The sequence below is a fragment of the Onychostoma macrolepis genome, chromosome 04 (assembly GCF_012432095.1).
Source record: "Onychostoma macrolepis isolate SWU-2019 chromosome 04, ASM1243209v1, whole genome shotgun sequence".
Lineage (NCBI taxonomy): Eukaryota > Metazoa > Chordata > Actinopteri > Cypriniformes > Cyprinidae > Onychostoma > Onychostoma macrolepis.
The window spans coordinates 2,947,335-3,072,113 of record NC_081158.1 but is presented as its reverse complement, the minus strand read 5'-3'; the positions used below and the strand labels follow the sequence as shown (position 1 = coordinate 3,072,113).

The window sequence follows — 124,779 nt, the reverse complement described above, 5'->3', positions numbered from 1 at the left end:
TTCCTTTAGTCGTGGCCGCGGAGGCCATTCCCCTCCTGTCGTGGAAGTGGAGGCGGTTGCTGAGGGACCCTGTGAGGGCCCCTGACTCCTGGGCTGTCCTGTCCTGTTCCTGTCTGTTTAGCCCTGGAGGGCTATCCTGTCTTGTCCTGTCCAGTGTGTGTGGCCAGTGTACTGTCCTGTCTGTTAAGCCCCGGAGGGCTCCTGATACCCCCTAGATTCCCCAAGGAAATTTGGGGGTGGGGGGTGTAGTAGAGCTCTGGGTAGGGTGGGCGGGCCGAGGAATGTGGCCACGGCCACAAAGACCATCTGCCATGGCCTCCTGAGCTCCCAGCTCCGCCGTGGCCGCTTGAGTTCCCAGCTTCTCCGTGGCTGCCTGAGCTCCCAGCCCTGCCATGGCCTTTGTCTGTCTGTTCCACTCTGGAGGTCCCCGTCCTGTGTTCCTGTCCATGTCTGTCCTGAGGGGCCTCCAGAGTGCCCCCCCCTGGTGGAACTCTTACGGCGCGGGTTGCGCCTTCCAGGAGGGGGAAGTCATGTCAGTCCTCTGTCGTGTGTGTCATGTGTTTCCGCCTCTTGTTTCCTTATTTGGTCATGTTCCTGTCCTTGTTTAGTGTGATTATTAGTTAAGTGTTGTCCAGCTATGTTTTAGTCATTATCAGTAATTGTCATGTGTATTTAGCTCCTGCCTGTTTAGTTAATTTTCGTCTGGTCTACTCTTTATTCCCCGGTGTTCCTGTCTGTGTCAACCTTGCCTTGCCTTGCCCTGCCCTGATGTCATGATTAAAGACTATTATTTTGAAGTTTATCCTCGTCTCCGTGTTCCTCGTTCCTCCCTGCTGTGTACACCGTGACATATGCCAAGTGCAGTTTTTTTTTAAATCCCCAGCATGTGCTTAAACCGGATTTCTGTGTGTGTGTATCGCAGTCATGGGACTGCACCCCTAAACACACGTATGACGTAATATATGAAGATTTGATCATTTTATCAACTGATCATGCGCAAACTGCTAAATCAAATGACAAAAAACAACTTTAATCAGTGTCGGTCAACAGGGATAATAAATTCTTACAGGAAATTAGCCTATTTTTAAATATTATATCAGATAATTTAATAAATAGACATCACAAATTTGAATTGTTAAGAATATTAATGTGATGGAGTTTTCAAATGAGATTAAAGAGCAATAAAATCAGACAAGCTTATACATCTAATAAAACATTAACCACGACTACAAACTGTACAAATTAAACAATAATCATGTTAGCATTGCTTTCATGCACTTACTGTACTTTCCGATACAATCGTCACGTATTAGATTAAATTGGGGTTGTTCAAATAAATTTGTATTTTTTTCAGCCCAGAGTCGATTATTCGAAAATGACTGGTTTTACTGTCTTAAACGTGTCATATCCTCCGGGTTTGAGTGCCGTAATTGGTTAGCATTATACTGTATATAAGATTGGAAATTAATCATAATAAACATTACGCAATAATAAAAACAATATTATTGTATATATAACAGAATATATAACAGTGTATATATATACTGAGTATTTCTCCAGCAGTAACGTGAGCAGCCATGGGCAGATTGTCATTTATCTCATGAATGGCGACACGACAACGCTGACAATCGGCTTGCTTACATGATGTTACATGCTTACATGATCATTTGAAACACTGATGTTTATTGTCAAGTTCAACAAAGTTTTAGTTTTCTTGTCAATATTGGCTACAGCCCATTGACAATAATGCAGGCAAAAATTATTTTACACTTCTAATCGAAGCCGGATGTGACGACATGCGGACCGTGAAAAAGGCCTATTTTCCGGTGAGCGGAACAGGGACAATACATAGTGTACTTTAAATCATGATTATATTGTTTATATTATATTATGTATTTGATCATTTTTGTTCAATAAAACCATATGATTACTTTTGCTTTTGACACTTCATTTGAACCAATTATTATTGCCTCAATGCTATTATATATGTATTTTAAGTTATTTTAAAGGCTACTGTTCCCTTGGATCAATCTTTATTACCGTTATAAAAAAAAAAACATTTCCATGATTTCTACGAAGAAAAACTGGTAATCGTGGATAATGCGGGTATGACATTGTCATCGCATTGCCTGTCAACACGGCCCGTTACACTGGTTATAACTACTAATTTCTCTGGTTTTAAACATTCTTGGAAACATTTGGAATAATGTATGGAAGTCAATAAAATATATAACATTGTAATAGTGGTTTTGTTACATGTCAGTCTGTCCTGGTTCTCGTTTTCCTTGTTTTGGTTTAGCTCCTGCCCTCATTGGTTTATTATCGTTTGATTGTCCCCACCTGAGTTTGATTATGTTGATTGCTCTTTTGTCCTGGTTCCCTTTATAAGCATTCAGTTTGGTTTTCTCCCTTGTCTAGTCTCAATTATGTTATGTTGTGTAAAGGTTATATTACTGTGTTTATATTCTGTTTTCTACGTATCTTCATTAAAGAGCTTATTTGTAATTCGTCGCCTCCTCGCACTCCTTGAGCACCACCACACATAACAGGTTTTGGGATAAAAAAAAAAAAAAACTTCTGATAGGAGTTTGCATGTAATGCCTCTTTACATTATATTCCTTTATAGCAGACACTGTCTCTTGGCAAATGAGACAAATGCAATAATTACGATTCTCTTTACAAACTAATTGCTACAGCCACTGTCACTTCTTGAACAAGAACATGTGAGCATCAAAACATGCAAACTGGGTTTGCAAAGTGAGGGTTTAAACATTTATTTTTAAATTGTGGTGAATCGTAGATGAACAGAATATTTGAAAAGATAATATATTCTCCTGTGCTGGCGTAGGTTTATAAATTATTTACATATATACATGTGTGGAGCACATCTCAAACGCCATCTCTGCATGTGCTGTGAGTTTATGGCAAGCCGTTTTAACTTTTATTCATTCTCAGGATATGACTTCTTGATATCAACAATTCAATTTTCACTAGTTAAAATGTTAATTCTTGATATCAGGAATTAGATTTCCACTAGTAACAATTGTTATTTTTGATATCAGCAATTGCATTTCCACTAGTAACAATGTTAATTCTTGATTAATTTATTTAATGGAATATCAGCCTTAGTGAATTCACAATAGCACTATGCTATCGTATGATTTTTAAATGGTTTTAATGCATCAACCCGTTCTCATCAATCTGAGTATAAATAACACGACTTTACACTTTCCAATTGCATGTAATGCATATGCCAAAATCCAATTTTGCATGCATATGATACGCCAATCCTTCCCATTAACTTCGGTGGAGAGCAGATGCGTCCGAATACCAAGCAGCATCTTCAGCGGCAGTGACGTCACCAGCGAGGCTCGGTTCGCCCGGTGTAGCAGTCGATTCTGTTCCCTTCTGGAATTCCTGTTCCCCCTCTACGAAGCGTGTCCGCTGACAGCTTCCGCAGAGGCACCGAAGCGCAACTGGATGTACGGAAAGCGAAAGCGGGCAAAAGTGTTGGCTCAGCTTTCAAATGTCTTGCTACATGCAGCGTAATAAAATTATTCTCACGATCCCGTTAATGTTCTGTGGCTTTTATTATTCTTGCAATTGTTCCTTTGTTTTTGTCTAATGTCTGAGTTTATGCAGTTGAATTTTGCATATACAATTTAGCCTAAATTGTCGGTGCAGACATCTAAACTTGATGCCTCATATTATAGACTATATATAATACATTATAATATTTAATCCGTCAGTCCTCTAAATGATAACTGTCACAAACAGAGGCGTGAACCAGAGGTGAGTATAAGACAAGTATGTTTATTGACAGGAATGTAAAATGGAACTTGGTGAGAGTGGCTTGGGCGAGTGTCCCTGTGACTCTCTGACAATAACTTAATGGCATATTTTGAATTTGAACACTTAACAAAATTATGTATGAGGAAATGGATCCAAAAATGTATGAGGAAATTTTCAATTATAAAACTCAAGGAATTTACATTACGTTTGACATTAAAAAAGAGCAAAAATATGTCATTTGCAGACATTCTTCCAACTTCCAAATTGATGGTAAGCAAATCCATATACTGACAGTGAGATATAGATATATACCAAGACTTAATACTTGTCAATAGACTATACTAAATTGACTTTACAGCAATGGTAAAAATTACCTGTTCTTTAATATCATTTTAAATGGGCCTATTTCTTGCATTGGGCCTTCAGAACATCTTTGATAGTTGTCTAATTATTATTATTATTATTATTATTATAGATGTTGCTAACAATAATGCTGTTTTAATAGATGACAAACTTTACCACATTTCCTTAAAAAAATAATGTGGAGTTGAGAAGAAAAGTGGTTGTTGGGCAAAAAGAGGAAAACCAAATGCCAGCCCCTATGGAGTACACTGCGGAACAGAAAAGACAAAGCTTGCCATTTCAGTCAGATTCTACTGGCCTGGAATGGGGGTGGACATGGGTAAATATAAAATTATTCCATTCAGCCATGGGATACAAATGGATTATGTTTTCGATTGCATTTCTCATGTGCTTCTTTCTGAATATCAGGTTTTGCAGTGTGCCCAGTGCCAGTTTAGTAGGCTATCCATCAAACAGGAGCCCAAGTACATCCCAATATGTGTATGTAAGCTTGTTCACAGGCATTCAAAAAGAATGTCACAGAATTTAAATGTATTTGTTGTGCTCTTTTAACTTTAAGGTGGACAAGCCTCTGGAACTGCTAGTTATGGACCTAGTGGGTAAAGTCACCAGGACCAATAAAGGCAACGAGTACATTTGTGTCCTGGTTGATTATTACACAAAATGGACCAAGGCCTATGCGATTCTCAATAAATCTGCTGCAGTTGTCTCTCGCTGCATCATCAATTTCTTTCACAGGTTTGGGGCACCAAAGAGGATACTCACTGACTGTTTTAGTATGGTTTCTGTTTTCAAAACTGATGTGAGACAGGTGTGGTGCTAATCGACAAGAGGAGGTGCCAATAAAAGGTCCGTACACCATACTAATCAAGCAATAAAACTGTTTATTGTTGTTACACAGCTGATATCAATAATACTGACAATGATCATAGGTAAATGCATGAAAGAATAATGATAATCAAATATAAACACAAAGAAGAAGAATCATAAACCAGTGCATAATATAAGAATGATCATGAGTTAATGGATAAAAGATAATAATCATAAATGAATAATACACAAATTCAAGCATACACTAAAACTAAACCCCAAGCAAAGTGTTATAACCAATATACAACCTCAGAGCCGTGCCATCAACTTCACTTTCAAAAGACTGGGGAGCCCGTTTCAGTCACAGTTGTAGCATCAGAACGAGTCAGACAAAACTAAGATTCGATCAGAACATTGAAACATGAGGAGCTGAAATTCCAGGAGAACGTCGTAAAGATTCATATCTCTGACTTCTGGAGCAAGCCTTACCAACAAGCCTCTTTCACAGAACAGCTTGCAACATTAACATTGTCAAATTTGGGACAAATAATCAAGATTAATGGTCAAAGAGATGGCCATCACATGTGTTCCACAAGAGAAATCACAAGCTTCTTTAGATTGACTTTTCCCCCACACATAGAAGACAAAGAACCAGACTGAAATTCCTCTGTCCAAAGAACATGTCTTTTGGTCTCCATAGAACTACACAGAGACTTTCTTTTTCATATGCACATAAAACCATCCTAAAAGGACATTGCTAGGCATAACACTATATTATGTATGTAACCACACATTAGACTATCATGTTTTAAGCACATATTATGTATGTCTTTCTAATAACTATTGAATGACTTTAAGGTTAGTCGTGTTTGGTATGTATGAGTTTGACATTTCTAGCTTGAAACGTTTCTTCCCACTGATTCTTTGTCAAATGTATCATATTCTGGGTATAGAAATCACATCCAAAATTATACTTTGCAAGAGTGTGTAAAATTCAGACCATGTGACTGATAACATGCTGATTTATGATGGAAGGAACAACCCTATCTAATTGGTCAAGACACCAGATGGGATGTGTCCAGAAGCCAAGTTTAAGATCTCAGGACACCATCAAATCGCTCTCTCGTCCTTCTCTCTTCTTCTCGCCACTGCGTTTTGACGCTGTTTTTAGCGCTCTTTGAGCGTGCTCTGGCCTACAGGCCAGTTGCTACTTAACACCACGATGAGAAGAAAAACCACCTAGTCTCGTTACTCATTTTATTATTTTACTTTAGTTTATTTTCTTTCCGTTGAGTCTTGTGTTCAAAAGTTAAGTTTGCCGCAAAGTCCAGCTCCGACTGCACCCGCTTCAAACTTTAACCAGCAACTGACTCCAAGACCATCCTCAGCCAACGCCCAACCATTGGCTTCCCAAGACATCACTTCAAAGACTACTGAACTTCCAGCCAATCACCAACTCGGGAAAACCCCTTTCCTGCAACGACGACGACAAAAGGGAATCCTTGTAACGTAAAGGCAACGCAAGTAAAACAACTCCAGATTCTAACTGAACTGGTGCATTTAATATAAAATTTAGCTTCATTGAGAAACTCAATGCGAGGGTTAATTAAGTGATTGATGGTTTGTTCAGGTCTATGCAATAGCACATAGTGCTATAAACTTGGGATTTCACATTCTCGTTCTCTAAACTCATCCTTTCTCTCTTTCTGCAACGTGTGAATGCTTGTGTTCATGTGTTAGATTAGTTTATGTCTTAGGTTTATATAAATAAAGTCGTATTTATATTTAAATGAGAAGTATCTTGTGTTTTGTGCTTACAAGTTAATGTCTTAATCTGTCGATCTTGTTACTGTGCTTATTAATAGTGTTTTCACTATATTTTGGATTTTAATATCCAGTGCAGAATTAATGTTATACGGCTCGTTCAGTGAATCGCTGCCGACTCAGTGATCAGCCGCAAAACAGTGATTCTGTTCAAATTCCCTATAAAATCATAAATGATTCCTTTTGAGCTAAATTAAATTATATTTATGTAATCAAACCCTACATAGTAGAAAACCAACACTTTCACACTTATCCCACGGCTGAGCTTCCACTGTCATTGAAAGAAACCCCTTTTTTTATACTTTAAAATTTAGGTGCGGTTTAAGAACAACCCTCCAAGTGAGAGAGAAAGCAAACTGGCCAGGCTCGCTCCCCCTCTCAATTGGGTGCACTTCGTTTTAACTACAGAAAAAGATGAGTTACTATTTAACAATATCTCTGAGGTTTCGCAATATCACTAAACTCAAATCTGCTACATTAAATTAGTTTACATTCCAGTGGAAAAACACCAGTATTCAAAAGTCTATGGGATAGACTCTCTCCGTGCTTTCCCAAGAGACAGTGGTGTTAGTTTGTATCACTTTCAACCTTGAAAATCTTCCTCTCCTGTTCCATTCCCACACTGTTCATACGTTGAGCGCACAAAACAACCCATCCTTTACACTGACCAAGGCACTGAGTTTGTGAACCAGGTTTGTAGCTTGCTGAATGAACCAAATTTTGTATGCATGGAAAAACTGTGTACATAAAATATGCATTGAACCTTAAATGTTTTGTGCAAATCAGAATCCTACAAACCTTATGCATGTTTTTCAAACAGATCAATAGAGAACTCTGTGCCTTCCTCAGTGTGGAAAGAAGCCTCTGTGCCCCATATCATCCACAAACTAACAGGCTCGTGGAAAAACTAAATGGAACCATTCAGAGGTGAACCTTTATTAACAGGTGGCTTTGTGGGAATACAATATTCAAGGTAATATTGGTTGGCTTTCCAATTGTTTATACTGATGAATTTCCACTCCTCTTGGTTCTGACTCTAGAGCCTTGTGTAAACTCGTGGATGCACGACCTGAAAAATGGGATGAGTACCTAGATGCAGTAATGTTTGGTCTAAGAACCAAGACTCAGCTGACAACTAGGTTCTCCCCATTTTTCTTAATGTTTGGCGTGGAGACACGATATCCTTGTGAGGTGCCTGAGACGTTTGAGGTATGAAATAATGTACATTCTTCAATAAAAATCCATGTTTCAATTACAAACTGATTACATAATTTCAATGTTCTATATTTCCCAAAAGGTCAACAGCACAGTGGAGTCCGTGATAGCAGAGGACACTGTGTCAGGGGCCATTTCTCTCAAGGAGAAAATGGACCACATAGTAAAAGAGAACGTGAAAAAAAAAAAACAGGAACAGAGACAGAGGGTGGCAAATCAGGCACCGTTCTCTGTAGGCCAAAAGGTCCTACGGAAAAACATAAGGACCCAGCAGAGAAAGGGGGGCAAGCTTGAGCGCAGCTGATTGGGACCATATGAAATTACACATCTGAAAGACAAGAGTGCAGATCTGAGGGATGAGAAGGGTTACATATACCCCAAAACCAGTACAGACCACCTTAAATCCTTTAAAGAAAACACACCCCGGTTACCCCACAGACTTATTCTACCCTATAAGTTATTTTACCAAGATATTTCACAGATCAGCCCTGGGAAGGAGTTGGAGAGTGAGAATTTATATTTTATTGATGTGTTTTTTTGTGTGTGTGTCAGATAAGGCTGTCATGTAATGTATTAATAATTTGAATTAATATTTCATTTTCCAATGTTTGCCAGGGTAATAAATGCATATCTGAGACTGAAAGTGAAGCAGCACAACTTGACCACACCAGAGAAAGCATTCCATATGGACACATTTGCTATGACAGACGTGTGGAATGGAAAATATCGGGGACTCAAGGTCTGTTGTATTAATGCTTTTATTTATTAATGTTTCTATTCATTTTGTTCAGGCCATGTGTAAAATTAATTTGTGTTGTCTGTGCAAAAGGCCTTGGATGCTTTGTTTAGCAATATGTAGATAATACATTTTTGATTTCTTTTTATTTTCAGGTGGATCCAGCAAACTATGAGGTCATAGTGGGCATTGTAAATTAATGTCACCATTGGTTTTTAGTTGTAAGTGTTTGTGATGGAGAACAGTTTCCTTTGAGCTCTCCCTTATCCCCTTAAAATGTTGATTTTGCACTAATATTCCCTTATTGTGATGTTTGGGAATTTTGCATATTTCCTAGGCTTTATACCCATCCAAAAAAAAAAAAAACATTCTGCCTGACCCACTTGGAGAGTCTGACATCAAGAAGAAAAGGAGTTTGGAAACAACAAAGTATTTACTTAAGTGTTTTTTGGAAGTTATGTATGATTGAAAGAAGGGAAAAATCTGTTTGTAGAGCAATGAGGAGAAAAAAGAGAATTCCAGTTTCACACTGGGTGTCCATCTCATCCACGTCAGATGGATGCTACGTCATGTGGTGTGTTTGCTTTGAAGGTGTGTGACATGGCACATATGAAATGTTCATTGAAATAGGAGGATTTGTTTTTAATTAATTTTTTTCTTTAAACTTTTTTTCAGTTTGCAGAACATATTCTGCAAAATACCAACATTGACTTCTCCAATGCACCACAAGACGTAGCACAACTCAGACTGGAGATTGCATCAACACTGCTTGACCAATCCGGTATTTTTTTTTTTTTTTTTAACCATGAATGTTATTGACATGCCTTTTGATGTGCATCACTTTCATTAGTGTTTTGAAAATTTGACCTTATGATTTGAAAAATCATACCCTGTCCACACTAGCGTAGCCAGAAATGTTTAAGTGGGTGGGCCTACATAAAACTGGGTGGGCCAGGTGTGTATCATATTAAAACTGCATGTCATATTTCCAACAAAAAATATAGCACCAAGGTTCATTACACAGTATCAGGGGTGCAAACTCGTTAGGGGTGAAAAAGGTGACAAACCAAACTAACATTTAAAATAACTGTTTTCTATTTGAAAATATTTTAAAATGCACGTTATTCCTATGATTTCTAAGCTGAATTTTTAGCATCATTACTCCAGTCACATGATCCTTCAGAAATCATTCTAATATTCTGATTTGCTGCTCAAAAAACATTTATTATTATGTTGAAAACAGTGGAGTAGAATCTGATTCTCTCCAGTAGGAGGCGCTCTGAGAGCGGTAAAACTAGTGGTTTCCCCGGTAACGGCTGTAATCTAAACAGCTCCGCTCGTGAACGCTACTTTATCAGATAAAATGAAAATAACATCAAAACTATTCTGAAGACAGTATGTTCCCTTCAGAGATACATTCATATAAATTACCCGCTTTTTGAAACGTGCAGTGCTCAAGTTTATTCAACGAAGTCAAACGCCACAAATAAATCAATGTATGGGAAACACTGGTAATGTATATCAAAATATCGGAAATGTGTTTAAAAATCATATCACTGTTCTTGAAAAAAATTATATCGCGATACATATTGATATTGAATTATTGTCCAGCCCTAGCTTAGCGCTGCCTCCACTTGAGCTGAATGATAGTAATATTACTGTACATTAAACACTATGCTTTACTTGTAGGTCGAACAGTTCTCAAATCGACTTCATGTCAGAGTAATAGCTTACTGATATGAGACAAATGTTAAGGTCGAGACTGAGGAGCATTTTGCAAAGGGTAGCGAACTAATGAAGCGATAACGTAACTTACCATCTTCATAGCTATTGCAACAGCAGCCTCACGCAAAAAAAAAAACTTCAGGAGTGAGATTGGTTGGATGAGGGAAAGAACATTAAGGTAAGCCAATCAGAGGCAGAGTAGGGCGAGTCCATTCCTTTGCCAACAGGGGCAAAAAACGCTACAGGTGACGTGACACAGATGACTCGCAAATACGAAGTTTTTAGCATTATAAGACAATTGAACATAATATGAAACTCATAATAAAACGCAGTTACATCATTTATATCATGAAACAAACTCATATACAAGAATAAAACTTTTTATCATTGTTCTTTTGGGGAGGAACTCCATCTTTGAGTTGATTGAATCTCACAGTTCAATCTGCTGGTTTTGAAGATGAAGATGAACTTTAGGTTCAGTAGCTCCTGCAGAAAGAACACAAGCATGTTGTCCACCATTGTTGTTGTTGTTGCTGTTACGTGACGTAGCGGTGTCTGACTAGGGTAAAGACGTGGTGTGATGACGTCATCGTTTCACAAAATATACAGATTGGCTGTGCACACGAAAACGCAAAGGTGTTGTTTTCAGATTTATCCACTCTGAGACCCAGTTTCAGGCTCCCAAAACGCCCGATCCGTCTGGACGAAACGCCGATACAATACAAAATTTTTACGCATACAGCTAAATGTGTGTCTGTGTGTACAGGGCCTCACTGTGAATGTTTTTTTGTATGACTGTGTAGAGCAGAAGAACGACTGAAACACTTCCCACATGCAGTGCAGTGATACGGTTTCTCTCCAGTGTGGATCCTCTCATGTGTTTTCAGAAGTCCTGAATCACTGAATCTCTCATCACAGTGTGAACATTTATAAGGTTGTTCTCCAGTGTGGATCCTCTCATGTGTTATCAGGTCTCCTGACTTTTTGAATCTCTTGTCACAGTGTGAACACTTATAAGGTTTCTCTCTAGTGTGGACCATCTCATGTGTTTTCAGATGTGTTGACCGATTGAATCTCTTGTCACAGTGTGAACACTTATAAGGTTTCTCTCCAGTGTGGACCATCTCATGTGTTTTCAGATGTCCTGAACGACTGAATCTCTTGTCACAGTGTGAACACTTATAAGGTTTCACTCCAGTGTGGATCCTCTCATGTGTTTTCACATGTCCTGAATCACTGAATCTCTTGTCACAGTGTGAACACTTATAAGGTTTCTCTCCAGTGTGGATCCTCTCATGCCTTTTCAGATGTGATAAATTAATGAATCTCTTTTCACAGTGGGAACATTTATAAGGTTGTTCTCCAGTGTGGATCCTCTCATGTGTTTTCAGATGTGTCGAATCACTGAATCTCTCGTCACAGTGTGAACATTTATAAGGTTGTTCTCCAGTGTGGATCCTCTCATGTGTTTTCAGGTCTCCTGACTTTTTGAATCTCTTGTCACAGTGTGAACACTTATAAGGTATCACTCCAGTGTGGACAATCTCATGTGTTTTCAGATGTGCTGAACGACTGAATCTCTTGTCACAGTGTGAACACTTATAAGGTTTCTCTCCAGTGTGGATTCTCTCATGTGTTTTCAGGTTTCCTGACTTTTTGAATCTCGTGTCACACTGTGAACACTTATAAGGTTTCTCTCCAGTGTGGACCATCTCATGTGTTTTCAGATGTGTTGAACGACTGAATCTCTTGTCACAGTGTGAACACTTATAAGGTTTCTCTCCAGTGTGGATCCTATTGTGTATTTTCAGCTGTCCTGACTGACTGAATCTCTTGTCACAGTGTGAACACTTATAAGGTTTCTCTCCAGTGTGGATCCTCTCATGTTTTTTTAGGACTCCTGAATCACTGAATCTCTTATTGCATTGTGGACACTTATAAGGTTTCAATCCAGTGTGGATCCTCTCATGTATTTTCAGATGTGTTGACCGACTGAATCTTTTGTCACAGTGTGAACACTTATAAGGTTTCTCTCCAGTGTGGATCCTCTCATGTGTTTTCAGATGTGTTGACCGACTGAATCTCTTGTCACAGTGTGAACATTTATAAGGTTTCTCTCCAGTGTGGACCCTCTCATGTCTTTTTAGGACTCCTGAATCGCTGAATCTCTTATTGCATTGTGGACACTTATAAGGATTTTTTCCAGTGTGGATCCTCCCATGCAGTTTTGTACAAGTCTTTTCATACTCAAAGCACATGTACTCACTCACAGCAGTATGTATTTTCTGACCTACTTTCAAATTTTGTAGACATGAATGTGGCTTCTCCTTTGCATGAACGTTCAAGTGTTTCTTCAGAACTGAAGCCCATAAAAACATTTTACCGCATTGATCACATGCATGCAGCTCCTCTTCAGTGTGGATGTTCATGTGATCCTTAAGGTTTGCTGATTGTGTGAAACTCTTCCCGCACTGAGTGCAAGTGAAAGATTTCTTGGCTCTTCTTTTCTTTAAATCTTTCAGTTTGGTTTGAGAGCAACTCAAGATTTTTCTTCAGTTTTGACATGATTTTTCTCCTCAACTTCACTTGGTTCTTCATTCTTCTCTTTTTCTTCAATCAACTCTGAAATAAAAATAAAAATGGTGAAATGTGAACATAAAAAGTGAATCCTGATTTAACAGTGCAGGGCTCCAGACTAACGTTTGAGAGCAGCGCCACTAACGTTTACAGATGGTGGCGCCAGAAGCAGGTTTGGTAGCGCTGGTGTGTGGGGTATCAAAAATAAAGATAATTTAATCATAAAATTACTACTGTTTTGCTTTAATAAATGCAGTTACTAATAATATTACATTCTTGGTAATACACATTTGACAGTAAAGCACTGAGTTGGGAAGCATACAAAATTTACTTTTAGTAACATCAGTAACATGCAAAATCAAATTTTCATATAGAAAATTTATATATTCTACTCTTACTTAATGTACCATTATCAGGGGTGCACATAAGTTTTTCAGCCTGGTTCTCATATGAGAACCTGGAGATTTGGTTTGGTCCTCACATGGGCTATGGCATGTAGTGTGACCCATAAAATATAACTATAAAAAAAATTAATTAATAATACTGATAATAAAATTATTGCACTTTATTTCGTTTTTTATATATATATAAAATAAACTAAATAATCAAGTGTGATAATACTATTTTATTTTAAAATAAAAAGGCAGTATTACATACAAATGCAATTATTTTATAGTAAAATTAAAAATAAAATGTTAATATTTGTATTATCATTATTTGTATTTTTATTTTCATAATTTTCAAATGTAAAATCAGCAAGCTTTTATTTTGGCGGGTTGCCAGCTAGTAAGTATTATGCGCTTCCGGGTTTAGCGCTGCTGATGGAAGAGCATCAGTGAATGAAATGTCAGTTTTGCTTTGAAAACGGCAGCGGTAGCCTAGATTGTGCTTTCAGTTTGAATAGAAATCTTATACAGTACAGTTTGTCGATCTAAAATGGTAATTGTGCATTAACAGCTGTCAAACATGCCGGTACGCAAATTTTGGTCGCGCATGTGGACCTGCGGACCACTTATGTGCACCCCCTGACCATTATTCTTCTATAGCATTATATAGAACTGACCGACAACTTCAGTGATTTTAATTGATGTGCAATTCAGATGCACATCAATTAAAAAAAAAACCCTGCTGGCTGCTCTGAGAATAACGCTGTCATTATCATGTGACTGATCAGATGACTAACAAGGAAATTAGTGCCTGCATCCTGCTATTCTATTCTTTAGTGAGGAAGCAGTGAACCAGTATCCATCTGCATTCATCTTTGGCCTTTGGTAGCTTCGTCGGTATGTTTTATTGTTATTGTTCATATTACCTTCAATTGTATTTGATTGTTTTGAAGTTTTTGTGATTTTTATTATTTGAGTGCATCTTAGATGTATTTTGAGATCTGAGAGCCATTGATACATTATGAGAGCCATTGATACATTAATCATTGTCTTTTGGCTGACAATGTAATTTTTGTGTTATTTGATAAGCAGGAAACTTAGATCTAGATTACAAGATATTTGTAAGGAGTATTCCTTTATGTACACATTGTGAATGTCAATTCATATTGTTTATTGTTTTCTTTTTATTTCATAGTTTTACTCTACCCTTATTAAAGTATGCAAAAGGACATTCCGTGTCTGTGACGTTGATGAGGGGGAGTTTAACTTTCTGTTGAAGTATACACAGGACGTATATGGAGAACAGTACATTGATATACATTGTGTTTTGTCCAATTAGATCATTTTTAGAGTTTTAAAGTGCTGGAAACAGCTGTGTGGAATACTTGAAAGTAGGGTTGTACTTGAACCCATGTACCGATCTTTTACCATTTTCTTAAACAAGACCTATTGTTATGCCCGCTAGCTTTGCTTAACGCTGCAAATCAGAAATCAATATTAGCCACCGGATAATAAATGCTCAGATTTTACTCGCCAGTGTGTGAGTTGGAGGCTATGTATAAGTTTAGCACAGATATATTTTCACTCGCTGAACACTCTGACTGAGCGCTTGAGAGTTTCACTTTCCGTCAAGCGATCTGTGCTATTTTTCAGTTCATCTAAATGGATGCGCAACGCACCTGTATTTGACGTACTGTAAACTCCAGTGTGAAGGCGCACAACTCGCTGTCACTTTGCTTTTTTCTCACAGGCAGAGAGAGAGAGAGAGAGCAAGAGAGTCTTACATACCATGCAGAATGGACGCGCTACATGTAAACGATATTCTTTGTTGTATTTTCCTGTCAAAATAATGGAGTTCCTTTGGAATTCTTCAGCTTTTAAGAACTGTTTGTTTTACCAGTTGGAACTTTTCTGGTTAGAACTTTTACTGGTTTTCCGGTAGTGGGCGGAGCTAATGCGCAAACGTCAATCTCATTGGCTGGTGCTCACCTATTATCAGTCTGTCAACTGTAATTTTACAAAGCCACGAGAATAATTTTTGCGCAAAGAAAACAAATATAAGGATTTTATTCTACATTTTCATCTCTACTGTTTCTCTTGTGGACACGCGTTCACTACAGTACATGAAAATTGTTATTTTTGTTTTCTTTGCGCAAAAAGTATTCTCGTGGCTTTGTAAAATTACAGTTTGACAGACTGATGTCACATGGACTACTTTGTCGATCAACTTGATACTTTTCTGGACCTTGATCGTGTAAGGACCCTTGCTGTCTATGGATGAGTCTGAGAGCTCTTGGATATCATCAAAAATATCTTAATTTGTGTTCTGAAGATGAACGGAGCTCTTACGGGTTTGAAACAACATCAGGGTGAGTAATTAATGACAGAATTTTCATTTTTGGGTGAACTATCCCTTTAATGTCTCAGTGTGAAAACCTTGTCCCAAGATGTTTTTGATAAATTTTGGACACAGAGCAACCATTATTCAACTGTGAGTTTTAAATATGCCATGGAGGGATTTATAAAAGATTTTAAAATAAATATGTAAAAACAGCCTCAAGAAGTCTCATGTTATGGCCGTCATGATCGCAATGACAACATGCCGGATTAACACTGTTCATGTACCACAGTGTAAGATTAAATTAATTTACATTTAACCAGTTTAATATGGAGAGTCACTGAGCACGATTACATGCACATCAGTAAACTGATAACTCACAAATATCAGCTTATTAAAATAACCAGTTTTTGCCGTTTACATGCACATCAGTAACCTGACAACGCAAGTAACTGCGTTTACATGACTTCACTAATAAATCAAGTTATTTCCCTGTAGTGATGTCAAAATGTATTAATTTGCGTATTCCATACATTTGTCAGTTGTGATGTTAAATTAAGCTTGCAACATGTCAGTGGGAAACTTACAGCTCATATATTATCCTCTCATGCAGTTAAATGACCTTACTCCGATAAAAGAAAACGGGTTACTGCGTTTACATGACCACATGCACTTTCGGTTTATTAAGCATAATTGGCTTAAGAACATGCATGTAAACACGCTCACTGAAATGTACCATTAGACCTTCTATGTGTTTTTGACCTACACTGTACATGATGTGAGAATAGTTTGCTATTTAGGTTTGTATGTTAGCATAGACTCACTAACTTTAACGTTTTAGCTCTAGTTTTAGCCAGAATTACAAGCACAAGATGGCATTAATATCATTAATAAACTCACATCCAGAACTCTGACCATCAGCACTGGTGCCCCTCAGGGTTGCGTTCTCTCCCCACTGCTATTCTCCCTCTACACCAATGACTGCACTTTAAAGGACCCCTCTTGTCAAGCTCCTGAAGTTTGCGGATGACACTACCATCATCGGCCTCATCAAGGACAGAGACGATTCTGCTTACAGACAGGAGGTTGAGCAGCTGGCTGTCTGGTGCAGTCTTAACAACCTAGAGCTAAACACTCTCAAAACTGTGGAGATGATCGTGGACTTCAGGAGGAACCCCCCTGCACTGCCCCAACTCACCATCATGGACAGCACTGTGGCTGCAGTAGAGTCATTCAGGTTCCTGGGAACCACCATCTCCCAGGACCTGAAGTGGGACAATCACATTGACTCTATTGCGAAAAAGGCTATAGAAAGTTCAACCTGCCACAGGAGCTGCTGAAACAGTTCTACTCTGCCATCATCGAGTCTGTCCTGTGTTCATCTATAACTGTTTGGTTTGTTTCAGCTACCAAAACAGACATCAGAAGACTACAACGGACAGTCAGGACTGCTGAGAGGATTATCGGTGCAGATGATATCATCGATATTATGAAATCGCGCTGCGATAATAAAGTTGTTCGCGTAGCTTCTCAGTGAACTACGGTTCTGTGTAGTAAATGCTGCTCCATCTGAAAGCATGTGAAATTCCACATTTAATAACATGTTTTTACTCCAAACTCACTTCATAACGTCAGCTGAGTGTTTGAAATGAATCCTTCTGTGAGATGATGTGGCTTCTCACACAGAATAAGGCATGCAACATATTTCATAGTATTCTAAGCAGTGATAAAGGCATTGCATTATTATATACTTTATTATAAGGAAAATCATAATAAGAAGAACTCGGATAAAACATATGTTGTTGTAGCCATTTGTTTATTAGTCACGTTGAATCAATGAAAGCAGTTTAATCAGTTGCAACAATAGTGATTACCTGGGTTTCTTCTGCGGGGCGTATTTGGAGTTTTTCGGATGGAGATTTACTACAGATCACAGAACCGTGCTTCACTGACAAGATGCACGCATGAATATCGCAGCTTTCGCCTAATATCGATTGTGATTTATCGCAATTTATCGTGCAGCCCTAATGGAGATTTACTTGTAAATATTAAGATGCATTTCTATAGCTCTGATTGATCTTAAAATGTAATTTTGTCAGCTCCTGAAATGTGCTCTTTTGGTGCTTTTCCACTGTGTGGTACAACTCAGCTCGGCACGGCTCAGTTCGGCTCGGTTTGCGTTTCCACTGCAGTTTAGTACCGCTTTAGAGTGGGCGGAATTCCATGCAGTGGAAAAGCGCCATTTCAGAGACATTTGCATTTACTGCTTGGACAGAGAAAGAACACCTTCTAAAATGCATGTGCAGATTAAGTCGAGTGACAAAGTTTACCCTCTTGTTTTGAACTTAATTTAATGAGGCAAACTACTTGCTAAAATAACCATAACATTAACAGCAATGCTGAAATACAAGCGCCCGGTTTTGTCAGTCAGATGCGCGAGAAAGTTGCATGTGTTACTATAACAAACACTGCGTGTTTTCTTTCAGAATCATCATTGGCTGGTAGAAATAAAAATTAGAAAAAAAGTTTTAGCTTAAAAATGAAGATTAGGTAAATGTGCAAATAATTACATTTTAGACACATTAATTTTGCCAACGAAAATAAAGCCATAGGAGAACTGTTGAGATCAACACTCAGCGGTGTTTCTTTACTGAATGAATCCACGTTTTTAAACTAATTGAGTGAGTCAATGATTCATTGAGCAATTTAAAAAGCCAGTCACTTACTTCGTTTCTGAATTAATCAGCCGTTTGAACAAATCGATTGAATGAAAGACTGAATGACTTAAGACAGTGATCTGCCACCACCTAGTGACACTTCTTCTTTTATATTTAGAGCATCGTTTCTTTTAAAAATAAATAATTTCACATTTCAGTATTTATCTGTATTGTTGTGTTGAATTAACATTTCTTTCTAAAACTACTTTTTTTGTAATGTCTATTCAGTGATTTTCTAATTTAACACAATGATAACTTTAAATTACCTTTAACACATCATGTGCCGATTTAATTAAAGCTAAAGTTATTAAGTAATGTCATTAATCTGAATGTTCAAATGTTGTTTTCTCAAAAACACAAACATGTAGGTTACATTCATGCTGCTCATATATTACTGTAGCACAGTTTGTTCTGAATACAGTGTAATCACCCTTAAGCCATTAATATATATATAATATATAGATAGATATAGATAGTATTATTATAATTATTTTTTTTTAAATACTGAAAAAATAAATAATAATAATTTCAGGGCCCCAAAACTCCTCAGACCCCAGAGGGTTAAAGCTGTGTAAGCCTAATGTACCACAAACAGTCATTAAATATGAATGAAGAATAAACACCAACCTCCTTGTTCCTCATGTTTTATTCTCCAGGTTTCTGGTTCCTCCTGTTTTATTCTACAGGGTTCTGGTTCCTCCTGTTTTATTCTCCAGGGTTCTGGTTCCTCCTGTTTTATTCCCCAGGGTTCTGGTTCCTCCTGTTTTATTCTGCAGGTTTCTGGTTCCTCCTGTTTTATTCCCCAGGGTTCTGGTTCCTCCTGTTTTATTCTGCAGGTTTCTGGTTCCTCCTGTTTTATTCCCCAGGGTTCTGGTTCCTCTTGTTTTATTCTCCAGGTTTCTGGTTCAATCATGTTCTCCTCACTCTCCTCTTTAACAAACACCATCTTCACAGCAGCAGATCGCAGTTCAGCTGATCCTCCTCCAGATATTCCTGCTTCAACACTTAGTCACAACTGTGAGGATGAGAATATTACAGTTATTACTGACCTGATTCAAAAACTGTATTTTTATATTTACAGAAACAACGTTTCTAACAGTTTGCATTAAAACAGCATTAGAGCGCGGTGAAACTGAACTTCTTCCTCTGAGGTTTAATGGTGTTTGGCAAACAAAGGTATGTGTTTTAGCGCCTCCCGCTGGACTGGAGAGAAGCGGCGCGAGGAGAGAAATACTACGGGAGAAATTACTCGTGCTTCTACAAGGTGATCTGTTTTTTGTTTTTCTTTACAAAAAGCCAATCTTCACAAATAAACGAAAATTAATAAAAATTAGTCTCACATGGTATTTGATCAGCATCAACAATCTTCATGAGTGAGGATTAAAAGGAATTGGTCAAATATTTCATTGAAAATCACACAAAGTAGCAGCATGTAAATATGGAAATGAAGATAAAGAAAAACATGTGAAAATGATAAGATATAACCTAATTAAAAGTAATAATAGATAAATAATAATAAATAATAATAAAAAATAAAGAAATGTAACTAACAGACTAGTGTCTGTCTAAATATTTGGGACTTAAGACATAACCGACAGTGTTTAGAAGGATATTTTGATGTAGGATATCTTTGTGTATTTGTCCTTTCAAATTTAAAACGACACACCCACATATCAATTGTTTTCTGGCCCAGCTCTGGTCCACACAACCACTTTTCTTTCGGCCCACATACTGCAACAAATGACGGCCCTGGAGTGGCCCTAATCTGAATTACAGACAGGGGCTATACATGTGTCATAACTGGGCCAAGTCTGAGCAGTTAATAACTTATAACTGGCCCTGAAGTGGGCCAGAACAGGTTTTATTATTGGTACAGATTCTCAGCCGTAAGCAAACCACATCAACACCAGCCTTTAACCAGAAACCCCAAAACTTAGCCCCAGCCTAATCTTGTCCAAATCATGTGTATACGTCACAAGAAAATTTAATTCAGAAAATAACTTTATTTAACAGTCATACACAAATACACAATTGTTTATATTAGAACAAAAGTATTAGCATTTGAACACTTTCTAACATTGTTTAATTTCAAAGTAATTCGCTCAAAGTGTAAAACAAACTTGTTAAATTAAACTTTATCCGACGGCTTCATGAATGAAGAATAAACACCAACCTGTTTGTTGTTCAGTATCTTCAGTGTGTTTGATTCTGCAGGGTTCTGGATCTCTCATCTTCTCTCTGTCCTCTTTAATAAACTCAGATTTCAGCTCTTCCTGATGATCGTCTTCACTTGTAAACTGATGGGAATATTCCAGCATTTATTGGTGAACTGCTGAAAGTGTGATTGTTGTGGGAGGAGCTTCACTGAACATGAATTTCTGTGAGGAAGAAGCAGATTTGCCAAAAACAACTACAGGTGAATAACTACACTGGAGAACACAATATCTAAATATAGTTTGATTCCAATAATTACATTCAGAGCAATAAAGTAATGAATATGTTATAGTTTTATATGTGCAGAAACGGACAGTGATCATACAATCTTCTTTAAACAGAAAGAGTACCACAAAGCAGAATTTTAATGTTTCCATATTATAAATCTCTTCATATTTATTTAAACTGTCCTATGTGGCTCATTTTATATGAAGTATTTAGCAGTATCTGTTCTTAATTTTAACCATGGAAAGTAACTATAGTAAATTTGATCTGCCAAAGATAAATGTCAGAGAGAGAAAAAAAAAACGTTATAAATAAAAAATTGCAGCAGCAAAACTTGGTATCGGTTCTCATCCATTCCCCTCACAGATCACATTCATTAACAGCAACATGATCACACGAACATACAAAAACACAAAATCTGCTCCTATGTGCAGGTTCAGTAATTTAACTTTAATGGAAATGAAGGACCTGGTTTTAGAGGACCATTACTCCTAGTTTGAAAAAAAATTAGAATTCATTTAGATATGATGTGACACTATTTGCTTGAAGTTGTTTTGTGTTGATGAGACAATCACTATAAACACAGTGATTAACCTCATTCTTTTGTCTCTATACATAAAAATACATTTGCATAGATGGGTGAACATAATCACCTGATGTTGCAAATGTGGCAAATTAGCATTAAGCACCCAGTTTGCGCTTGTATGTCATTTAAATGAATACCTTACATTTACGAAATGAGCCTGCAATAGTAGAAATAAGCCTTTTTAAAGAAAGTAAAGTCCATGTTTATTAAAACTGTCAATGAAATGAAAATACTAAATGAAATTATTTTTTTTTTAAAAGAAAATTGTTGTTTAGTTTAGTTAATTTTGTTATTATATCCATGTATTTTATTCTAATCTCAAGGTTTACTGGGTTTTACACGATTCTTTGATTTTTTTGTGTGGGTTTGGTGAAGTTTACTAAAACAAACATTTTCATGTGTCCTCCAAACTGACCCACAACCTCATCAGTTTGTACATGAGAAATTAATTCATTCATCAGCTCCACACGAGACGCCAGGTTTTGAGTGTTGTATCTCCAGGAGCGGAGTTTGAGAGCTTCGGCTCACTTCACAGCCACTGCCACAGAGAAAACAACCTTTCTCACTGCAGAACATTTACTGAATTTACTATTGTTAACTGTTGTACTAATTTATGTACTGTGTAATGCCATACTGTTAAATAAAATGAAGTTATATAATTGAGTTCAGATGCAAAAGCATTTAAGTATGTCTGACGTTTTTCTTTAAAATTAGCCTTTCTTTCTGGCTACTATGTATAGGTTTCTATGTAAGTGCTGGTACTTCTGAATGGGTTGAGGCCGGGATTTAGGGCATTTGAAGTGAAAGTACTTGATGAACATCTACTATGTGTGGAGAGCATTCACTCAGTATCGTTATCTCATTTTTGACCAAGTTGGCTTTTAGAGGCTTTTGCATTGGAACTCTTCAGTTATAATTGTATGTAGTTATTGTGGATCACTGATTGTAATTATTTAACTGCATACAGTTTTATTTGTGAGTAATCATTGTTAAATTACATAGAATCAGTGGTTAAAATATGTTCACTATTTAGAAGCAAAACCATATACAACAAAACATAATTTGTTTCACGTAATCAGAGGAGGTTCTAGCTTTTATTGCGCTCCTGGGTGAGAGCACCCAATAACAAATCTGGCCAGCAACTGCATGGTTAATACAGATGACAGCAAGGCCACTGAGACGTTCTTGTGACATGGTGGACCTCTGGCAAGATCTGATAAGCTTTAGCTTTGAGAAGCTCCTCTCTGCTTCAGCTACAGTCACTGGGAGAGTCAGACTAATTCTGAGAGCAGTCCACAAATTTGAATATTGACAGGACTCCAAACTTCTTTCCCACTTTTTCCAATGTGTACAATATTTCCTGAAGGGCTGAGGTAAACATCAACAGCATCAACACTGAAAAATGTGACCTCCAGCTTCTTCAGGGCATGACTTAAAGATTCATCAAATGATTTGCATGAAAAGTGCAGCTTTGTGGACCTCAGCCCTTTAAAAGACTCTCACATGAGGAGCTGACAGAACAATGTGAGGCACTGCACTATAAAGGACTCTCAGACTTGGATGGCAAAGAGCTTGCACAGGAACTAAAGGACTTGCCTGACTTGCCATCGAGGACCATAACCCTGCTTGAGCTGCTGATGTTTATTCATGAAAGGGAACTCTCAGAAATATGAGCAGAATGACTGCAGGATCCGCATGCATACTGGAGACTGCATCAGTTTACTCACATATATCTGGCTCAAGATGTCACACCGCACCACTGAACAGATGCTGAAACATCCACATCTTCAAGGAGATGTTTTTGTTGTTGTTGTTGTTGTTGTTTTCAGGATGGCCCAGTGCTGTGTGGAGGCTGAGAACAAGGTGTATGGTTTGTGTAGGATGATAAAGTAATGACACAATTCTGATCGCAACTGACAGCTGTGGCTGATATTGCAATCGACTAGAGGTCCCTTTCAGGACTGGATCAAACTGTGCCATCAGTTCAACCTCTATGAGGAAATTTCTATTAGATGGAGAATACAGTTTTTCTGTTTGTCTCCTCAGTGCCAGAATTCTAATGGCTAGAGTTTGTTAAATGTATGTTCTTCTTTGAAAAGAGTTTGCAGCAGAATGTATTCTCTCTGAATACACCAACTAAGTTCTAGGGATTTTTTTTCAAGGTCTTTGGTGGCAACTTCTTCCATCACTCTCATTCCTTGGTACTTCATTTGATCCTCTGTAAACTAGTAGTGTCTGAATTCTGTCCGTCAGAACTGAAGGGTAATGGTTCATCATCAGCAGCAGGATTTGGAGAGGATGCTGCTACAGGTATTTCTAATGGAAAGCATATGGCATTAGCTTATGTTAATTAGACATTAGCTTATGTTATTCAGCATTTATAGTGGCGGAACATCACGCATACCGAGTAATAAAAAAAAATAAAAAATCATCAGTGTTACTTATGGAAACTGGAGCAGTGAATTTATTTATGTTTCTCTTTTGCAAAGTTTATATTAATTATTATAACTTAATATAGATTATATGCACAAACACACCTGATGAATCCTGCTGGGGTGGAGTGAGAGACGTGGAAGAAAATGTGTCTTCCTCGTCCTCAGGCTCAGACAAATGTGTGGCTGAGGAATTGGTTTTTTCACCTTCAGTGCTGGAGGGGGCTCCAAAATATTTCACAAGTGTCCCTGAATAGAAACTTTACGCTGAGCCTATAATGAGCCACGTGAGACGTGGTCTGTACACAAAAGTTAATATAGATAAATATTAATAAAATTAATACGCAACGCTGCAAAAACGATAACCTAAAATAACCATTAGGGAACCTTGTGTGATTTTCATTGAAATATTTGACTTCACTCATTTTCCTCTACCAATCCTCTCACTCATGAAGACTGTTGGTGTTGATCAAATACCATGCGAGTCTATAATTTATTTATTTGTGCAGATCGGCTTTTTCAAAGGAAAACAAATGAGCGCACCTTATAGATGCTCAAAGTAATTTTCCCCGTATTATTTTCCCTCCTCTCCGCTTCACTCCAGTCCAGCGGGTGGCGCTAAAACATACATTTGTTTGCCAAACACCATCAAACCTCAGAGGAAGAAGTTTAATTTCACCTTGCTCTTTGTAGTTTTGTCATGATGCTGTTTTAATATAATCTGTTAGAAATGTTTCTGTAAATAGAGAAGTACAGTTTCTGAATCAGGTCAATGAATAACTGTAATATTCTCATCCTCACAGTCGTGACTAAGTGTTGAAGCAGGAATATCTGGAGGAGGATCAGCTGAACTGAGATCTGCTGCTGTGAAGATGCTGTTTGTTAAAGAAGAGAGTGAACCAGAACCCTGGAGAATAAAACACAAGGAACTAGAAACTGACGAAGAGTTTTATTAATCAAAATATGAATTATACGAGTATAATCAATGTGACTATAGCCATTTATGCATCAACTTATTCTACTATTATAATCATGTGTATTTGCCTGCAGAAATCTGTATGAGAAGTGCAGACATAGGGTGAAGCTGCTTGTCCTGTTTTTCCTTTAGGCAAAACATATAATGGGACCCTTACTGTCACGGAACATAAAACGAAGGCCTCCTGACTGCATCGTGATCCCATAACAAACATGTATACAATGTATTGAACACTCCTAGAGAAAAAACTGTATAAAAGAGGGTACAGAAAAAGATTCTGGAGATTGCTCTGCAGAGTTTTCTCGGCCTTATTGTCCCTGATGACAATAAAGTCTCTCTTCTCGCATCAAAACCCCAAGACTTTGAGAATGATTCCTCACAGCAGCGGCAAAAGCCACCACAAAACCTGGAGAATAAAACACGAGGAACCAGAAACCTAGAGAATAAAACAGAAGAAACAAGGAGGTTGGTGTTTAGTCTTTACTCATCTTTAATGACCACAGCATCCACAATAATAGTATAACTGTCCCGCCTATTTTAAACCGGCCTGTTACAGGTAAGAGGGGGAATCATTTTTGCAAGAGGTCCTATAGGTTACAGTATAATCAAGTTTTGGATTAATGCTAAAAAAAAAAACAAAAGACAATGGATATCCCTTTTCCAAACTGTATTAAACTAGCTACACTAAATATTCACAAACCCCATACTACATGCTCCCAAATACACAAATTACCCCAGCAAAGTCACAAAACAAAAGTAAACCACAATGTCCAGAATAGATGAGTAGGGTTTCAAATACAAAATGTCCACATATGCGGATGAGGTTTTGTAAAGGTCTTGCAAAGTAGTGCAGTTCATAAGTAGTTTAACAGTCTCATCTGTTGATGAGACAATAGATGTAAAATCCTTGCTGAAGTAGGCCGGGAAGCTTTGGGTAAAATCCTTGGACAGGTGCAATCATGCACTCAAAGGAGCACCAAAATTGTTAATCCATTCTTCATTGCCATGAACATGCTCTGGGTGAGCATGAATTCGGACAAACAAAAATCCTCTACAAAAGATAACAACTTATCAAACTCCATATAGTAACTAAACAAACATAATACACAAAATAGAACAGTAAACGTACGGTGGAGCAGAAAACTAAATGTTTCTCCAACCAGGATTGTTTGTACAACCATGAAGTCATGAGGGATTCAAACTGAATCTGCTTCTTACTCTACTACTTCCTGTTTTATACAGAAAAGGTGAGGCCACAGGTGCCACCTAAAGGTCAGGATGAGCATAGCACCCAAAATAAACCTTGTAACAGAAGGCAACTGTTACAATAGTTTATTTGTTTTTAGTCATTTAATTAAGATATTTCCATTTTGCAGGAGTCCCGCAAATAATTGTATTCTCCCGCAACCCACACACAAGGATCTTACCGCCCGCACCCGCATTCAACCATCAAATCTTGTCCCACGCCGTACTCAGTTGCGTCGGGTTCCGCAGAAGCCTCCAAGACTTTTTCAACAGCTCTGCAAATATTGATAAGTATGACGATGTTTTAGTGGCACTTAAAAAAAATTACAAATTATACGATTACGAGAATAAAGTCAAAATGTTTCGAGAATTTAAATCGTAGCAATTAAAGTTATAATATTTTGAGAGTATAGCCTATTGCGCATGCAAACGACCCAGATTGGGAGCACCGGGACTCAGGAGAAGTTGCCAGGCCACAGCAATTAGGCCTATTTAAATATTGTTGCGTCCGAGTGGCTGCATCATCTTACTAGGATGAGGAAGAGTCAATTTTAAGGACTCGCAGAAACCGCTAATATCAAGAATATGATATTTATTAACAGACTGAACAGGAACAACTTTTTATCTTAACATCAGCTCACACACTCAATCGACATTCCTGGCTGTAGCTCTCTTACTTAACCCTTTTTTAATACACTACAAATATATGTGGGATTATTAGCAGAAATCATACCATACTCGTGGGGACAGTATGCTTGGAAATAATATTTCATGTCTTCCATTGCATTCGTCATTTGTAGTACGTCAGCCACCCAATAGCAATAAGACTTGTGCTTTTGGTACTTTTAATATAAAACAAAGTCTCTGCTTTCAAAGTCAGTTTTATAGCGAAACACAAATTATGTGTCTTAAAATAATGTTTTTCAAGCTCTTTAATGTCAGATCGCTGTATTTATGTGAATCAGTTCATTAAAGTATACTGTTTTCTTTGTGAAAATTCCACCATCTACTTCGCAAAAACATCTGTGGCGTCCAAACTTTCATTCCTCACATGTAGCCTATTTAACCTTTTGAGCGGTACGGTCCCACATATGAGATTCAGAACGTTTGGTGACGTCGCATAACTGCCAAATTCAAACTGTGGTTTTGTGCGTTGACTGGTGCTGAGCCAGAGAGAGACGTACTGCAATTGTCATATTATCACAACGATGCAGTATTCTTAACCGCATAATGCATATTTTAGGTTTTAGACATTTAAATACACATAAGTACTAGTAAAACAATACTTTTAGAGCTTGTAAAATACACGCAGATGTCTATGGAAGCCACAATAACAATCCATTCAAATGTAATTTGCAGATGTGTTTTATTCATATCAGATACACACAGTGTAAGTAACTATAAAGTTCACTCTATTCTTCTCCCAGTTCACCGGCCACTTACTTGCATGTATTTTGGGAGAAATTGATGAATTCACATGCTATAAATCAAACTGACAGGACTCTGAACTGCAAACATGGTGGCGCCCATTTCACATTACAGATCACGATCAAGATCATTTATAAAGGTTTTTAAACGACAAAACACACTCATTTACACACATTTGTGAATCGGAACATCAGATTGTCCATGACATGGTAAGCAAGTTTGTGAATATATTAAATAAAAAAGGAAAAACTAAATAAAAGCGATCCATTTGCCATACAGTGTTATTGTGGCCACGGTGTGTCATGTGACAATCATGACGCGTCGCCATGGAAACAGTAAGGACAAACGTTCTAAAATAACGATCGCCTTAAAAACTCACTCTGGGGGGACCGCTAGAATATTTTAAACTCACCACTGAAAGGGTCAATATAGCCTAACACAGCTCAGTTTTATCACGAAATACAAATTATAAATGTGTTTTCATCTTTATTTCAAGTTTATGGCAAGATATACAAGTGAAGCAACATCAGAAGGCATGAAAAAACAGTATAGTCTAATTTATAATTAAATAATGTCTCATTATTGTAGTCAGGATCAGATAAACTGGTGGATTAATGCTTATTTAAGCTACTAAAATCATTCAGTCAATAGCAGAGAGTGATGTTTCTCGTTTTCTTTACTGTTTGATTATCAGTAATGACAATTGAACATTATATGGACATAATATGAAACTCATAAAAGGCACAATGACATTTATATCATGAAGCAAAATGATATACAACAATAAATTTTTTTAAATTGTTCTTTGGGGAGGAACTCCATTATTGAGTTGATCTGAATCTCAGTTGAATCTGCTGGTTTTGAAGATGAACTTTATTCACTGTGAAACTTTAGATAATGTTTCTTTGTCATGTCGCTTGTAATGACAGATTTATCCAGATGATATTTTATTGCTTGATGAATTATTACGTCACATTTGGTGAGGACACGGCATCAGATCTGAAAGTGCTGGATCTGAAGATGATCTACTTACTGTGACTGTTTTCTGTATGCCTGTGTAGAGAAGATGATTGAATGAAACGCTTCCCACATTCAGTGCAGTGATACGGTTTCTGTCCAGTGTGGATCCTCTCATGTGTTTTCAGATTTGCTGACCGACTGAATCTCTTGTCACAGTGTGAACACTTAAAAGGTTTCAATCCAGTGTGGATCCTCTCGTGTCTTTTTAGGTCTCCTGAATCACTGAATCTCTTGTCACAGTGTGAACACTTATAAGGTTTCTCTCCAGTGTGAATCCTCTCGTGTGTTTTCAGATGTGCTGACCGAATGAATCTCTTGTCGCAGTGTGAACACTTGTACGGTTTCTCTCCAGTGTGAATGTTCATATGCTCTGTAAGGTATCCTTTTAGTGCAAAACTCTTCCCGCACTGATCACATGTGTATGGTTTCTCTCCAGTGTGGATCTTTTTATGTGTTTTCAGATTTGCTGACTGACTAAATCTCTTGTCACAGTGTGAACACTTATAAGGTTTCTCTCCAGTGTGAATCCTCACATGCAGTTTTAAACAGTACGCTGAAGTAAAAGTCTTTTCACACTCAAAGCACATGTGCTCTCTCACAGCAGTATGTATTTTCTGATGTACTTTCAAATGTTCTAGCTGTGAAAAACACTTTCCACACAAATGACATGAATGTGGCTTCTCCTTCGTATGAACTTTCAGGTGTGTCCTCCGGTTTGAAGCGCTCAAAAACGTTTTACCGCACTGATCACATGTGTACAGTTTCTCTCTTGTGTGGATGTTCATGTGTTTCTTAAGGCTTGATGATTCTGCAAAACTCTTTCCACATTGATCACAAGTGAACGGTTTCTCTCCCGTATGAATTCTCATGTGAACATCAAGATTATATTTGCATGTGAAAGTGCAGGTGAAATATTTCTTGGCTCTTCTTTTCTTTAAATCTTTCTGTTTGGTTTGAGAACAACTCAAAGTTTTTTCTCCAATTTCGGCATGATTTTTCTCCTCAACTTCACTCAATCCTTCTTTCTCCTCACTTTCTTCAATAAAGTCTAAAATAAAAGCAAAGACAGTTCATTTGACAGTAATTTGGAAAAAAAAAACAGAAATGTGAAAGTACATAAAAGTGAACCCTGGTGTAATAGTGTAAAGACAATTTCTATTGAAAATGTTGTTCCTTTTGATGCAATTTTATAAATTATACTTCTCTGAAACTTTTCATGAATGAGGTAAATTGATCTTCAAAATATCATTTTTAAAACACACAAATCCCATGTTTCTATAAGGAGAACTATTAAATATGTTTGATTAACTACAACATTATCTAACATACCTTATGTTGAAAAAAAAAAAAGTGTCCCTTATTTGCTGCTCCATTTATATTATTCAACAGCTCAAAGGCAGTGGTGGACGAAATACACAAGTCAAGTACACGAGTAAAAGTACAGATACGTAAAATAAAATATTACTCCAGTAAAAGTATGAAGTACTTCTTTTAAATCTTACTCGAGTAAAAGTACAAAAGTACTTGCTTTTTAATGTACTTAAGTAAAAAGTATATACTGCTTGATGATATCGCATCTGCACTTTGTTGTTTACGAAGAGTTACGTCACAATCTTTTCACTCCATATAGCATTTCAGGAAGGTGCCACCATATTAGCAGGATACGCTATCTGTTCCTATGGTTACTTCTCATTCTCAATACGGATAACTCAGTGCGCCCAACGTGAGCCCAACAGTACTTTTCGCTTTGTTTTGGTTTCTTTAGCTTTATATTTTTTCATTCTTGATTTGTTCTGCATACCTTTATATTTAAATGATTTGTTTTGGAGTGAGGGGGAACTATGAATATAGTGTTTATAATGTTTATACATTATAATATTTCACTTTATTTGGTATTTTGGTACTTTTATTTTGGGCTTGTCTGTTTTTCTGCACATAGTTTGCTTTATTAGTATGGTGGGTATAGAATGTGCTCTTTTTAATATCACTATTCTTATATGCATTTTTGGGCTGGTCTGTTTTTCTGCACATGTCTGCTGTTATATACCTGTACATACAATTGCCAATTTGTACATTGTTCTTCCTTATTTACTTGTTCTTTTTAATTCTTCTTTTATTATCTGTGTTTTTGTTCTGTCACTGTCATTCTGTTGCACTGCGGAAGCTTCTGTAATGAAAACAAATTCCTCGTATGTGTAAAATAAAGCTCATTCTGATTCTGATTATATGAGAGGAAAAAGCTTAATGTGTAAATAAATGCGTTGCGTTCACATTTTGGCCTCATATGCATATTGGATTATCATGCTAAGCATGGACAAAGTTTCAAAAAACAAACGTACATTTTGTCAACAAGGCCCAGTTCGATGCTGAATTTGCACATCGTTTATTCATCCCTAGAAGAAATTTAAAGGAGTCATCTCCCGAGCCAAGCTGGATGGCGCCATTTTGGCCGGAGTGAAACAAGCCTCGAGCGAGCAACAGACTGATTTAGACAGAATTGTTTCTGCCGCTGTCAAATCTGCCATAGATGAGGTGCTGACACTGTGAAATTGAAAACACCAGTAATAGGGGTGTAATGGTATGTGTATTCGTACCGAACGGTTCATGGGGCAAATTCCAAATGAAAGTGATCATCCCTATCCCCTTGGAGTGGGGACTTTGGAGTGAACAGGGCACGTGCGTGCCATTATTTAGTCGTTTGGAATGCACTTGGCAAAGGGAGCGACATAATTTCCCCATTATCTTCAGCTTTACCTGTGACAACGCAGCACAGTGTCCGTCAGCAGATGTCGCTGTTTTAATGTCATAAATGTCTTTTTATTACTGTTGCAATTAAACATACATTTTATTTTTTAAAGGGGTGGTTTACTGCTTTTTTTCTTCGCTTGATTGTGTTTATGGGGTGCAATATAACATGTCTTCGTGTTTCGTTTGTTAAAAAACGCCTTATTTTTCATATATTCAGGGGTGCAAACTCGTCAGGGGTGAAAAAGGTGACAACCCCCCCACCCCACCCGGCAGACGCAGGTTCACACACGCAACTTTTATCCCTCTCTCCCTCTCTCTCTCCCCCCAATTCAAATAAATGATTAATTAATTCAAATAAACGCGATCTTACCGCACTACATCTCTGTGTCTGATTTAAAGCAGGCCGAATGCTAACGAGCCTTAACTGACGAAAATTACCATAATTTGCACGGTGGAAGAATTATCGTCTTGTCATATACAACCATTCAAAAATTCGGCAGAATTTATGTGACCGCTGCACCTGATGTTCATAAACTTTCATAACTGGTAAGCCTAAATGTTTTTTTTCTTTTGCCTTGTGAAGTGGCCGAGCCTTGATGAATCTGTTGCTTGACATGTGCTTACTGACCGTTGCATGCAATCGTGAAATACAGCATCCTTTTTTGTTTGTTTGTTTTGTTAAATTGGCTATTAGTTTAATTCGGGTTCGGGCTCTAAATTTTAACTGCCGCTCGATTCGGGTCGGGTCAGACGATGTTGGGCACGGGCCTGGTTCGGGCTTCAATTTAAAGCCCGTGCAGACCTCTACTGTAAATCTTCATTTCAGCACTCAAATTTTTGAAGCAGCTGACGGGCTAAACGCGAGGTGTTTCTCCGTCTTGAAACAGGCTGTTACAGACGGACACTTAGCGCTGCCTCCACTTGAGCTGAGTGATACTAATATTACTCTACATTAAACAGCATGCTTTACTTGTAGGTCGAACAGTTCTCAAATCAACTTCATGTCAGAGTAATATCTTACTGATATGCGAGACAAATGTTAAGGTCGAGACTGAGGAGCAGTTTGCAAAGGGTAGCGAACTAAAGTAGCGATAAAGTAACTTACAATATTCATAGCTATTGCAACAGCAGCCTCACGAAAAAAAAAAAAAAAAAAACCCCGCTGTCTCACGCAGTAATCACCATTTATACTGGAACACAAGCAACTTAATTTAGCTAGCTACAAACAGGCTAATCTAACCACCAGCATAGCCCAATTACTTCAAAAATAAGTTGCTTGCAGTTAGCTTGTTCCTTCATGTTTTACGTAGCCTCTGGGAATATAGACAGTTGCCTGCAGCGTCTAAAAGATAGGCTTCAGGAGTGAGATTGGTTGGTTGAGGGAAAGGACATTAAGGTAAGCCAATCAGAGGCAGAGTAGGGCGGGTCCATTCCTTTGCCAACGGCAAAAAACGCTACAGGTGACGTGACACAGATGACTCGCAGATACGACCCCCCCCCCCATTTTTTTTTTTTTTTTTTTTACAGATCTACACGATTCACGTGAATTACCTATTTCAACGTGAAAACGGCGAATTTCGCCAAAAGGTGACAAGTTTGCACCCCTGTATATTTCTCCTTTATTGTAAGCCACTTTCTCCTCTGTCATTTGAACGACCGGTTGACTTCCTGATTCTATGAAACCACTCCCTCAGAAACAGGCGATGGGCTCAGATTGGTGATGTAAATAATGGTGTCAATATTGCCGTATCAGTTTGAGCCAGAATCAGACCCAGAAAGCGGTAATGAAGAGAGTCAAGCAGAACTTCCGCAAGCACGCAAAAACGTTTCTGAACGGAAGTTTGCTGTTGTGATTACATATCATTTTTTGAAGTTCGTACACGTTGGTCTTATACACACAAAATAGCATCGAACTGGCTACTATAACCAAACAGCGTTGGCTTGTGTTTATGTTCTTGATCAAATTGAAAAATTACGCCATAAAGTATACATGGAAAATACATTTACAAAATTAGTACATAATTACAAATTCGGGTCCAAAATGTTTGTACACGTTTGTCATAGACACACAAAATAGCATTTAACTAACTGGCTACTAAAGCCAGCGTTGGCATTTGTTTACATCCTTGATAAAACTAAAATATTACGTCTGAAATTATACATGCAAATACATTTAAATTATGACATCTTACTTACAGGTTGTGGCCCAACAACTGCTGCCTCTGGTTTTAAAGTTGGAACTGCTCCATGTTTTAGTAATAGTTTCTGTGTGAATCCGGCACTGAACTCGTGTAGATTCTGGAAGCTGTCTTCCGTAAAATGCGCAGCACAGAGAGCTAAATTAGGATTGTAATTGTCAGGAACATAATCAAACATAAATTTTAACCATTGTTGACGAACTACAGCATCCGTAGGAAGCCCGAACACAGACCTGACAGCTGGGTGAAAATAACAGTTTCGTCGGCATGGCTACAACTCTCCACTATAACTCTTCCTCTTCGTCAAAGCTGCAGAACATGGCCTTGCCCCCTTTTTGGCATGTTCTGGAGGGAGGGGTTTGATGCAAATTTATGGGTTTTTTTACGTATGCAACCTGGGAAGTATCTCATTGTAGTCCCATATGAGTCGTTTTTGTAGGCATTAAACTTCCTGATTTTTAAAAGACGATATCTCCGCTTACGTTGAACTTTCAGCGCAGCAACTTTGCAGATACTGTTCATGCAACAACAGCAACATTACACACTATTTAAAATCAAAAAAGTGAAATCGCAGTAAACCACCCCTTTAAATATAAACTGTATATACAGTATATATATATGAAAAAATACATAATTTATGTTAACATCACACACCCATTTAGCACACAGACACACAGAGATTGTATGTGTGTGTGTGTGTGTGTGTGTGCATTGGTTTAACCTAGATTGTGAGGACTCCCCCTCACCAAAAAAACAAACAAACCGCTCATAAACCATTTATTTAATAAAATATTTTTTTTTTGTTATATAAAAAGGTTTAAAAATTAAGCCAATTTTGTAATCACAGGATCCTCCAACCTACCATCCCCCTTAATTTTTTACAATTCGAGATGAATGAAGAATAAAAGACCAACCTCCTTGTTCCTCATGTTTTATTCTCCAGGTTTCTGGTTCACTCTTGTCCTCCTTACTCTCTTCTTTAACAAACACCATCTTCACAGCAGCAGATCTTAGTTCAGCTGATATTCCTGCTTCAACACTTAGTCACGACTGTAACAGATTGTTTTAAAACAGCATCACAAAACAACAGAGAGCGCGGTGAAACTAAACTTCTTCCTCTGTTTGTTTAATTTTTTGACAAACAATCGTATGTGTTTTAGCGCCACCCGCTGGACTGGAGTGAGAATCGCGAGAGGAGGGAAATAATAGGCTTGTTTGAGATGCGCCTCGCCTCGCCTGAAATGTAGGCGAGAGTAGGCGGCTGCAGTGAGAGGAGGAGTGAAATAAGCGCAGTCAAGACGGACAGTTCTGCCCTCTCGAAGCAGAACGAGATCAAAGGCAGATATCGCGTTATTCTCACTCATATGCTGTGCTGCTGATAAACATGATATCATTTCAGTTCTGTTGCTTTTATATGAATATAAATATGATGAACAAGACACTCAAAGTGCTTGCTATTTAATTCCATACTAAAGGCGTATTTATCCTCCATGTTTTTTTTTATTCAAACATGTATTTTAGATTTTTATAGAAAATATGACAACAATCACATATCTCACACAGAGATCGCACTGTCATAGTGTTTGGGAATATTCATGCACAATTTAAATACATAATAGCATGAAATCAGATTAAAAAAATACAACATTTTAGAAGAGAATGCAGCATCACGGTTGTCTGAACCAATGAGCATTAAGCTGTGTCGTCAGTCAGGCGTTTCCCATCATGCTTTTGATCAGCGCAGTCGGTGGAGAGCAACTGCGCGCGACTGCTCAATCCGACACAGCCGCCTCGCCGTCGCGAGAGTTTTTTGGCACACGTCAGCATGACATCAGAGCAAGGCGGACATAACTCGGACACTTTTCTAACCGGCATGCATCTTGCGCTGATCACCGGTGATCGGTTCTGCGCAGATTTTGCTCATCTCAAACAAGCCTATTACCAAGTACTCCTCGCTGCAGACTGTAGCGCGGTGACGTCACATATGTGTTTACCGCGCATGCGCAAAGTGACGTATGGTATGTCTATAAAACGCATGCGCAGTAGCGTGGTGATGTCACGTACCTTGTATGTATTTACCGTAAATACGCATGCGCGCCATACTGACTGGCGTTAATGCGCATGTCTAGGTTCATTCACTTCCGGATATTCGAAAGGTATGGTGGATTTGAGATTCGTTGCCAGTTAAGGAACATTTACTTGTTTTCTTAAAAAAGTGCGTTTGTGTTAATGGCTTTTAACTGTAAGGATGCTTTGGTCATAATCATAGAGAGTGCCATTGCAAATGTGTGCGATTTCAAACATTTATGAGATGTTTTATGATATGTGTTAGTATTCGAAGTGACAGGGATTCTGCTGCTGGTCTTTAAAGGGTCTTATTTCGCCTAAAATTAGTCTTTAAAGATGTCTTAAGAGCAGAAAGATTTATATTAATAAAGTAATGCCATTGATGGTTGCATGCATTGCAAAAAAAAAAGTTTCTCATATTTGTAATCTTTTTAATTAACTAACATTATCAAAGATGAATTGGCTTATTAGCTATTTTAACAGTAACCATGGTTTTTTGGTGCAAACCGTGATTTTAAAAACCATGGTTCAAATACCACAAATTAACTATGGTCGTAATAGCATAGTTTAACCATGGTTTTACTAAAGTACCTCAAATTACATTTAAGCCTAGTTATTCGACAAACATCTACAAAATAAAAACAGAATAACAAGTTACTATTCTATGATTCAGGCTTTATTACAGCAGTTACATCATCTGAAAGAAAATATGAACTGTTGCAATTGTTCTCGTATGACAAAATGATTCAGAATTATGAACTACAACCTTATTAAAAAATAGTGATAAAGCACTGCAGTGGTAGAGATGGTTTTCTGCTAATTTACAAGATAAAAATAGCAAATTGTTTCGCTGTAATAATGCATTATCTCTATAGAAATTAATTGCATGTTGTATAAATAAACATGACTTGGTGCACATCCACAGCATTATAACGCCTACCTCTTTTACAATATCTTATGTAGGGCTGCATGCAACTAACAATTTTTTTTCGATAATCAATTTATCTGTAGATTTTTTTTTAAATTATTATTAATTGGATGACAAAAAAAATCAAAAAAAATCTACATTACTTTTTAATTAAAATAATTTTAATCCATTGTTTTAAAGAATGTAATTTCACATCCTGCCTATGAAAACAAATATAAAGAATGTCTCTATGTAGGCTCTGCTGTACATTATAAGCATTACAATGTTAAAATACAAACATTACATTCTAAACCTAAAAACAACAGATTGCTTGCTATTTTAAAACAGAATTTAAAACAATTTAAACAAAAACACAAAATGTTAACTTGTAAGAGGTACGAAGAACAAACACAATCATTCGTCTGAACAGAGTAATTATATTATATTATATTAATGAACAATTCCAACAATAGTGCCTTTACTGTTACTGCTCTCATAAATATGATTACTTGTGTTACATGTAGGGTTTTAAACCTACACTTAATTTCGAACAAAAAATATTTTAGCAAAATGTGTATTTTAGTCATAATTACGAGCGGTCTGTTTGCTTTGATGCACTATTCAAATTCATTGACGATTATTTTCATTATCGATTAGTTGTTGCAGCCAGGCCTAGATTTATACAACCTGTAAACACAAGCCCAACACAAGCAGATGTGTGCAGTCCATCGGGTGCATCAAGGTCGCATTAACAACCTTGATTACAATATCAATAAAGGTAAAAAAAAAAAAAAGGTTCTTTTATTGGAAAAGTTTTACAAATACAACAAAATACATTCACAAGAAATGATAAGTACTTTTAAGAATATTTAAAATGATATAAACTCACATGAGATTAAGATTTCAGTCATTTCAGGCCTAAAGCAAGCTGATTTATTCTACATCAAGTCACCTCATGGGGGCCGATGAAGGCCAGATGAATCCTCCACACTTTTACTTGATGAAGGAAATGCCCCTCTTTTCAAAAACTTTTCATGCTGCATACATGGCAGTAGTTTTCAGTATGAAGTCTACCATATAGTCCAGTAGGTTACAGTCCACCTTTGGTTTGGTTGTCTTGAGCTTCACCCCATATGGTCTCAGTACCTAAAAATGAGAAGAATATACAAATTATTAATACACAGCTTGCTGGAATACTCAGTTGTTATTGGTTAGTTGCAATTTTACGGGCTTGGAATGACATGGGGGTAAGTGATTAATGACACAATTTTAATTTTGGGGTGGAGTATCCCTTTAAAGTGACCGTGTCTAATTTACTAGCTGCTGTAGGTGTCCTTAATGTTAATACAAGAAAACGAAAGAAAATCACTCACTGCTCTTGACTGAATTACTTTGTAGTTTAAACCAGAATTAATCCACAGTCAAACCAAAAATTATCCAGACACCATATACAGGTGCATCTCAATAAATTATAATGTCGTGGAAAAGTTCATTTATTTCAGTAATTCAACTCAAATTGTGAAACTCGTGTATTAAGTAAATTCAATGCACACAGACTGAAGTAGTTTAAGTCTTTGGTTCTTTTAATTGTGATGATTTTGGCTCACATTTAACAAAAACCCACCAATTCACTATCTCAACAAATTAGAATATGGTGACATGCCAATCAGCTAATCAACTCAAAACACTGCAAAGGTTTCCTGAGCCTTCAAAATGGTCTCTCAGTTTTGTTCGCTAGGCTACACAATCATGGGGAAGACTGCTGATCTGACAGTTGTCCAGAAGACAATCATTGACACCCTTCACAAGGAGGGTAAGCCGCAAACATTCATTGCCAAAGAAGCTGGCTGTTCACAGAGTGCTGTATCCAAGCATGTTAACCCTTTGACGCGTACGATCACACCAGTGTGATCAGTCTTGGCTGGTCCCTGGAGCGTACGATCACACCTGTGTGATTAGAACGTTCAGTGCATCACGTCATCAACTGCTCAATTCAAATCTGCTTTCCCGCTTTGATTGGCACTGATCCAGAGACTGACGCGTTCAGTGTTTTTAAGCATGTTTATTAAAATTTTCATACACTTTAAATTACATTAAATAATCACATAAATAGGAAAAAACTAACGCTACATGTAATTTGTAATATAACACTGATCTATATTACGGAGGCAAAATAATGCTAAGTTTTATTCAAATCAAACACACATGTTTAGATATAGCTATGTCTATTCCTCTGCCAGTTTGCCAGCAACTTACATGTTTTTCGGGAGGAGTGGGTGATCTTGTGCATTGTAAATCCAGGCGGCTTCTACTCCCTGACAGTTGTAAACAAATAATGGTGGCGCCCATAGCCCGTGATAACTTACCGATCAACTAACAGGAGTTGACTTGCATATATTTAACTGTTCTAATGCCATACATTTAACAATGTATTAAAAAAGTTTGTAAATATTTTATTTTAAATAAATAATAATATAAATAAATAAAAGATAAAACAGTCATGCATTGCAGTCTTTTTTTTCCCGCCCAGGAGTGACAGCTGACGTCACTTACCTCACACCCGCCTCGCCTTATTTGTTAAAGAAATTTACATAATTTCAAAACAGTTTTTCATTAATTAAATAAGTAAAAATGTCTGACAGTCATTTTAAAAGAAGAAATTGAGGAGATTTTTTTAAATTCTGATGAGGATTTTGACAGTGAGGCAGACAGTGACAGCGATGAGGAGGTTCCCTCAAACCTTGAAGCTCTTGACAGGAGTGAAGATGAAGAAACTTCCACAACACCCGCCCATGTTTTCGCTGAGGCAGACGGGGTAGACTCATCATCCTGGAAGGTAACAAACCATTTTAATCCTCCAGGCCCAGGGGATTTCGATGACCAACTGTGTGGAGTGCAAAATCCTCCAGAATCCCCCAGTGAGGTCAACTGTTTCAAAATGTTCCTAACAGAAGATGTTGTTGGAGAAATTGTTGAGGAAACAAACCGCTATGCCTCAGAAATACAAGGAGGAGAGATGAAAGGAAAAATGGTTAAATGGGCTCCTATGTACACATTTCTGGCATCAGTTCTCCTAATGGGGATGGTCAAAAAACCGTCACTCCGTGATTATTGGAGCACAGACCCCATGTTCTTGACACCATTCTTCCGGTCTTTATTTTCGCAGAACCGCTTTCTCATGCTCCTCCGCTGCCTTCACTTTACAAATAACACAACAGAAATTTTAAATGACCCTCTGAAAAAAATCAGAAATGTATTCAGTGCTCTCACCTCCTCCTTCCGTCGCATCTTTGTGCCATACAGAGATCTCTGCGTGGATGAGTCCCTGATGAAGTGGAAAGGCAGGCTGGCATTTCGTCAGTTCATTCCATCTAAAAGACACCGATTTGGGGTTAAATTTTTTGTTTTGTGTGATGTGCTCACTGGCTACGTGCAGGACATGATCATCTACTCCGGATCTACCACTGACATCCAACACTACCAAGGGCTTGGAATTTCTGGATCTGTTGTAATGACACTGCTAGAACCTTACCTCAGAAAGGGTCATGTCCTTTATGTGGACAACTGGTACAGCAGTCCCACACTTTTCCAACACCTCCTGTCTCTTGGCACTGGAGCCTGTGGGACTGTGCGTGCAAACAGGAAAGCGATGCCAAAGTTCACCTGTAAAATGAAAAAGGGAGAAGTAGAATTCAGAGAAAACGGATCACAGTTGGCAGTCAAATGGCATGACAAGAGGGATGTTCATGTCCTTACCACAGTCCACCCAACTGGAATGGCAGCCACAAGAAAGCTTGATCACATCACTGGGCAACCAAAGATGAAGCCAGTGTGTGTGCTAGAGTACAACAAAAAAATGGGGGCTGTTGACAAAGCTGACATGATGACTGGTTTTCTTGAGTGCGCCAGAAAGTCCACCAAGTGGTACAAGAAGGTTTTCTTTCACCTACTTGATACGGTTGTACTCAACAGCCAAATAGTGTACCGTCAACTTACTGGTGAGAAATTTAAACAAATCATCAAAGAATAACTATAAACAAGATAAACCTGATTAAACTGTCAATTAATGTAAACTAAACTGTAATTAACAAATCTTCAATTATAACCTGAATATATTATCACATAGCCTACTATTCTATCCTCCTCCTCACTCCCCAATGATGTGCTCAATTATCAATAGGGAAGGAAACCACCTCCATGCAATTCAGGATGAACCTAATGAGAGGGCTGCTGGAGGAGTACAGCACATCCCGATGTCCATCTAAAGGGGGCCGTCCTGCTTTGGATACTCCTCTGCGCCTTACAGCCAGGCATTTTCCATCTGAGGTACCTCAGACCACTTCCCAGGGCCGTCGGACCAGGCGACACTGCAAGGTCTGCCTCTCCAGTACACGCAAGAGCAAGCAGAGGTGCCTCACCAAATACATGTGTGTGCAGTGCAACACTCCTTTGTGTGCTGCCCCATGTTTTGAGGAGTACCACACACTGAAGCATTATTAAGCCTGTAAAAAAAAAAGAAAAAAAAAAAGTTTGTGAATCTTTGTATTTATGTACATATTTCCATTATTCATAGTAATTAACTTTGTACATTGATTTTTGTAAATGTTAAACAAAATACATTGACTATACTTTACAAGCAACAAGAATTCTAGATTGAAAAAATGTAATAAAACATCTATGAAATGTGTATATTTTGTGAATAAATTACAGGAATTCTAGACTTAAAGAAATGTAATTAAATATCTATGAAACGTGTACATTTTGATTTATAAACTATAGGAAATCTAGATTGAAAGAAATGTAATAAAACATCTGATTTCTTTTTAACAATGTCATAGGCCTATGTTCAATTGTATGAATAATGCTAAACTTATACTACACATACTTATACTACACTTTCTTAGTAACAAAGCAGAGAACAGCTACATTTACATTTCCCTAAATATCAACAACATTTGAGCAAGCTAATGGTAAGTGAAGTAGGCTATATAATGCATAATGAGAGAGCAATATAATTTGCAATGTACTAAACAGCTTTGACAACAGAACAGCAGATATGTGAACATCCTATTGCGCATATTCATTGCATGCTTGTAAATAATCAAGTGCTTCAAAATCAAGAAAAAAAACTCACCAATTGTAAGGAGGCTGTTGTGCAAGGTCTGCAAAGTGGCACGTGTGAGAAAATTCAAAGCCGTGGGAAAAAGAACTAAATAAACACGTCAACCAACAGTTTATTATAGTTTAAAAAAGCTAACAAGTAATTTCGTGAAATCCTGGAGGGACTGCAAAATCATCACATTTAAAAGAACCAAAGACTTAAACTACTTCAGTCTGTGTGCATTGAATTTATTTAATACACGAGTTTCACAATTTGAGTTGAATTACTGAAATAAATTAACTTTTCCATGACATTTTAATTTATTGAGATGCACCTGTATATTTTTTTAAATATTTTTTTACTAGCAGGTGCAGGACAATAGTTCATTTTTGTAAGTGAGTATAGCAAAATAAAATGAACTGTGACATATTATACCCAAAAATTCTTCATACAGTGGACTACCAGTAAAATTTATTTTAAAAAATTGGGACCAAAAATTATTCAGACACTTTGAACTGACCATGTTTTGCTTAAGTGTTTTTTAAATAATTGCTAATGTGACCTTTTTACACCACAGACTGAACAAAATGAAGCATTGCTTGATAATTGGTCAACAAAGTATTGATAGTTGTGTAAATATTGTCATACTAACAGTTGTCTGAATTTTTGGTTGATTGTAATCCATTACATACCTTTCTATCAAAGTTATCTGACATTATCAACACCTGATGTACCTGGACACCTACAAACTTGAAAAAACTTAAACCTTCATTTAAAAACTGCATATCCTGAATAAGGACCAGAAACCCTCTAATTCACATTCCTAATTTTCATGATAAGCTGCAATATAATTGCCCTCACCTCTGAAATCAGGAGCTGCGGTCAGAAGATGTCAAATCCTTCCCCGGTGTCCGAGTCTGCTCAGCTGGGTTCGGGCTTCCTGAGGCTCGATGGAAGTCTTTCAGTTTCAGAATAATAGGTTACCAAAATAAATCACTCAGAGACTTGTCTACAATAAAAGTTTAACACATCACCATTTGTAATGGTTTCGCTTTATTAGTAAACAATAACTCAATGAAATGAAATGAAATAAAATGAAAGTAACAGCGAGTAAGTCTTCACCATCAGAGTGCGGTCCCGTCTGGAGCTCTCCTTGGCTCTTCATAGCCTTGCATACAATTTGCATTAATTTAATAAAATCCTCCCTGCACTCTCCCATATATAGTAATCTTTTTACACACATATGAACAAGACACATGACCTTTATCTCACTTAGTACAGAGTGTCAAAAGTTCAAGTGGAAGAAATGCAGGGGTTATACATGCAATATGAATTTCTGCTTAAGCCTGCAAAAATATTTGTAACACCTCTAAAAGCATAGTCCAAGTACACATCGTCTTACCACTAAGCAACACCCATATATGGATAGAATACAAATTGTATGAATAGATAGATATTCCATCTAACATATTTAATGTGAGATGCAGCTTCTTTCTTTACATAGCCATACAAAGCAAATAAAACATACAGCGACTAAACCACCAGCCTTCAACACTTATAGTTTTGGGAACAAAATGTGTGATCTGAAAACACATCTGAAACCTTCTACACTTTTAGAGATAGAGCTTTAAGTTTCAAGGATTCTATATCACTAGCTAAGGTTTGAAACTCAAGATTAAAATGACTGTAATCAACGATCTCTCTTAATAGTTTCATTATTTTCTTATTCAATGTTTCTTGTTTCCGCATCAGCTTTATTATGTTTCTCATCTTAACATTTAGACTCTTCTGATGGTCCAGGTCTCTTCTTGCTCCGGCGGCGCCGCTCCACTTTCTCTTGTTGTTTAATTTTACGGCTCTCTTCAATCTGCAATCCTTTAATGATCAAATCATCAAAATCAATGTTTACTTTACTTGAATCATTATTACTGTTTCCAGTAGAGAATTGATCAGGAAATTGTGTATTTATAGGCCCATTCCTATTTACAGTTTACTTGTGTTATACTTGATAAATATTTAAATTTGTTTGATGATCTGAAACATTAAAGTGTGACAAACATGCAAAAAAAATTATAAAAAATCAGGAAGGGGGCCAACAATTTTTCACACCACTGTAAAATAAACAATAATCTCTTAAACATTTTTCTAATTTCATTTAACATTTTCATTTCATTGACAGTTTTATTAACCCTTTCACACGTGAGTATAAAATATTTTAGCTGAGCCTCCAGCGTGAGTTTTTTTATTATTAATATTCACAAACATACTCACTATATTATGAAATATCTGATATTCCGATTCTGAAATATGTGCAAGTAAATGTATTTGGTAGTTTAAATACTTTTATAATGATCGTGTTAGTTGATCTATAACCGGGTGATGAACGCCGCCATGTTTGTTCGCGCTGAATCCGAGCTGTGGGATTTACAACACGTAAATTCATCCTCTCCTCCCGAAACACGTTAAAGTATGTCTCTGGTTAAACTGGGAGAAGATCAGAGTAAACTTTAAAGTTATCTACACAATCTGTATATGATATCAATAAAACATGTCGTCAGATTATGTGTGTAAGGATCATTATTGCTGCTTCCATAGATGTCAGCGTGTATTTTACAAACTATAAATGTATGGTTTTGCTAGTACTTATGTGTATTTAAATGTCTCAAACCTAAAAAGCATTATATGGTTGAAAACAATGAATATTTGTGATAATATGACAAGCGCTCGTGTGTCTGATCAGGCTCCGCGCCAGAAAGCAGATTTGAATTCAGCAGTTGATGACGTGACTCACTGAACTTTCTAATCACACCGGTGCGATCGTACGTGTTAAAGGGTTAAACATTGACCTTCACTTTCATTATAAAGCCTTATTTCTGCTATTGTAAGCTCATTTTGTAAATGTAAGCTAATTTAAATTATAGACAAGTGCAAACTGGGCACTTAATGCAAATGTAAGTGGCCACATTTAAATAATTAGGTGATTATGTTCGCCCATCTATGCAAATATCTCTTTGTAAAGAGAAAAAAGAATGAGGTTAATCACTATCTGTCAGTTTATGGTGATCGCGTATATTTGCAATTTATGAATACAACACAAAAACATCTTCAGCTACTGGTTTTATTTGTCATCAAACACAAAACAACTTGTTATCATATCTAAATGAATTCAAATGTTAGTTTATGTCAGTAACCCTTGTTTTTGTTTAATGTGTTGTTTTATAGATGTTTTGACGTGTTCGTGAATGATTGTTTCCATGTTTGTAGTGATAATGTTGCTGTTACTGAATGTCTCGTGATCTGTGATAGGAGTGGATATGAACTGAAGTTTTGCTTCTGCTATATTATATAACGTTATTTCTCTTTTGAGATTTATCCTTCGCAGATCAAATTTGTTATAGTTACTTTACATGGTTAAATTCAAGTCCCGCCCTCTCATTTCAGATGCCGTTTCACTCGGATAGACGTCACAGTAGAGAAGAAAAGACAATCACTACTTCCATTTCATGCTGACTTTAATTTGTCATTCTTACTGTTATTTATATTTGAAAGAATTTACATTGTATTCTTTCCTATATTTCTTGACCAGATATATTCTTATATGTTAATACTGGGGCACAATAAAAAATAAATAATGGATAGTAATGTTAACAATGGAAAGACAGAAATGCATTGTTTGAATTAGCACATGTGTGATTGCAGTGTTACTGATCGAGCATTTTAAATTGATCTGCTCTTTGTGTTGATGCTGTTACTTTTAATACAGTAAAATGATCTACAAAAAGTCAACACTTTATATTTGTAAGGCTCTGGTCTCTTCAGATATAAAATTTGGAGGATATCTGCTTCACTTACATAAATGTTTCAATCTGTAAACTGTTTTTTACGGAGCAAATCTGCTTCTTCCACACAGAAATTCATGTTCAGTGAAGCTCCTCCCACAACAATCACGCCTTCCACAGTTCACCAATAAATGCTGGAATATTCCCATCAGTTTACAAGTGAAGACGATCGGCAAATCATCAGGAAGAGCTGAAATCTGCAAAGACTGAGTTTATTAAAGAGGACAGAAAGAAGATGAGAGATCCAGAACCCTGCAGAATCAAACACACTGAAGATACTCGAGAACAAACAGGTTGGTGGCAATTGTCTACTTTCCACTGTTACATCAGGGTTCACTTATATGTCCACACTTCTCTGCTTTTTACGAGTTACTAAAAATGAACCATTTTTACTTTTATTTGCAGTGTTGATTGAAGAAAATAAGAATGAAGAACTGAGTGAAGTTGAGGAGAAAAATCATATTAAAACTGGAAAAAAACCTTTGAGTTGCTCTCAAATCAAACAGAAAGATTTAAAGAAAAGAAGAGCCAAGAAATATTTCAGCTGCACTCAGTGTGGAAAGAGTTTCTCACACAAAACAAGTCTAGGCGTCACATAAAAGTTCATACTGGAGAGAAACTATTCACTTGTGATCAGTGCGGGAAGAGTTTTCCACTAAAAGGACTACTTTCAGCACATATGAGAGTTCATACTGGAGAGAAACCATTCACTTGTGATCAGTGCGGGAAGAGTTTTGCACAATTAGCACATCTTAAAACACACATAAATGTTCACACTAGAGAGAAACTGTATGCATGTGATCAATGTGACAAAACGTTTTTGAGAACTTCACACCTGAAGCAGCACATGAGAGTTCATACAAAGGAGAAGCCGTATTCATGTCATTTGTGTGGAAAGAGTTTTTCACGTCTACAACATTTGAAAGAACATCAGAAAATACATACTGGTGTGAGAGAGTACATGTGCTTTGAGTGTGAAAAGACTTTTACTTCAGCAAGCAATTTAAAACTGCATGAGAGGATTCACACTGGAGAAAAACCTTACAAGTGTTCACACTGTGACAAGACATTCATTCATTCAGGAGCTCTGAAAACACATGAGATGATCCACACTGGAGAGAAACCTTACAAGTGTTCACACTGTGACAAGAGATTCATTCATTCAGGAAATCTGAAAACACATGAGATGATCCACACTGGAGTGAAACCTTTCAAGTGTTCACACTGTGACAAGAGATTTAATCAGTCAGGAGCTCTGAAAATACACGAGAGGATCCACACTGGAGAGAAACCGTATCACTGCACTGAATGTGGGAAGTGTTTCACTAATTCATCTTCTCTACACAGTCATACAAAACACATTCACAGTAAGTAAATCATCTTCAGATCCAGCACTTTCAGATCTGATGCCGTGTCCTCACCAAATGTGACACAATGCATCAAGCAATAAAATATCATCTGGATAAATCTGTCATTACAAGTGACATGACAAAGAAACATTATCTAAAGTTTTCACAGTGAATAAAGTTCATCTTCAAAACCAGCAGATTCAACTGAGATTCAGATCAACTCAATGAAGGAAGTTCCTCCCCAAAGAACAATGTCAGAAAGTTTTGTTCTTGTATTTAATTTTGCTTCATGATATAAATGATTTCATTGTGCTTTCTTATGAGTTACATATAATGTTCAAATGTCTTATAATGCGTATTTATCAATTGTAGATTGCTTACTATTTCATGAAGGAAATTAGAAGCTTTTTACAAACTGTTCTTGTTCAGGAAGCTGAAGAAGAGGCTGTAACACTTTGAGAGAGCTGAGATTTTTTTTAAACCTTTTTTTTTTTCCACTGTTGTTTTTAAAATGACTATTCTTCCACGTATGATGTATTTTGGAACACAGATGCAAGATATACTGGCATGTTGCTTTGTAATTGATCTGTTTTGCTTCTCGTAAAAAGGGATCTAAATGGATTAAATGGGCCCTTTTTCATTAAAGAACATAAAATAATACCGTTAAAGAACCAAACTGATGTGCAGTATCGTAAGAATAGTAATACCTTTTAAACCTTAACCTTTTCTGTGGTGAGTTTAAAATATTCCAGCGGTCCCCCCAGAGTGAGTTTTTTTTAGGCGACCGTTATTTTAGAACGTTTCCCCTTAATGTTTCCATGGCGACGCGTCATGATTGTCACGTGACACACCGCGGCCACAATAACACTGTATGACAGATGGATCGCTTTTATTTCGTTTTTCCTTTTTTATTCAAAATATTCATAAACTTGTTTACCATATAATCAACTATCTGATATTCCGATTCACAAATATGTGCAAATGAGTGTGTTTTATCGTTTAAAAACAGTTCTAAATGATCTTGATCGTGATCTGTAATGTGAGATGGGCGCCGCCATGTTTGTTCGCGCGGCAGTTCAGAGAGTCCTGTCAGTCAGATTTACATCACGTAAATTCATCAATTTCTCGTGAAATACATACAAGTAAGTGGCGGGTGAAATGGGAGGAGAATAGAGTGAACTTTATAGTTACTTACACTATGTGCATTTGATATTAATAAAACACGTCTGAAAATTATATTTGAATGGATTGTTATTGCTGCTTCCATAAACATCTGAGTGTATTTTACGAACTCTAAATGTATTGTTTTACTAGTACTTATGTGTATTTAAATGTCTAAAGCATATAATAAACATTATGTGGTTAAAAACACTGCATAGATGCGATTATATGACAAGTGCAGCTGCATCTCAGGGTCAGTCAACGCGCGAAAACGCAGTTTGAATTTGGCAGTTATGCGACGTCACCGAACGTTCTAAATCCCATATGTGGGACCGTACTCCCAGTGGCACGGAAATGAAAATCCCATATGTGGGACCGTACCGCTCAAAAGGTTAACTATATCCATACTTGTAATAAATTACCTTTACTTTTATATTTTATCAACAACTTTTATTGTCTGCTAATTGTATTTGCATATGGAAAATGTTTGCTTTGGGGGCTTAATGTTTTAAAATATCTCAATAAAGCTTTTGAATTGAATTTAATGCCTTTATTGTCATTGTATTTTTCTGCATCCAAACATACTAGGATCACTGCTTCTTACTGGTGTTAGAAAACAAACATACAGTATAGCCACAGACGATAAATAAGAGTTTAGGCTGTACAGTACAATTATAAAAAGTATATACAACAAGTGACATGGATCGTGAAATGCATCAAACTATTTTTACTATGTTTTGAAGTAAAACTGCACCAACTTTCCAGACCAGCAATAAAAATGCAAATGAACCATAAACGGAGACAAAGAAAGTTTCCTCCGCTCAAAATGCACTCCACCCAAAAAATTGGTGCGGCTATGAACTATCAAAAGTTCCGAACTCTAATCATCTAATCTAATAAGACTAATCGTGGCTCAAAACTTTCTTCTTGAGACGGACACACTCCAAAACTCTCCTCTTGAGTTTAACCTCCTGATAGTTTTACCTTCAAGTAACTTTGTACACTCACTGTGAACTTTCCTATCTTCAGAGGAACCAGAGGAAAATCTTCAGCTCACTTCTAAAGAAATCCTCAAGAACCGTGGAAGAGATCGTGGAAGCGAGCGATGATTTCCAGGGAGGACAGTGAGCAGTCAGTGATTTTTCTGGGTTGTGTTGATTCTCCTCTCTTGTCCGAGATGCTGTGCAGCAGCACACTTTCAATGGTGGAGCAGTAAAAGCACACCAGCAGCGCACAATCCAGACTGTTTTTCCTGATTACTCTGAGGAAGAGCAGCTGTTGCTGTGCTGTTTTGATTGTTGCTAATGTGTAACAGACCAAGAGAGCTCAACGGATATGAGACTCTCAGGAGTTTGAAGGTGTGGACTCTTTCCAGTCATGCTCTCCTGAGGTAAGTCCAATCACTGTAGTATGGTCTGCAGATCTGATGATGAACGAGTGCGAGTTCAGTCACATGAGTACAGGAGTAGAGTACAGGACTCAATACACGAGCCAGTGCTAAGCGTGATGCTGGTGTAGAGCTATATTTGTGTCTTGCAACATATTTCTGGACAACAAAAAAAAGATGACCTTTTTTTGGGGGATCTTTGATTGCAGCTGTTTCTGACCACATCTTTAGCAACTTGCTGTTATGCAATTGCTGTACATCATCCTTCCATACATCAAATGCCTTTGTTTGAATGGCTGTTGTAGAGACTTAGACATCTGTGTCAATTCTTGTGTCTTGTACTATTGGTTCAGGTGGGGTTTTTTTGGACTCTGTGGCATATTACCATGGAAATTGCCACTTCATAGTGGGCAAAGGCCCAAGTAGTGCCCTGTCAGGACGTTGTCTTCCACACTGCTAGACATCTTTTCTTTCTCCAGTAGGTCCATGGATTCCTCCCTGACTTTGACAATCTCAGAGACTTATTTTGTTTATTTTTAGGGGTTTTCAATCTGTGGGGTGTGAGAGTGTGTCAGAGGAGGCGTGCAGAGTACTAAAATAATAACTAATTATTGATTACTACTTTGAATCAGTACGTTATAACAAAAACGCCTGATTAAAAGAAGCAGGTTTTTGCAATTAAACCGGTAAGCTCCTGGAAAGTCCTATGCTGCGTCCCAATGTGCCTACTTATACTACGCCTAGGGGTGTCACGATATACCGGTATTGACGATAACCGTGATATTCAAAGCAACAATTATCGATATCGTGTAAAATTAGTGTGTGACAATATACCGGTATTGGCGATAACTGCAGTATTTAAAATGAACAGGATTGATAACACCACATGTAAATACTCCAGTGCCAGTACCTGGTTGACCTCCAGGTGGCAGTACTGCGCCTTAACCCTGACACCTGTCAAACAAGAAGATTCAGTGCTCACAGCTATCCGAGAAGAGCCATGTTCATCAGAGTAAGTTGCCATTATTTTACTAGTCATTAGAATGGGAAATGTTACATTAACCTGCTAACAGAGGTTTTCTGTATTAATATATTTAACTAAAGGGTGATTTATTTTAATAAGTATTGTGTTTTCTTTACTCGTCTTATTTTTGTTTGCAATCAATACGGTCTGTGCGTAGTAACACTTAATTTCTTTGTTCAAATCTGTTAACAGTTAAACGATTAAAAATGATCTTGAAAAACTGAGCGACCACATTGCTATATTAAACTCTGTAAAATGTTCAGGAGGTCACAGTGCCATGCACTTAATGCCTCATCTGCAGTCATTCTAGATGCACATTAAAACTGAATTAGCAGCGCTCTTACTGCATGACTTCAGTGGCGCCGGTGCAACTACAGGTTAAAGAGCTTAAAACACAGGTATACAAGTTAACAGGTTAAAGTATCAGTTTAGATGTTAATATGGCGACACTTTACAATAAGGTTCATTAGTTAACATTAGTAATTACATTATTTAACATGAAATGAGAATGAACAATACTTCCGCAGCATTTATTAATCTTAGTTTATGTTAATTTCAGCATACTAATGCATTATTAAAATCACAAGTTGTGTTTGTAAACATTAATGCACTGTGAACTAACATGAACAATGAACGACTGTAATTTTAATAACATTAACAAAGAATAATAAATTGTGTAATAAATGTATTGTTAGTTAATACATTAATGTTAACAAATGGCATCTTATTGTAAAGTGTTACCATTAATATTTATTCATCATGCTGTTGAACTTGACAGTATTTTTTCTCTTGTTATTTCATAGGAGCTCCAAAGAAGACAGAGAAAGCCAGAGTCTTGTACCCTGTGTTTATCAGTATCTTTATGTTCGTTGGGTGAAAAAGAAAAACTCAATAAACAAAGTAAAAAATAATTTGAATGATATCCCCTCCCCCCAATGTTTCTATAGATATCGCGATATATCGATATCGTGACTTCTTATGGCCACAATAACCGTGATATGAAAAATCTAATATTGTGACAGCCCTAACTATGCCCTTAAAGTATGTACTCTTTTGGTGAAGAAAAAGTACATACTTTTTTGTGTGTGGTAGAAAAGTAGGAAAGCTTTGGGACATACTATCACGTCACACAACTGTGTCTTTAACGGACCGCTCTGTCGCATCTGTTACACGCACCCTGTCACTGTAAACTGGCCTGTCAATCATCTTCTCACAGTTAACATCTTCCATATTTCATTTCATTTAACTTCTACCATATTAGACAGAAAAGTAGCTTGTTGATCTGCCAGTCGCAGGTCTTTCATGCGGAGAACTCTGCTCATATTTTCTGCATAATGATGCATTTAAAAGTTAACGACCAAATGGATGTTTATAAAAGTTCACATTGCTGTTGCAGATGAAATATAACACGGATAACAATAAATAAATATTTTTTACCAGTTTAAATGTTGATTATTAATAACTCAAACCCCTTTTTGTAAACCTCTCTACCTAACTGTTGATCGCACGCATCCGCCACGTTTGTAGTTTTTCTAACGCGCTTTATTCGTGTTTGTAGTTCTGGACCGAATCCTTCGCCAAAGCCCAATGGATTGTGGGCAATTTTAGCCATTAGAGTGTGCACGGATCCACACTTCAAAAATTGACCTGAAATAGTAGACCATCCAGGGACTTTTGGCATACTCTTTTCAACATACTATGCTTTGGGACACACTTATTGCAATCTCACATACTATTTAGGATGGATAGTATGAACATTGGGACGCAGGGCAAGTAAGTGAAAGTATTCAAACAGTAAGTTCAAAACAGTGCTGATGCATAGAAAACCAGTAGATTTCATTAGAGATGGTGGATGACTCCAGATGTCAGTAAATTATTTCTTTTCAACATGTATTTGGCCTAAAAGCAAGAGTGTTTTATAATGGATGCCAGTGCAATTTGCCAGCACAACACAAGTCTCGCATAGATCAATTTTTATGTACAAACTGATTAGGTTGTGGGTCAGTTTGGAGGACACATGTGAAACTGCTTGTTTTTAGTACACTTCACCAAACCCACACAATCAAAGAATCATGTAAAATCTGTAAACCTTAAAGGGATACTCCACACCAAAATGAAAATATTGTCATTAATCACTTACCCCCATGTTGTTCCAAACCCGTAAAAGCTTTGTTCGTCTTCGGAACACAATTTAAGATATTTTAGATGAAAACCAGGAGGCTTGTGACTGTCCCATTGACTGCCAAGTAAATTACACTGTCAAGGCCCAGAAAAATATAAAAAAACATTGTCAGAATAGTCCATCTGCCATCAGTGGTTCATTCCTTATTTTATGAAGCGATGAGAATACTTTTTGTACGCAAATATGAAATATGAAAAGAAAATAAAAATAACATTTATTCAACAATTCATTTTGAAAAGCATCTGATGAACGCAAAGTGTGTATGCTATTCTCTGTCATCAGCAATGCATGGATACGCTGTTTCCGTTCAAATCAAAGCGTAAATAAACGTACAATATGTATCCATGTGTTACTGATGACAGAAAATAGCGTACGCACTTTGCATCCATCGGATGCTGTCCAAAATGGCGTATGTATTGTACGTTTATTTACACTTTGATTTGACCTTTTGACCTAATTTAAAAATAATCTGAAATGAAAGGGTTTAGATTTCTGAGAAACGCGCCTGGATTGCAGCAGTGAAGCAAGAGGCAGAATAGCAACTAGCAGCTCTAGGATATACAGCCACATTTCGATTCAGGTAAGGAAATGTTGTTGTTGTTGTTTTCAATTTGATTATTTGTATTTCTTTACATTAACTCTTCAAGTATGATGCAGCATTGTGTTTCCGTCATTGTTTACATATGCGCCTAGCGTTTTGATTCTCTTTTTAGTGAAAAAGGCCAAGCTTTTATTTCCGTTTTATTGCAAGCGTTATGAGGGCTATAATTAAATATGAGTTCACATTACTTGTCTAGTAATCTTGTCAGCAGATAAATGCAGTGAGTAACACATTATAGAAATGTATACTGTAAACTTGAATGTTGTATAGTGTAACAGTTAACTGTAGTTTACAAAAGGTCATCACCTATTAAGCTTGTCTAATGTTAATTCCAACATGTACAGATGTATTAAACAATAATAGTATTTTATATATATATATATATATATATATATATTGTGCATTAAAATTAATAACTATTTTTCTACTTTTGTCTTTAGGAAAGCCATCATCTGTAATGTAAGACACCTAAGACAGTGAGTGCTACAGGGAGACAGGAAGGACAGCTGGTATGTGATCATATGAACACCCAGATGTTTGAGAACTTGAGGATGAAATGCAATATAGTACATAAAGCCGCTCATGGCCAGGCCAAATACTGACTGCTGCTTTTGATATTGATCACATATTAATAAATGGAAACAGTTGAAATTGAGAGGATGTCATTTGTTTATATGCAGTATTGGTCAAAAGTCACACTATACATTACTATTAGTATTAGATTTATTACTATTAGACACATTACTATTTTTAATGTTTTTAAAAGATGTCTCTTATGTTCATGAAGTCTCTTATGCTCATCAAGCCTCCATTATAATTGATAAAAAATGCAGACAAAAACAGTAATATTGTGAAATATTATTACATTTGAAAATAATGGTTTTATTTTAATATTCTTCATATTTATTTATACTACGGGGCCGTTGAATGCTTGAATCTGATTGGCTGACGAATGTTCTAAGGTGTGCAATTATTTTCAGGGAAACGCACAGTGAATGTAGTTCCAGGCAGCTCTTGACCTCATTACATGACCATATCACTTCGCCAAATGATTTCTGTTATTTCAAAGTTCTTACAACAGCAAAATAACCAAGACCCACAACGACACTGGCCAAATAAATAAATATAGTAAGTAAAAGGATAAAAATGACAGATCATGTCCATGTTTTTGCCACAAAATTACACTTTATTATGAACGGAAAGCACATACTCTATCTCTCCCGCTCTCTCTCCCTCACAGACCGCACATACATACTCCGACTCTACAGCATGACTTCACGATCCAGTTAGGTTCAACAATAACCCCATCAACTTCGGTCAGAAATCTTGGTGTAATCTTTGATGATCAGCTGACCTTCAAAGACCACATTGCAAAGACTGCTCGATCTTGCAGGTTTGCACTATACAACATCAGAAAGATCAGGCCCTTTCTGACGGAGCATGCTGCACAACTTCTTGTCCAGGCCCTTGTCATTTCTAGGCTGGACTACTGCAATGCTCTTCTGGCTGGACTTCCGTCAAACACAGTCAAACCTCTACAATTGATTCAGAATGCAGCGGCACGACTGGTCTTCAACGAGCCCAAAAGAGCCCATGTCACACCTCTCTTTATCTCCCTGCACTGGCTACCAGTCGCGGCTCGCATCAAGTTCAAGGCACTGATGCTTGCATATAGAACAACCACTGGCTCAGCACCCGTTTACTTGCACTCTCTATTAACAAACTACATCCCCTCCAGAAATCTGAGATCTGCTAGTGAGCGACGCCTCGTGGTACCATCACAGAGAGGCTCAAAATCACTCTCCAGAACATTCTCGTTCACCATTCCTGGCTGGTGGAACGATCTTCCCACCCATATTCGGAGTGCTGGATCCCTGTCAATCTTCAAGCAACAACTGAAAACTCATCTCTTTCGACAGCACTTGACTTCATCCTAAAACTTAAAAAAAATAAATAAAAATAATAATAATAATAATTCTCTTTACTTATTCCTTCCTTTGGTAGTTTGTATTTATTTAAACAATGCCTGAGACTTGGTGTTGCAAGCACTTCGTCTGTCTGATTGCCTCTTCAAGATGAATCGCTTTATGTATTCCCCAATTGTAAGTCGCTTTGGATAAAATGACTAAACGACTAACATACATCGCGCTAATGTTGTTAGCGCTACTCTGACGATTTTATCAGTAAACAACTTAAAAACTACATGACTTCTCACAAGCGAGGTAACAACAACGGCGCTGTTCGTAAACAAAAGGAACTAAGTTTCACTATAACTAGAGACATTGTGTGTCTCTCAGTAGTGTTCGGCAGCAGAGGTAATCTCTCTCTCTCTCTCTCTCTCTCTCATAACTTAGTTATTAACTGTATTAACTGCATTAATCTGCTATCAACGGCTCAAGCCTCCGTTACTAGGTTTAATTATTAGAAAAATAATGCACACCCGAGGTGTAACTCCACTTCGCGTCGTGACCGCATCACCACCTCGGGTGTGCATTATTTTGCGTACTCGGTAGTTCGGACTTCGCAAGTTCGACTCTGGAGTGCGGACTCCTGAGGACGGAAGGACACAAGTCCGGTAATTCTGCAAATGGAACAGCAGCGTACTTGATAACGTCAGTCAGCTCGCCTAATTTATCTACACTGTATTACAATACGACGAAATACGATATTAAACACCACTGCCTCTTTTTGTTTTCATGTAAACAAGCCGCAAAAATGTAGTTCAGGGAACGTACATACATTACAGTGAAACAAAAGAGGCAACACTGTTTGATGTAATATTTTGTTTCATTTAAAATATTAATAGCCACAAAAATGCAACATGCAACAAGTACACGCAATAAAACGAAATTATATTAAACACCACTGCCTTTTTGTTTTCTTCAAAATATAAAACATTAATATGTGGTTTAAGTAATATGTGCACATATACTCTGATTATCACTGTATTTATAATAAAATGAAATATGACAAGCACAACTCTGCCTTTTTTGTTAAATGTCAGTTTTAATGAACAATAATAACCATTATAAAAGTATAAGAGATCTATGTAATAGGAAATAAAGACAAAAGCAAACAATTCAGTCACGTTAACAAAGTAAGCACTGTATTACGATTAATAAATAAATAATTTATGAAACATAACTTTGTGTTCAGCCAAAACTATATGACCTGGAAGAAATAATAGATTCATGAGACCAAAGATTGCCTGTTAGATTTACCCCAAATGAATTTTACTTCATGTTTAACCACTACAGAGACATCAGAGCCAGTGGTGAGTGTCAGAAGGACTAGCCGCGGTGAGGCTGCTCTCGGCGGATACATGAGCACCGGTGATCGCGTGGAGCTCACGTCTCCGAAATCGGCTAAACAAATTTTCAAATAGGCACTATCTTTATAAATAAACTGCAGATTTGAGTTTTAAACAACTACATTGTCATCTGAAATACTCTTAGAACGGCATTTCATGACACAATAACAGTAATATTTCGAAAATTTTGCGGTTTTCACCTCTGGCATTAACTCTCGCTGATTGGTGCGAAATGCATTCTGGGATACCTGGCTGCCTCAAGTTCGCACAAGTCACCTCTGGATGAATCCTTGATAAAAGGGGCGGAGCAAGAACACATCCGGGGATGTGAACTTTGAATTGGAACAGTACTTGGGCGACTACTGATGACGTTTCACAAGAACACAAAGTACAGACAAGAACACATATTGAGAAACGGCCTGTGACTGTGACTCCCTGACACTGATATTATTGCTGATAGTTTTGGCCCGCGGGCCGCCTGTTGCAGACCACTGCTGTACGGTCTAGTCTCATGTATTGTCAGTGGTTTCATGTTAATTTTCTAACACCAGTCAGGAGGAGTTCTCCTAATTTCACTGCATGCAGAAAAATACAATGACAATAAAATCTTTCAATTCAATTTAAAAGTTTTATTTAGAAATTTAAAACAACTCAAAACATCATAACGTTCAACTATTAAAACTAAAATTATAAAATTACTTTTTCCCCTATGCAAATACAACAGCAGACCTTTAAAGTTGTTGATAAAATATGAAGATAATGTATTAATAAAAAAATAACATTCAATAATTACATAATTTACACTTCAATTATGAGACTAGTTTTCTTCATACTATTGATTTATTTGTGGCACCTGCCACCATATCAAAACTGACCGCCACAAATACACCGGACTGGGATTGGGAACCGCTGCTGTATACCAACACAACACAACAACAAGAAAAGCTAGTAAAGTTAGTGAAGCTAATAGGTTTCTGCAGCACGAACACAAACATGAAGTCTGCCATTGTTATTGTTGTTGCTGTTATGTGAAGTAGCGGTGTCTGACTAGTGTAAAGATGTGGGGTGATGACTTCGTAGTGGTGGGCGATATGGAAAAAATATCATATCTGGATTTGTTTTTTTTTTGTTTTTTTGTTTTTAAATATCACGATTCACAATTGTATCATTATTCTTTGTCACGTCGGTTGTATGAGCATAACAGCCAAACTAATTTCCCTATTATAAAGAAAAAGCCTTTCAAGGTAACAAAAAAGGCAGATATTTAGGCCAAAGTGAGCAAAGATAACAATCTTCATCATTATTTTATCTTTGTTATTAAAAAATAAGAACAAAGATACACATTACAACTACACATAATATACAAATAAAACAAACAATGGCTTATTTTCAGGTACAATAGGTGTACTTAGCAGGAGCATTCAAGAAACTGAATCAACAAATCTAAAAATAAAACACTATATAGACTGAATCCTAAAGCAACTGTGACTAAATGTAAAATGACTAAATGTAAACTGTATTACAGTTGTTCTTAAGTCAAGAATAGTGAGTAATTTTTTCTCTTTGCGCTTTGTTTTATTATCCTTAACAGAATAGTTCACCCAAAAAAAAAAATTCTGTCATTTGTCTGTCAATTCTGTTATAGCGCTTTATTTTTATACCATAATTTACTCACTCAAAAGTTGTTTTAAACCTGAACGAGTTTCTTTCTTCTGCTGAACATAAATGCTATTTTGAAGAACGTGGAAAACCAAACAGTTGCTGGTCCACAGTGACTTTCATAGTATTTATTTTTCCTTCTATCAAATTCACCGTGGACCAGCAAATGTTTGGTTAGCCACATTCTTCAAAATATCTTCTTTTGTGTTCAGCATAAGAAAGAAATTAATACAGGTTCAATAATATGTTAATACAGGACAACGTGAGTGAGCAAATAATGACAGAAATTAAATTTTAGGGTGAACTATCCCTTTAATGACAGTCAGCTGCATGTTTAGTTCTGTCCCTTTAAGACCTGCAGATCTAATATGCAGGCGCACATCCGTTTTTCTCTCAACTGCTTACTTTCATTTTAGACAAACCAACTGAGTCTATTTGTAAACCTTGTGTTTTGACAGTATTAGCGCAAAAGATAACTTAGTTCAGCAATCTGGCACTGTTTGACAGGTTTTTTAGTGCGCACGCTTCGGGTGTATGTGGCGGCGCTCAGAAAAGGCATACTTCAGACCGGCAAATAATGTACTTTTGTGACTGCGAATAAGTGCAGTGTCATGGAACATGCGGACATATGGCGAGGCTGCATGTCCTGCTTTGACATTACACAAAATATATGAGGGGGCCCCTACCTTCACGCAACATAAAATTAAGGCCTCCTGTCTGCTTTTGGGTGGCAGGCTGGAGACAGCCAAAAAAGGTAAAATGGCAATGTATGAAATGTATTGAACACGCCTAGAGAAAAACTATATAAAAAGGCTGGACGGACACAGATTCGATAGAATTCACTGCAATGTCTTCTCGGCCTTATTGTCTCTGATGATAATAAAGTCTCTCTTCTGGCATCAAAACCCCAAGACTTCAAGAGTGATTCTTCATAGAAAAAGCGGATCCGTCTAGAGGAAACACCGATACGATACAAATTTTTTACATATACAGCTAAACGCATCTCCGTTTGTACGGGGCCTTACTGTGATTGTTTTTTGTATGACTGTGTAGAGCAGATGAATGACTAAAGCGCTTCCCACATTCAGTGCAGTGATACGGTTTCACTCAAGTGTGGATCCTCTCAAGTCTATTCACACTCAAAACACATGTACTCTCGTACACGAGTATGTGTTTTCTGATGTATTTTCAAAATTGAAAAATGTGAAAAATCTCTTTCCACACAAATGACATGAATACGGCTTCTCCTCTGTATGAACTGTCAGGTGTCTCTTCAGGTCTGAAGCCCTCAAAAATGTTTTATCACATTGATCACAGTTTCTCTCCAGTGTGGATGTTCAAGTGATCCTTAAGTTGTGATGAGTGTGAGAAACACTTGTGTACGGTTTCTCTTCAGTATGAACTCTCATATGCTTTGTAAGGTTTCCTTTTCGTGCAAAATTCTTCCCGCACTGATCACATGTGTATGGTTTCTCTCCAGTGTGGATCCTCTCATGTGTTTTCAGATGTGCTGACTGTCTGAATCTCGTGTCACAGTGTGAACACTTATAAGGTTTCTCTCCAGTGTGGATCCTCTCATGTGTTTTAATTTCTGCTGACTGAGTGAATCTCTTGTCACAGTGTGAACACTTATAAGGTTTCTCTCCAGTGTGGATGTTCATGTGATCCTTAAGTTGTGATGAGTGTGTGAAACACTTCTCACACTGATCACAACAGTACGGTTTCTCTCCAGTATGAACTCTCATATGCTCTGTAAGGTTTCCTTTTTGTGCAAAATTCTTTCCGCACTGATTACATGTGTACGGTTTCTCTCCAGTGTGGATCCTCTCATGTGTTTTCAAACTTGATGAATTATTGAATCTCTTGTTGCAGTGTGAACACTTATAAGGTTTCTCTCCAGCGTGGATGTTCATGTGTCCCTTAAGGCTTGTTAAGTGTGCAAAACTATTTCCACACTGATTACATGTGAACGGTTTCTCTCCAGTATGAAGTCTCATATGTGACCTAAGGCTTCCTTTTTGTGTGAAACTCTTCCTGCACTGATCACATGTGTGCCGTTTCTCTCCAGTGTGGATGTTCATGTGATCCTTAAAGTTTGCTAAGTGTGCAAAACTCTTCCCACATTGATCACAAGTGAACAGTTTCTCTCCAGTGTGAACTCTCATGTGAACATTAAGATTATATTTGCTTGTCAAACTATTTCCACACTGAGTGCAGGTGAAAGTTTTCTTGGCTCTTCTTTTCTTCAAATCTTTCTTTTTGGTTTGAGAGCAACTCAAAGGTTTTTCTCCAGTTTTGACATGATTTTTCTCCTCAACTTCACTTTTGTTCTCACTTTCTTCAATAAACTCTAAAATAAAAGCAAAAACATTTAACTTGTCAGTCATTTGAAAAAAAAAACAGGAATGTGAAAGTACATAAGTTTGTTCCTTCTGATGCAATTTTATAAACTAAACTTCCCTGAAAATATCAAAATATCCTTTTTAAAACATTATATACACAAACCCCATGTTTCTATAAGGAGAACTATTCAATTTTTTGTTGGAAAAAAAAAAAAAAAGTGTCTAATGCGGTTATCGTCACAGCCCTAGTCAGAACGCCGTAACTCATTTTGAGCATCCAAACAAAGTGGTTGTTCTGTCTTGGTTTCTCCGGGGCTTTTTGAAGTTACGGTTGAGACGACCCATTATTTTCTCGGAAAAACAACGAAATTGACTCAAGATACTTATGTACATGACAAAGGATGTCTTGAATGTCCCAAAAATATCAATAACTAATTTTTGACAAAAATCGAGGTTACGTTTTTTTTTTTGCCTTTGCACGGTAGTGTATATCACTATCTTTAAATAAATCACTCATATAAAGTTTTGGACATATGGCCCACTCATAATTGTGTTAAATAGGCCTAATCATGATTGCATTATTGACCAAAATAATCGTGATTATGATTTCTGCCATAAATCGAGCACCCCTAGCAAAAACTATAGTCTACCGCATCCAGCTCTCAAACGTCTTGTGAACAAAAGTTCTGTATGTTTTATGGTCTTAATTTAGTGACTTAAAAGTTTTAGTTTTTCACTAACCATGTTATTTTCTCAAAAACACAAACATCTAGGCTACATTCATGCTGCTCACATATTATTGTAGCCCAGTTTCTGTTGATTACAGTGTAATCAAACTTTAGTCATTAATATGTTTTTAAGATACTGAAAAAGCACAAATGTCCAGGGCATGTTAAAACTTCTCCAGGGCCCCAAAACCCCCTCAGACCCCAGAGGGTTAATGCTTTGTAAGCCTAATGTACCACAAACAGTCATTAAAGATGAATAAAGAATAAAGACCAACCTCCTTGTTCCTCCTGTTTTATTCTCCATGTTTCTGGTTCCTCGTGTTTTATTCTCCAGGTTTCTGGTTCCTCGTGTTTTATTCTCCAGGTTTCTGGTTCCTCGTGTTTTATTCTCCAGGTTTCTGGTTCCTCGTGTTTTATTCTCCAGGTTTCTGGTTCCTCGTGTTTTATTCTCCAGGTTTCTGGTTCCTCGTGTTTTATTCTCCAGGTTTCTGGTTCCTCGTGTTTTATTCTCCAGGTTTCTGGTTCCTCGTGTTTTATTCTCCAGGTTTCTGGTTCCTCGTGTTTTATTCTCCAGGTTTCTGGTTCCTCGTGTTTTATTCTCCAGGTTTCTGGTTCCTCGTGTTTTATTCTCCAGGTTTCTGGTTCCTCGTGTTTTATTCTCCAGGTTTCTGGTTCCTCGTGTTTTATTCTCCAGGTTTCTGGTTCCTCGTTTTATTCTCCAGGTTTCTGGTTCCTCGTGTTTTATTCTCCAGGTTTCTGGTTCCTCGTGTTTTATTCTCCAGGTTTCTGGTTCCTCGTGTTTTATTCTCCAGGTTTCTGGTTCCTCTTGTTTTATTCTCCAGGTTTCTGGTTCCTCCTGTTTTATTCTCCAGGTTTCTGGTTCCTCTTGTTTTATTCTCCAGGTTTCTGGTTCCTCGTGTTTTATTCTCCAGGTTTCTGGTTCCTCGTGTTTTATTCTCCAGGTTTCTGGTTCCTCGTGTTTTATTCTCCAGGTTTCTGGTTCCTCGTGTTTTATTCTCCAGGTTTCTGGTTCCTCTTGTTTTATTCTCCAGGTTTCTGGTTCCTCGTGTTTTATTCTCCAGGTTTCTGGTTCCTCCTGTTTTATTCTGCAGGTTTCTGGTTCAATCATGTTCTCCTCACTCTCCTCTTTAACAAACACCATCTTCACAGCAGCAGATCTCAGTTCAGATGATCCTCCTTCAGATATTCCTGCTTCAACAGTCACGACTGTGAGGATGAGAATATTACAGAGATTTACTGACCTGATTCAAAAACTGTATTCAAAAACCAGCATTATGACCAAACAACAGAGAGCATGGTGAAACTGAACTTCTTCCTCTGAGGTTTAATGGTTTTTGTCAAACAAACATCTGTGTTTTGGCGCCACCCGCTGGACTGGAGTGAAGCGGCGAGAGGAGGGAATTAATACGGGGAAAATTATTACTTAAGTGCATCTATAAGGTGAGCTGATTTGTTTTCTTAAAAAACAAACAAACAAAAAAAAGCCGATCTGCACAAATAAATGAAAAGGAATTAAAATTACAGGCTTGCATGGTATTTGATCAGCATCAACAGTCCTCGTGATTGAGAATTAGAGGAGAAAAACGAGCGAATTAGTCAAATATTTAACTGAATATCACACAACGTTGCAGCATGTAATATGCTAATTAAGATCTATGGAAACACATGACAATGATAAGATGTAATCTAATGAAAAATACTAATAAAATAGAATAAAACTAAATCCGCATCAATTCCGCATATTTTTTTAAGCTTGAAAAGTGTAATTTTACCCTCTCAACAATTGAACAACTATGCGTTGATCGCAAACTTGTTAAAGATCCAAAGGAAATAGCAAACTACAGTGACAATTTTTATATGAATCTTTATAGTTCAAGGTATTCAGAGCAGATAGCATCCTCATTTCTAGACTCAGTTAATTATCTGAAAGTGATATAATTTTTTATGATAGCATTGTTACTCCTGAGGAACAAAGAGCAATTACGGGTTTGAAAAACAATAAATCCCCAGGGTGTGATGGACTTACAGCTGAGCTGTACAAATTATTTACTGATGAACTTACTCCCTTTTTAACTCAGGTTTTTAGGGAAAGTATTGAAAAAGAGGCTTTACCTCCTACATTTATGCAAGGTAACATAAGGTTAATTCCTAAACCTAAGAAAGATCTTACCAACTCAGACAACTGGCGACCCATCATACTCCTTAACAATGATATTAGGAAAGGGTGTCCAGTATCCCCTTATTTATTTTTTCTAGTTTCCCAGATATTCGCTTCTTATATTTCTAATAGTTGTCTTCATGGTATCTCTACTGCTGACAAACAGATACTCATCAGTCAACTGGCTGATGATACCACTCTTTTTTTTTGCAAGATGCTAACCAAGTTCCTTTAGCACTGAAGTATATCCAGCAATTCTCCAAAGCATCAGGCCTGTTCTTGAACCTCGCAAAGTGTGAATTGATTTCATCAAAGAATGTAATTTGTCCTAAATTTGTAATATTAAAATCAAAGATCAGGTATCTTATTTAGGTGTTATTATAACAAGAAATGAATTAGAAAGATGCTCCTTAAATTTGTATTCATTAATTGAGAGTACTCAGAGAAAAAAAAAAAAAATATATATATATATATATATATATATGATCTCTCATTGAAGGGAAGAATCTTACCAGCCAAAGCTGAAGGTTTGTCAAGGTTAACTTATGCCACTCTGTCTTTGAATGTTGACACTGCCATTCTTAAAATAACTGATACGATGCTTCTCAACTTTGTTTGGAAGAATAAAACTCAGTTTATTAGAAAATCTGTACTTATGAACACCATTGAAAAAGGGGGTTTAAACTTTATTGATTTTACCACTTTAAATGACACCTTTAAAATAAATTGGATAAAAAAACTGTATCAATAAGCCCTCATCTATATGGAATCTGATCCCTGAGGTTTTTGTTTTTTCAAACTAGTCATGGCCAAAAATATTGGCACCCTTGCAATTCTGTCAGAAAATGCAACGCTTCTCTCAGAAAATTGTTCTAATTACAATTAGATTTAATTTTGGTATTCACGTGCTTATTGTTTTTGTTTGCACTGCAACAACACAAAAAACAGAAGAAAAGTCAAACTTGATAAAATTTCACACAGAACTCAAAAATGGACTGGACAAAATTATTGACACCTTGTTAAAATTATAAGAAAACTTTTTTTCAAGCATGTGATGCTCCTGTAATTTGTGTTTAGACACACCTGTGGCAAGTAACAGGTGCGGGCAATGAATGAATGAATGAATGAGGCATTTTATATAGCGCTTTAATGTGTATTGCAATACACCCAAAGCGCTTTACAATCATGTGGGGGGTCTCTTCTCAACCACCACCAGTGTGCAGCATCCACTTGGATGATGCGACGGCAGCCACAGGACAACGGCGCCAGTGCGCTCACCACACACCAGCTACAGGTGGAGAGGAGAGAGTGTCATAGAGCCAATCAAGTGGATGGGGATTATTGGGAAGCCATGATAGACAAGGGCCAGAGGAGGGAATTTGGCCAGGACACCGGGGTTACACCCCTACTCTTTACGATGAGTGTCATGGGATTTTTAATGACCACAGAGAGTCAGGACCTCGGTTTAACATCTCATCCGAAAGACGGTGCTTTTTTACAGTATAGTGTCCCCGTCACTATACTGGGGCGTTAGGACCCACACAGACTGCAGGGTGAGCACCCCCTGCTGGCCTCACTAACACCTCTTCCAACAGCAACCTAGTTTTCCCAGGAGGTCTCCCATCCAGGTACTGACCAGGCTCAGCCCTGCTTAGCTTCTATGGGCAACCGGTCTTGGGCTGCAGGGTGATATAGCTGTGGCAATATAGTAATCACACTTGCAACCAGTTAAAATGGAGAAAAGTTGACTCAATCTTTGTGTTGTCACACTGAGCGTGGAGAAAAGAAAGAAGTGTAAAGAGTTGTCTGTGGATTTGAGAGAAAAAATTGTGGAAAAACGTGCTGCGTCCCAATTCGCATACTATCCGTACTAAATAGTATTCGAAAATAGAATTAGTATGTCCCAAATCATAGTATGTTTGAAAAGTATGCCAAAGATTCCCGGATGGTCTACTACTTCCGGTTAGAATTCGAAGTGCAGATCAATGCACACTCTTACGGCTAATATTGCCCACAACACATTGTGCTGTGGACGAGGAATTGATCAGAACTACAAACATGCATAAAACGTGTTAAAAAAAACTACAAACATGGCGGATATGCGAGACCAACCGACAGGTAGAGAAAGTGATTATTTATCACTCAAATCAATGTCTAACCTGATTAAAAAATATTAATTTAATGTTATCCACGTTATATTTCATCTGCAGCAACACTGTGAACTTTTATAATGATACGTTTGGTCATTAGCTTTTAAATGCATCATTATGCAAACACATGAGCAGAGTTTTCAGCATGAAACACCCGCGATGTGCTTCTTTATTTCTCTCCAATACGGTAGGAAATCAAATTAAACGAAATGTGGATGATGTTAACTGTGAAAAGATGATTAACAGGGCAGTTTAAACAGTTACAGGATGCACGTAACTAAGCAACAGAGCGTCCCTTAAAGAAGCAGCTATGACAAAGTAGTATGTCCCAAAGCCTGCCTACTATTCTGCTACATGCTCAAAAGTATGTACTTTTTCCTTCTCAAGAAAAGTACATACTTTTAGGGCATAGTATAAGTAGGCGAATTGGGACGCAGCAATGTTATTTGTAGATGGTCCCTCAGATGAGCCATGACGTCACAACACTCCATAGAGGTAAGCGTGTTTATCAGCTTCTTTAAAACGTCGAGTTCTACAGAAAAATGTGCTCATAACAGTCGGTAATGATAATTGACCGAAATTAGCCTTTTTAAATGCAGATTAGCTAAGTTATTGAACGCGGAAGTCCGAATGCTCGAATATAAAACCAACTTTACCCCTTAAAAGTGGGTGAGTACCGGCACTTCTTTTTTTCCACTTCAAGCACTGTGTAGGGCTGTACTGTAAAATACTGTAAAAATAATTAAAATGCAAGAAATATGGAGATTATATTGTATTTATTTAATGTGACAAAAAAATCCCACAGTAACACCAGTGACAGTTTTCATGAAAAATGTATTTTACAAAAAGTCTGCTACAAGATATCAAACCAGATGTTGTCAATCATGGTATACTCACTAAATTAAGTAGTTTAATCCAGTTGTATTATAGTGTTTTACAATTCTCAACTAAAAGCTTCATATGAAATCGTGAGATAAATGAGGACATTTCTGATAACTGAAAAGAAACAGTGGACTAAACATGGGCCTTTCTTCATAGATCTTCAGGAAAGAGGAGGAAGGAAGACAAGTGATGTCATCAGTGTGATTTTATATTTCAAAATAAATAATTTTTGTTAAACGGTAACACCAATGACACGACTCCAGGGGACCACTATTGTCGTTATATATTTTATAATATTTATTCAGCAATTTTTTTTTAAATTGCATTTACATCATGTTTGATGGTTAAGAATATTGCATTTTAAATGGTAGGAAAACCTGTTTTTGACCTCAAAATAAAGCACTTTCCCTCTGTACATGGCTGTGGGGACGAGCAGTTTTGTGGTGCTTGGAATTCTTTATAATTAATTAAAAACAAATATTGCCACATTGATGGCTCAAGAAGGTTTAATTGTTCGAATAACATTGTTTCATTTTAAAATATAAAGAAATTGTAATCCTAGAGTGTTTTTTCAAGTGTAATATTTCTATAAAGGCTAGGGACAGAAAATTGGACGTTTCCATAGAATTATCCTGAAATATTTAGAAGTTATTTCCAGTCTTGTAATTTGAAAACAGACACTGGAGTTTATCTTTGATTAAGATCGCAAATGCTTTGTAGTTTTGAATTGAAATCGAATTGAATAGTTTGAATTGAAAGCACTGCACAGTTGTTCATATCTAAACTTTATATCTAGTTTAGATATGAAACTAGATATAAAGCTGAACTGTATTTATAGCGCTTTTGACAGCTCTGCAATTCATCACTTCAATTCATTATATATTTTTTATTATTTATATTAGTTTTCTAATGTAAATTTTTTACTATGGCTGCATCCGGAATGGCATACTTCCATACTATATAGTAGGCAAAAAGCAGTAGGCGAGCGAATAAGTATTTTATGAATAGTCAGGATTCAAACAGAGTAGGCGAAAATTGCACTAATTCTCACTAAACTCGGACGTATGTACACTTAATTTGCGTTCTAATATGCCTACTTAGTAGGAGACACAGTATGTGGCAAGATTAGTATGTCCGAAACCGCAGTATTCATAAAAGAGTAGTCGAGAAGTTCTCGGATGTCCTTCTGCTTCAGCCCAGATTCTTGAGTGCTCATCGATGGACGCTTTTCTATCCCAGAAGCCCACGGGAGATCAATACGTCATCATCGAACGTGACGGAGAACAGCGACGCGTGTGTGTTTACAAATGTGACTAATACAAACCAAAACACGGTTCCTTCTGTTAAAAACAGATAAAAAATTTTTTTGAACTACTTTATAGTAAACTGTTGATTTGCTGAAGGTGTAAAGATGCTAACGTTATAGTATATTTGTGATTTATTTATTTTTTAGCCTATAGCGAACAGCGGAGCTCCAGTAAACACATGCACGTCTCCAAAGTGCATTTACATAAACCATATACATCTTAAAGATGATTACTTAATGTCTTTTTAATATGAGCACATCACAACATGAACAGACATCTGAGTGAGTGATGTATGTGTGTTATTATGAAGAATTCACTGTTGTCAGGACTGCTTTAGATGAATGTAAGCAATGTAAATAAATGAATCTACATAGAGTAACTATTTAAATTGTCCATTAGTATTGTTGATAAATTGAGGAACGTTTGTGTTGGATAAAAAGTGAGTTAACGCATCAGCAACTACCTCAACATGTAAATGCAGTATTGAGCAGATAAATCACAGCTGACTGACTCTTGTCTGGTGTTACAGAGACACACGAGTGTTTATCTGCTGAAGAGTGACTGATGGAGGAATGCTGCCATCAATGGCTTTGAGTGAGTACACTACAGAAATGAATAAAACATCTTTTAAAGGGATACTCCACCCCAAAATGAAAATGTTGTCATTAATCACTTACCCCCATGTCATTCCAAACCCGTAAAAGCTTCGTTAGTCTTCGGAATGCAAATTAAGATATTTTAGATGAAAACCAGGAGGCCTGTGACTGTCCCATTGACTGCCAAGTAAATAACACTGTCAAGGTACAGTATGAAAAACGTCGTCAGAATACTCCATCTGCCATCAGAGGTTCAACCGTAACGTTACGAAGTGACCAGAATACTTTTTGTATGGAAATAAAACAAAAATAACGACTTTATTCAACAATTCAGCACCATAGTGCCATTTTGGAGAGCATAGCTGCACGCAAAATGCATCCGCTCTTCTGGTACTACGGTGACGAATTGTTGAATAAAGTCGTTATTTTTGTTTTATCTGATGACGTGTTTCATATTTTTCTTTTTAGCAGTACCTTGAAGAAATGCACTTAAGAAATAAGCAGCTTTATTGAGCGTTTGTGCCAAGACACAAAATCACATTTACATTTATTCATTTGGCAGAGACGTTAATGCGAAATGACTTACAGTGCTCTTATTACAGGGACCCCATTCCTCTGCAGCAACCTGGAGTAAAGAGCCCTGCTGAAGGACACACTGATGGTGATGACTGCGGAGATCGAACCAGCAACCTCCTGCTGACCAGTTCACTACACCACAGAAGTAATGAAGCTGCATCAAAAATTAGCATGTAATTGTAAACACATGAAATGAAATTTGGCGAGAAATGGAATGCTGACAACATGAGATGTAAAGCGTTTTACTGTTTAAATGTGTTACAGGTGGAGAGCAGCTCACAGATGTTTGGAGCAGAAGGAGCGGCAGCCAGATTGTCCCGCACGCGTTCTTCTGCTCTTGTTCAAGATTGTGTGGTACGGGGAGCCTCACCCTCTCTGTGCTCTCAGACAATGATAGCCTCGATGTCCCTTTCTCATGTGGGATTACAAATTTATTTAAATGTTTAATTTAGATTCCAATGTAATAGTGTACAAACTGAAGAAGTTATATACATTGTATTTAGCATTTATGGTGAAGATGATGACATCAGATGAACGATTCAAGAGGTCCCTGCCAGTTCCTGTTCTCTTATTGTAAGTGAAATGAGCCAGACGACGGAGACTCTTGCCTTTTGTTTGTAATTGCTCTTGATGCCCCTGCCCCAATCTTTGGGCAGTTAGGCTGATTAGATTAGGAGTGGTTAAATGGGGCAGGATGCTATACCTGAATACCTCATTTGCATGCTTTAAGGTCGTCACCCAGGTGCTTTGTTTCCATTCCTAAGCACTGCCCCCTAAATGTATTTAAACTACAATGTATCACTGCTTTAGTTGAGATTTTCGATGACTACAGCTACCAACAGCTTGTGTTCTCAATAAAAGAATCCTGCTGAAGATACAACCCGAAGTCTCCATGGTCTTCACTTCTGAGTTGCCTAAACTTTAGAAGATAAAAGTTCACAACACTCATCCATGATCAGATTCAGTGTGACTGCAGCAGTGAGGGATGGACAGCAGAGACAGGTGAAGGTGGACGCGGTGGTCAGCAGAACTGGCTCAGCTGTGTTGAGATGCGGTAGGTTTGGGGGTTCACCGCCTGTAAATACATGATTGTCAGAACAATAAGTTTGAGCTTTGTTTCATGTGTTGTTGACTTGTTTATTTATTGTCATGGTTACTTTTATTTATTTATTTTACTCATTTATTCATGCTTCCTGTTGTCAGTAAATAAAATATAATTGTTTCATTAACATGGATTAATTCATTACTTGAGTGAAAACTGAGATGTATTCACTTTGGCTGCATTTGTCTAGTTTGTAGTCATGCATAGCTATGACATATGACAAAAATTACATTTTGCTTGTTTTACTAAAAAATATAAGTAATTATTGGTCAGCATTTATCATTATCATGGTTCATAAGTGTTGGGCTACCAATGCATTCTGAGGTAATCTTAATTTCTAAGTAGTAATAATTACTTTTTTGAGAGTAAAATCAACAGTCTTCTCCAGAGACGGGAGCTTTGAGCAGCTGCCTGACGTCTCCTTTGTGCAGATATTACAAACATAGAGGAAGACATATTAGGAAGGGTTGTCCTGTTACCGATGCTATGAGGTGTTTGTGCACCTGTCGCTCTTATTTACTTTTTATTATTATTACTGCAGAACTTATGATTACATACAAGCTCAGGGAAATATGGTATCTTTAACAATTAACGATCATAAAGACAGAAAACAATGGGTTTTACATACAGCATAGTATGAGATTATATACACAGAAAAAAAAGGATTAAAAATCATAATATTCATATAATCATAGCATTAAAAAATGCATTTGTTGTTGTTATTTATAAGCCTCAGGGATGAAACGAGAGAGAAATTCAACAACAAAAAAGTAAACAGGAGATTTATGCCAGTTTTGTATTGAATGAACAATTTTGCACATATAATTAATTAATAACATATTCAAGAGATAATGATTTTGGGTTTTTGTAATAAAAATAATAACTCTAAGCATTAAATTGTGGGTCATATTGCTTAAATCAACCCAAAATGTATTGGTTATATTACAATCACAATAAAAGGGCAGCTGTTTCTTCAGGAAGACCACAACATATTCACAGATAGTTTAGTGTCGCTCAAATTTTTAAGGTTTGTTTTTGCGCTTGTTATAACGTTATAGATCACATGATAACGTCAACATGGCGGATCGCATTCATACTAGATTTACTGCAGAGTACGTGCTCTTTTAGCGCTAGTTAAGTGCTTATTGAAATGAAGTACCTACTCACTGAGTAACGTTTGGCGGTTTCGGACGCAGCAGTGATTTTAATGAACGGACTTTTATTTTGGTCTGGCGAGGTGACGCCATAAGACTGCGCCGCGGTCCCGCGCCTGTGATTCGACTGAAGAGAGGTGTGTGCTTTTAACCATTTAAAGTGTTTAAATCGAAATAAACCTGTGAAATTAAATTATTACTGAATGCAACACTGTAATGCTTTACGTAGCGACGGAGAAACGGAACTTTTTGAAACCTTTTCGAGTCAACCGAATCAACTGTTTCTCAAAATGCAGATACTGGGCGAGTTTTTCATTATTATAATTTTTTTATTGAGTACAAAATCTGAGTACAACAAAATGGCCTTAATTAGTATGAAAGGCTCAACACAATAGAACCATGTTATTGCCAGACAAAGCATATAACAAAATATTTCAAAACGCATAATAAAATATAAAAATAAGAAACAAAAACAAGAAAAAGAAAAAATAGTTACAACAAATTATGTAATACAAAGAAATTAAACAGTTTTACTGCCTTTGAATTTTTCATTTTACTAAGGGCATCTGAAAAGTATTTTAGATCATTTATAAGCACAATAAACAATGGAGGAGATTTAAAATATCAACATTTATGTATAAAATATTTTGCTAATAATATAATATTATTCATCAAATCATACAAAACAGAGCACTCTTTGGATATTCTGTAAGGTTAGAGTGAAACTACACGCTTCTCTACCATCCAGTGCTGCAATGCTTTCCAAAAAATATATGTTCTATAGGCCTATCTTCAAATAAAAGGCACGTTTTCAAAATTAAATTTTGAGTACAGAAATTTATTGGAGGGATATATATCATTTAATATTTTAAACTGTATTTCTTTTAGCTTGGGGAGAATAGGAAATTTTAGATAGGCTGTTCTGAAATATTTAACAGTGTTTTTGTCAAATGTGTGATCTTAATTTATTTTTTAATATTTGGCAAGGGTAGCGTGACTGGATGATATATTGTCTTATATATTTGTTAGTGCAGAGTTTATTCTCTATTTCAATATCACATCTCATTAACAGTTTTATACCTGAAGATATTGCACTAATAACAGTAAAGAATTGCTTTGGATGACAGGCAAATCCGTGTTTTAAAGTGAATGAATTGTAGTCTAACATATTACCACTCTCATCCATTAGATCCAATACTGACCAAATATTTTACCCAGTCCTCATAAAATAAGGATTTGTTTCTATGTAGAATATATTTGTTATTCCAGATAGGAGTAATGTGAGGTGTAAAATTGTGTGTATGCGCCAATTTCCAGCATAATAATACTTTTTGGTGGAATGCTGAAAGTTTCACTGGAAGTTTGGGTAAAGCAAAGTCACATTTGAGAAGAAAGCGGATACCACCCAATTTACGAAACAAAGCTGAAGGCACAGCATACCAGAAGCTCTCAGTATTACCTAAAAACATTTAACAAAATATTCATACTCTCAAATTCAATTACATTCAGACCACCTTCTTCATACACTTTAATAATATCAGATTTTCTAATATAATGAGTTTTGTGCCTCCAAATAACGTCATATATTTTTTGATTGCTTGTTTTTATAATAACTGAAGAGGGAGCTAAAGCAAAAGTTGGATAAATCAGTCTAGGTAAGTATTCAACTTTAGATAGAAGATACTGGGCGAGTGGAGCGGAAATACGTCACCTCCACTAGCGACGTGTCCGCCATGTTGGTCCGGGCAAGACTGCCTTGAAAACAAATGGAGGAGCTGCGTTTTTTTCTGGATAAAAACACGATAACGTTTACATTTATCAGCTGATTTCAGTGGTTTGTGATCTACATTAAATATTTAGTTAGGCTTGGAAAATTCTTAATTAGAAATTGTGAAAACATACACTTGTCAGGCTTGTTGATTTTTTTTTTTATCTGATAACAATTCTAACAATCCCAACATTTTAGCTTTTCTTGTGCTTCAGGACAGAACACAGCTCATTCCCTTTGAAATACTGGAAACAAATCGAAATAATACATCTTTATTAAGTACTAATAATTGACCATCACTGATAAAAGGGAATAAAATCAGTAAATACAAATCAAAAATTGAGACACTGGTAGTCTGCTTTCTATATTTTCATAGCAGGATACAGATATAAACTCCACAACAAACAATACGGGTTATGCGCAACAGACTTCCGTATTCTGCTAACCAGGTCTCGTTGCTTCCGGTTCACGCGTTTTGCAAATGCCCGTTAAATATGAAGCTGTTTTACTCAAGATGCCTTCAAAGTAGACACTAAAGATAATCATAACTAATGTCCATCACATATGTGGATTGATATATAAAAGTTTTTTATTCTTTTCAATAACATTTATATATAAAAGTCGAATAAAACAATCAACAATAAAAACAGCTAGCTGATTTAACTGATTACCTTAAAAGTCCATTGATATCGCCAGTTTATTTAATACTGCTATTAATACTTTCTCCGACAAGCGGAAGCGATGAGACCTGTTTTCCGGGTTTGTTCAGGTGAAGTTCGACATATACCCTATTAGAAATGTAACTTATAATCCTTTATGGATCCAGTAAGAGTTACAGTGGTAAAACATTATGCACTGACACAGTGTAAAAATACTGAAACACTGACACTGAAACAGAGTAAAAATATAGTAAAAGTGATATTTAAAAAATCCATGTAGTACAAATTGTACTATGAAATGAGCTCATTTTGTGCATAAAATTTTTAAATTTCATAGTTTACACATTTATGTGCTATTGTGAATAAAATATTGGCTTGTGTGATTTGAAATTCTTTTAGTTTTCATTTCATTCAAATTTAAAAAAAAAAACAAACAAACAAAAAAAAAAACACGTCCCAACATTTCCGGAATTCAGGTTGTACATTAATTTAATTATTTTTACATTTAATGTGAAATTTTTTTTTTTCACAAAGTTATTTTAAAAATATTAATAGCACTAGACTGTAAATGTTTTGATGTCTGTTGCTTTGTAACATTAGACTGGTTTTAACTTTATTTGTCTGTTTTCACCTCAGACCTGATGGCACTGAAAGAGGAGAGTCAAGAACTGAATGAAACGAAAGAGAAAGATCAGAATGAGAAACATCATGATTTCAAAACTGAAGAAAAATCAAGTTGCTCACTGACTGAAAAGACGTCCTCACAAGCTCAAAAAACACAAACTACAAACCTTAATTCCAACATGAGAATTCACACTGGAGAGAGACCTTATACCTGCCAACAGTGTGGAAAGAGTTTCACACGGAAAAAATACCTTACTGTCCACATGATCATTCACTCTGGAGAGAAACCTTTCACCTGCCCTCAGTGTGGAAAGAGTTTCAGGATTAAAGGAAACCTTAAGGCTCACATGAGGATTCACACTGGAGAGAAACCATTCACCTGCGAACTGTGTGGGAAGAGTTTCTCATCAAATAACGGTCTTAAGGTTCACATGAGAACTCACACTGGAGAGAAGCCATTTGTATGTGATCAGTGTGGAAAGAGTTTTACAGAGAAAAACCTCCTTAATGCCCACATGAGAGTTCACACTGGAGAGAGTCCTTACACCTGCGAACTGTGTGGGAAGAGTTTCACAAGAAGTGGAGTTCTTAAGACTCACATGATAATTCACATGGAAAAGAAGCCAATTATATGCCCTCAGTGCGGAAAGAGTTTTACACAGAAACACTGCCTTAATACCCACATGATCATTCACACTGGAGAGAGACCTTACACCTGCCCTCAGTGTGGAAAGAGTTTCAGGCACAAAGGAACCCTTAAGGTTCACATTAGAGTTCACACTGGAGAGAAACCCTACACCTGCAAACTGTGTGTGAAGAGCTTCTCATTAAATAAAGGTCTAAAGTTTCACATGAGAACTCACACGGGAGAGAAGCCATTTGTATGCGATCAGTGTGGAAAGAGTTTTACGGAGAAAAAACTCCTTAATGCCCACATGAGAGTTCACACTGGAGAGAGTCCTTACACCTGCGAACTGTGTGGGAAGGGCTTCACACGTAAAGAAAACCTTAAAAACCACATGAAGATTCACTCAAGACAGAAAACTTTTAATTGTCATTAGTGCAAAAGGAGTTTCATTGACAGGAATCACCTTAAGAATCATTCAAATTTTCATCGGAAAAAGGCCTTTTATGTGCCATTACTGTGGAAAGAGTTTCACAAACAGTGCAAACCTTGAGAGTTCACACTGGAGAGAGACATTGCTAGTGTCTTCAATGTGAGAAGAGTTTGTCAAAGCAGCATGAAACGTCATTTGCAAACTCATTCTGGAAAGAAATGACCATTTTCCCCAGAGTGACGAGGTTTAGAAAAAGGAGCAATTTCTACAATCATCTGTGCATTCATTCTCAAAGAAAATTCAGTTGTACTCAGTGCACTAAAAGTCATGATACCATGTTTGTGTTCTTTGTTAAAGCATATAATAAGGAAAACTGTCTGATTGACACCATGACTGCTTCTTTTACCTGCATCCTCGACCTCTTTATGTTTCACCATGAGGCTTTTTAATTTCTTTCGTGCATATGTAGTCCTGTGGCATAGCTGATTAGCTATGTTTCCATCCATCTATGGTTATGAGCATTTTGGGATACTGCATTTTAAAAAGTTAAACAGCAAACTATTGGAGACTGTTCAAGGACAACATGCTTTATAGTATGGAAATAAGTGCATAACAAAAGTCAACATACATAAAATATATGATTAAATACTGTATGTAAAAATGTTTTTAGTTGTTTTACATTTGAATATACTACAAATATATTTTTATATATTAATAATTTAGGGGTGCACAAGAATCAAAAACATAAAACAAGATTAATTTTAACTTAATCTTAAAATATCTTCGCTTATTTGGAACGAATTTTCTAAGACAACAAACTTAACATTTACCATGAGATTAGTAAAACAACAATGAACATAAGGATGTGATTGCACTTGACTAACATACACATAAAGTTAACATAACATAACATAAATTACACACATACACACACATATGTGACCCTGGACCACAAAACTAGTCTTAAGTCGCTGGGGTATATTTGTAGCAATAGCCAAAAATACATTGTACGGGTCAACATTATAGATTTTTCTTTCATGCCAAAAATCATTAGGATATTAAGTAAAGATCATGTTCCATGAAGATATTTTGTAAATTTCCTACCTGTAAATATATCAAAACTTAATTTTTGATTAGTAATATGCATTGCTAAGGACTTCATTTTACAACTTTTTAAAGGCGATTTTCTCAATATTTAGATTTTTCTGCACCCTCAGATTCTATCAGTCAAAATAGTTGTATCTCGGCCAAATATTGTCTGATCCTAACAAACCATACATCAATGGAAAGCTTATTTATTTCAGCTTGCAGATTATGTACAAATCTCAATTTTGAAAAAAATTACACTTAAGGCTGAAGTTACCTTGATAAAAGGCCATGATGTCATTTATATAGCAAACATGGACTTTTACCATGGTAACGTCAGCCTAAAATATGTTAACAAGGCAGGTAAGGATAGCTGACCACATTAATCCTCAAATATTAGTGGATTTTATCTTTTAATTAATTACTTTATAGTCTACTAATTACCAAAAAGCGCAGTTCTGTCTCTACTCAATGTATTCCAATTGCCCGCTATGAACTTCCTGGAACTAATTGAGGTCTACGTGAATCACGTGATGATGGAGTGCGTCACAACTCTGTCTCTCTATGGCTCTGCCATCACCGAATGTGCTATCCTGTCAACAAAATCATGTCCATGGGCTTTTCTGATTGCTGTCAATTTAAGTGCCGGCGGTGCTTTGTTGCCAGATATTGCTACTAAAACAAACAAAAAACTAAAAATAAACAAAAATAATTTTCAATCTTTTGCAAATAAGATAAGATATAGATATCGCCGACTCTAAACTGCAACTTCCTACTTTATTAACTTTCTAAAGCAGGGGTAGGCAACGTCAGTCCTGTAGAGTTTAGCTCCAACCCTAATCAAACACACCTGAACAAGCTAATCGAGGTCTTCAGAATTACTAGGACTACAGGCAGGTGAGGTTTTTTTTTTCAGGGTTGGAGCTAAACTCTGCAGGACATCGGCACTCCAGGACCGCGTTGCCTACCCCTGTTCTAAAGTACCAAATTAAGTGGAAAAGACAAGTCTAAAAAACGCTTATAATAGCTGGATCTGGCAACATGGAGGCTGCGCCCGCTCTCACTCACAACTCTCTCAAATCTCATTCGTTTCGCAGCGATAATGTTCATACCATGGACGCTAAACATTCTTGCAAACAGTCTAAACTGAATTATACATGTCATGCAGACATTCATATGAGGAGTTTAACAGCAAATTAGTCATTCAGAGAACAAATTTTATTTCTGAACATGAAAGATTTACCGAGGTTGGGACCTCAGTGGTCTCATAGCTGGCTACGTGCCTGATTATGAACATTCTCTCCAAACGAGCGGTTTCAGATTCTCCCTATGTACACGTCACCATAGAGAAAAAGTCCCGCCCATTTATGACGCTCTCTGCCCTATTAACATATTCACAGCCCTGAGTGAGAAGCAGCAGTCTGCCATTACGGTTTTCTTGCTGTTGCTGCGGGAGATACAATGTCAGCGCCAAAGAGGCATTACAAGTGTTGTGTTTTGGGATGCACCAACGAACATAGGAGTCTCCATAAACTCCCTCCATCTGAGCCGAGGACACTGTGGTTCGTACACATTTTTACCAATAAATTTCCATGACATTTCCATGACTTTTGAGACAATATTCATGACCTAATGTTCCATTAGTTTACAATAAGAATAAAAATCTGTTCAAATTTATCATAGAATATGTTAACTAAAATAAATGACTACTAATGCTACTTGTTTGCTTTCTATTTGTTTTAATAATAAGTACAAGCTGCAACTGTGCCAGATGTTACTCCACGCAGAGAACATATCACATCACTGAATATTTTAATTTAGTTAACCAATATTATCAACTAAACTTAGGACTTGAGTTTTGTTTCAGAAACTGTTTCAGTCAAACAGTAGTATTCTGGTACAAAAATATACAGAAATGAAATAAAACTTTAAATTTACAAACGTTATTCAGCCAAGTGCAGTGAGTGATTTTATATGACAATATAAGTTATTGCTTTATTAAACTTTAAAATTGGAAACTTTTTTTTTGCATATATAAAGGGCATTTTCCTTAACCTTATTAGTCTTTCATATAAAATTCTTACATTTTCTTAATAATTTCACTTAATAAGACACTATAGGGCTGAAACAGAAGAAGCTGAAGTGGCATTTAGATGACAGCCCAGCTAACAAAAAAATGTAAATGTTACGTAATCTGGTTACCAAAGTTTCGTCATGGCGATGTAACTAGTTACGTCGTGGCAACCGGAAAAGTGAAAGTCCCGTATACATGAACTTTTTGACGTTGCCAGTTCGTAATTGCGACATCGTGGCAACATCGTGGATCAATAGTTGTGTGCTGGGGCCCGTTCTTCGTACGTGGCTTATTACATCCAAGATGATATCATCGCACTAATCAGGATCTGGCTAATTCGGTTCTTCGCACGCACCTGCTGTTGATGATTAGTATGGCTGGATTGAGTTAACTGAGATAATTGCACGTTCATGGGTTGGTTTAAAAGGGGCTATGTATCGATACTCCAAACCGCGATCAGCAATGTAGCGATTGGCTGGCAGCAAGACAGCAACGTAATGACATCATTTAATTAGACACCTGACAAAAAATTTTACAAATTTCTTGACTTTTATAAGGAAGTTTATTCATTTGCATCAATCGAAGTGAGATAAACAGCGAGAGATGTTGAGACAGGTGAAAAGCGTTTGGGTATTTGGGTGAGTGAATATTGACCTATTGTGCGTACCGTTGGTGCTCCCGCTGTTAGCAGGGTATAATCGCTGCATTTGGGGTAAAAAAAAGACAGAATTATGATTTGTGCCAAGAAGGCTGTCTGTTCATTCACACAGGCACAAACTGATTGGCAGCTGCCTTTAGCAGAGCCTTTACCGATTACCTCCATTGATCAAAGCATTCGGCACAGTCGTCTGTGAGTGACGTCACACAGAGTGAAAAAGCAAATGTGGTAATTAATATTGTTATTTAAATATAACAGGCTCATAACTCGTAAGACATGGGAAATACAGTTTTTGCATTTTCATTTGAAATGTGGCAGTCACTGCGTTCGCAAAAGCAAAAATACAAACGGTAATGCAAAATTTGCAATTGCTTTTGGATTGTCACAATTTATGCACCCACATGTGGAAAACGCAATTGAAAATACAATCTGTTAAAGATTTGTATGGAATAAATTAAACCATGTTAAAATTTTACTCCAATATTGAATGTTAATCAAACATGTCAGACAAGTACCAGGTGCATCCATATGTTTATTAGTTGTGTAAATATATTGTTTGTTGTTGAATAAAGATGTTGGATCAGTAAAATTTTGGTTGTGCACTATATATGCCAAAAGTATTGGGTCACCCCCATCTAATGAACAGGTTTGACTACTTTAGTAATTTCCATATAATGATATTCTAGGGAATTGTTTGCTTCTAATTTTATAGCAACAGTTTGGACAGGACCTCTTTTCTATTCTAACATGACAATGCCTCTGTGTATAAGGCAAGGTTCAAAAAGAAATGATTGATTTAATCAGTGTGGAAGAACTTGACTGGTCTGCAGAAAGCCAAGCTGAACACCTCTGGTGTGACTTTAAATGCAGACTTTGAGCCTAAAACTCATCACTAAACACCAATGACTGGTCTCTTAAACGAACACTCATCTTCTGTAAGGAGTAACTGTAAAGAATACCTGAAACTGAATCATTTAAACCGAGATGTGGAATGTGGAAAATTTTGAGCACCTTGAATGTGTGAGTGTGTGTATGTATGTTTGTATGTGTGTGAGAGAGAGAGCAATTGGGCGCACGCACAGTTCTTCAGTCTCTCCTCAGCTTTACCCTTCCATACACTGTAAAAAAAAAAATGCTGTAAAATTTACGGTAAAAAAACGGCAGCTGTGGTTGCCAGAATTATACCGTAAAATATACGGTAGGAACGTGTTAGGTTTTAACTTAAATTTACAGTTAAATACCGTAAACTGATATAATGTTAATATAACAACCTATTGAAATACTGAAATCTGTTTTGTACCTTTGAAATACACTGATAACCACCAAATGCCGGTGGTGATGAGAAAGTCACATGATGAACCAAAGCCCATCACAAGCAGCTTTTAAATAATAACATATATAGAAGGTGCACAGTGTCATTCACATAAGCACTAAACACCATCATGGTGAGACTCATTAAACTGAAATATGCAATAAACATTAGTTTAACAATATTAGATGTAACATACAACCCTAATAAACATAACTTATAAGAAAAAAAAACTAAGAATAAACCTAGTTATTTCAAAGAAAAAACATCAAATTCAAACAAAATTTGAAATGCAATGCAGGGAATCCTGGGAACGTCAATTTACGGTTTTTCCCTGTAAATTTTACATTCTTTTCACTTCCAAAAGCGGTATTTCACCGTAAAATTGTCTGAAATGTCTATTACAGTTTTTCACCGTATATATTAGGGGAACTTACCGTTAACCATTTAACAGGTTTTTATCGTAGCTTTTTCAGTTTTTTACAGTTAAAATCACAGTCATTTTTTACAGTGTACCAAAATGTTTGGGTCCCAGGGTCAAAGGTTGAGATTTCCAATTCTTTAGCTTCACAAATCTCATCTACCCCTGTTTTCATGTAATTCAGTTTGATCAGTTTGTAGCCTTTTGCTTATTGTGAATTTCTGTGGCGGCACCACGGAGTCTTCCGTGGTAGACACACGGACAACCTCGGGTCTCACGCAGTGGCTTGAAGCTACCCTAATGTTGTTTCAGTTGTTGGTCAGGATTCATTTCAGCCTGCCACTGAACAAAGAGTGAAGTAGCACAGGTCAGTAGCCTTTCACCTGTCAGTGTCCCCTAATAAATGCTTTTAGAAAAGTGCAACCCTAGTGATATTAATTTTGTTGTTGTTTTGAAACACCTAGGCAGGTTTGATGCATGTAGTCAGTTGCTTTATACACTGGAAGCCTCAGTGATGCATAAAGTGAGGTTATCCACCCCTAGGTAAGTCCAGCTTCCATGTGTCCCTCTGTGTGCATTTATCAAAACTATAGTACTTGTTTGAGTTAGTTATATAAATGGATTCTATATGCAGTGATGGGAAGTAACTGAATAAAAGAAGTGATAATAGTAATTAACCTACATTTACTTAAATACTGACCTACACTTCATTTGCAGGACAGTAATTAAGTTGTTTTCAAAATAATGTAGCTTTATCAAGTAACAAACTAATTTTTCAACAAGTTAAAGTGCTACATTGCTAATTTTTTTTTTTTGTCACAACTTGACAGAAATAGAAATTAATAATCAAAAGCACTTGTCTAAAATTTCTACTTTCTCATATATGAATCATTTTATTTAGCGAATCCGGTCATTCAGATGAGTTCAAAAACCTTTACTGATTAATTTGAGTCACTGTGGGGCTTTTTTGAATTTCCCTATAAACACTGTCAAAAAATATGATTGTCGTATGATTTAAAGGTGCCATAGGTGATTTGTCTTCAGAAACATTTTTTGTTATGCTGGTTGAAAGTCTCCTCGCATCCCTATAGCAATCATTAAGTTAAGTATTTATCTGTATTTATATATTCTGTGGAAAACGTAGGACCAAGAAATGTTCGTCCAATCAAAACGCTCGGTCCGAGGCCTCCGAGCGTTTTAATTGGCTTTCCTACCTGCCTGTCAACGTATGTACTAGCATACCTCTGCGCTCCCAGTTCACGCAGACAGGATACGTCATCAGTGCAATCATGCGCGCTGTGCAGACAAACATCAACAATCCGATCTTCCTTCCTGGTATTGTAATACTTTTAACTGTTCTATAAAGCTTTCTCACAGCTGAATTACACATGTTGTAGCCCAGCGCTGTTCCCAGTTATAGTCCTCGCACCCATCCGCTCTGCATATTTTGCATGTCTCTCTTAGTTACCACACCTGAATCAGATAACCAGCTCGTTAGAAGAGTTACGTGCATGAACTGTGTTCCGATTTATATGATCCCTACACAGTGTTCAGTGCTCTCTACTCCCTGAGCAGGGAAATCCGTTGAAGTTTATTTCACTTCGGAACATTCATTCAAGGATTTGCGCTGCGCAGCATCTTCACACACAAACGAAACTTACTAGAGAAGTGTGACATAATAAATACTATTTAAATTTACGTCTCTCGCACACTTTAATCCCCTTTGTATGTAACACATACGCTCGCTTCGAACTGGAATCATGGTGAGGACTGGGATTGGGAACCGCTGATGTAGCATATTGTAGTAATGTTGTCTCTGTTATTCGGTCTGTGAGCGTATAGATTCAACGGCTATTCGTTCATGTAAGGAAGTGACGTCTTTGGTCCTTGGACGTTTCCGGTTAGTTGATGCGCACATTCAAAACATTGGCGGGAGACGGTTATACACAGTGATATTGCGACAGTTTATTTATTCTTGCGATTAAAAAATGGCAAAATTAAAACTAGGACCCTGTTGTTCGGTGGTTGGATGCTCTCTCAGGACAGGAACTAACTTGCCGTCGGGGATTAAAGTGTTTAGATTTCCGAAAAATAAAACACAACGAGACACTTGGATTGCAGCAGTGAAGCAAGAGGGATGGATACTGACTAGAAACTCGAGGATATGTAGCACACATTTTGTATCTGGCAAGTAAACGACGTTTTTGTAAGTGAATTTGTATTCCCATATGTTCACTAGTTGAGTAACGTTATGCTGAATATAAATTTGAGCTAGCATATGGCTCCGTCATTGTTTTCATGTAACTTAGATTGTTAGCGTTAGCGTTTTGATATGGTTGTAGTAAAAAAAAGCCAGGTTTTATTTCCGTTTTAAATATTCTGTGGGCTGTAATTAGGAAAGTAGCAGTTTACATTACTTGTCTAGCTATCTATTCAGCTGACAGGTGCAATGTGTAACACTTTAGATTTTTTTTTTTTTACTGCATTACTTCACAAAAGATAATGGTAAACAATTTTTCCCCCTTCATTTATTAAGCTTTGTTAATGTTAATTCCATCATGCAGTAATGTAACAATAACCATGGGTTAAAGCAAAAAAAATCCTGAGCCTGAACTTTTTTCCGGGGGCGGGCGGGCCGGGCCGGGCCGGGGGGTTGGCGGGCAGCACATACAAAGCATGCAGTGACTGTGGCAACTTAAACATTTGAAAGGATACTATACTATTTCCTTATTCAAACTGATTTTTTTTTTCGTGAATATATGGTCGACCTGAAGAATTAAAGCTATATCATAAACTTGGAAAATGAGCTATATCACCGCTTATCGACACTAGGGGTGTGACAAAACACTTGAGACAAAATACAGATACTTGGTTCACTAGAATGAGACAATATTTTAATACTATTTTTAAGGAATTTTCAATAAAATATTTGTCTTCTAATTACAGAAAGTCAAACAATGCAGTTGTAATTTGAAATATTTTAACTCATCTAGGGCTGTAACTAATGATTATTTTGGTAATCAAGTAATCTACTGATTATTTTGACAATTGAGTAATCTGATATTTTTAGTAACACAAACAGGCCTAAGTGAAAACCAGGCTTTAGTATGACTATTTACTATTTATTTATAAACTAACGATGAGGCAATAATAATTGGCTCAAATAAAATATCAAAACCAAGTAACTGCATGGTTTTATTGAACAACACTGTTAAAATACATAATGCAATATGCCTATACATTATGAATATAACCAACTTAAGTAGCCTACATTATGTATTATAACAAATACCCGCAGAGGGCGCCAACGGACTGGTTACAATTCACTTTACAGCATGATTTAAACAATATTTAAATCCATTAAATTTTAATATTTGGCCACATGCAAACTAAAAAACCTTTATTTTGAAATCGCAAAGTACAATAAATGGCATATTTAGAAATAGGTTGACATATTCTCCTGTATTGGCAAAGGTTTATAAACTATTTAAGTTACAAATCTAGTGAGATAATGAACACCGTTTTCCCAGATGAACGTTAACTCAAATTCACAACATATGCAGAGGAAGAGTTTAGCCCCTTTCACACACACAGTCTATACTGGTAAATTACCGCAAGTTACCATTAGAGATCATGTGAGAACAGGACCTTTTCAAAAATCCTGGTAAATTTGTTCTGGCAATCATATCGTTCTTATGGAGATGACATGATTACTCTGAGCTGTTTACAAAGCTCAGCTGCTTTCTAGTTTTTCTGTGTTTTTTACAGTCTATGGTAAATATGTGCTAGATGGACATCTTTGATCATTGTGCCTCGCAGCTTTTTCAGCATGTCGTGCTTCTCCATTCATCAGGGCTGCGGCTCTGCTACTGGATACAATTATGTGCGTCTCGTGTTTATAAGAGCAAACAATTCTGATTGGCTAGTAATGTTAGTTTGGTTGAGAGTGAAAGCTGTGCTCCTCTCATTGGTAGGCGAACTCATGGACTCGAAGGTGATATCAACAAGTTTTTTTTTAATGTAGGAATTTTTTTTTTTCGCAGCCAAACGCTTCACGCCGGAGAACTTTAAGCCCTGTTTCTAATTTGTGACAATCTCTAGCCTATCTTTTTTGTTTTAGAAGACGGTAATCCTCGCTTACTTGCTTTTTAATTTTCTAACTTGTAATGTTAGACTACAAGATTCTGACAAGTATCTTATGTTGTTGTTTTAACTTGTAACAAACTCTACCTGGTTTTAAATTGAAACAGAAAAACTCCTGTGTTGTTTAACAAACGCTTCCTGATGCATTTTTGTTTTAGATGAGCGAACACGCTTACCTCTACTTCTTTTTATTTAATTTTGCCAAACTCTTAACTAGTTTTTAAATTGTTTTAACAACACTAGCTTGTCTTGACTTGCAAGGAAAAAAGTCATTGCTCATTTTACGTATGTTTGATGTTTTTTCTTGATATGTTTGTGAAAATCTTTAATAAAAACTTCCCTTTATCCCAGTTTAAACACCAATACATCTTTTAACATTTAAAGTATAAAGCACATAACAGTTTCAATGGCCCACACACAAAAACACATTTCCCAAAACAGACATTCCTTGCGCTCATTGGGGTGGGTGAACCAGATGGTGTCTCCAGAACTATCTCTCTCTCATATTAACTTTTTTTTGACCATTTTGAATCTGATCGGGACGAAGTAGTCAGTGAGAGAGATGCCTTTACAGACACAGAAAAATCTCTAGTTGTAACCAATAACCCGTTTATCTGAATAGGGGTGTGTGTGTGTGTGTGGGCGCGTTCTCTATATATACATAAGTATGTATGTAGCCTATATGTGTGTGTATATGTTTGTGTGTGTGTGTGTGTGTGTGTCTGTTTGTTTTTTTGTTCTGTTTATTGAATGCAATTTCAATTATTCATATTATTTACAGGTGAAAGAATATGACATCTGAATGTATTTTGCTTGAAAATGCACTATTTTGATAAAAATGCATTTCTCAGTTTTTTGTCCAAAATGTTGTATTTTAATACATAATTAACATTGTGATTTATCATCCCTGTTATAGTGTTATTCATAAGTCAATTTTTTTTTTTTCACCATCTTTCCAAGTTCTGTACCTCAGGTCCAAAAGAAATGTAGAAAGAATATACCAAATGAAAACACCAAATACATTTGTGATTTATTTCCATTTGTTATTTTCAAAAGTGAAATACTGACATGGATGTTTACAGAGCAGTGGTCACCTTTTTTAATTCCAATAGGAGAGATGGACTTTTCTTTCTTTAGTATTATTATATTGTGCTGTATTATTGGTTACTGTGTTATTTCTGTTTCAAAAGGCATTAGTAAATAATCCTAAAGAGCATTTATGTGATTTTATGTCGTGAAATTAATAAAAGCATAATAATCGTGAAAACATGATTATTCCTCAGACTATAATCGTTACATCCCTGCTTTGTGTATAGCGTTACCGGGGGAAACCACTATTTCTCCGCGCTCTAAAAGCGCCTCCTGCTGGCAGAGAATGAATTGTCATATATACCGCCACAAATAGAGTCCAAGTCTGTGGGAAACACTGGCCTCATTCATGAAACACGAGCAGAACAAATTTTTGTGTAAATTGTTTGTAAAGCCGTTCTGACGCAAATGTTTCAGATTCATAAAAATGTTCGTATTTTCAAAACGTTAGTTGCTACGAAAGAAATTTACAGCTAGTATGGTGCGTAAAATGTTCTGTGATCTTTTTGGCAAACTGATGACACTGAATTTTGATGCACTGCCATTATAATATTTTACAAGTCTGCTTGCTTTTTTGTTTTCTGTAGCTTAGAGTTGATAAACTGTTTAGCTCCAGTTTAGCTTTGGGTAGTAAGCAGCGCTTGTTACTTTTTACCCAGCCGTCCAATCAATGGAGGAGGGGCGGGACAAATACTACACCAACCAATCATCCTACTTGTACAACAACTGAACAACAATAGAGAAGTTAATATCACTGGTTACTGCATTTTTATATTCAGTAATATTCTTCAAAATGAGATACTAGTAATACATTACTGCCATGGATATTCCACTTCATAGCAACCAAATTGACAGCTGGAAAAACTTTCTTTTCTTTTTTTTTTTACAGTCGATCTATGGGAAAAACGCTGTGCCACCAAAGAGTTTTCAAGCGCCACCAGTTGGCCATTTTCAGAAGAGCACCTGTCTTTTTTCAGGTGGCTAAAAATGCTTTGGTGGACACACGCTATTGAATATTTATTGTTCGCCATATGGCCTATTAGTCTTTTTTGAATTTATGCTATATACTGGAGCCAAACTTGAGAGAGTAGACCAGAATATTCCACTGTGTTCCTGGACATGAAATTTGCGTAGCTGTAGTCATAGGCAGGGATTATGCTAATTGTGAATGAGCGTGCATGAGCGCCCTATTCACAAATGATTGGAATTCATTAACATACACGTTTAACTATCAAATTGGATGTTTACAAAGCGTTTGTGAATCCATTGGAGAGTTTTCGGAAGGTCTGTTTTACACGCAAATTACTCAACATTTACTCCTATATTTACGAATGTTTCATTAATGAGGCCCAATGTTTTTTGTATGACTGTGTAGAGCAGATAAATGATTGAAACGCTTTCCACATGCAGTGCAGTGATACGGTTTCTCTCTAGTGTGGATCCTCTCATGTGTTTTCAGAGTTGATGAATCACTGAATCTCTTGTTGCAGTGTGAACACTCATATGGTTTCTCTCCGGTGTGGATCCTCTCATGTGTTTTCAGAGCTGATGAATTATTGAATGTCTTGTTACAATGTGAACACTTGTAAGGTTTCTCTCCAGTGTGGATCCTCTCGTGTTTTTTCAGAGTTGATGAATCACTGAATCTCTTGTCGCAGTGTGAACACTTATAAGGTTTCTCTCCAGTGTGGATCCTCTCATGTGTTTTCAGAGTTGAAGAACAACTGTATCTATTGTTGCAGTGTGAACACTTATACGGTTTCTCTCCAGTGTGGATCCTCTCATGTGTTTTCAGATTTGATAAATGTCTGAATCTCTTGTTGCAGTGTGAACACTTATACGGTTTCTCTCCAGTGTGGATCCTCTCATGTGTTTTCAGAGTTGATGAATCACTGAATCTCTTGTTGCAGTGTGAACACTTATACGGTTTCTCTCCAGTGTGGATCCTCTCGCAGTTTTAAACACTTTGCTGAACTAAAAGTCTTTTCACACTCAAAGCACATGTACTCTCTCACAGCAATATGTATTTTCTGATGAACTTTCAAACTTTGAAGACCTGAAAAACTCTCTCCACACAAATTAAATGAATGTGGCTTCTCCTTTGTATGAACTCTCAGGTCTGAAGCCCTCCAAAATGTTTTGTTGCACTGATCACATGTGTACAGTTTCTGTCCAGTGTGGATGTTCATGTGTTTGTTAAGGTCTGATGATTGTGTCAAATTCTTCCCACACTGATCACAAGTGTACAGTTTCTCTCAGTGTGAGTCCTCTTGTGTCTTTTCAGATTTGATAAATAACTGAATCTCTTGTCGCAGTGTGAACACTCATAAGGTTTCCTCCAGTATGGATCCTCTCATGTCTTTTCAGAAGTGTTGACTGATTGAATCTCTTGTTACAATGTGAACACTTGTAAGGTTTCTCTCAGTATGGGTCGTCTCATGTGTTTTCAGAGTTGATAAATAACCAAATCTCTTGTCGCAGTGTGAACACTCATAAGGTTTCCTCCAGTATGGATCCTCTCATGTCTTTTCAGAAGTGTTGACTGATTGAATCTCTTGTTACAATGTGAACACTTGTAAGGTTTCTCCAGTGTGGATCCTCTCATGTGTTTTCAGAGTTGAAGAACAACTGTATCTATTGTTGCAGTGTGAACACTTATACGGTTTCTCTCCAGTGTGGATCCTCTCATGTGTTTTCAGATTTGATAAATGTCTGAATCTCTTGTTGCAGTGTGAACACTTATACGGTTTCTCTCCAGTGTGGATCCTCTCATGTGTTTTCAGAGTTGATGAATCACTGAATCTCTTGTTGCAGTGTGAACACTTATACGGTTTCTCTCCAGTGTGGATCCTCTCGTGCAGTTTTAAACACTTTGCTGAACTAAAAGTCTTTTCACACTCAAAGCACATGTACTCTCTCACAGCAATATGTATTTTCTGATGAACTTTCAAACTTTGAAGACCTGAAAAACTCTCTCCACACAAATTAAATGAATGTGGCTTCTCCTTTGTATGAACTCTCAGGTCTGAAGCCCTCCAAAATGTTTTGTTGCACTGATCACATGTGTACAGTTTCTGTCCAGTGTGGATGTTCATGTGTTTGTTAAGGTCTGATGATTGTGTCAAATTCTTCCCACACTGATCACAAGTGTACAGTTTCTCTCCAGTGTGAGTCCTCTTGTGTCTTTTCAGATTTGATAAATAACTGAATCTCTTGTCGCAGTGTGAACACTCATAAGGTTTCCCTCCAGTATGGATCCTCTCATGTCTTTTCAGATGTGTTGACTGATTGAATCTCTTGTTACAATGTGAACACTTGTAAGGTTTCTCTCCAGTATGGGTCGTCTCATGTGTTTTCAGAGTTGATAAATAACCAAATCTCTTGTCGCAGTGTGAACACTCATAAGGTTTCCCTCCAGTATGGATCCTCTCATGTCTTTTCAGAAGTGTTGACTGATTGAATCTCTTGTTACAATGTGAACACTTGTAAGGTTTCTCTCCAGTGTGGATGTTCATGTGTACTTTAAGGTTTGCTAAGCACGCAAAACTCTTTCCACATTGATTACATATGAATGACTTCTCTCCTTTATGAATTCTCATATGTGTCATAAAGTGTCCTTTTTGTGTGAAACTCTTCTCGCACTGATTACAAATAAACGGTTTCTCTCCAGTATGAACTCTCATGTGAACATCGAGACTTGTTTTGCATGTCAAACTCTTTCCACACTGAGTGCAAGTGAAAGATTTCTTGGCTCCTCTTTTCTTTAAATCTTTCTGTTTTGTTTGAGAGCAACTCAAAAGTTTTTCTCCAGTTTTGATATGACTTTTCTCCTCAACTTCACTCAATTCTTTGTTCTCCTCACTTTCTTCTATAAACTCTAAAATAAAAGCAAAAACAGTTCATTTGTTAATAACTTGAAAAACAAACAAAAACAGAAATGTGAGAGTACATAAAAGTGAACTGTGGTGTAACAGTGTAAAGACAATTTCTATTCAAAATTGTGTTCCTTTTGATGCAATTTTATAAATTTTACCTCCCTGAAACTTTTCATGAATGAGGTACATTGATCTTCAAAATATAATTTTTAAAACATTATAGACAAATCTCATGTTTCTATACAGAGAACTATTAAATATGTTTGATCAACTACACAATTATCTAACATACATTTTGTTGAAAAAGTGTCCCTTATTATTTGCCGTTCCATCTATATTATTCAATCGCTCTAAAGATTGTTTCTGTTACAACAAACTAAATCTAAAACTGTGTTCTTGCTCTGCCCCTTTTATCAAGGCTGCATCTATACATGCATATATATTTATTTTATTTAATTGTAGTACAGTACTGACTTTGTAGCATACGTTTGACTCAATTGTTTGCTTTGACTTTGTTTCCTATTACACAAGTCTCTTATACTTCATACTTATACTTTTATAATGGCTATTATTGTTCATTAAAACTGATAGGCTATTTAACAAAAAAGGTAGAGTTGTGCTTTAGGGATGTAACGGTATGAAAATTTCTCATCACGATAATAGTGACCAAAATTATCACGGTTATCAGTATTATCATGGAATTGTTCAAATGTGCTGGAGATGTTCAAAAAGTACCGACACAAATCACTTCAAGTTTTATATTTAAAAATCAACAAACAACAAACAAAATAACTTTTTGTTTGCATAATCACTAAAACAATAACATTACCAATGTTATCGGATTTGTTGAGCTATATCATAACTAGTTACCTAGCAGGGGACTACTTTAACTACAGAAGAGTCAAGCTTTAAATAGGAAAAATATCGAAACTCATTTTTCAGTCATTTTTGAGCGAGATGCTAATGGTCTAATCCGCTTCACTGATCTATGCTAAGCTAAGCTAAAAGTGCTCCCACCAGACCCGGAGATTGTTGGGAAAGTGAGAACTCTGATTGGATGCCTAGTTTCGCGAATGAGTCCGTGCCAGAGAATTAAAGCGAAAGTGATGAAAACGAGTAAGTAAATGAAGGCGGCACAAACAGAAGACTGTTCTAATGTTACGTGATCTTACCCAAGCATTCCAATATGTTATCATAACGCGAGTCCCTTGAAATGAAGAAAGTTATTGCTTTCAAAGCACTGCTTTGTTTACTCTTCATATATCTGCATTTATCTCATATATCTTTGTTCAAAAATTTGTCATTTTTGAATGACAAATATATACTATTCATAGCTGCTGATATAGACATAATTTAGCTGGAGCAAGACTAGAATTATTTCAATATTAAATTGAGGCTTAAATTAAACCTACCAGGAAGCAGGTTCAACCTCAAATTAACATTGTTTCCAGTCTTTATTTATCAAATGATTTGCTATTTTAGCACCCTTGGTAGATATGAACAAATAAGCCTGTGAAAATATATCTGCATAGTTAACAAGTTAGATTTTTAATTCTAAAAAGTAAATTTTTAATTACTTTTATTTATTTTCTAAAAGATCAAAAGGTAAAAATGCAGGTTTATTTACACAACCTTCTTTGATCATATTTTCTTAGGGTACCAATATAATTCTGACCATCTCTCTCTCTCTAAAACAGCTGCTTTATGTATAACATTATATAAATAATAATTTGCATGTTGCAAAATTAACAACAGTTGAGTGGAAGAATTTCTGCAATAATTCATTACAAAGAGATTTCTAGGCATTCCTTTTCTTTGCTTGCTTTAAAAACGTTCTCTTCTTCAATAACATTGTGTTTGTTTGCTTTTTTTTATTGCAGTATTTTTCCACTGCTATTGTTTTCTTTGTATTTGTATCTCAGTTCCATTCAATTTTAAGCTTTTCTTTGTTCATGCCATCATTTATCATTAAAGATGAATGAAGAATAAACACCAACCTCCGTGTTCCTCCTGTTTTATTCTGCAGGTTTCTGGTTCCTCGTGTTTTATTCTCCATGCTTCTGGTTCCTCGTGTTTTATTCTGCAGGTTTCTGGTTCGTGTTTTATTCTCCAGGTTTCTGGTTCCTCATGTTTTATTCTCCATGTTTCTGGTTCAATCATGTTCTCCTCACTCTCCTCTTTAACAAACACCATCTTCACAGCAGATCTCAGTTCAGCTGATCCTCCTCCAGATATTCCTGCTTGCTTCAACACTTAGTCACGACTGTGAGGATGAGAATATTACAGTTATTACTGACCTGATTCAATAACTGTATTTTTATATTTACAGAAACATTTCTAACAGTTTGTATTAAAACAGCATCACAACAAAACAACAGAGAGCGCGGTGAAACTGAACTTCTTCCTCTGAGGTTTAATGGTGTTTGGCAAACAAACGAATGTGTTTTAGCGCCACCCGCTGGACTGGAGTGAAGCTGCGAGAGGAGGGAAAATAATATGGAGAAAATTACTTAGTGTGTCTATAAGGTCCTTTTTTCCCTTTAAAAAAGCCTTATAATATGTAGCCTTATGAAAAAATGAACTAAATCCAAAATATTAAACAGGTTTCACATATAAAACTACCTCCTTGTGTTATGTGGGTTATTCTTCAATTGGGGTGGCAAATGAAAGGCAGAATTTGTAAAGATGCTTGTTTGTTTTTTTTCTAATAAAATGTATTTCTATGCATTTAAAATTAGTTGTATACATTAAAATAAGAGCTTAAGAACATTTAGATTTTTAAATAATTTCAGTCAAACACTGGTGACACGGCCACTTATGTCTATTTCATTTTGAAGCAACACCACAGACTTTATATTGCAAGTTATGGGCTCTGTGGAGTCACCAGAAAAGACAGTAACACCACAGACAAATCAGCCTAAATCCAGACTTTTCTAAAATGGAGGCTGCCATCATGATGATTTTACCCAGCTAACATAAGACCAGCGGCCCACCGGCGGACGCCGTTTGCTCATCGTTATTCAAGCGGACCACCAGCCACTGCTTTTCTGACAGCGGTCCACTGACGAGCCGCTGGTTTATAATTACTGTTTGCTGGCGGTCCACGGTCGGTCCGTGGTTCATAATCAGTTCGATTACGCTAACCGAAATGTCCTTGCACACAGTAATGGATCAAAAACAATGTACAATAGCAATTGAAAATTTATTTTCAGTGAACAGATTAAACATACAAATGCATACAGTATATTTATCAGATGGTTTTATGCAATGTGACTTTCAAATAGAAGCATTCAGTTCACATATGTCCATGCAAAAGTCAACCACAAAATTAACCATGGTTTAACTATGATTGTTGTAGTAAATTCACAGTAACTACCATAACCATGATCTTACTACAGCATAGTAGTAAACCTATAGTAACTACAAACTTCACCATATGCTTTCAAAAACTATGGTTACCACAGTTTTACTCCAGCATTACTAAAATATTACTATTGTAGAACCATGATATCAAAACTTTAGTTTGAGAAAAACTAAACCCTGATTACTACAGTACTAGTTTTACCATAGTAAAAACATGGTTAACTGTTGTAAGGGTACAATGCTTTTCACAATCAAAGCAGCTTTAGAAAATGTCAAGGTTTCAAAAAAAAAAAATCCTATCAACAGCCTGAGGTGACTGTGACTCAATGGGGAGCATCTTCTGGTAACAAATTAATGTCTATATGTCAATAACTCTAAGATAATACAAGTTATGTGTTTAAAGTCATGTTCAGTTAAACAGACAAACATTAAAGGGTAGGTTCGGGGAATTTAAATCCACTTTATACTGCCACAAAGTCTGTAATATGTTAAAAAACAATACTCGGATAATGCTAAATATTATTTGGCTGAAAAATAAATGGGAATATCTCATGGAACTCAGAGAAAGATTAAATATTGTTCGTTCACATATATTACCATCATAGTAACAATACAAAGTGGGTTGAAAATCACTCAACGTATGCTTTAAGGCAATGATTACAATACATAACATTTGTCAGGTTGGTATGTTGATCTATAGTTGCCATCATCGTCTTCATGAGTGTTGGCATCATCTGAAGTCACCACAAGTGAGGCTGGATCCAAGCTGTAGTAACACTGGGATGGGAAACCTGAGAGATAGAAACAGGAAAACAAAAGGAGAAGAATTAGCATAGATGCTGTTCATATTATTTCAGGCAAAAGATGATCACGTGCATTTATTACTAGAGTACAAGGTTATGAGTTGTTATGTGAATGCTTGGCTAAAAGATGTATTTTTAATCTAGATTTAAACAGAGAGAGTGCCTGAGCCCCAAACATTATCAGAAGGCTATTTGAGAGTTTAAGAGTAAAATGTGAAAAAGCTCTGCCTCCTTTACTGGACTTTGATATTCTGGGTACTACCATTAGTCCAGAGTTTTGTGACATTATTTAGCTTACTTTGCTATAATTTGGTTAAATCACAATCTGATTTTATTCTATATCCCTTAGTAAGCATATTTGTCCTCAGTATTCAGGGAACAGACACAGTCTACACTCTAAAAAGTAGTTTTATAGTCCATTCAAATAAAATGTTTTAATTGGTCAAACATTTAGAAGACTACAGCAAGTTATGTCATTTAAAATGTAACACTTTACTCCATGTGTTTTATATGTTACCTCAACTAAGATTTATTATTTGGGCATTATAAAAAATTGCAGGGGAACTAAAACATATATTTTTATAATTTAACAAAATTATTCAAAATGATTAACTGGTGTTTATCAATCACTAAAAACACAATTTACAACACATAATAGCCATTATTTAATAACAATCTCCATTTATAACATTTGTCATACAGACTAAACATACAGGCTTAAAGAAAAATGTCATCTACATCTCGGATGGCCTGACGTATGGAGTCAATTTAATGCCGCATATATATGCAAAAGAAAAATAAGTTTTGCAAAGAAAATAAGTTTTGCAAAAGAAAAATAAAGAATTGCAAAAGAAAATGAAGTATTGCAAAAGAAAATAAGTTTTGCAAATAAAAATAAAGATTTGCAAAATAGATAAATAAAAGCGAACAAAAGCAATGATTTTGCAATACATATTTTCCATGGCCATATCTACTAATTTATTTGCAATGCAGCTTTTATTTTGCGTTTCAGTCAAGTTTGAGCTTGCGATACCGTTTTCCCTTTGCGCTTCACGTTTCTGCGTCTCACTTTGTGGCGCTGTTTTGACATGGGGTGGAGTCATGGGACGGGCGTGTCCAACAGGCCTGGGCATGCCTCCCTGGAAGTGACGTCATGGGCCGAGACGCAGATCACAGCTGATCCAGGCACCGTCACTGAGCAGAGGCATGCGGGTGGATAGTTTCCTTTATTCACTAGCTTTAAAACATGCATGCTTCGTTTATTAACAAATGTATATGTGTATTAGCAGCGTTTGCTCAAGTTAAAGAAGTTGTTAATATGAACATCTGCTGTTTATTTCTCTCAATGTGCACACTTTTATAGCATTAAAATGTGTATTGTTTCATCTGGTTAACTAAATGTGCATTAATAGTGCTTGTTTAAAATCTCTTAACCTGTGCACAGCGCTCTTTGTTTACATTAGTTCAGAGTTACTGCTAGTTTTAATGTAAAGAATGCAATTAACTTCACAAACTATACATCATTAAAAGGTCTAAGACTCAAGCTTCATATCCATCTCGACTTCGTTTTCATTTACATAACTCCTGGCATAAATTAAGAAATGACTGGCACTGGAAGTTTAAAAAAAGATTAAAAAGTCATTTTGGTTTAGTTTTGTCTTGGCCACGAGATATTAAGTCGTGGGAACATGATAATACTGTATGTCGTGTCAAATATATTTATCCATCCCACAGTCCGTTGATCGTGTCTTTTTATGTAATATATATATTGAAATAATAATAGCCTAATATACACATATATTACATAAAAAGACACGATCAACGGACTGTGGGATGGATAAATATATTTGATCAGTCTCTGATAATCCCAGGTTGCTATGGTCACGCGGGTTTGTTTATGCATGATTAAACTCATGGCCACGACATACAGTATTATCATGTTCCCACGACTTAATATCTCGTGGCCACGACAAAACTAAACCAAAATGACTTTTTAATCTTTTTTTAAACTTCCAGTGCCAGTCATTTCTTAATTTATGCCAGGAGTTATGTAAATGAAAACGAAGTCGAGATGGATATGAAGCTTGAGTCTTAGACCTTTTAATGATGTATAGTTTGTGAAGTTAATTGCATTCTTTACATTAAAACTAGCAGTAACTCTGAACTAATGTAAACAAAGAGCGCTGTGCACAGGTTAAGAGATTTTAAACAAGCACTGTTAATGCACATTTAGTTAACCAGATGAAACAATACACATTTTAATGCTATAAAAGTGTGCACACATTGAGAGAAATAAACAGCAGATGTTCATATTAACAACTTCTTTAACTTGAGCAAACGCTGCTAATACACATATACATTTGTTAATAAAACGAAGCATGCATGTTTTAAAGCTAGTGAATAAAGGAAACGATCCGCCCGCATGCCTCTGCTCAGTGACGGTGCCTGGATCAGCTGTGATCTGCGTCTCGGGCCGATGACGTCACTTCCAGGGAGGCATGCCCAGGCCTGTTGGACACGCCCCCGTCCCCTGACTCCACCCCCATGTCAAAACAGCGCCGAAACGTGAAGCGCAAAGGGAAAACGGTATCGCAAGCTCAAACTTGACTGAAACGCAAAATAAAAGCTCCATTGCAAATAAATTAGTAGATATGGCCATGGAAAATATGTATTGCAAAATCATTGCTTTTGTTCGCTTTATTTATCTATTTTGCAATTCTTTATTTTTATTTGCAAAACTTATTTTCTTTTGCAATACTTCATTTTCTTTTGCAATTCTTTATTTTTCTTTGCAAAACTTTATTTTCTTTTGCATATATATGCGGCATTAAATTGACTCCATACTGACGGTCAGTAAATTAACAGCAAATTTTCATTTTTGGGTGAACTATCCCTTTAAAGCTCCAGCTGACAAACATTACATCTGTAATACAACTGCAAAATTCTGTTTAAACTTTAATGAACTAAGAAAAACCTAAACAAGCTAAACAAAATGTTAGCAAACAAACATTTACAAATATTACTACTGTTCACAATTACATCTTTAAAATGAGGCAGAAGTCCAAAAAAAAAAAAAAAAATGAACCAGGTGTTAGTTTTAAAAAAATCAAGTCAATCACCTTTATTTATAATGCACTTTTTATAATACAAGTCATTTTTCCAGTTAAAGTCAGTTCATTGATGATTCAATGAAATCATCATTCAGTTCAGCTCTCTTCCAATAGTGTCTATGCAATCAGCCAAGCGTCCCCAAATAAGCAAGCCAAGGACTCAAAACTCCATCGATGACAGAAACTGAGTAGAAAACCTTGGGAAAAACCAGGCTTAGTCGAGGGGCAGTTCTCCTCTGGCCAGACGAAACCAGCATGGCATGGTTTAATTCCAGTGTGACCGGTGTAATCTGCGTTGTGTTTTTTTCCAGAGTAGTAACCAGACGGACATCAGTTTGACGGTTCGACTCTTCATTTACTGAATAAAACATGAAAAAGTCTTTTTACAGTGTGTTTTTCACCCTTCTTGTCTTTTCTCTCCCATGCACAGACCGTGCAGCAAGGGTAGAGAAGAAAAAAAAAAAAACTTTCAAACAATAAAATCAGTTTAACGAGTGACAAAACAGCATACCTGAATAAAACATGAAAAAGTCTATACAGTGTGTTTTTCGCCCTTCTTGTCTTTTCTGTTAAATTAATGTAAAGTGCAACGCAATTAGCACGTGCTTCAAGTGCATCGATGAAGTATAAAACTGATCAAACTTAGTGAAAATACAGAAATAATCAAATATTTTATTTTATTAATTATAAGTTAATGTCACATATATGATTTAAACAGAGTATAAAAGTGATTTTTAAAGCAAAGATGAAATTAGATTAATCAGAGCTCATTAGAAACCCACCTCTCCCATGCACAGACCGTGCAGCAAGGGAAGAGGAGGTGCAAAGACAGGAAATTAAGACTAACGCTGCTGTCAGAAATTTAAAGGGGAAGGTACACACAGACAAGCACATCAGGTATACATCATGAACATTTTTGTGCAATTCTACATATGACATGAACATTACTTTCCATACCTGTTACACCAGCACAGGTCAGATTGAGCAGAGGACTTGTCTGGTTCTCGTGGTCTTGTCCCGATGGCCAACGAGGTCTTCACTGGGGATCAGTCTCTGGAGCTCCTCTAGCTGACATGGTCTCCGCTGACATTCAGGGCCGTAGAGGTTGTCTCTAGGTGCTGATCCACCATCTGATCTGGATACGGACTGGATCTGGTGGCTATGGTGACCTCGGAATAAGAATGAAACAGACTAATATTAGCGTAGATGCCACTGAGAACAATAAAGCACATTTTAATTGTAGTAAGATTTGTAGTAGATTTGTAATAGAACATGTACATTTCATATTATAGGGCTAAGTTACCTTAAATAACATAAAATAATAGCATAATATAAGGGTTCTGCCTTTTGTTGATAAATACCAATGGTGACGTTTTACAAATTGATTGATCAGTTGTCCCAGTATTTACTGAGCCACGGTCTTTCCCTGTGCAGGAACTCGTGCACGATCTAGTGATTCACTAACCTAGAACTGACTGAGATGCTTTGAACGGCCTCGTGAAACAATTCAGTTGTTCATTTTCGTTCGGAACGACGAATTTCTCTTACGAAGCGCCATTCACGAGACAAGAATTCATTATAGTAACACAGCTTTTGACATCGTGTTTTATGGATTAAACAAGGTGAGAGCACGTTCCCTTAACGTAAACTTCCCTCAGACATAACGCATCATAAAACGCTTATTCAATGTTTTTATTTATGTTGTACGCTTGTGTATAAATATATACATTTTAAATAAAACATTTACACCTTTATAATATACGTTTTTATAAATGCAGTATAACGTTAAGTACAAATATTTATTCAGTGCCACTTGACTTACTTGATGCCTGAACTTGACATACACTGTCTTATATCCACTTAACAACTCATAAAACACTTTCTAAATGGCCACTCAAAAAAATTGGCTATGTTGCATGATTTTCTCGTTAAATTTAGTTTAAAAAATAATATTTATTTAGTGCAACTCACCTGACTCGTGAACTTGACAAGATGGCGGCGCTGTTTCTCCCGTTAAGTCACTCAGGCTCGTGCATGTGCGGAAAGATCTCAGTGTTGGCTGGATTTGTTTTTATTAGTTTAGTCAACATTTAGCATTCTGATTGTTGACTGGATTTGAAAATAACCATTCATTTAATATTTTTAAAATATACTTGTGCAGACTTAATATGTCTTCTCAACTAAGCACAAGCAATAAAAAGAGTTCAACTTAAATATTTGGTAACACTTTATTTTGATAGTCCACTTTAGACATTCTACTAACAGTAAGTAACTTTGCACCTACACGTCAACTAGCAGTCATTAGAGTATTAGTAGACTCTCTGCTTAATAACTTCTAACACTTTATTTTGATGGGTCCACAACATACAACATACTGACTATCAGAAACTTTACAAGTGTATGGCAACTTATTCTACTAACCCCAAACCTACCCTACTGAGAGTTAGTAGACATGTAGTTGCAAATTAATGAAAATTAGCTGACACGTAGTTACAATGTTACTTATAGTTAGTAGAATGTCTAAAGTGGACTATCAAAATAAAGTGTAACCAAATATTTTTGCCCTTTCAGCATTTTGTTAATTGGATTTTTTACAGTGTACATATGCCGCAGTATTATTGAAGTGGGAGGAACATCATAACTAATTTACACAACTGTTAAAAAGTCTGGAGTCAGTAGGATTTTTACATCTTTGAAATAAGTCTCTTATACTCACAACTCAAAAAACAGTTAAAACAATAACATTGTGAAATGATATTACAATTCAAGGGAACTGTTTTTTATTATTATTATTTGAATATGTTAAAATTGTAATGTATTGCTGTGATCAAAGCTGAATTTAACATCATTTCTCCAGTCTTCAGTGTCACATGATCCTTCAAAAATAAATCTGATTTGCTGCTCAAGAAACATTTCTGATTATTAACAATATATAAAAAAAGATGTGCTGATAAAACATTTTAGTGTAAACTTTTTTTTTCAGGATTCATTGTTAAATAGACTCCAGACCTTTAAATGGCATTGTACAATACTGTTCTAAAGTTTAGTCAGTGAGGTTTTTTAATAAATTCATTTTTATTCAGCAAGGATGCATTAAATTGATGAGAAGTGAGTAAATATTTTTGTTTCAAAAAAACACTGTTCATTTTAAACGTTGCTCATTAAGGAATCCTGAATAATACACACAAAATACAAAACAAAATACGAATCAGGAATATTTCCTGAGCAGCAAATCAGCATATTAGAATGATTTCTGAATAATCATCATGTAAAACTGAAGAGTAATGATGCTGAAAATTCATCTTTGATCACAGAAATAAAATACATTTTAACATCACTCACTCATGTTTGGATGTCAAAACTTTCTTAAAATAACTTTAATAAAGAATTGTAAAAGATGCATGGTGATATGCATTTTTTCACTAGATATTTGCAAATATGAAGTTGTTTCCCACATCTCTGTCAGCAGCTTCCTTCAGAAATGTAGATATCTTGGAGCTTCTCTTCTGTTGTAGAAGTGTTACTCCTGAAACCACAGAATAATTTTTATCAATAATTGTTTGCCATTAAATATCAAATCACGTTTTAACTAGATTCAGTTAATACATGCTCCTTTAAGTGACGTCACCGATTAACAGTAAAGTTACAGCACAGATTTTAGGCTAAATACATTCGTCTAACTCCAATAACCCATTGACAAAACCTTTACAAAGCTATTAAAATCTCCCAACTACACATAAATATGTGATGAAAAGTCAAAACTTTGATCAATCAGAGCTCAAAATACAGAGTTAGCATACATTGTCTGAAAACAGTTGAGATGCTAATGGACTTTTTCAAAGACACTAAACCATCTTTATGAAGTAAATATTCAACAGAAGCGTATCAATTACAAGAAAGAGAAGTGTCAGGAACAGTTGTATGTAATATTTGTGTGATTTTAGGGACTAAACTCACCTGAAAACGGTGAAAACAGCAGCGAGAGACGCAGTGTTGCAGCTGTCAGTTTGAGAGTTGCCGCCCCGTTTCCATGGTAACTCCCTCGCTGCAGCGTTTGAAGAGACTCAGAGCGAGCTCCATCAAAACACGTCACAGTCACGCACCATTTAAATAAACATTATATAGCACATAAACAACAACAGAAATGTTTATTTAACTTTGAATTGTAATCGTTTTGTAGTTATATGACCCATTCATACATAGGTGTAAACTGCAACCCGCAGGTGATAGTGGGACAAAGTAGCACTTTTATTTTTATTTAATTTTTATAGATTTTTTTTTTGTTTGTTATTTTTTATTAGATTTTGTATTGTTGTTTTTATGATCATTCAAACTATTGTTTTCATTTAAAAATGTGCTTGCAGTTTTTATACCATACCTTTATTAATTATAACTCTCACTATTTTTATTCAGTGCTTCAGATTCCTTTTAACTGTAAAAATATATAACAAAAATGTCATGTAAGAGCTCGGTAGAAACACAGGACAGACCCTCCGCTTGCCACTGGTGCACCAACGGACGCCCAGCCGCGGCAAACCGTTGGTGGCATGCCACCCAAAAAAACACCAGCTGACCGACAGCGTTTTTAGATTGGTCGGCTCGCCGATGGTGTCCCGACGGTGGTCCGACCGTATTAAGCCGCTGAATTTGTGCCGCCCAAAAACCGCTGGTGGACCGTTTGGTCATTTTTTGCTGGGGGCATAACACTCACAACCACACACACAGTCATATAGTAGCTCCTTTAGTTGGTAATACCAATATAAACAGCTGGTGCTCCAACCTGGCTATTATGAACACCCACTTTCCAAGATGGCAGCCTTTCTTTTGTTCTGTTTAGTGTTTGTTTGTTTTAACTTGTTTTAAACTTGTCTTTTCAATGGATTTTAACATCCTCTTTAACACGTTCGTTTACTTTTAACAAAGTTTGGTGAAAACCATTAGAAAAATTGTGATTTACCCCACAACTTATGAACTATTGTGTATCTGAGTTGGAGAACTATTTCAATTGCTGTGCCCAATCAACCTGGCCCTTCAATTATTAATCTGCTGCTGTGGGGTTTGTTTTTTGCCCGAAAAAGCAGTACAGGCCTACTGTTTTTTGGACTAGGATTGGGGCGTTTGCCTGGATTTTTGTGTTCATCTACTTTTGGTGTAAACCTGCATCACTCTGCCTGCACCAGCTACAGTTTGGGTCTATACTGAATACAGCCTGGTCTCCTGCTCCAGCCACAGTCTGGGTCTCCTTCAGCTACAGCCTGGGACTCTACCAGCTATAATCTGGTTTCACCTACTGCCTGGCCTACATTCCATCAGCTACAGCCTGGGTTTCCACTAGCTATCAACTATAACCTTGGGTCTCTACTAGCTACACTCCAGCTACCCTGCTTTGTGGTGTGCAAATTCCATCATGGCGAGTATGATTCTTGCTTTTCTGTCTTTGCTCTGTTTGCCTATAATGTCAGAGTATGAAGTGCACCGGTTGGTCCAAATGAGTGACTACAATGTTTCCTTAAATGCACTTTATTTGTGCCCACAATCAAAGGTTACTGGCTATGCACAGGACTTGGTCGGCAGTCATGGGGGCTGGATGGATGACATGAGCCTGGCTTCACAACATGGAAATTTGAAATATCTTTTAAGCCTGTTCCTTTTAAATGACTGTTTTATTCCATCAAAAAACTCTTGGCCCAAAATCACAATGAGTGGTGACTCTAAAAGTTGCAGAAAGCACGGTCTTAATAGACGTATGTTGAAATGTATTATTACACTTATGTTGCTGATGTCAGGAAAATGTGCAACCTAACCCAGGTCCTGGGACTGATATGATATCGTTGCAAACTCCTGCTGATTTTCTAAATAGGTCTGGTATTGGTTTTGTGCATATAAATGTGAGAAGTTTATTGCCAAAAATCGATATGGTCAGAATTTGGGCTAAATGTTGATATTATGGTGTTATCTGAGACATGGCTGGGTAAATCCACTCTTGATAGTTATATTTATATGGAGGGGTATAATATATTTCGTATTGATCGTTGTGCTAAAGGTGGAGGAGTGGCGATCTATGTAAAAAATAGTTTGCAAGCAACAGTACAATTATCCAAGTCTGTGCCTAAACAATTTGAACTACTAGTGTTGAAAATTGAATTATCGCAGAATTGTGTTTTGACAGTTGCGGGATGCTATAGACCTCCTTCTGCGCCAAAAGACACATTGTCCTCATTGGCTGATTGTTTGTCATCTATAAAATATACTGAATTGGTTTTAATGGGTGACTTAAATTGGGACTGGCTAACTCCTGCATCTGATTTAATTAAAAGTTTTTGTGATTCAGCGAATTTGATCCAAATTATAGATTCGCCTACTAGGCTAAATCCTAAACATCCTGAAAAGTCTACACTCCTTGATTTGTTTTTAACAAATGTGCCGCAGAAATACAAAGCTACTGCGGTTTTTGCAAATGATACGAGTGATCACTGCGTTATTGCTGGTGTGAGAGATACCAAGATATCTAAATGTAAACCGCGTATTATAATTAAGAGAATTTTGAAGTTGTTCTGTGAACAAGCTTTTTTTAATTGATCTTAATCTCTGTGACTGGACCAGGGTAAATTTGATCCCGGAGCCCGAGATAGCGTTGCAATATTTTAAATCACTTTTCTTGGACATTATAAACAAGCATGCTCCTTTTAGAAAATATAAGATTAAAGGGCATGATAATCCGTGGTTTTCACAGAAATTGTCTGATCTAATTCATGAGCATGATCTTGCTTGGTCAAAGGCAAAGAATTCCAAAAATAGCTCAGATTGGCAATATTTTAGGCACCTGAGAAATAAATGTGTCTCTCAAATACGCAAAGCAAAATCAGATTTTTATGTAAATGAAATATGTGATAGTAAAGTTAATCCCTCTAAATTTTGGAAAGTTATAAAATCACTGTCTTCTGACTCTAGGGATACTGTCATGCCAAATATATTGAAGTTGAATGACAAAATTATTACAGACAGGAAAAGTATGCTAGATTCCCTAAACCAGCATTTTATATCTTCTGGGTTGTTGTTTGAGCATACAACACAACAACAGAGGAGACAAGATGACTACTCTTTGTCTAGGGAAAATGTATCTATCAATTTTGATTTTGTTCCTATTGCAATGCAGGAGGTATATGATGCTCTTAGAAGGTTAAATACCAATAAATCCTCTGGTCCTGATGGGTTGGATCCATACTTTTTAAATATTGCTGCTGAACATATTGCAGAACCTTTGACACACATTTTCAATTTGACTATTGAAACTGGATTAATACCTAGTGTATTGAAGTCAGCATATGTCACTCTGTATTAAAGGGTGGGGACCGATCAAATCTAAATAATTATAGGCCAATATCTAAGCTGTCTGCTTTAGCCAAGGTCTTAGAAGGGCTTATAAGTGACCAGTTGAAATACTATTTAGAAACAAAAAATATTTAACATTTAAATATTCTGCTTTTAACTTTATTCAGAAGAATCTTCTTAAAATGAGACTTGTATTAAACTCAGACAAAACCAAAATGATGTGTTTTTCTAAATTAAGGAAAACAGACGATGCTTGTCAAATTGTTACATTAGATGAGAAAGTAATTGAATGAGTATCAGTCTATAAATATCTTGGTTTTCTTTTAGAAGAAAGTTTGTCCTTTGAGTTTTTTTGTTAAACACTCTATATGCTGCTTAGAGTAAAGTTGGGTTTCTATTATAGAAACAAAGGCTGTTTCTCTTTTAGTGCGAGAAAAACACTTATACAAGCAACTTTTCTGTCAATGCTGGACTACGGTGATATTTTATATATGCATGCAAATCACTCTTCATTGAAAATACTGGATTCAGTATATCATGCAGCATTAAGATTTGTAACTAATTCTATTTTTCGTACTCATCATTGTAGCCTGTATGAGAGTGTTGGTTGGCTAACTTTGCACAATCGCAGGCTAGAGCACTGGTATATTTTTCTTTTTAAGGCCATACTGTACAAACTGCCTCCTTATCTATGTTCTCTTCTGACTCTTAAAGTCACTACCAGGAAATGTAATCTTCGATCATATGGGCAAATCATGTATGACATTCCACGAACGAGAACTGTCTTTGGTGAAAGTGCTTTTAAAGTTTTTGCACCTTTATCTTGGTATAAATTGCAGAATCAGCTAAAATTGGACTATTTACCAACAATGACACAGTTTAAAATTATGATAAAGGACTATCTGAGTACTAAATGCACATGTGCTGTTACTGAGCGCTGCTGGTAATTATGTTGAAATTATGTTGAATTGCCAACTGTCTTTTTCTGTTAAATGTTGTTGTTGTTTTTATTGTATATATTTTTTTAATATGGAACTTTAGTCTGCTGTCTTGGCCAGGACTCCCTTGAAAAAGAGATTCTGAATCTCAATGGGATTATTTCCTGGTAAAATAAAGGTTAATAAAAATAAAAATAAATTATGCTGCCATGACGCACAGCGCACTGAAACACATAATTGTGGTCAAATCAAACTTCCCACGGCACCACAAACGCACCGCATTAAAACTCACCTGGGAGTAAGCAGCACACCACATGCACACACAGCCTCGATGGACCAACGTCACACTAAACGGGTAAAAATCACACTAAGTAACATGGATCAACCAGTGAAGCTACACCGCTAAAAACACGTACCTCCGTATTCCACAGCAATGAAAGAAAGGGGGGGGCGGGTTTGACCATGACGCACTCCGGGAGGCATAGACAACAGGTTTATATACCATAGCAGAGCGATACCTCATTGGCCATATGTTTAAGTGACGGTGACGTTTCAGACACGGCACAAACCTCACTACATTTGCAATGTGGCTCGTTTTTTTTCAACTTTGGCGAAAATTCACGCCGCGTTAACCAATCAGGAGCTTGCTCTAGTAGTGACGTGATTACGACGTAGCGAGCGGAGGGAATCCCAAACAACAATGGAGGACAAAATAATCATCGCTGTTTGTGGACACCCAGAGCTATATGATGACCTACATTTTCGTACTTTTACAGAAACAGGAATAGAAAGGATTTTGCTTGGAAGCAAGTGAGTGAGGAGGTCGGACAATCTGGTAAGTTGTAAAAAACGCTCTTTATACAATTTGAGCTATATATATATATATATATATACACATTTTGAGACTACAAGCTAGCTAAATTGAGCTTATTCGCCGTATTTGATCCATGTCAGCCATTTCACAACGAGACTGGAGCCGTTCGCCTGGCAGAAGCCCCTCCCATGACGCGAATTCGCTTCTGTTGTGAAGTGAATGTCACGCGCGAATGAAGCAAGTAAACTCGAAATGTTCAAGCATCCAACTACGCGCGAATAGTCGCGTCTGGTGTGAACGGACAGTTAGAGTGAATGTGGTGCAACCCAAAAACCAGCCTGCTTCTGAGAAACGCTCAGCTCCTGCAAAATACAAAAGAGAAAGAAAAATCAAAAATCAAAAATCAGTTACACAAACAAATCTAACAAAATACACATTGAAAACACAAATAAATTATACTGTCACCATAACACAAAGATGGCTAACTCAGTACTGATCAGGATCATAAGGCTTCATAAATGACCGAGATCACCAATACTGCATAGCTTAGCAAGCAAGCAAGACTATTAGCTTAGCATAGCAAGACTATTAAATCACTCTAATTAATAGTCTTGATTTTGACTGTCTTAGTAACAGTTTCTGAGGCGTTAGTGACAGTATCAGCAGAATCCAAATGACAACAAATAAACAAAGAAAGAAATGTATATATATCCTAATCAGTGTTGGGCTCGTTACTCAAAAAATTTAATATATTACTCATTACTAGTTACTCCTTTAAAAAGTACTATTACGTTACTTATTACTCCCAGCCAACAGTAATTAGTTACACTACTAGTTACATTACTTTTCCATTACACCGCAAAAAATTTGTAATTGTATAATTTTTGCAGCTTGTGAATCCATGAAAGTTACAGGTAAATGAAGAGTACAACTGGCTCAATATGATGACAACAAGCCACACTTTTTAAACAACTTCTGTTATTTAATAAAGCAGCAACACAGTAAAATCTCCAACATGGCTCAAGCAGAACCAACCAAACATGCTGGCGGGGAAAAAGAGGCCAACAATTACCAGCACGTTTATACAGTAGTATACAATGTATCTGGCAACGACAATTAATGGAATGTGGTCTTTGAATGTTTCACTTAATTAATGACCTAAAAAACCTTTACAGTAGACAAATAAAACAGTAGCAAACATTCTGGCAGAACGAAAAAGAGGCCAACAATTACCAGCACATTTAATCTGCTGATGAAATACGTTTATACAGTAGTATACGATGTATCTGGCAACAACAATTTATGGAATGTGGTCATAGAATGTTACACTTAAGTAATGACCTAAAAAACTTTTATAGTAGACAAATAAAACCGTATAGGCACACAGCAACAATTCAATTACTATAAGTGATGTAATATTTGCATTTATGTTTAATTTTAAACTCGTTTTTTTAGCCTATTGCTCACCACTAGTTTTCACTGCTCACTTGAAGCGCCGATTATATCTCACCAGGAGAAGCCTTTCAAACCTTTTATCTGACAGTCTGTTTCTTCTTGGTGTCAGAACCAATCTTCCTAAGCTAAACAGTCTTTCCACAAGTGCGCTGGATGGAGTAGGGGTGTTGTATTTAAAAAAAATGTTTTTTACCCTTGGGTACCCATTGGATTTTTGGATACATGCCACATGACGGCTGATGTGATTTCAGAGAAAATACTTCAGGGTGTTAGCGCCACTTGACCTGGACCCTGAGTTATGTGTGGGAGTGGGAGGAGTGCAGACTATCCTTAAACATACTTTTCATCATGCGGTGTATGTACACTGTTGTTCTCACCGCCTTAATCTCGTTTTAAGCAGCGTTGCAAAAGTATCTAGACACGTCAATACATGCTTTGAAATACTGAATTCTGTTTATGGCTTCATGACTGGAAGTAGTCGTCATGCACAATTTATGGGCATTCAAAAGGAGTTGAATCCAACGCGGCAGTGCTTGGAGTTGGAGCGGTCAGTGGACACAAGGTGGGGCTCCAAGTCGGGCTCGGTCACCAAGATCCTGACACTACTTGATGCTATCTTAGAAACATTTGCTAAGTATTCTGAAACCAGCAGTGGTCTAACTAAACTAGAAGCTGACTCTCTTTTGCAGCAAATGCAAACAAAAAAGTTCTTGTTTCTTCTAGTAACATTTGGAAATTTTTTTGAAATGAGCGATTTTGCAACAAAAGGACTACAGTCACCAGCCGTATCTGTTACAGACTGCATTCATTTGATTGAGGGACTGAAATCAAATTTAAAAGTGTTCAGAGACAACACAAATCACAATTTTGAGAAAGTGCTTAAATTAACGCATGACCTGATGGAAAAACACGACGTACACAAAATGGACGTCGCTGCCTCTCGAGAAAGGAAACTTCCTGCTAAATTGTCTGCCTTTGTAATCACAAGCTCTCTTGGGAAAAGTGGCAGCATTAAAAGTGATGAAGATCTGAGGCATCTGTGGAATGAGGTGTTGGATCGCCAAATCAGGGAGCTGAACAGCCGTTTCCATGACGACACCTATGGCTTCATGAGTGCTGCTGTTGCCCGTTTACCCGGTTCAAATACTTTCAGAGACAGAGATTCACTAACGGTTGCAAGTAAACACTATAACAGACATTGGTGATGCTGAGCTCACAGTGTTCATGCAGCAGCTAAAACGGAAGGCAGATGCTGGACAGGGCCTCCCATCACTCATGGAAGTGCTGGATAACAGTCCTGAGGACATCTTTCCAAACGTCAACAAAATGATACGAGCACTTATTACTCTCCCGATGACATCATGCAGTGTCGAAAGATTGTTCTCCACAACAAACCGCATAAAAACGTGTCTACGGTCCTCAATGCTTACTGTTCGCCTAAGCAATTTGTCTCTGCTTTCTTTTGAACGTGAACTGATGGAGACACTTGATTATGACGAGATCATCTCTGTGTTTAACCAGAAGCCCCGTCGTCTCAGACTAATATTGTAGGAGGATGTGTAAACGTAAGTTAATTTTCTCAATGTTTATAGTTATAAAAAAAAATTATCTAATGCTATACTTAATAGAAAATAGGTTGGGTTGTTGTTGTGTTGTTTATTGTTTGTGCTGCATTGTTTTTTATTTATTTATTTTCCGTAATTTGGCTTGCAGCTTTCATACAGTACTTTTCGTTTTGCCCACCCTATTTTATGAAGGCCCACCCACTTAAAAATGTCTGGCCTCACCCCTGCTTTGATCATTGTGCCTCGCAGCTTTTTCAACGTACAATTATGCGCGTCTCGTGTTTATAAGAGCAAACAATTCTGATTGGCTAGTAATGTTAGTTTGGTTGAGAGTGAAAGCTGTGCTCCTCTCATTGGTAGGCGAACTCATGGACTCGAAGGTGATATCAACAAGTTTTGTTTTTAATGTAGGAATTTATTTATTTTTTCCCGCAGCCAAACACTGCACGCCGGAGAACTTTAAGCCGTTTCTAATTTGTGACAATCTCTAGCCTACCTTTTTTGTTTTAGAAGATGGTAATCCTCGCTTACTTGCTTTTTAATTTTCTAACTTGTAATGTTAGACTACAAGATTCTGACAAGTATCTTATGTTGTTGATTTAACTTGTAACAAACTCTACCTGGTTTTAAATTGAAACAGAAAAACTCCTGTGTTGTTTAACGAACGTTTCCTGATGCATTTTTGTTTTAGATGAGCGAACACGCTTACCTCTACTTCTTTTTATTTAATTTGGCCAAACTCTAACTAGTTTTTAAATTGTTTTAACAACACTAGCTTGTCTTGACTCGCAGGGAAAAAAGTCATTGCTCATTTTACATGTTTGATGTTTTTTCTTGATATGTTTGTGAAAATCTTTAATAAAAACTTCCCTTTATCCCAGTTTAAACACCAATACATCTTTTAACATTTAAAGTATAAAGCACATAACAGTTTCAATGGCCCACACACAAAAACACATTTCCCAAAACAGACATTCCTTGCGCTCATTGGGGTGGGTGAACCAGATGGTGTCTCCAGAACTATCTCTCTCTCATATTAACTTTTTTTTTACCATTTTGAATCTGATCGGGACGAAGTAGTCAGTGAGAGAGATGCCTTTACAGACACAGAAAAATCTCTAGTTGTAACCAATAACCCGTTTATCTGAATAGGGGTGTGTGTGTGTGTGTGTGTGGGCGCGTTCTCTATATATACATAAGTATGTATGTAGCCTATATATGTGTGTATAATCATATGTATGTGTATGTTTGTGTGTGTTTGGTTTTTTTTGTTCTGTTTATTGAATGCAATTTCAATTATTCATATTATTTACAGGTGAAAGAATATGACATCTGAATGTATTTTGCTTGAAAATGCACTATTTTGATAAAAATGCATTTCTCAGTTTTTTGTCCAAAATGTTGTATTTTAATACATAATTAACATTGTGATTTATCATCCCTGTTATAGTGTTATTCATAAGTCAATTTTTTTTTTTTCACCATCTTTCCAAGTTCTGTACCTCAGGTCCAAAAGAAATGTAGAAAGAATATACCAAATGAAAACACCAAATACATTTGTGATTTATTTCCATTTGTTATTTTCAAAAGTGAAATACTGACATGGATGTTTACAGAGCAGTGGTCACCTTTTTTAATTCCAATAGGAGAGATGGACTTTTCTTTCTTTAGTATTATTATATTGTGCTGTATTATTGGTTACTGTGTTATTTCTGTTTCAAAAGGCATTAGTAAATAATCCTAAAGAGCGTTTATGTGATTTTATGTCGTGAAATTAATAAAAGCATAATAATCGTGAAAACATGATTATTCCTCAGACTATAATTGTTACATCCCTGCTTTGTGTATAGCGTTACCGGGGGAAACCACTATTTCTCCGCGCTCTAAAAGCGCCTCCTGCTGGCAGAGGATGAATTGTCATATATACCGCCACAAATAGAGTCCAAGTCTGTGGGAAACACTGGCCTCATTCATGAAACACGAGCAGAACAAATTTTTGTGTAAATCGTTTGTAAAGCCGTTCTGACGCAAATGTTTCAGATTCATAAAAATGTTCGTATTTTCAAAACGTTAGTTGCTACGAAAGAAATTTACAGCTAGTATGGTGCGTAAAACGTTCTGTGTTCTTTTTGGCAAACTGATGACACTGAATTTTGATGCACTGCCATTATAATATTTTACAAGTTCGTTTGCTTTTTTTGTTTTTTTTGTAGCTGAAAGTTGATAAACCGTTTATCTCCGGTTTAGCTTTGGGTAGTACGCAGCGCTTGTTACTTTTTAACCAGCCGTCCAATCAATGGAGGAGGGGCGGGACAAATACTACACCAACCAATCATCCTACTTGTACAACAACTGAACAACAATAGAGAAGTTAATATCACTGGTTACTGCATTTTTATATTCAGTAATATTCTTCAAAATGAGATACTAGTAATACATTACTGCCATGGATATTCCACTTCATAGCAACCAAATTGACAGCTGGAAAAACTTTTTTTTTTTTTTTTTCAGTCGATCTATGGGAAAAACGCTGTGCCACCAAAGCGTTTTCAAACGCCACCAGTTGGCCGTTTTCAGGAGAGCACCTGTCTTTTTTCAGGTGGCTAAAAATGCTTTGGTGGACACACGCTATTGAATATTTATTGTTCGCCATATGGCCTATTAGTCTTTTTTGAATTTATGCTATATACTGGAGCCAAACTTGAGAGAGTAGACCAGAATATTCCACTGTGTTCCTGGACATGAAATTTGCGTAGCTGTAGTCATAGGCAGGGATTATGCTAATTGTGAATGAGCGTGCATGAGCGCCCTATTCACAAATGATTGGAATTCATTAACATACACGTTTAACTATCAAATCGGACGTTTACAAAGCGTTTGTGAATCCATTGGAGAGTTTTCGGGAAGGTCTGTTTTACACGCAAATTACTCAACATTTACTCCTATATTTACGAATGTTTCATTAATGAGGCCTAATGTTTTTTGTATGACTGTGTAGAGCAGATAAACGACTGAAACGCTTTCCACATGCAGTGCAGTGATACGGTTTCTCTCTAGTGTGGATCCTCTCATGTGTTTTCAGAGTTGATGAATCACTGAATCTCTTGTCGCAGTGTGAACACTCATATGGTTTCTCTCCGGTGTGGATCCTCTCATGTGTTTTAAACACTTTGCTGAACTAAAAGTCTTTTCACACTCAAAGCACATGTACTCTCTCACAGCAATATGTATTTTCTGATAAACTTTCAAACTTTGAAGACGTGAAAAACTCTCTCCACACAAATTAAATGAATGTGGCTTCTCCTTTGTATGAACTCTCAGGTCTGAAGCCCTCCAGAATGTTTTGTTGCACTGATCACATGTGTACAGTTTCTGTCCAGTGTGGATGTTCATGTGTTTGTTAAGGTCTGATGATTGTGTCAAATTCTTCCCACACTGATCACAAGTGTACAGTTTCTCTCCAGTGTGAGTCCTCTTGTGTCTATTCAGATTTGATAAATAACTGAATCTCTTGTTGCAGTGTGAACACTCATAAGGTTTCTCTCCAGTATGGGTCGTCTCATGTATTTTCAGATTTGATAAATGTCTGAATCTCTTGTTGCAGTGTGAACACTCATAAGGTTTCCCTCCAGTATGGATCCTCTCATGTCTTTTCAGAAGTGTTGACTGATTGAATCTCTTGTTACAATGTGAACACTTGTAAGGTTTCTCTCCAGTGTGGATGTTCATGTGTACTTTAAGGGTTGTTAAGCACGCAAAACTCTTTCCACATTGATTACATATGAATGACTTCTCTCCTTTATGAATTCTCATATGTGTCATAAAGTATCCTTTTTGTGTGAAACTCTTCCCGCACTGATTACAAATAAACGGTTTCTCTCATGTGAACATCGAGACTTGTTTTGCATGTCAAACTCTTTCCACATTGAGTGCAAGTGAAAGATTTCTTGGCTCCTCTTTTCTTTAAATCTTTCTGTTTTGTTTGAGAGCAACTCAAAAGTTTTTCTCCAGTTTTGATATGACTTTTCTCCTCAACTTCACTCAATTCTTTGTTTTCCTCACTTTCTTCTATAAACTCTAAAATAAAAGCAAAAACAGTTCATTTGTTAATAACTTGAAAACAAACAAAAACAGAAATGTGAGAGTACATAAAAGTGAACCGTGGTGTAACAGTGTAAAGACAATTTCTATTCAAAATTGTGTTCCTTTTGATGCAATTTCATAAATTTTACCTCCCTGAAACTTTTCATGAATGAGGTACATTGATCTTCAAAATATAATTTTTAAAACATTATAGACAAATCTCATGTTTCTATACGGAGAACTATTAAATATGTTTGATCAACTACACAATTATCTAACATACATTTTGTTGAAAAAGTGTCCCTTATTTTTTGCTGTTCCATCTATATTATTCAATTGCTCTAAAGATTGTTTCTGTTATGTAAGCAATAAGGTACGAGAGGCCGTGCTGTATCGTGAATAAATCACGGCTGAAGGGCGTTGTTAGGCACGACGCGAAGCGGAGTACCTGCAACCCCTTTAGCCATGATTTATTCACGATACAGCAAGGCCTCGAGTACCTTATTGCTTTTAGAAAACTGTTACCACACAAAAAAAAATATAAAAACCCAAAATGTATGTATTGAAATGTTACTTTTTTGAAGCAAGTTCGTTAAATGCTGTCCTTCCGCTAAAAAAATAGTTCCTGACAGCAACAGTAAACCGCAAGAGAATGTTCCGAACCTGCCTCTCGTCTAATGGAGCTTAAATAAAAACAGAGCTCTTATCATCCGCTGTCATTTATTTTTTTTAAACACCATATGATATTTCTCACACACATACATCTGCTTATCTCTCAGCTTGAGAAAACCTGTCTTTTCATTTTAAAACAGACCGATTCGCGGCACAGCGCGAGTTTCCAAGCGTCATTACAGTGTAAACTGATGGACAGAATGATACCTGAAACAGAAAACTAATAAATTCAGTAATATTCCCTCCTCACTTCGAAAACTGCAGTCTTTCACTCAGACGCACGCCGCACACACATCAACACATCTCCGCTTGAGAAGCGTTTATTTAGACGGGCGGGGTCTCAAAATTAAAGATGCAACATAACTGCCAGCAGGCGTCACTCATGCGTCATTAAATAAATAACTTTTAATTCTGCCGAAATGCATAATACATTAAACAGTTTTGATGCTATTGATTGTTTATGTTGCTAAGGGTGTTGCTCAGTAATACACAGAACGGTTTGGTGAAGCGGTCATAGACGTGCTGTATCGTGAATAAAACAGCTGCCGACCAATCAGAATCGAGGAATAGAACTAACCGTTTTATAAAACAAACTAAATCTAAAACTGTGTTCTTGCTCTGCCCCTTTTATCAAGGCGGCATCTATACATGCATATATATTTATTTTATTTAATCATAGTACAGTACTGACTTTGTAGCATACGTTTGACTCAATTGTTTGCTTTGACTTTATTTCCTGTTACATAAGTCTCTTATACTTCATACTTATACTTTTATAATGGCTATTATTGTTCATTAAAACTGATAGGCTGTTTAACAAAAAAGGTAGAGTTGTGCTTTAGGTATGTAACGGTATGAAAATTTCTCATCACGATAATAGTGACCAAAATGATCACAGTTATCTGTATTATCACGGAATTATTAAAATGTGCTGGAGATGTTCAAAAAGTACCGAAACAAATCACTTCAAGTTTCATATTAAAAAAAATAAAAAATCAACAAACAACAAAACTTTTTGTTTGCATAATCACTAAAACAATAACATTACCAATGTTATCGGATTTGTTGAGCTATATCATAACTAGTTACCTACCAGGGTACTACTTTCAGGCTATCATTGCGCCTGCTGCACCCATGGTACGGCAGCAAAGTTCCTTGATTATTATGCAGGAATGAGAGTATAGTTCCTAGCCAAATAGGCCTAGAAAATCACAACTTTTCATTTTCCGTCAGTCTTAGTACACAATGTAACTACAGAAGAGTCAAGCTTTAAACAGGGTTGCTGCAGGATTTTTAAACTCAAATTTAAGACTTTTTAAGACCTTTTTTAAGACCCGCACAAATAAAACTAATACCATATGAGCAGGGTAGGGCAATGTCTATGGTAAACTGTAAAATGAATGTAAAAAGCATGATTTACAGTTCAGATAGAAGTTTTCACAAAACAAAAAGTTTTATAAAATTATACACTTCACATTTCAGCCTTTAAACCATTTTTTAAGAAAATGGATGAGTCAAAAGTATTAATTATATTAATTTAAACAATTATCAATAAATTATTATATGTGACCCTGGACCACAAAACCAGTCTTAAGTCGCTGGGGTATATTTGTAGCAATAGCCAACAATACATTGTATGGGTCAAAATTATTGATCTTTCTTTTATGCCAAAAATCATTCGTATATTAAGTAAAGATCATGTTCCATGAAGATATTTTTTTTTATTTCCTACTGTAAATATATCAAAAGTGAAGTTTTGATTAGTAATATGCATTGCTAAGAACTTCATTTGGACAACTTTAAAGGAGATTTTCTCAATATTTAGATTTTTTTTGCACCCTCAGATTTTCAAATAGTTGTATCTCTGCCAAATATTGTCCGATCCTAACAAACCATACATCAATACAGCTAATTTATTCAGCTTTCAGATGATGTATAAATCTCAGTTTTGAAAAATTGACACTTAAGACTGGTTTTGTGGTCCAGGGTCACATATGAATTAAATAACATACCAACACATTTTAGTGTTTAGATTTTTATAATGAATGATCTTCTTATCGATCCACCAGTTCACATTTACAGCTCTGCGTGTTTGCAGAGTAAAAACATGGGTCGATTTTTGCATTGGTCTGAACAAAAACAACCCAATGTTCCTGCAATACTGGAGGCTGCAGTTCTAGGACTGCATAGGACCCTATTTTTTGGGACAGCGCCATCTATTCCAACAGAGGAGACCTGTTTCAAACATCAAACAAACAGATGCAAACAAACAGCACATCAGACGTGAAGCGCTGCTGCAAATTAACTGAAGTCTTGCACAGACACAAGTCTTCTTTCCAAGAAAACTGAATTTTAAACCAGAATATATTGAAATAAATTAGGTTAAATATTTCAAGAGGGTTACCAACGGGTATGTTTAGAGTTAGGAGTTGGTTAGGATAATAATTAAGTGTATACAATTAAATAACTACATAATTCCTTAAAAATAATAATATACAGAATTGAATACCAAGTGCTATAAAATAGTATGAGCCACTAATATTCAGTCATTTAGCAGATGCTTTTATCCAAAGCGACTTATAAATGAGGCCAATGGAAGCAATCAAAATCAAAAGAGCAATGATATGCAAGTGCTATAACAAGTCTCATTTAGTCACGTTCTGAATTAATTGTAAAGGCTTGATAGAACTGGCTGGAAGACTTGACACAATACATACATACAAAAAATAAATAAATAAAATAAAATAATTAAAAAAATAAACAAAAAAAATAAAGGGTCCTAGAAATCAATTCTGAAACGACAGGCTCCGGCTACTCACAACAACAGCCCTATTGAACATGCAGATTCATTCTCTGCCAGCAGGAGGCGCTTTCGGATCGGTTTCCGCGGCAACGCCAGAACACAAGCAGCGCAGCACCGGACTTTGAACCGTGCAGCGCTCATATTTTATTTATAGCCTTTTGAAGTTTAATCGTCACATTAAACTGTATCGCGATTCTGGTCTGTACCCAAATTTAAGACCTCTTGAAATCATAATTAAGACAATTTAAGACTTTTTATGACCTTAAATTTGATAAAGTAAATTTAAGACCTTTTAAGACTTTTTAAGGACCCGCGGGAACCCTGTTAAATAGGAAAAATATCGAAACTCTTTGGTCATTTTTGAGCGAGATGCTAATGGTCACTGCATTTCGTTGCCCTGTACCTGTACTTGTGTAATGACAATAAAGTTGAATCTAAATGGTCTAATCCGATTCAATGATCTATGCTAAGCTAAGCTAAAAGTGGTGTTTGTTATGTTTCCGAACTACCAAGCATGCAAGTCCGAACTTTGCATACTTGGCATTGAAAAACAGTTAACGTGCCTTTAAAACAAGTCATTTCACTCAGCGGCCATCTTTAAAGGCCGGGACACACCGAGCTGACGGTCAGGCTAGTTTGTTTGGTGTGTTCCACTCGTCGGCTCTGGTCAGGCTCAAGTCAGCAGGAGTTTGCTGGATTCAACATGTTCAATTGCTGTTGGGACCGTGAGGGCAGTCGGGGAAGTGAGAACTCTGATTGGATGCCTAGTTTCGCGAATGAGTCAGTGCCAGAGAATTAAAGCGAAAGTGATGAAAACGAGTAAGTAAATGAAGGCGGCACAAACAGAAGACTGTTCTAATGTTACGTGATCTTACCAATATGTTATAACGCGAGTCGCTTGAAATGAAGAAAGTTATCAATGTAACTGACATTCAAAATGGTAAGCAAGCACTGCTTTGTTTACGCTTCATATATCTGCGTTTATCTCATATATCTTGACAAATATATACTATTGATAGCTGCTGATATAGACATAATTTAGCTGGAGCAAGACTAGAATTAGTTCAATATTAAATTGAGGCTTAAATTAAACCTACCAGGAAGCAGGTTCAACCTCAAATTAACATTGTTTCCAGTCTTTATTTATCAAATGATTTGCTATTTTAGCACCCTTGGTAGATAACAAATAAGCCTGTGAAAATATATCTGCATAGTTAACAAGTTAGATTTTTAATTCTAAAAAGTAAATTTTTAATTACTTTTATTCATTTTCTAAAAGATCAAAAGGTAAAAATGCAGGTTTATTTACACAACCTTCTTTGATCATATTTTCTTAGGGTACCAATATAATTCTGACCATCTCTCTCTCTCTAAAACAGCTGCTTTATGTATAACATTATAAATAATAATTTGCATGTTGCAAAATTAACAACAGCTGAGTGGAAGAATTTCTGCAATAATTCATTACAAAGAGATTTCTAGGCATTCCTTTTCTTTGCTTGCTTTAAAAACGTTCTCTTCTTCAATAACATTGTGTTTGTTTGCTTTTTTTTATTGCAGTATTTTTCCACTGCTATTGTTTTCTTTGTATTTGTATCTCAGTTCCATTCAATTTTAAGCTTTTCTTTGTTCATGCCATCATTTATCATTAAAGATGAATGAAGAATAAACACCAACCTCCGTGTTCCTCCTGTTTTATGCTCTGTTACGAGCCCTGGTCTAGGTCAGAGTGTAACATAAATTAAACAACCACGTTAACTTAATTTCTCTTTTTTTATTTTCTTTCCTTGCTCTCGTTCGTTTTCAAAGCAAGTGTACCTGTTTTTCGTTCTCATTGTATACAAAAGCAATACACAGAATCCAGAAGCAAAATCTCAGGGGTGAGCTAATGCCAAAATAATAAACAAACAAACTAACTTCCCCACAAATGTTCTACCTTCCCTACGAATCAAAATAAAAGAAACAAAACATACAATCCAATTCCCTATCTCCTTATCTGCCCAATAAACAGGAGAAAAGTAACAGCCAACCGGCCTACAAAAGAAACACGGCACTCACCCCTTACAGCTTCCCCAAAACAGTTGAATAGTTTACAGACATGGCCAACAAGACATCAAGGTCCTAAAAGTAAGGCTCACACAGTGTCACAAGATATCACAAACACTAGGTTAAAACAGAAAACACTCTGTCGCACCACATGTTCAACAGCTAGCACAGTACCACAACAACAGACATGAGCAATCAATAAAAGAAGCAGAGAGCCCCCTCCAGTGGATTGCCAGGGAATTTATAGTCCAGGTCTCTGCTCCGGTCCAACCACCAGCAGACTCCTATCATGTCCAGGACCAATCCTAAAACAGAAAGAGAGAACAGCAACAACGAAACCAACCTATAATGCATTACGTTGTGGACGTAACAGCTCCATGTTTCTGGTTCCTCCTGTTTTATTCTGCATGTTTCTGGTTCACTCTTGTCCTCCTCACTCTCTTCTTTAACAAACACCATCTTCACAGCAGCAGACCTCAGTTCAGCTGATACTCCTCCAGATATTCCTGCTTCAACACTTAGTCAAGACTGTGAGGATGAGAATATTACTGAACAGATTTTTTTTTTTTTTTAATGTATTTTTCTATGTACAGAAACAACATTTCTAACAGTTTGTATTAAATCAGCATCACGACAAAACAACAGAGAGCGCGGTGAAACTGAACTTCTTCCTCTGAGGTTTAATGGTGTTTGTCAAACAAACGGATGTGTTTTAGCGCCACCCGCTGGACTGGAGTGAAGCGGCGAGAGGAGGCAAATAATACTTAGTGTGTCTCTAAAGCCCTATTCGGACGGGACTAGTTTTCTCAACTACGTTTGAGTTTCGATTCTTATCACCTGACGTATTTCAGAGGTCACGTACGTGCTCTGTTTGCGTGCATTGCGTGTCATTAGGATTGATTATCATTAATATAACAGTTTTACTACAAATGATAGACCCCCCTTACAAAAAAATCCTGCAGGAGTCCTGTAGGATTTTGGTTTTATGTGCAGGAGTCCTGTAGGATTTTGGTTTTATGTGCAGGGATCCTGTAGGACTGAATAAAAATCCTACAGGACAGGGCTCATTCCTGCAGGAGTCCTGTAGGATTGTTCCTGTATAACTGTGTTATGTCCTGCAGGAATGTAACACTCCTGCTGGATTTCTTATGTACTTCTATGATTCCTTCAGGTATGTCCACTGACATCCTGTAGGATTGTGTAACATCCTACAGAAATGATAAGATTCCTGCAGGATGTAAAATTTATGGTTTTGCTGGAGTGTTAATTTTTTTTTTTTTTTTTTGGACAGATATCAGGAACTTCATGCAGTTGTTACATTACAAAGGATTTTTCAAATAATGATATAAGCAGTGGAGCATATTGTAGAAAATATTTATGCATTCAACTGGCCCAAATACATTTTCCAAATTCCAAAATGCATACTAACAAACTATATAAAAAAAAGTGTTATAATACAACCAGGTTCAGTCTGCAATATAGGCTACTGTACTCATAAGAAGGCCATAAGGATCCCATTTATCACTGTACATTTATATAAAATAGAGCTAAATATCATTGTACATATATTAAAAACAGAGCTATTTATCATTGTACATATTTATCATTGTATATATATCTAAATATATAAAACAGAGATCAGTGTATAAACAGAGCTATTTATCATTGTACATATATTTAAAACAGCTATTTATCATTGTGTATATAGCTAAATATATAAAACAGATCAGAGTACATATATAAAACAGAGCTATTTATCATTGTACATATATTTAAAACAGAGATCAGTGTATATAAAAACAGAGCTATTTATTACTGTACATGTATTAACTGCAGATGTTTAAGAATGTTCAAAGTACGAAGTAGAATAATAATCAGTCAGCTTCCCATTTGTTGGGTTGAATGCAAAGTAAATTGTGTACAAGTCCCACATCTCTTAAGTAAACACAAGTTGTTCTAATTACATCGCACTTGATTAATTTAACATCAGTTGAAATATAATTTTCCCTAACTATCCCAGAGAAAGCAGTTCCTGTTTGTTTATCTTTAACCAGGTTAAACTTGGCTGTAATAACTGGATCAATAAATGCATAGCCTCTATCAAGACCCACATCAACAAACGATCTCACCAGTGCCATTGTGCCTTGTTCTGTTACAACTGCATGGTTAATTCTTCTTGACAGTGTTGTGCTTGCCTTTGAATGAATCCTGTTCCCATTCATTATAGCTCTTGAATAAAATGCACATTGGTGGACATCAATGTCCTGTTCTCTGAATAGAAATGCCTCCCTAGGTGTTGGCATTCTTACTGTAGGTGAGCCCAGAAAGATCATGTTTGTCTTTTTCACACAGTTTGTGGCAAGTCTGTACCCACGTAACATACGGTCAACAAAATCCTTGCTTGTTGTTTTTACACTGTTGTGGTAAACAGTAGATAAAAGTCGCGGGATACTTTGAAAAAGAGAAAAGCTATTGGCTATTTGTTCTGAAACTGCCTGGGTGCCATGGAAGAGCTTTTGTAAGTTACCATTGTGGCTTTCAAAAATAAATGCACTTTGGCACCATAGTGGACCCCAGTTTCGTACTGACTGTGCTGCATGCTGTAAAATGTGCACATTAAAACTAACATGACATTTGCCATACAATCTCTCAAATCGGCTCACAAAAGTTTTTAACAGGTTTTCTGCTACATCTATGTCATGAGAACACATGTCATCTTTTAATAGACAGTATGTTGCTTGGACAAGGAGTAGTAGGTGCTCTATGTAATCACATGATAAAATGCCACTCAAGCATGGAAGACTGTAAAACAAAAGAAAATTCCTGTACTCTGAGGCCTTCCAATATTTGCGCAACCTCACAGAGCGTGGAGGTCTTGTAATATTAACTGGTGGCTTGATTTCAAGTAGTCGCTTGTCAATGTTGATTATTTCTCTTCCCAAATACCATCTCTCTCCATGATATTTTGAGTCAAACCATAAAGTTGTTAATTGCCGACTGACACCCAGCAAAATGCCATGCATGTAGTCATAAGCAAATCCCAGAATTATATTGAAAAATGTTAAAAGCATTAAAGGGGATGGCCCTTTGACTCCTTAACACATGTGCCTGTTTCGACTGCTGTTTTAGCATCATCAAAATGCTGGCTGTGGGTGCGTGGTCTTGCATCTCTTGTTTGCGACACATACACCCTAGTGAAACCATTTCCTTTAGCAACTATTTCTCCCTTCTGATAACACCAGTTGCATCCATATTCACCATTAAATTGCTTAGTGTTTTGGACAGAGCAGCGAGCAACCGAATCACATACACAGACAAGATTGAACACATACATCTGTGTACTTTGTCCTCTGTGCTGCACTGTTAGACCTTCCTGCTCTAACTGAACGCACTCATCAACAAATGACTGCAAAAAGGAATTCATTTTAGGTTTAGAAGCACCAAACCACAAACCAGCCAGGAGCACATGCCTACTTCTCATATCTGGGGGAAGTTCATTAATTACTACTTGGATTGGCCAAATGTGAAAAGGAGAGGACTTAAAAATAGGGACACCATCAACATTCCATGTAAGTGAAAGGTTGAATTGATTTGAATCATTCAGGGACCTACTGATTTATACATTTCACCATCAAATATGTCTTGAACACTGTCTGGACTGCTTTTGACTCTGGTCCACTTGTAATTCAGTGCTGCTGTAAATGTAGAATCTGACATTTTGTCTTCCAATTGTTTTCTTATGGACAATTTCATGAAAACGTCACCAGATTTAATAAGAGAGTTCTTATCCCCTGGTTCAAAACCACATGAATCACAATTTGCTGGGATTTCATTACCAAAGTATTGATGACATGTGGGGCAGATGTACACTATTTCAAATGAATTATAATCAAATTCCTTCAAGAACGTGTAAAGACTATTTGGTGCTCCGTTGGTTCCTTCTGGGCAATGTAGATTAATTAGGTCTAATAAGTCACCAAGAGCGGATTTTGTTGTGGTGTGCCTAAGAGCATAGCATAAAATTGCCAGTTGTGATTCTTCATTACTAATCTTAGCAGTGGGATAGATCTTGTCTTGTGTTGTTTTGGGGTTCTCTCCATCATAATTCTGTGTGTTGTCATATGCTTCAGCATCCATCTGAAAGGAACACAAAATTGTTTCTATTTAAACATGATACCTTATTCTGTACATGTACACTATAGCCTTCAATAGTATAGCTCAAATATAATCTAACACCACAGGCTGCATCCTAATTTGCCTACATATACTATGCCCTAAAAGTGCACTACCAGACAAAAGTTTTGGAATTTCAATGTTTTTGTTTTTTAAAGAAGTCTCTTCTGCTCACCAAGCCTGCATTTATTTGATTCAAAGTACAACAAAAAGTTTGAAATATTTTTACTATTTAAAATTAAACTGTTTTCTATTTGAATATATTTTAAGATGCAATGTACTCCTGTGATTTCAAAGCTGAAATTTTAGCATCATTACATGATCCTTCATAAATCATATTATAATATCATATTATTCTGTTTTGCTGCTCAATTTAGTATTATTATTATTATTATTATTATTGTAGTTGTTATTATGTTGAAAACAGCTGAGTAGATTTTTCAGGTTTCTTCAATAAATTGAAAGTTCAGAAGAACAGCATTTATATGAAATATAAATCTTTTGTAACATTATAAATGTCTTTACCCCAAAAAAGCTTTTGAAGTATGTATAATCTCTTTTTCAGATAAATGCTGATTTTTGGATCTTTCAGTTCATCAAATAATCCTGATAAAAATGTACTCAACTGTTTTAAATATTGAAATAATAATAATAATACATGTTTATTAATAAATTCAGTTGAACAGCAAATCAGCATATTAGGATGATTTCTGAAGGATCATGTAACACTGAAGACTGGAGTAATGATGCTGAAAATTTAGATTTGCACACAGGAATAAATTACATCTTAAAATATATTGCATTGTCACTTAAAATAGAAAAATATTTCACAACATTACTGCTTTTTCTATATTTTGGATCAAATAAATGCAGGCTTGGTGAGCAGAAGAGAATCTTACTGTCCAAAAACTTTTGACTGGTAGTCTGTTATGGAAAAGTATATACATTTTAGTACAAAATACAGCTCTTCAGATCTCTCTTTTTTTCAAATGAATGAATGAGTCAAAATGATTTTCACTGGTAATCAACATCACAGAAGCTGTTCATAGACCTTACATTGTATTTGTCCCATTGAAGTCAAACCAGTGCAGTGCACTATACTGACATAGCAAAGACAATATATTAAATGAATCTGGCACATTTAAATGAAAGCAAACAAAGAAAAAAAAACTTAACACATACAAATTTTGACACTGCAAATCTACTTACTGTGTTGTCCTCAGGGGTTGTCATATGCCAGTTTTGTGGTCCATTTTCACTGTCAGATTCTCCTGCTACACAGAAAAAAACTCTAGCTATTTTGTAAACTAAGTACAAGCAGTGCTAAATAGATGCAATTTCATCCTAATTTCTCAATTAAAAAAAAATATAAATATATATAAAATATTGACCATGGTATAGTTTTGTGTTGTGCCGAGTTGGTTCCAATCCTCTTCTTCACTGTCAGATGTGTCGTCCTTGCAGTCAAAGCCATAGATAATCCAGTCAACAGATAGCCCACATTAGTAGGAATAACTGAAATATTGTAATAGCAACCTACTGTGGTATGATATGATTCTGTGTCAGTCTCATAGCATGGGGAACTGTTTTCATCTTCACTGTTAGATGTGTCATCCTTGTAATCAGAAACATGGAAAAGTAGTCAACAGATAGCCCACATTACAATACAGTATATAGAAGAACAGCTGAAATTACAACAA

General features: G+C 36.6%; 5 protein-coding genes, 3 long non-coding RNA genes and 2 pseudogenes across 9 annotated transcripts in view; 3 read left to right on the top strand and 7 right to left on the bottom strand.

Annotated features, from left to right (window-relative positions):
• Positions 1–10,176: 10,176 nt before the first annotated feature.
• On the bottom strand, positions 10,177–34,683 carry LOC131539220 (zinc finger protein 91-like). The gene is made up of 4 exons (XM_058773618.1): positions 34,470–34,683; positions 28,623–29,657; positions 17,641–17,689; positions 10,177–13,015 (listed from the first exon to the last, which is right to left on the bottom strand). Exons 1-4 carry the CDS (start codon positions 34,546–34,548, stop codon positions 11,236–11,238), a joined length of 2,943 nt encoding a protein of 980 aa, XP_058629601.1. The 5' UTR covers positions 34,549–34,683; the 3' UTR covers positions 10,177–11,235.
• Positions 34,684–39,167: 4,484 nt separating this feature from the next.
• LOC131538422 (uncharacterized) lies at positions 39,168–40,400 on the bottom strand. Its single transcript, XR_009270585.1, has 3 exons — positions 40,286–40,400; positions 40,062–40,192; positions 39,168–39,900 (listed from the first exon to the last, which is right to left on the bottom strand). It is a non-coding gene; the product is annotated as an uncharacterized LOC131538422 (long non-coding RNA).
• LOC131538396 (piggyBac transposable element-derived protein 4-like) lies at positions 39,904–41,071 on the top strand. The gene is made up of 2 exons (XM_058772264.1): positions 39,904–40,527; positions 40,710–41,071. The coding sequence occupies exons 1-2, from the start codon at positions 39,969–39,971 to the stop codon at positions 41,027–41,029; spliced, it is 879 nt and encodes a 292-aa protein (XP_058628247.1). The 5' UTR covers positions 39,904–39,968; the 3' UTR covers positions 41,030–41,071.
• A 3,602-nt stretch (positions 41,072–44,673) lies between these two features.
• LOC131538387 (gastrula zinc finger protein XlCGF17.1-like) lies at positions 44,674–48,373 on the top strand (annotated as a pseudogene).
• A 13,570-nt stretch (positions 48,374–61,943) lies between these two features.
• On the bottom strand, positions 61,944–71,203 carry LOC131538419 (uncharacterized). Of its 2 annotated transcripts, XR_009270582.1 has the most exons (4): positions 71,168–71,201; positions 69,183–69,977; positions 68,913–69,056; positions 61,944–62,439 (listed from the first exon to the last, which is right to left on the bottom strand). It is a non-coding gene; the product is annotated as an uncharacterized LOC131538419 (long non-coding RNA). The 2 variants fall into 2 exon arrangements; XR_009270581.1 differs by having other exon boundaries at positions 68,913–69,977; positions 71,168–71,203.
• On the top strand, positions 71,164–76,088 carry LOC131538386 (gastrula zinc finger protein XlCGF8.2DB-like). Its single transcript, XM_058772251.1, has 2 exons — positions 71,164–71,295; positions 74,222–76,088. The coding sequence occupies exon 2, from the start codon at positions 74,227–74,229 to the stop codon at positions 75,268–75,270; it is 1,044 nt and encodes a 347-aa protein (XP_058628234.1). The 5' UTR covers positions 71,164–71,295; positions 74,222–74,226; the 3' UTR covers positions 75,271–76,088.
• A 7,987-nt stretch (positions 76,089–84,075) lies between these two features.
• Positions 84,076–92,386, bottom strand: LOC131539218 (zinc finger protein 271-like). The gene is made up of 3 exons (XM_058773616.1): positions 91,920–92,386; positions 88,637–89,924; positions 84,076–87,993 (listed from the first exon to the last, which is right to left on the bottom strand). The coding sequence occupies exons 1-3, from the start codon at positions 92,113–92,115 to the stop codon at positions 87,387–87,389; spliced, it is 2,091 nt and encodes a 696-aa protein (XP_058629599.1). The 5' UTR covers positions 92,116–92,386; the 3' UTR covers positions 84,076–87,386.
• Positions 92,387–93,621: 1,235 nt separating this feature from the next.
• Positions 93,622–104,579, bottom strand: LOC131538424 (uncharacterized). Its single transcript, XR_009270587.1, has 3 exons — positions 101,156–104,579; positions 100,654–100,724; positions 93,622–94,076 (listed from the first exon to the last, which is right to left on the bottom strand). It is a non-coding gene; the product is annotated as an uncharacterized LOC131538424 (long non-coding RNA).
• Positions 104,580–110,424: 5,845 nt separating this feature from the next.
• On the bottom strand, positions 110,425–119,780 carry LOC131538411 (zinc finger protein 436-like; annotated as a pseudogene).
• Positions 119,781–122,506: 2,726 nt separating this feature from the next.
• The window catches only part of LOC131539217 (uncharacterized), a 3,464-nt gene continuing 1,191 nt past the window's right edge, over positions 122,507–124,779 (bottom strand). Inside the window, exons 5-6 of the mRNA XM_058773614.1 lie at positions 124,620–124,694; positions 122,507–123,043 (exon numbers count right to left, since the gene is read on the bottom strand). Of these exons, the coding sequence (XP_058629597.1) occupies positions 122,507–123,043; positions 124,620–124,694 (612 nt within the window). The remainder of the gene's footprint in view (positions 123,044–124,619; positions 124,695–124,779) is intronic.

Coding starts and splice junctions, on each gene's coding strand:
- LOC131539220 (XM_058773618.1), bottom strand. CDS start 34,548: ATGGTGTTTGTTAAAGAAGAGAGTAAGGAGGACAAGAGTGAACCAGAA. Junction 29,658..34,469: donor AAAACATGAGGAACAAGGAG/GTTGGTCTTTTA, acceptor CTTTTATTTTAG/ACTTTATTGAAGAAAGTGAG. Junction 17,690..28,622: donor GCATACAGAAAACAGTCACA/GTAAGTAGATCA, acceptor TGTGATCTGTAG/TAAATCTCCATCCGAAAAAC.
- LOC131538396 (XM_058772264.1), top strand. CDS start 39,969: ATGATCATCTACTCCGGATCTACCACTGACATCCAACACTACCAAGGG. Junction 40,528..40,709: donor AGTGTACCGTCAACTTACTG/GTGAGAAATTTA, acceptor AATTATCAATAG/GGAAGGAAACCACCTCCATG.
- LOC131538386 (XM_058772251.1), top strand. CDS start 74,227: ATGGCACTGAAAGAGGAGAGTCAAGAACTGAATGAAACGAAAGAGAAA.
- LOC131539218 (XM_058773616.1), bottom strand. CDS start 92,115: ATGGTGTTTGTTAAAGAGGAGAGTGAGGAGAACATGATTGAACCAGAA. Junction 89,925..91,919: donor AAAACAGGAGGAACACGGAG/GTTGGTGTTTAT, acceptor CTTTTATTTTAG/AGTTTATAGAAGAAAGTGAG. Junction 87,994..88,636: donor ACACATGAGAGGATCCACAC/TGGAGAAACCTT, acceptor AAACTGCGAGAG/GATCCACACTGGAGAGAAAC.